The sequence below is a fragment of the Gallinula chloropus genome (assembly GCF_964237585.1).
Source record: "Gallinula chloropus genome assembly, chromosome: 3".
NCBI classification, from domain to species: Eukaryota; Metazoa; Chordata; class Aves; order Gruiformes; family Rallidae; genus Gallinula; species Gallinula chloropus.
The window spans coordinates 106,439,953-106,551,925 of record NC_140087.1 but is presented as its reverse complement, the minus strand read 5'-3'; the positions used below and the strand labels follow the sequence as shown (position 1 = coordinate 106,551,925).

The window sequence follows — 111,973 nt, the reverse complement described above, 5'->3', positions numbered from 1 at the left end:
GTGTGTAACAGAGGAGAAGCAGCCACGGTGATTTTAAAAGTAATTTTATTTTTCCAGACATTTGACTGGTTAACAAGAGTAAAATTTATTAATCATGCTCTAATTATAAATCACTGCATCCAGGACATTGAAAATAAGAGTTGATTTTAGGTTATACAATATATACAGTTGCTCTGCAACTAAACAAAATAAAAACAACTGAATTGAATATTATACATCTCATAGCATTCTAAGCTGCATTTTAAGTGTCACTTGCTCCTTTTAAACAGTTAACACAGCAACCTAATAGTCCGTCTATTAACAGCTTTTTTGGAATCATTATTTTAATCAGATTTTAAAAGTTGTATGAAATATGCCAAAATTTTGGACTTAAAATTCATAATTTTATATTATAAATAGATATCTACAGGCTCTAGAATTTCTTCCTCTGCCAGAGGAGCAAACTTGGAGAAATATTGAAAATCTAGGGATAAATTTTGCTTAGCTGCTCTTCATTGGTCCTTGAGGTTTAATCTGCCAGCACTGTTAAGTGCTAGCACAAAGGGTTCTGTGAGACCCCTTGGTTCCTAAGCGACAGCCAACAGGGTGGTGACGTTCCAAAGTGTGTTCCTCTTCTGGAACTCAAGGAAAATTTGCATCATCGTTTAACTTTACGAGTTGTTACATACACTATAAGATTCTGTGTTAAAAATACTGTACATTAGGAGATCTGTGCAAAATAATATGCCCATTTACTCTCTAGACTCTATCAGGGATAGAAACATACAAAATAGTGTTGCAAACTGAACGTATCAGTAAGTGAATAAAACTAGTGCTAAACTATTCCTCTATCGTCTCACTGGGAACTTTGAAAATACGGACTAATTTGCTTCAAAACTTGCAACAAAAATATCTTGAAACATTCCAGTTCGTTCCCCAATTTATTCTGCAGCAACAGCATCGAGACACCGAAAGCGTGGCGTATGCGTGGCTGCGCCCGCCACGGCGGAGAGGCGACCAGCCACCTGTACCATTGAGGAAAGGCAAGACAAGGTAGGATCAGTGTTGCTCTTCCAGCACTAATGCAACGGGGTTTCCCTCCGGGTGAGCGTGTACGAGGGCGGCCGCCTGCTTCCCACCCCTTCGAGACGGAGCGGCCGGTTCAGACACCTCAGAAACTCTCTCAGAAACTCAAAGTTCTCTGAATAAATCCAGAGATGCGGGACTCACGAGATGTGATCACAGCCAATGTGACCTAGACATTGCTTTCTCTGACCCTATGCCACCAGCTGTTTCCTGTAGCATAAGCAAAAACCAGTACAGCTTCACAATATATAAGCATCAAAACGACCCCAGATCTGTACCGGTGTTTTCTATTCCATCAACCAACTGGGAACCGCCCATGGCCTGGCCTTTGTTCACAAATTAGTAAAACGAGTTTAACGACAGTGTAGCTACCATATATGGGGGTATATTATATAAATACAGAGTGAGCGAGCAAACGATCGTCGTTTGCAAGGTAGTGGCACACAAATTCTATAGAACAGAACGTTAGCGTAGTAGTGAGGTGATGGATACCTTACTGACCAAGGGTAATTAGGATTAGCTAAGTGTTCCACCAAACCCTTCTGTGAACACGCTGCTGAATGATCTAAGAAAATTCCAGAATTTAAACCCAAAGTCTAAACACTAAAACGAGAGAAGCGTAAGAAACACTCTGCAATCCATCATCAGAGTTAGGTACAGTTCAGGAAGTGCAGTTTTCACATCCTCGAGTTAACATCGTAACTCGTTAATATTGCCATAGTGTAATTAACCAGCAGTAGTCACGTTAAATGACCAAAATGGATGTAAAGGACATAAAGAACATTCAAAAACCAGGTTGTACACACGTGCAGCATAGAGAAATGAAACGGTCTCAAGCTCACAGAATCAGAACTAGGAAGTTCAAACGACTAACACAGATTTCAGGTAACTTTAAGCAAGTATCTACATCCATTCTGAAAGAAAGAAGTTTCTCCTGTGGCAAACTGAAATCCTTTTCCCTTTTACCTGGCCAAAGACACCCGAGCAAAGGAACTTCTCCCGTGACAGCTGACATGCTGGATGACAGCCAGTACAGCACGATGCCCAGTGAGTCCCATTCAGCACTAGGCAGCAGCTCACACCTGTTGGTTCCACCACTTCAAACGGGACCAAGACCCGGGTAAAGTCACTGCCCTGTCAGATGCACACAAAGCCCTGGACTGGGGAAGCAACACTGGAGCTGTGGCGTTGCCATGGAACAGGAGGGAGAAGAAATCACAGCAAACTGATTGAAAAGAACAGTGATGATGATGCGATGTTCACACACTCACATGGGATCTGATTGTTAAAGCTTTTCAGTTCACCTTAAAAAATACAGGAAGAATTGGAGTGGTTTTTTTTTCAAGCATCAACTGCTCGTGAGAGGTTTCCACATAGGAAAAAAAGTGTTCAGAGTCCCAGCATCAGCCGATGGCGATAAAAAAGTAACTACAGTACCTGGGACTTGGGCAGTGCTCTGGCAAGGTGTCTGCAGGTCGGCAGATGAAATGAAAGAGAGCAAAACTGATTTCTGTGACTGCTGGAAATGAGAAATGTCTTCATGTATCAGTAGCAATTTTAGTCAACAATAAAGTGCACAAATGATACAGGGAAAGCTCCTTTCCGACCGGGATCTCCATCGATATGGCCAATCTGAAAGAAGCCGGATATTTTACAAGTTAATCTCAAAAAGGCATTTCAGGATCACCACAAGGAACACCAGTGACCTTCCTGCCTGTGGAACAACCACCCTCTCCCCACACCTTCTCTGCAGTGGTGTTCTTTTTCTCTTGCAAACAGGAAACACTATCAGAAAATTCAGTGGGAGAAGGTGCTGTATGCATTTATTTTCTTCCAAATTCTGTTTTATCTCATTCTTTGACAGTCACACCTCTTAGTGCAGTACCACCACTACAGCACTTCCACCCATTCTGCAGTGCCTGGCAGCCCGTAGTTAAGTAGCTTCTGCTTCCCCCTCAGAAGAGCCACCAAAACATAAAAGAATGGATCCAGTTCTGGGTTTGACATGAAGCTGTTTGTGTTTCTACAGCATTGCCATCAACTGAGATGCAGTCTGAAGCTCTGTTCTTCACTAGATAACAACCAAAATAGGGCAAGTGTTTTCACACCTAACATTTTCCCACAACTTTGCTTTAGCTGAGGCTCTGGAGAGTAAGTAGCTGAGGAGGTTTCTCAGCTCACAGTATCGACCACTTCTCAGTCTCAGTCAGCTGAAGAATCAGGACAATACTAAGCTGTCTTCTGGGGCCCAGCACACTGCATCTTCAAGGAAGATGAAACAGCGGCAGATTCTTAAACTGCTGATGCCCCCCAGGAATTTCCTGACTCAAACAGACCACGTCCCCTGTATATTGTGAACCCTGCTGATTTAAAAAAAGATTTTTTCTGAATGAGAATAGCCAAAACTTGTCTGATTTTTGAACAGAAGCCATTTCTGGAATCAGGTTTCTCGGCGATGAAACTTTTCTTGCTATTTGGAAACCCAGCAGGGAAGCTTCTGAAGTGTATTGATGGAAAATGCAAAATACTCACCCACCACTCTTGATCTTCTTCACCATCGACTACAATAATATCACCCTCCGAAAAAGTCAGCTCATCTGGGTTATCTGCTACACAGTTGTAAATTGCTTTTACTCTCTTGGGTTTAGTTTTTGACTGAAATACAAAAGTAACAAATGTAAATAATGTAGCATGGAAGAGACAGAATACAGTTGGATCTGATGTAAAGAAAGCTTCAGAACTGCTTCCAGCTGTTATTTTCACAGGTAATAGAGTTCAGCTCTGTCCTTCACGCTGTGCTCATGCTCCAGGCTGGATTTGGCAGCATCCAAAGCCTTTCAGAACCATTGTGCTGTCAAAGGCTAAGGTTTCCCTTAATCTTCCACATGGGCTTATCCGACCGTGTCTCCAGAGCCCCACGTCACTGCAGGAAGTATGATTTTATTCAGATTGGGTGCTCACAGTCAAGTGCCACGCAACCCAGGTAAGAGCAGCAGCATTATCAGAAAGAGGCCTGAGCCATCTGCCAATACGTCCCTTCTGAATTTGCTAAACTCCCCTCAGCAGCATAGAAACCCTTCAAAACATCCTCCATCCTCTGTCTCTCTGCAGAGCCTTGAGGACTGCAAGCCACAGGAGTGGTTTGTCAGCTCCTCCAATATGGAACTTCAGTAAGGAGCTGCAATGTTCCACTGTTGCAGCGGGACTCCCAATCCTAGCTGTGTTCTAGCTGAAGTGGTGCTGGAATTGTTTTGCTCTGGTATCACAGTATCCACCATCCTGATCTCATCACACCTCTCCTGCTGCAACTTGGCCTCCTGCTCCATTTGTTTTCAGCCACCTCACTCGCTGCTGCAGACCAGCCATAGTCATAGAATCCTAGAAAAGTTTTGGTTGGAAAAGACCTTCAAGATCATTGAGTCCAACCATTAATCTGGCAATGCCAACTCCACCACTAAGCCATGTCCCTCAGCACTACATCTACAAGACTTTTAAATACCTCCAGGGATGCTGACTTCACCACTTCCCTGGGCAGCCTGTTCCAGTGCCTGACAACCCTTTCAGTTTCTCAATATTCAATCTAAACCTCCCCTGGCACAACCTCAGGTCACCTCTTCTTGTCCAATCACTTGTTACTTGGGAGAAGAGCCCTACACCCACCTGGCTACAACCTCTGTTCAGGTAGTTGTAGAATGCTACCTACATAGTGTTTCCATGTAAGGAGTGGAGAGGCACAGGACCTAGAGGCATAGCATAAGCTTTGTACCAGGAGACCACATTTCTTCCATTTACTCAGCTATAACCAGCAAAAAATATCTCTCCTTTCTACTCTAAGATGCCAGAGCAGGGCTGTGAGAGAGAGACTGTTAATGCAGTGGGTGTTTGGGACAGAAGCCCCAGATGGGATAAGGAAATTGTCCCATCACTATGCTAGAGTCCCCCAGAGACTTGTCCCAGTCTCTAGCTCGGTGAACCACAGAGCAGGAAGCTTGTGAGGGGAGAAGAGCCTTCATCCACAATTCTACTTTCTCCACCAGCAACGTGCTCTGCTTTGGACACTATTCCCCAACAGCCTCTTGAGGTGCCATTTTGTTGGAGCTGAGCACCAGGCAGAAAAAGGAGGATGTGGCTGGGGAAGGAGGGAGGCAGCCTCATCCATATGCTCCTCTGCAAGCACCCATTTACATTTCAGTATAAAACCCCTGACCTGCCCAGAGCAGGGATACCCTTAGGCTCTATCTGTGGGGCACACCCCCCCGAGCTGGCAGCCTTGCACTGCATCACAGCAGTTCTGCCAGGCCCTCCATCCCAGTCAAGCTCCAGTTTGAACCACAGCCACCTTCTACCTCAAGAGGAAGAAGCTTCCCATCAGTACAGCAGTGACATAATTACTAACTTCAAAGTGCAGTAATTACAGGTATTTCTTGTTCTTTAGAAGGCAAAGAAATTAAAACACATCCTATTCCCAGAAGACTAAAACCCTCTGGGAAAGTCTCCCACATCTCTACAATATGGTTTCCAAAATCTAAAATATACATTGGAGAAAAGAAAAGATGCACTGCAAATCTCCATCTCAAAAACAGGCTGTTGGGCAAAGGGGCTGTACAGGAGCTAAGCCACTGGATACATGTGCAGGTACAACTAGACCTCTTTTTTCTTTCCTCAAGGAGCACTCCTGCAATCGTTCCCTAAATCTGGGCTGGCCTCTGGATTCTGTGGCAGGGTAAAGACTGGGCAAAAAAGACTGGAGTGTAAGGCTAAATGGAGCGATTTAGCCAAAGTCCTTTAGCTAGACTGATCTAACTAAAGCTCTTTAGCTGAGGGGCCCTTGACTAAATCTCAGCTAAGATGCTTTAGCCAGATTGATTTAGCTAAAGCACCTTAGCCAGTGCACGCTCCTGTGCTGGGTTTACCCTTACTTCTGTCCTATGGCAAGAAGGAAATAATCCATCTGATTTCTCAGTCTCACAAAATTCACCCTATTGAAGCCCTAGAGACCTCTGGAGAGCCAGATTTGTGCTTCATATTATGTGTAATTAATATTAATTGTAGAAATACTGTGACTGTTCTGAAAAACCATCCATGAGACCCCATTCATTCTTAAGTAAAGCAATTTGTCCCCAAAACAAAGGGGGCAACAATGTAAAGAACTACTATAACACTAATTTACACAGAGCCAGGCAGAGAGCTCTTTCATAACTGACAGATGTGGTGGTGTGGCTTGACCTCAGCCAGCAACTAAGCCCCATACAGCCGCTCACTCTCTCCCCTACTCCCCAGTGAATGGGGGAGAGAATTGGAAGGGTAATGGTGAGAACACTTGTGGACTGAGATAAGAGCAGTTTAATAATAATAACAATATCAATAATAACAAAAGCAGCACCAGCAAAAAACTTAAAGAGAGAAATAAAACCGAAGAAGACAATGCAAATAAAGAACAATTGCTCACCACCTGCCAACTGAAGCCCAGCCAGTCCCTGAGCAGGGATTGCCCCCCCTGCCCTCCCCTTTTGCTCCCTTACCCCTACCAACTTGCCCCAGTTGATATGCTGAGCATGACATCATATGGTATGGAATATCTCTTTGGCCAGTTTGGGTCAGCTGTCCTGGCTGTGCCCTCTTCCAGTCTCTTGTGCACCTCCAGCCTTCTCACTGGCAGGGCACGAGAAGCCAAAGAGTCACTGACTTAGTGTAAGCTCTGCTTAGGAACAACTAAACCCATCAGTGTATTATCATCTTTATTCTCACACTAAATCCAAAACACAGCACTATACCTGCTACTAGGAAAAAAATCAGCGCTATCCCACCCAAATCCAGGACGTGTTGAATGGATGTAGCCAGTGTTCACAGCTGAATCCTAGAACACACACTGTGATCCGGGCCCAACAGCTTCACAGAACAGATATGGCAGTTTCCTCAGTACAGGTAAGCAGAAGGGACAGGTATTCCACCTTGCACTGATCAGACCATTTCATTTTACTGTGGTCTAAAACATGAGAGTTATTCTGATGCAAGACAGTAACTTGGTTGAACATGACTGGAGGAGGCAAGAAAACAGAAGATTTTATACTTCAACTAATAATGCAAGATGAATTTCAGATGTCTCTGCAGCTTTCCAGCATTATCAGATGAGAAAGAGCTAGTAGGAGTTCCAAGAGCTCAAGACATATGTGCAAGGCTATGCACACAAATACACTGAGGTCTGTCTCGGAGAGTTACTATTTCTGGGAAAATGGATGAAGGGAGAGAGAGGGGGGACTGCAGAAGGCAAGTCTTTTTGTTACAGCTTGTTAATAAGACAACTGCAGATGCAGGAATGCCATGCCTTCCACCTCTCAGATTATTATTTACCTACTGAACAACAGTCCTGCAACAGAATGTAAAGCCTGACACAGCCCAGACCTGGTCACACAGAGCATCTCAAGCCATGATGTGCTTACTGCAGAGAAATACTGCTGTGATCAAACATATGGATGTTTATGTTTATCACATAACAGCACTACAGAATCTGAGCAAGGACCAAAGACCCGGCTGAACTACACAGAACAGCTCAACTGACACCTGGAAATACATCTCTTCACCCACATCAGTGTAAGATTACTGGTATCGACACTAATAGGTGTGTCACCATCCATGGCCCCAGATGATAAATACGAGTACACAGAGGCCGCGCAATCGGATCGAGTCCACGTGTCCGTGTGAAACCAGAACCTCTTTCCTATCGGTCACTGCATGGCTGGGGAAAACGGAGAAGAAAACATAGCACTTCCACAGGACTTCCAGCCTGACACTTCCAACCTTCCCCTTCCCTTCCCCTTTCGGACCTGATAGTCTTAAAGGTCTTTTCCAACCTTGTAATTCTGTGATTCAACCACCTTCTGGTTGGGAATGCCTCGAGTCAGATGTGGTTTCAGTGTATTTACTAAGAGATCTCTTCTCCTGTTATCCAGTGAATGCATGACAGGGTTGTAAAGAGAACCAACTGCAGAAAGAATCAATTTCTCTTGTTTTGAGCTTAACTCTTGTTAGCCTTGTCTGAAGCCATTTGATCTACCTATGTGAACAGCTATAGATCTACCTCCATTGTAGCAGCTCCCTTGTTACTTACTTCAAGAATAAAGTTACGTGTGATCTACAAGTGACCCACTTGCCAAGCTCACCTACAAGCGACTCACTTATCAGGTAAGTAGCTTACTGAAGGTAGGCAGCTTACCTAACTTCAGTAAGTCAAACCACACATTCTGTGGATTGTGTTGGTCACATATGGGCACAAGCAAAGAATCCATGCTGCTTTTCTTTGGTTTCTCTTTGGGTTTTGTTGTTTTGATTTGTTTTTTTGTTTTAATTTAACATCACATACTATCATATGCAAGAAAAGTTTCCATGCATAGTATAAGCCACACACGTATTTAAAACAGGATACAGACTTGGTATTTCTCCGTTTCAGGACACACTATGATGTCAAGAGCATGTTTGACAGAGAGGGGCAGGTCTAATAAAATCCAAACCCAGATTATCTACTTACTATTTGTGATTTCCTTGGCATTGGTGCTGGTGGCTGGATCTGTGCCAAAGTATTTGTTGTAGAACCAGTTTGTGTTACTGGAATGTCACATACAGACTCTCCCGCTGCTAAAATAAATAAAACAGGTAAATTTTAGGCATGCTTTTTAAAAAAAAATGTGAAAGTGATGATACAAATTGCAACTGAATTAATTATTCTTTAAGTGATACAAATAATTTTATATCCTATGTGTAGTTCATTTTTAAATGGTTCTTCCTAAATAATTGCACAGAATTTTTCTGCCATTTTCCTTACCAAAAAGGCCTCTTTTCCCAAAGAAAATTACCTAAGATCTTCAATACTGCTAAGAGAGAAAAAAAGACTATAAAATAGATGAGATGAGAACAGAACAAATATCCCATTTCCTCTTTCGTTCAGTGCAGCCCATGTGCTTTTAGAACGTCTCTTTCTTAGTGAAGACCTTAATTATCAAGATGTTCTGTCCTTCACAGGAGACTCCTGACACAGATGGCAGATAGTCACTAGGAGATTGATTCCCTTTGAGTTTGTCAAAGAGGAATAGAAAAGAATCACACTAAGAACAAATAAATATATATATACAGAGTAAGGGGAAACTGGGTAGGAGAAATTCCCCAACAATCACCACAGAATCCACACAAACTTTACTTTGGACATTTTATCGAGATGACAGTATTGGAATGTCCCAAAGCAGTAGTTACTTTGAACAATTTGCAATTTGAAGTGACACTATCTGAGCTTTAGATTTTCAAACCAGAAACACATTTTTCTACTCTAAAATGTGTTCTGTTACCTTGTTTATAACACATGCAAACAAGAGAGGACACTGACTGAAGTTTTCATACTGCATCCCTTGTGGGAGTGGGGTTTAGGTGAGGTTAGTTGAGCTAAAGCCCAACTGGAATTGAATCTGGTAAGGGATGTCAAAGACAACAAGAAGGGCATTTGTAAATACGCAGGTAAAGAAAGGGAATCTGGGGAAACGTGAGCCCATTGCTCAGTGAGATGGGGGAGCTAGTTACACAGGACATGGCAAAGGCTGAGGTACTTTTGTGTCAGTAAAAGACCAGTCTTAGTAATCCCAAGTCCCAGAGGCAATGGGCACAAACTGAAACCTGGGAGCTGCAGTTTCAACAGCAGGAAGCACTTCGTTACTGTGAGGTTGACTGAGCTCTGGCACAGGTTGCCCAGGGAGGCTCTGGGGTCTCCATTCTTGAAGCCATCTGGACACTGTCTTGGACAACTGGCTCTGGGTGGCCCTGTTTGAGCAGGGGGGTTCTGTCAGGTGACCTCCAGAACTTCCTCCCAACCTCAACCATTCTGTGATTCTGTTTCTTAATAGCTGGCCCCATTATTTACATTAACTGGCCCGTAACTCTGTTCATGCAAAAGAGCTTGAGGTATCAGGGCCTACACAATCAAGATGAGAAAGAACAACATGGGTACTGATTATGTTTAAACATATAAGGTAAATAAAAATTAAAAAAAAGACCCACTCTCCCTTAGGCTGTTATAACAACTTAATTACAATAAAATAAATCTCTTAACCGCAATTACCAGTTTGTTGAAGAGACCCAAGTCCTCTGGACTGTCCTTTGTTAATTAAGCCAGATGACTTTTCAGTCCTGTACAGAAAGTTAGAAATTCATTCATTTAAGAAACAAACAAGAACTCGAACTGCAACAATACATAGTCTAAATGCTTTTTAAATTCTTGTCACGTCTGCAGTATATTCTGATGACAGCTATTTTGCCTCTAAAATTGCTTCTGTATTTTTGATTACACCAATTTTAAGTTGCACTTAATTTTAAAATGTAAGGCAGAAGAATAATATCTACTTTGTGTAGAACAGATTTTCTTTTCCTAAGTTCTGAAATTCCTTTCACTGCTGTTTTATGCTTTTTAAATCATGTATCCATGTTAAGCTGTACATTATAGCAAGCCTCAGCAAGTTGCTTCTCCCTTTTACTTAGCATGGTATATGCAATCGAAGAACTAGAAAGGGAAGTCAAATTTATTTACCTCTCTCATTCACAAAGGATCAACTGTGTCTATTATTTATCTCACACATACACACGTGTCCCTGTACCTTATAATTTAGTCTGTATACACTGTGCTCTGCCAGACTTTCAGTGTCAGAGAATCCAAAAATTTCCCAGACAAGTTTCTACGACATATTCCCTATGCTTATTTTTGGAAAGCTTTCTTTAGTGTCTAACTAAATTATTCTTGCCACAAATTCAAATAGTCTTTCTTTACAGGCACCATGAGATGTTGAAAGGAACAGCATAATCCGTATTTGGAATATTTTACATATCTGAAGACATGTATCTATACTTCAATTTCTTTTTTAAAAAAGTATAATAGAATCTTATTTCTTCCAAACTTTTCTCACAGGTGATTACTTTCTAGACTTCTCATCATCTTATTGCTCTCCACTTGTTTCTGCCTCTCTACTGAACACACTAGTCCAGCTGAGTCATTGCTTATGTTGAGTCAATTAATTCATGTAGTTTGCAGGCTATAATCTAACAAAACTATTTGTCTTTGATTCTTCCACAACAGCATGAGTTGTCTGACTTACATTTATTTATGATTCACTACATCCTTGCGGTCCTTCCATACTCTGCTATTCTCCATGCTTTGGTTTTGTAGTTGATTGCTCTTAAGAACTGAATGTTGCTTCCTGAATGACACCCCTCTTCTCCCTTAACTACTCCTCCAGTTTCTCAAGGCTGCTTTGGATATAATCCTGTTTTTCAGTACACCTGTCCCTCCTAACTTTGTTTCCTGCAAATTTAAAAAATATTTTTTTTTCTAGCTCTCTCTGTACTCCTGCCACGAATGAAAATATTGAATGGAATATCTAACCTATGCAAAGCAGGTGGCAATAAATGGCACAACTGACATATGATCCCATTATCTCTTCTTTGTTTTTAGAGGAGAATTATTCTTTGTGGTTTCCTATTTGCATAATGGCTAAGCATTCTGTAGACATTCTGCAAGTCCCACCATCCTACATCACTAGGCTGTCTTCTTTTTTAACCGTGGGAATCCTTGTAATCTGCTCCCTTGGTGTCTGCCTGCTGTTCATTCCCATGAGCTAGAACACATCACTGGCACAGTCTGCATGCTTCATTGATGACTTGCATGTTATATACCATGAAATTGAAAAGTTACTAATAATTAAGTATATTAAATACTAAAATGACACGGGTTACCCAGGAGTAGGCTTTCTTTGAGAGATTCTACTAGGAGGTTGTGGGGGCAGTGGTGGTGGGGTTGGCTTCGTTTGTGGAGGAGCTGGTTGCTGTTTAGATTGCTGGTTCAAAGCTTCTATAATGCTGGCTGTCTTTGCCACTGGAGGTGGTGGTGCTGGGGAAAGCACATCTGTAGAAGAAAGTCAGACAGTGAAATGGAATTAAATTTCTATTCACCATTTTGTTTCTTGGGTTCTCAGCTGCAGGTTTTCCTGTCACATATTTTACCCCCATCCAAGAAAAGTGCTTTACTACACGTAACCAATAGCTTAAACAGAAAGCAATCCTTCCATTGGCAAGGCCACCTCTTTGGAAAGAGGTTTACCTTTTGTTTCACCTAGTCAAGTCAGAGACCTCAAAAGTGTTTCAATTTGTTGAAGCAAAGTATAAGCAAACAAAATTCTCACCCAAGTCAGTCATATTCTTGAAAACAGTGGATCAGAATGTACTTAATAAAGTGCTTATATTGTTTGCTCAATCTAGGCCTTCAGTTTGTGTTATATGGAAAAGTAACTGAGTGAATAATATCCGAGACATTTTATTTAGAGGAACGTCTTTCCTCAAAATCCTGTTACAACTAACATCTAACTAATTTCACATTACATTTAGCAACTGAAACAACCACAACACTGCTGGCTGTGCATTAAAATGTCTTTTTGCATTCCTACGGTCTGCAAGAATCAAGCCCAACGCAGAGACACAGCCCCAGGCCTGCATGTAACACCCGTCTTTACAACCAGTGATAGGCACAGCACTGATACTCTATGTGGAAGTGAAGAGCTCTATTGCTCCAGCGACAGTACCTCCTGCTGACCCTGCATTGCCCCATACAGTCCTCGCTGGAACATCAGAGAAGACAGTTCATACAAAGTTACTGGATGGGAACGATAGGCCAAAGCTACAGTCACCAAAAGAGGAAGTATGAGTTGTGAAAATGGAAAAATAAGCCAACCATGATTAGATACAGCAGAAGGGAAAACAGGGGAAAGTGGAAACATACTTGTAGATGTTACACGCAATGGCGGCACAGGGGGATGAATAGCTGGTGGATCTGATGAAGACCTCTGCCTGCTTATACTTTCCACTCCTAAAGAATTTGTCTTCCACATTGCATTAGATGAAGAAATTGTCTGAATACCACTGCCAAGAACTGAAGGCTGAACTAAAAAGAGAGGAAAATACTGTATTATTATTTTTGTTTACCCTAAGCACGAAGTGTTAATACTCACACCCGTGCTTGGTGCAGCTAGACCACTATATTCAGCAACAGGAGCCACTGCCACCCTGCCGGAATAGCAGAGCAGGAATCAGCCTGGTGCAGAAAATTACACAGAAGTTTCTGGGTGAAGTCTTACTAAAACTTCATTTGCCTTACTAAAATGAAAATTTTTCTGCAGTCATGTCTTCAAAATATGTCAACACTTGGAAAAGGCAGAAATTTCTTAGCAAGAAAACAGAAGGCAAGTCTTGCTGTCTTCTTTAATCCCTGACTGATAGCTATAATCTTCTCAGGGGCTGCAAGAAACGGACTTCACTCTCCCATAAGCATTAGCAGATATTGCTGCCTCAAAGTGAAACACCAGTTTTGACTTGTAATTGACATAAAACTGGAATTCAGAACTGCACCCAAACAAACTATAATAACTAGTCATGAAACAGTTAGAAAGTACGTTGTCTTCGGGGACTCCTAAAGGACTCCATTCTTAAGCTGAAGAGCTGCCTCCCCATTTCATAAAAACGCTACAGGTTTTCTTCATAAAGCCTGTATTTTGCACACATTATGCCAGTTCTCCCTACTCAGCACATGAGCATCATATTAAGAAAAGATGAAACAGAATAAGGTATGAATAAATATTAGGTTGCAGGGAAAAGCATAAAAGGCTCTGAAGTCTTGGAGAACAGCCTAAAGCTAAGAGGATAAAGGAGTAATAATACACCATAAGCATAATATCAACATCAGCAATCAACAAGAAGCTAAGACTGATGGTACTATTATAGCTTTTAACTAAGAATGTAAAATAATAGGCTAATACATTGCTAGAGTAAAGATTATGAGCTAATAATCTAAGCCAGGCAGCATGCTTTCTTGGCATAAATTGCGCTATACCGGAGCCAAGAAGTCTGGGGTTGGGAATGAAATTAAAATGACACTCTGAAAAGTGTCATTTAATCAAGGGCAAACAGTGGGTAAAATAGCATGGAGAGTCATGAATAAAAGACTATCAAAGGGTAAACCAGTATTTTTAACTATCCAATTGTATTACTAATTTAGAGATAGAATTTAACAGTTAAATAGACTAGGTAAGTTCCATGCCTAAATTTTCTTGCTTGGTGGGGGAAACATTCCTTTCCATCTAGTAAAAAAAGCGTCTAGGTACTAAGCTTAGACTTCATGCAAAACCGCCAGATGAAAGGAATCCCACCTTGGTGAAGTTTTTATGCTGCTGAACTTCCCCCAGTCTCACGTTACCCTTTTAAAGTAACCCAGTGTGATGCTGTCCTATTGTTTTCAGTTTTCCTGCTGCCAAAACAACATACTTTATTCCAACTTTTATGCTGCAGCCATTTCTGTGACTCATAACTGAGACTTGGCATACTACAATTTGCCATCTCATGTACAATCACTGGTGGATGAAGTCTTGCTCTCTGACCTCCACGCAGTGCTCCCAAAGGCAGAGCAGCCCAGCATATACCTGGAACATTCCCCACTCGTAACTCCTCTTAAGGAGTCTGAATTACAGCACCAGAGAAATCACGTGGTTACATAGTCATTTTTCTTCAGTTGAACTTCACATAAATTGGGTATAACTGAAAGCTGCTGGATTAATCAGTGTATTAAAATAATGAAACACACCAAACGTACCATACAATGAGGACCTATAGAGATTTCTCTACACTTAATATGATCCAAACAGATTACTTATGAAGATAAGGATGAAGCTCACAGCATCAGCGTTAATGGTAGATTTTGCAAGCACACAACCCTTCTGAACCAGGATGAGCACGTGCATTTTACGTTGTTCTGCTGATCATGGTATGACCAGTAACTGGCCGTTACACTTTCAGTCAGCTACCAACATCATCAATTTTCCACATTGTGACACTTACGCTTGTATTTCAACAACCTGGAAGCCTACATATCTATAAAGAGAAGGCTTTGCAAGGTTAAAATTTCTTATGTTCACTCCACATTTTTCCAGCTCTTTAATAATTCTACACATCAGCCAAATGCTATTGAAACAGTACGTTTAAATTGAACTCTGACAACATCTTCAAGAAACAGAAGTATGAAAAGACGGAATATATATTGCTGAACTAAAGGTTGACTGTAGCCCTCCTTTTAATAAGTTATTTAACTATTGAGGTTATCTGGGCATTGTTTTTCCAAACACTGCTGTGCACTCTTTTGCAGCTATACTGAAAATCGAACTGAGAACAGGTTGTGCAAATTTATTTCAATTATATAAAATTAAGTCACCAATACTCACTTCTGCAAAATAACTGTAAAAGAAAACCTAAAAATGTAGTATTAAAGAAATGCTAGGATCCCATTCTTCTAGCATACAATGCTATTTCCTGGCATTAGTACCTTTGCCGATATTCCTTGGAGGTAGAGGAGGTGCACTGCTTGTAACCGGCACTGCAGGCTGGATGGGAGGCGGGCTGCCGCTCAGTATTGCTCCGTACGTTTCGTTCTGTAATATGCTTGGCATAAATCCTCTCTGCTTATCCTTAGCAATGTTCGCTGCATCTCTTGCCAAGGATGCTACATTAGGCTGAAGTTGGTTTGATCCCACTTGATAGAAGCTGACAGGCCTGTCCTCTCTCCGATTGGGACTGGGTTGCTTGAACACAATAACAAAAGTACTCACTGAAACCACATTAACTGTACTGGTTTTATTTCTCACTTGATAGAAGTTATTAGTTTCTAGAAAGAAAAAATGGCTTCTAGAATACTTTTTTCTTTTTGCTATTAATACGTAATCCAAAAACCTATATTCTGCCCTCTTCAAGACAAAGTAATAGTACACATTAACAAAACCCCCAAAGATTAAATGTGAATTTGATGTCAAAACATTTGTAACTTTCTCCTGTACTATCCTCTTACAGGAGAATACTGTACCCTTATATACACGGGACTATAGAAGGTCAACACAGATATTCAGATCGGATCAAATTAAGCTTCTCGGCATCAGAATACCATGCAGTATCTTCAAAAGTAAATAAACAACAGAAGATCCTAAACCTCACATGAAGTTCAGCAGCATTAGATCCCAAATAGATGATCATGATCTCAAAACCAGACAAAATTGCATCCAAGTATTCTACCTGTAGCTCAGCCTGCAAGAAATTAGGAGTCCAAACTTCTCATGAACTCTTTCTAGCTCATTAATATTGCTGGACGAGTTCAGAAGATTACTTCAATTGGCAGCTGGGATGGAACACTGCTCATCCCATGCACATTATCAAATGAGATCTAATTAGTTGTCTTTGAGATTTACAGCAAGTCATCTGCGTGCTATGCACACTTAGCATTATTTTTCCTTTTTCAACAGCAAGCATAGTAATTATTGTTATCAAATTATAATTAAAATAGCTGGAGCTATAAATTCATGTGGCTAGTGCAGGAATGGGTTGTAACAATCCACAGCTCAGAGAGCATAAATATGCCTTTAGAAACAGAGTTAGATAAACACGTCGCTGACTTACTATCTCCATTAAATTAAAATAACCATATATAGCAATACCATTTAGGCGGAATAAAGATTTATACCAACAGTACCACAAGCAATTGATTTTCCTTTGAATATACTGGGTCCTTACTCTGGATTGATCGTGTAGGGCCTTTAGACACATTATAGCACAGCATGTATCAGAATGATGTATGTAACAGCTGAACACGTTAATCCCTACCTGTAGTTTGGCTTAGCAGCCTCACTCCTCACTGGCTGACAGTCTCTCTTCCCTGACCTCTCCACTGTCCTAGTTCTGATATTTGTTTCAGTCCACACTTGCTTTTGCTTTCCAAACCAGCAGAAAATTCTTTTTTTCTTTTGTTGATTTAGCTTTTCACTGGTTCACCAAACTGAAACATCTCAATACAGGGACAAATACGTGCCAGAATGGAAGCAAACGAACCAGGCAAGCCAGGGTGTGGAACAGCACCAGGAACCAGTTGGATCGTCTTAGCCTTTCAGGTTAGACACTTTTGTATGAAAAATTCTAGACTAAAAGAATTCAGACCTGACTTTTTCTGACAAAGATTACAGAATCTATTCAATTGTTTTGCCAGGAAAAGAGACAAGCTCAATAGCCTGACATCTATAAACAGAACTCTGATGAGAAACTAAGCAAAAGCAGCACTCACCAGTGGATTCAATGTAGTCACAGACACTATCGTGTGATTAATAGTCCTTAATCTCCTTTCAATAGTCCCTGTAGTATAAACCTATTAATAGTGGGCAGTGAAGTAGTATTTCATTACGTTAGCCTCATTGCTGAGTAGCAGATAGCTTCCTATACGAGGTGGAGCTCAGGGACTAGCCAAAAAGAGAACACTCGACTGCAGAAGGCAACTGGCGACAATGAAGGAAGCAAGGGATTAAAAAAAAAAAAAAAAAAAAATCAAAAATACAAATTCAGAGCATTCCACATAAGGGATTTGCTAGATATCTAGTTACAAAGTGCCCAAAAGGTTTTACAGCTGGAAAAAAATCAAATCTTTCAAACTCAACAGAAAGTTTCAGGCTGCTTTATCAAAAAGGTCATCATTACTGCTGTTACTATCTGGATGGTGATACAAATATAGGAATACAGAAATGCTGAGACATAATATGAAAGTTCACTCAGAACTCTATTTAGTAGCTCACATTCCAGATGCTTGCACCACTACAAAAATGCTCAAGAAAAATCTTACAAAAATTGTGAGAAGGCAGCAATTGTGCTTTGAAAGGGATGCCTTGTAACACATTGTTTGCTCTTTGTTGCTAACTCTAGTTCACGTCAAGCACCAGAGGTAACAGCTACCTCAGAATAAAGAGACAGGACATGAAGAGAAGAATCCTATGCAGGCAAGACCTTGCCAAAATGGTATTTTGCAATGGAGGAAACTTAGTGATATCAAAATAAGTCTTCAAAACATTGCACCAACTCAATGGTTTGATTTTTAATCCAATTCTGTGAAAGCAAAGAAAATGAACCTCTGACTGTCAGGTTTTAATATTTCTGAAAACGAAGGAAAATCCAACACACAAGATTCAGTTTTATGTTATTAAGTAAACAGTAGCAATTCAGGCCCTAGCTGAGACAGGGGAATTTGCAAGAGAAGTATTAAAATGCTAAAACTTGTAGAAATAAAAAAAGTCAAATTTCATTATCCAGAGGATTAAAGGGTTTTTGTTAGCTACTTTCAACAGAAAAAGTTCTGCTAACATCTGAAGATTAACTAATATAAAGTCTATTGTGTATTCCTTGAGCTTTACAAAGGCAGCAGAAAGGGCTTAAGCAATTGTAACACTGTATACACAAAAAGAACAAAACCACACGTTCAATACTTCAGCAGATTAGGAAAATTGCACAATGTCATTATTTAAGAGCCTATACATTATTTCAAATTACTTGGCCCTTTGAAATCCAAGCTGTTTTTAAGTGTTCAGGTATCAGAACATGGTAGTTTGTTTCCTGTCTGTATGTGCTTAAATAGTTTTTGAAGTTGGTCCCCAAATTGGGAAATTATATTTTTAAAATGCAATGTAATTCCTATGATACTGGAATTTTTTGTAATACTCAAAAGCCACCTGGATATGGTCCTCAGCAGCTTGCTCCAGGTGACCTTGCTTTATCAGGGGGATGGACCAGATGACCTCCAGAGGTCCTTTCCAACCCCAATAGTAATTCTGGACCAAAGAGCACCACAACATCACCAGTAATTTCTGGTATGACAAGGGAAAAAAAGAAAAATAGTTTTACATGAAGTTTCAGAATTAAGAGCCCACTCTGCTGTTAATGGATGTGGCTTGCTTAATGCCCAAGATTAACTCTACTGAAGACAAGCCGATGCATAAGCTGTTCCAAAACTGAAGTCAACTGGTGCTGTCTCTCAAACAATACTGTAAGGCGCCTCTCTTTGTAAAAGCAATTTTCCTAGCTTATGTTCATTCTGCTTCACATTCAGCAGATCTAAATATTCCTGATGTATTGAAACAAACTATTGACTCCATTAAGAAAAAGATACCACACCTGTCTAATTGTGATTTGATCATTACCACATGGTTGTAAGTTTTATACCTTGTTAACAAAAGGAAAACAAAACTATGATTTAAGGAACCAAAATTTAAATTACTACATTTTACTACAGAACTTCATTTCACAGTGTCTCCACACCTATAGTAAAAAGTAGTCACTGAAATCATTATGAACATCATGCTTACATAGATTTGTGTACAGAAAAACAATAATGTATGGATACAAACCTGCAACTTTTCATCCACATCATCATCACTTTCATCCAGATCTTCATGGAGTAACCGCCACTCATACTCTACATGAACATGAGAATTAAATCTTCCAGACAGTGCTTGAGTAAGCTAAGGGAAAAAGAAAAAAAAAAGGTGACAGTCAACACCCATGTCACATGCAGTACTTATGTTAAAACAAGGTATTTAAAAACAAACAAAAAATACATATGGAAGGAATTATCTTGGTTTCTAAATACAGGTAACACTTTAAATTAAAAACAGATTTCAGTAATCTGGCAAATTACTGCACTGGGGTAAATTTAAAGAATTAAGATCTGTTACTAAATACAACAGAAGTAAATCAAAAGCAACCAGGACTTTCATTAGCTATTGTAGGTCCGATCCCCATTGCAGGTCCCTTCTGCATTTTCTAACAACAAGCACCATATCCCATTTGCTTTGAAATTGCAAGTCCAACCAACTAACTTCAGTGACAGCTTTTCTGAATCAGACTCATTTATCAAGAAGCCTTGACCCCACAAATGCATTTTTCTTTCTTACTAGAAGTAGTGATGGCAGTCAACTTCTCATCACACAATCACAGAACGTTTGGCATGGAAGGGACTAATAAAGACCATCTAGTAGGTGCCTCCCCGACATGGGCAAGGACACCCTCCACTAGCCCAGATTGCCCAAAGTCCCATCCAAAATGGCCTTGAACACTGTCAGGGAGGGGGAGGCAACATCTACAGGTGATAAGACAATGGCCTTGACCCATAAAAAGTACTGTAGTGATTACATTTCAAGGGGCTGTCAGCTGAATAGCCAACTGACAAATACTCAGACATGATTCTCGTTATAAATGCACAAACACAAAGATGCACACTTACCAATTCTTCACAGTGACTGTGTTTTAAGCGTTTAGCTATATCAAGTGGTGTCTCTCCTGATTCATTAGCTATATGTACAGTAAGAAAAAAAAAGTTACCATGATAGGCATCGCTACGAACATGTCCACTACTAAAGATAAACACTAAAGTGCTGGTACATAGTGAAGCACTAGATCAACATACTCCAAAATTCACCTCTTTCCTTCATATGTAGGTCCACCTCACACCAACCCTCTGAACATGCAACTCAACATGAGATATATATATATATATATAAATATAGAAGTATAACCATGAAATGACAGTATAGAACTCAGCAGCAAGGTGTCAGTTGAAAATCTTCATACTTATCTAAATCCGTTTAAAAAGCAAAAGTAATGGTAAAGTAATTTTTTAACTTGAAATAAACAGTGAATATTTTTTTTTCTATAATGAAGACTGTATTTGCAGAATTACGATAAACAACTGAGGAGGAAATGTCCTTATTTCACTTTCACTGCCACTTATCTGAAGCAGTGACCAGTATGACACTGAAGTACATGTTACCCTTTTACCTATTTCAATGGAAGCCTTCCCTCGCAGCAGCAGTTTGAGGCACTCAACGTTGTCTGTCAGACAGCAGTAATGCAGGGCTGTGCTACCTTTACACGTTTGTTTATCTAGATTGCCACTATTGGAGTACAAGGAAGAAGACAACCATTAACCATAGTTTCCTAGCCTGTCTTAATAAATCTCAGTTTTAGGTTTTCAAAGAATAAAATTACAGTTGCACATACTAGTGTTAGTTTATGTATTTATTTGGTACTTGTATTACTTGACATGAAAGCAGCACCAATAACATCTTAATAGCTTTCCATACACTTACCTGTTCTGCACTAAAAAGTCGACTATATGAAGAGATGTTCGATCAACTGACCTAACAGCAAGGTGAAGTGCTGTTTCATCTTGCTCCTGAGAATAAAAGAACACATTTGTTTCTTCTGATCAATACAGAAGCAGAAATTTTAAGATATAAATTAGATCAATTAAAACATTTTAATTTTGAAATACTCAAATGTGCTACCATGAAAGCATCTCTTGTGAAGACTTTTACTGCTTCCCTTTTGTTCCTTTAATGTAAACAAAAAATGAGTTGAAAAAAAATTGTTTTAATGTTTAATGTTTTAATAATTTAAAATACAAATGCATTTGGAAGTAATTTGGAACTACTTAATATCTTTGCCATTGTTAAATTACATCATCAAAAAGGACAAGCATTCAGAACACTGTTTCAAATCTCATTTTCAAATATGAAAAAGTAGTCTTTTTTAATTAATGAGAGCATCATGTACTTATAACAATTTGTCTAATAAAATTTAAAACACTTACATGGCCGTTGGCCAGTGGAATTTTTTCTGTGAGATCCACACCGTCAGCATATACTTGGACCAATCCAAGAATGTCTCTTGATTTGACTGCTTCACAAAGAGCATGTAATTTTGCTGCATTGTCAGCATGCTTTTTTCTTGCATATTTTCTCTCAATATACTTGGCAGTAATATAATCTTTCCTTGCATTCCTGAAATTGAATATAATTTATTCTATAATTTTTAGCAGAAGATACACATTAAAATTTCCATAAATACACACAAGTCATTTGAAATCAAATCTGGGAAAGCCTATTTCTCATTCATTATGATAATTTTTCTATTTAAATATGCATGTAAGACATGCAGTCTTGTATTTCCTGTATGAAATGCAGCTATGAAGACAGACCATGGATTTTCCCACCTGAACTCTGGTGTGAAACTGAGATCTAGAGTACCCAGCTTTATGTACAGAAGATACACCAAAGCTTCACAATGCTGCTTTGCTAACAGCAGCCTGGCAGGTCTATGTGACCTGACCTGGACTCCTACACAAGTGATGGAAGGCATAGGATACACCAATCTGTCTTACACCTCTGCACAGACCATCCAGGCCTCTGATCTGTATTCACAGCAGTATGTTCTGTACAGCAACTCTTCACCACCATCGTTACAGGGAGGTTACAGTGGAGGTTTTAGTTTCACCTCTAAACTGAGGTGAAAACTTAGCACATTTGAATCAGCAGTTATCACTTTTGTTGTTGATACCCAACTAACAAATGATTACTCCACTTCTTCATTAGCTGAATTAATGAACAGCTCTCGTTCCTAAAGCATATGACTGTCAGTACTCCTTTTCAAGAAGTGTTTGTCTTCAGGTTCTCACTTAATTAAAAAACACTCCAAATTTCATATCTATATGTATTGAACTAAATGATATTTTTATAATGTAATTTTCAAGAAGTCATCTTATGCTACTGATGTAGCATTCAGCAAATTAATATTCATTATTAAAAGTACTAATAATGTTAAGTATTATCATCCACAGTGGTAGTAAAAAAAATTATTTAAACTTTATGGCTTAACATTGATTCTGTCAGAATGAAAGTTGAGATAATGTAAAACCAGCTTCACTGAAAGCCAGTTCTTCTGGGTTTGTGTCTCTACTAGCTCCTTCACGATGGAGTAGTAGGCAGCTGTCCTTGCTGTGTCTCTGCCATCTCAGTTCAGAGTTTTTGAGGATGCAATTAAATGCTCTGTCTTTATCCCACATAGTTAAGGATTTAAGTCCTAGGTGTAATTTTGAAACACTACGTTTTCAGTATCCTTCAGGTAAAATGTGTACTTTATTCCAATTTCTATTTTGTGTTTAAACAGCACAGAATTAATAGCTTTGGTTTTAATCCTTACCCTTCTATGTCTTTACAATTCCCAACAAGTCACGTTTCATTTGTTTCTGTCTCACAAATCACAATTCAGAGAGTTTGTAAATTAATTCTGACTACTAGGGAATGTATAATCAAATAAATTTAAATAAAACAGATGCAAAGCATGTGAAAAAAAAGGTTTACTCCTTGGCTGTAAGACATCATACATCTTCCATGGCCTGTTGATGCAAACCATAATGGCACAACCCATTAGCAATATTAAATTAAATGCCTGCCTTTTTCAGAAGTAGTAGCTCTTTACTTACATATCGCTGCTTGGATTAGGTTTGACCATCTCATCAACTGGCAGACAGAATTCCATAATCTCATTAAACCCAGCATTCCCAATATTCTTTGCAAGCTGTTAAAACAAAAAAAAATACCCACAGCTTGCTTAATCAACAAGTGCAGTTATCTGCCACACACATACTATGGGGAGGACGAGGGGAAACTGGAGTTAGGATCTTCTGTGTCTGATTCCTAGTTCTGCTACTACGCCAGCAATCACAAACAGCTTAAGTACCTGTCTGGATGCAGTTTTCAGCTGCAATTTAATACACAAACAAGTAACTGCAGAATAATCTATCAAGACACCAGTCCATACAATAAACATGAAATACTTTGTGCTGGGTAAGAACACACATATGAACTGTCACAGAGCAGCTGATACATGGTAAAGTCTTTGTGTACCAAAGCTCAATACATTTTCTTCCTTTGAGGACGAAAGATCTCTTCTAAACTGATGCTAAATAATTAACAGGGTAAGTATTTGTGAAGTCCTTTTCATTTTTTTAATCAGAGGCACATTTGTATCTCAAACAGCTGTGTTGTTTTATAAAGCAGCCAAGGCTGAAATGACTTGGAAACACAAAAAATATGAAGCCTCTGCTAATGTGAACTCTAAGATCAGGCAAAGTTTACACTAAGACACTATGTTGCAGGAGATTGCCTTAAACCTGAAGAATTAACCTTTCCTAAATTATGTTTATCCAGAATCAGCTTTCAAGATTGGAACAACTTGCTACAGTGACAAAATTATGCTGTGTTGGAAGTATTTTATACTACTATTTTAACGTTACTAAAAGCAATTTGATTACCAAAAGTTCAGATGTTCCCAGCACATCTAATGTAAGCGACTGCATTCTGGAATAGTGAACACCAAGTTCTCTATGGATTCCTGAGCATTCAATGCAAGTTAGAATTCCCAAATTTGTTGAAAGCCAGGTAGGATCTGAAACAGAAAGCACCCACAGAATTGAAATTTATTCAAGTAATTATTTTACTCTAGAAAATGTAGTATTCATAAATGAAATTCTGTAAAATAAGATTCCTGTATGTGAATTATCACCTTTTTTAATTTATGTCTTTATATTTACTCTGTTGGAAACACAAACCAGATTCTTTTCTTTAACAGCAAAAGAAGTGATGATGCAAATAATATTTTTTTTTTGGAAAGGACATGAATGACCCTTCAAGGGAGTCACTCAAACAGTCCAGTTTGTTTATCTCCACACGGCTTTCAGGAGCCACATTTTCCCTCCACTGACATAACATTGTCAAATTCTCAACTGGGGGTACAGGTGCAGTTGAAATCAAAACAACAATTTCTATGGGCGTTTTTGTTTGGGTTGTTGTTTTTTTTTCTCCTTCCAAGTATAGAGTTCAGACTAAGTGAAGCAGCAGTGATTCTGGAGTATACATACAGCACCACACCTACAATGGTTTCTCACTCAACTATTTCAAAGCTACAAAGGCTCACCCTTCACCTTTCATTATCTTTGCTTGTCTTTTAACCTGGTATTTTGCATTCTTGCTATAATATCCCCTTATCTTCCAGACAAATAATTAATTTCTAAAGATTTAGGCAGGAGGATTGACTCTTCTCAAAGTTTTATGCAGTATCTATTGCTGGAAGTCACTATTGATTTATAAAGTGGATACAGCTTCAGATCTGGTGTTTTCAGCTACAGGTTCAGATCAAAAAAAACCCCTAAGCCCTGCAGAGCCTCTGTAACATCCAAGAACACATGAAGCAGCAGGATTTATAAAATAATTTGAAAGGTATTAAAGGAGAAAATCATTGATCAACAAACCAACACTGCACACCAAAGTCAGCAGGAGCACTCTTTTCCAAATGAGCAGTCTTAGACATATTCCCTGGCTCACTCTCAAAGTCAAAAAGAAAGACAAAAAAATTAAAAAGCCTGAAGAAAAAGTCAGGCACATTAGGAAAACACTTGAAATACCTTATTGCTGTTCAGTTTCACCTAAATCTTACGTAGAATATGGGCTTATAAGTGCAATTGATTTACATAAGCAAAAGTTAAAATTAGCAAAATGTATCAGAGGAAAATAAGCTGCTCACTAGTTCTTCTCCCCATTGACAAAATGCACATAGCAAGTGAATCTTACAAAAACACTGCAATTAAATTGTTACTATATTCTACAATGTGTACAATCTTTGAGAGACAAGGAGAAAGTGAAAGCACACAACATCAGCTTAAATACTCTCAAGAGACACAGAAGTTTTACTAATTAGAATTATGCTTAATTGAGTCACCTTGTGCTCCACAGTCACAACACACATCATTTCCAGTCATCCTCTGGACTTCAGATATAATTTCTTTCGTCAGTTCCTGGACAATATTATTTTCTCCTGTGTTATCATCTCCTTTGAATGCATTATTTAAAGCTTCCTCTTTGCTGTTTTGCAGCACAGATGTCCATCTAAAATGGCAGTAATATTTTGTTAAATGTTTCGGCTTTTCTAAAGTTCAAGGTAACTTCTCAGTAGAACACCCACATCAGAGACAAAATTAGAAAAGGAACTCACATTTGACATTCCTGTTCATCCTCTGCTTGAAAGTGGTACGTCCTGTCATCTGCACAATAAATCATTCACATATCAATTAACAAAAATTACTGAAAAACTGATTTTGCAGAAATCTCTCAAAAAATCTAAAATTACTTGATGTGTGACTCCTGAGGTCTCTAGTCTCATCACTGGAGTGTTGTCAGGCAAAAAGTCTATTTTGCAATGTTACTCATACTACCTACAGTTCACCTGTGTTTATGTTTGCACAAGGTGGCTTGCTGCTCTTTCAACACAAACTCTTTTCTTCAGTGCCGTGCTTCTGTCACATAAGCTGCAGGAGAGCATGGTAACTTCTCCATATTCTAAATATGACCTCTGTAACTACAAGTCTAAAGTTCTGCTGGAGCTGCCAGTGCATGTGACCAAAATATAGAGTCCATATTTGAGTTTATCTGTGTGTATCTAAGAAAGATTTAAGTTTCCAAATGAGCTCTTAAAACCACAATAATAAAAAATGGCAAAACAAACTTGCCAGACACAAATTTCAAACTACAATCAGAATTAAGTCCCAAGCTGTTTCAATTATATCAAACTCAAAATTTCCTATTTACCGCTACTTTTGCAATGCTAAGCATAGCTACCACAGTGTGCTGCTGAAGAAAAGAGCACAGTACATTCTAAGTCTATGAAACAAATGAGATACGATTCAGTTTGGTGATTGAGCTGGAGTTAAAAATCAGAATAGCCAATGAGAACAACAGAGGTAAAGCTACTGGCAATCAGATGCCTCGGCTGAAAATTCCTAAGGCCTGGAAAATATTCAGGCAAAAAGGTAGTTTCAAATATGAAAACTGTTGAGAGTGAGGATACGTGAAAAGACAGAAAAGGAAGTGCTAAATAAAGAATGAGAGATTTTTATCTTGCCACAATACAGAAATCTGCAGTTTCTAAAAAAAATAAGGAATGGTTTTAAACTCTATAAACTCTATAGTAAAACAAAGCAAAGAAATGGTCTGATGAAGGCTATGAGACCAGTTATGTGTCATGTGTATGGTGAGACAAATTGTAACACTGTGACGAGCTTGATATTGTGCAAAATGTAACACTGTAATCAACAAAGAAAGTGCCCAAACAAATAAGGGAGACCACCTGCTTGCAGAGCAATGGAAAAGCTGTACATTGCATATGTGACTACTAGTCTATAAAGATAAGTAGCATATCTTATATTTACAAATAGAAAGTAACTTTATGCTCTAACAAAGGAACAAATGAGGAATAGATTTATATTTTTCTCCCCAAATATTTTGAGATGTATGTTTTAGTAATGTATTTTGAGTCCATACATACAAAACTAAAATGTCTCAGTGAGCAAAGAAAGGAAACATTCTTTGATACAGCTTCATGTCATCCCATTCAGGTCCTAAAATTATTGAAGTTTAGTGTTTTTAGTACGTAGACTGTTTATCTCACCTTTATTATTTGGTAATAAAACTAAGAAATTTTTCAGCATTTTTGTCACAGTTCCATAGCAACTACAATGTCTACATTTTAAGAAGTTTTGTCATGGTTTAAATGCTTCTTTTGATCTTCTACAAATGTCAGAACTTTCCAAGATGATCAACTATGACATTTTCGACATAAAGAAGGATGTCACAGGAAAAAACCCCGACCTGTTACTCTACTGTTAAGGCAGCACAAAATGATGAAGAATGAATGTCTGAAGACAGCTGTAAAAACATGTGGTTTTCCAAAGAAGCAGATACAGTTTGTTGCATTTTGCTAAAATTAGTGTAACGGTAAATTCTCATAGCAAGGGCATTTTATAAAGGGAAGCATAAGGAGAAGGGGTCACTTAGTCTGGAGGAAACGAAGTTGAGGGGAGACCTAATTGTTCTCCAGAACTACCTGAAAGGTACTAACTTTTTCTCCCTGGAGACAAGTGATAGAACAAGAGGAAATGGCATTAAGTTATGCCAGGGGAGGTTTAGATGAGATATTAGAAAAACATCTTCCCAGAGAGGGTTGCTAGGCATTGGAACAGGCTGCCCTGGGAAGTGGTGGAATCTCCATCCCTGGAGGCATTTAAAAGACGCTTAGATGTGGTGCTGAGGGACATAGTGTAGAGGTGGATGGCAGGTTAGGGGGATGGCTGGACTTGCTGATTTAAAGGATCCCTTCTAAACAAGATGATTCTATGATTCTACAACTGTGAACTGTCTAAATGGATCACTGACACATCTGCAGAAATAACACAAAGCCCTTTGATAGTAGCTGCAAGTAAAAAGACGTAAACAACAAACCTACGTGATATGAGGTCAAAGCATTTTTTCTCCTCTGGGTTGGTTTTCACTTGGCATGTTAACAGATTGAGCTTTGCTGGAGGTCGGTTAGCCTATGTGAAGATAAAACACAGACATTTTAGGAGACTGGTACTGACTGAGCCCTACAGTAGGTTCAACAACACAGGATAGCATCCTACTGGATAAAAGACTTGACAAATAGATGTTACTTTAATTTTTAAGGCACCCAGGTTTTGATTTACGTTTTCTTCTGCACCATGATTTGTAAACTACATTTTCATGTAGTTGGCAATTTTGTTCAGTGTTAACGGGATAACAACTAGAATTTTGAAAGGGGAGAGGAGTAAAATCACTTTAATTATCACTACACTGACCACCTTACCAGTACAGTTATCTGAAGGAGACAGATTAATTTCAGGTAAGTCTAAGTCTTAGACATTTAGTTAAAAAAAAAAAATCAGTTGTCTAGACTTTCAACAGTCAAACAGAATTTTACTTCTGCTAATATCTTTAAAGAGCCTAGATAACTAGTTTAGAACAAATGCTCAATTTTTGCATCAGTAAAGGGACACACTGAAAGAAAGCAAGGTTACACAAAGAAGTCTTGCAACAAACATATGTAAAATTAAACTGTGATGGTTCATTTCCAAAACACATAGTGAAACAAAATATATTTTATAATGCTATACATTTTCTTGTCAAGTTCCTCTCAACTGTATCAGCTTCTTATTGAATAAAAAGTGTCAATGTTATAGTAAAAGCAAAATACACAAGAAGCCTTTATCAGACTTCTACAAAATGAAGTTTACAAAAACTTTTCAATTAGTATCTTTGCACTAATCTCTTCTTTCCCTTACCTTGCCTGTCCTATACACCTGGGTTAGGACCTGCCAAGACATTATGTTTGCAACCTTGATTTCAGAAATGGCTTTGCACTTGCTACAATGGGTAGCTAGTTTCACTTTCCTTTTAGAATAATTAAATCAGAAAGCAGATTTAACTACAGAGGCTCTGTTCCAAACAACAGTATCTAAAAAATAATAATTGTCTAAATTAGTATGAGAGTACTATTATAAAGATAGCAATATAAATGCATTACCTTACTTGCTGTTGCATTCTAATCAAGTTGCTAAAACAAGATTTAGTCATCCAAACAAGAAATGTTATCTGACGAAACTGAACTATCACATAATGTAATTAACTTGCAGTGACTCACAAGAAGCTTGTATCTTCTCAATCTCTTCTAAATTTATCAATTTCATTCAAAAAAGAAGGAAGAGCAAAACTAGGAGTACAGATTTTCTTGAAACAGAACAATACAGCTGGCCAAAAGATGTGTGTCTCGTATCTGAAGACCAGTAAAAAATCAAAACCATTCAGAAACACTAAAAAGGGGAAAACCAGCATGCTCAAGCTTTGCTCAACATAAGCAAAGTCATGAATGCTGTGAAACAACAAACCTGCTGGTCACTTGCTGGGCAATGTAAAACAAATTGTACCCAAGAGAGCTTTTGGAGGCAGCAAAATGACAATTGAAAACCACGTTGTATTCTTTGCCTAGTAAGTAGTTTTTCAAATTCCAGTCATTCCTTATAGTAGTAAAAGCACACACAGTTTTCATATTACAGCCTATCAACAAGAGTTCTTTGTATCTAGAAGCATACAATAAGTATCTTGAAAGTGCAAGCTCAGCCTCTTCTTTTTGGTTATATTTACATGTACTTAATTATCCATAGCACTACAGATTCCACTGTTTACTTTTTTTATCTGACTGACTGTCCAAGAATTGTCCAGAAGTTCCCTATAATGAAAATACAAAGTAAAGCAAGCAAAAATCAAAATGTTAAGTATTTGGTAAGCAAGTTATTGGGCAACTCATATATATGTACACATACACATACTCCCACACATCCCTTTCTCACATGCCCTATGAAAATATAAAAATGCAAGTAAATTTAGGTTAATGGAGAAACCACTTGCCCCAGGACTTGAAGTGCATTCAAAACCTAACTAGTTTTCTGTAAATTACAAAATCTGAAGCTGTAAATGAATCACTAAAATGCTTCAGAGAGATCTGAAGGACCTGATATAAGTTCATGATATACATGAACTCACCTCTCTGGATAGAATGCAGTGTAAAAGCTCTATCAGGATCTGAGAACCCAAAGAAATGGCTGCAATAACCTAAACCGTACCTTGGGCCAACGTGCTGATCTTGAAATTCAAACACTTTTAACCAACCACCTCCTCACATGAAGTCAGCTTTAACAAGGGTATTAAAAATCCCTGACGTCTTCGCATGTGGCTGATACCCACAAAGTCATGCATCTCTTCTGTGGCCAAATCATAGCTCCTCCCCACCCACCTCCCCAGCACATGCCCGTTACTTGGTGGACAATATGCTTCTATCATGAGGCTGATGCTGCCTGGGGAGAAATTAGAGCATCAAGACAAAGGGAGGAAAGTCTGTATAAACTCCTTCACCACACTAGGCCATAGGTAGAATAAGGCTTTTGGCAGGACTAGGAGACACCAGAGGCAGAAAATGGTAACAAACAGATAACTATCATATTAGTTGTTTGAAACCTCTGGGTTTCATTTTCCTGCTCAAGTCTTTGAGCAGGCAAATTTCAGGCTACTAGTGAAGTTTTGGACATCCATGTTAACACACCAACACCCTGAAAAAACGTGCTACCATCTCTCATGCCATACAAGTGGACCTCAGCATCAATTTGTGTTGCTTCCTGAGGAAACTGCAGTCCTCCATCCACCTAAACAGCTTCTCACAGAGTCTGGCAGCAAACAGTTAAGTGTAGGAATCAAACACTTATGCTTCTAAGACAAGACCAAGTTGTTCCACAATTTTACAAAAAGCAAGAGCAAATGTGTTCACTTCAACAGACCAGCTGGGTGATTTCGTTGAGCATTTTTTCTAGACAGCACAGCAACTTGCTAAGAATCAAAAGATTAAATCTGAATCTTTCTGTGTTCCAATTGTCCTCTTAATCATAATGGTAGATTAAAGTTTCCAGCAGTAAAGAAAGAATGACAAGTTTCCTTGATAATTAATCTCTCTTACAATCCTTTTTTGCAGACAAGTGGTTAATTTCATTTAAGCTCTTTAAACACAAATCAACTTTGAGGAATCTGAGGTTCCTCAAATGTAAGTTTTTCCCTTGTGACTTCTTGATGCAGAAACCACTAAGGAATTCCTATTTACATGGTTCAATCTGCTTCTATCACTGTTTTTTCATCCACGTGCATTAAATTGCAGTCAAGTAGGTTTCAGAACATCTTCAACTGCTAATAATTGCACAAAGCAGCACTGTATGTTTTTCAATCAACCATTACCTTGCACATTGCTCTATGAATGCTAACTTCTATGAGGCTTTTAGATGTCTAGAAGTCTAACTTCTGGACATATGCCAATGCAGACACATATATTCAGTGTTGCAGCTGGGTGACTGACAGAACCAACAGTATTCTCCCCATCCATATCAGGAGAGCACTTGGCAAGTTTAAGTCAGAATACAGCATCTGCCACTGCCTGAATATAGCTGTTCTAGGAACTAACTGAAAAAAACTACATGACCCAAGAACAGAAATCCATGAAGAATACTTAGCCTTTAAAGGAAAACGATTTACAAATTTGTATTTGATAAAACAAACAAAACTGATAACTCAGTTTCTGAGAGATGGTTCATTTTGATGAACAGCGGGGAAGAATGACATGTTGTATTTTAGTGACCAGGAGATATCAACTCTGAAAAAGCTTGGAAATCAAATGATTTTGCTTCAGAAATCTCAGAAGACATTCAGAGCAGCCCAGAAAATTCTTAACAGAAATCACTTCTGCCCTTCTCAACGTCTATGAAACAAGCATTAGTTTTTTACACAAAACTGCCATCAATACATAAGGACAAACTGAGGAAATAATTAAAAATACTTTTCAGGAGCACACTGTAAAACAAGAAGGTACTCTCTTGTAGCGAGTACCTCATCAAGACCAAACCTAGGAAACCCAATGGATTTTAAGTATGTACCTTAGGAACTTATTTCCAGCTACAGCTCCACTGATTTCAGTGGGAACATACTGCTTCTAAAAACAGACCATCTGGTAGACAACTTATAAAAAAAGAGAAGTATCTTGATAGAATCAGTAACTGTACTTGCATGCAAAAGTTTTACAATTCTGCTCCACAGACGTACTTTGTAGCCGCTTCCAGGTCTGAGCTGCCCTAGCTACTGATACCACTATACCTTGTCCAAGGTGAAGGACATTTACAGTGCATGGAGACATCAGTATGGAAACACTAACAGACTTGTATCTGACAGAGATGCACCCAAATCAAAACGGGGATAAACTGGTGGACAATTCCAAAGCCATAGTAACTACTCCACTTTGCAGGCCTGTTTTTTGCACTCATTCTTAACTCCTAGTTGACAATTCAGAACGCACACGAGCTTGTGGTTAGACGGACAGAGAGATTGATTCACTTTCACTGCCAGGGTCAACTTGTAGCCATAGCAACAAGCATAACAGGATGAAGAACAGAACTGTTCATAACCGTTTATTAGACCAAGGATGGGAAACACTGTCACTGAGTTGATTTTTGCCTAAAAAAACTTTCTTGGAAGTCTTGGAGAAAGCAACATAAAAAGAGTAAGAGGAAACAAAACCAGCTGAGTTCAAAGCTATGGGTAAAAGATCCAAAATATTGAAGTACCAAGTTTTAAAACTCTAAGTATAAATATTATAAGTTTGTTAATATGTTTCAAATATTAGTATCAAAGAAAGAGGGGCTTTTAACTCTATAGTTTTCCTCAACAGCTACTCCCCAGAGAGAGTTACCTTCATAAGATATTACCATATAGCAGTAAATCTGGGGTGGAGAACAGATTCACCATTCTCTCAGCTTGTTTCGTAAATAAAGCTGTTTAACCCATATCTAAAATATGGCTTAATGCCCAACAATATATTTTTTTTAAAAGTGTGTATTTTTAGTTAGTCTGTTAAAATATGAAAAGTTTACATGAACTGAATCATTAAAGCCTTTTCTTTTCTTTCCTTCCATTAACAGTCATGGGCATTAAAACAGTTTTATTTTTAGATACTGACTATATCTTGATATATTTCTGCCTTAAAAAATGTATTCATCATATTCAAAACACAGCATCAGGAACCTAACTAATTCCAATTATAAATATAGACCAGCATAACTTCCCTTTTTTCGTATTAGCAACCATGTACATAAAATACTGTAAACAAATACTTACTGTACCATGGGAAATTGTAAGAAAACCATTTTTAACTGAGCACTTCCTTTTCTGCCACACTTTTCTGATTCTGATTTTAAAGGGAAAAAAAAAAAAGTGACTCAGTTTTTAATATATTTAGTGTTACATTGTTTCAGCTTTTAGGAACCTCTTGCCCCCAGCAGAATCAGTAATACTTACCCATCACTTTTCTTGTACAAACTGCCATTTCGTTCAGTGCCGTGTTCTTTGTTTCCCTGAGGCTGATGTAAACTGTAAGCTGTACTCTGACGAATCTGAGAATCCTGGAATATACAGAACAGCAATTTGTAATGCTTTCCACACTTTCAATCAAAATATCCCCCCCCCCCTCCCCTGCCAATAATGAGCTTCAGAGCCTTTCATTCCTGCTCTAATCCTACAAAAGGCCAAACAAAGCACTGTTTTCCTTCTCAATGAGAGAACAAGATACATTTTTTTTCAGGGGGTAAAAAACTAGCCATTATCAGTGCCTGCAAAAATCCTCTTACTTGCCATTATTTAGCTTTAGTATTGGCCTTGATGTATGCTTTTTAAACTCCTGAATTAACTGAGCAGTTGGCTTTCTAACTCAAGTAAACACTTTAGTGTACAAACAGTGAAGATTGTTAGTACCTGCAATCCCTCCTGCACCTTTCCATGGTACAAAAAAAAAAAGTAAAAATTACATAAACAAATTTGAAGAAGTGGTTTTCCTTGTGGAAACTGAGTCAAGTTATTCTCTGAAAAGCAGAAGAGACCTCCTGGAAACATAGTTCAGGAGGCATACAGGAAAAAAAGGTTTTTTCCACAAGAAGAATAATTTAAACCAAACCATCTTGAATAAGGAAACCTGGGATAGGAAGTGACAAGGATTAACTACGCCCTTCCCACTGCTCTCAGAACTACCCAGATGTATGACCCACTGCTCCAAGAGTCCAACTTCTTAAAAACTATGAACCAAATAATGAGTAATCTGAGGTCTCCAGCTGTATCATCAGCAGCAACATGATGGGATAACCTTTTCAATGCATACAGTAACAGTGACTAGCACTTGTAATATTTATTGTTTCCTTCTCAACGAATTTTACTCTATGGAGATAATACACATGGTTATACATGGCAGATAATATAAGTAAAGTGAGGAAAAAAAACCATAAAGAAAGCAGCTTATTTAAATGACCCAAATATTCTAAGCCAAAAACTCAAGAGTTATTGAAAATAAACTTAATAATTTGAGAGAAAAACCCTTTTGTTAAAATGATGAGATTGTATTCCTAGTATATCTGAGACACAGCATCAGATACATCACTGGGGTGTTCAGAGTACACATGATAAAATAAAGTATACAGCGACCTAAAAAATATGAATTAAGAATATAGTTTATCTCTAATTATAATTCACTTCATACTCTTTATTACCCTATGTATAATACATCTCTGGATATAAGCAGGGGCAAAGGCCAAATAAAGCCAGACTGAGTTCTTCCCCAGAGTATGCCAGCTCAGACAGAATGCTGCTCCTTTACAAGCTCCAGCAGCAGCCAAAAGCTGTTGCTGCTACCAAAGTTGTTCAGCATCCTCCTCAACAGGAGCAGCAACACATGACAGGTCCAAAATATGATGGTAGGGAGAGAGCTACCACCTACACTCCCATGCAGTGTACTTAGGACTCCACGCCTCCAGGCTGCAGGATTGCAGGGTCATTGTGAATGCAGCGCTGGAGAGCTCAGTGGTCCTGAGAACCATGAGCAGAGCGCAAGGCAGGATGTAGCACCCTTTGGTGCTCCTTTTCAGCAGAAGCAACCTGTGCCCACTTCCCTATCTCTCAGCTAGTGGTCTTGGAAGCCATATCAGGTAGCTACAACATTTCATCTGTAGCTTTTAAAAGCACTACAAAAGGACCACTTCAATGTCCGTGCCTGACAAAGCATCCCTTCAGGCTGAAACCAGCCTGTTTATCATTCCTCTCCAGCCTGTTTACACAGAATTATTTGGTTTTGCACTCTGGCTGCCCAACATGAAAACAGAACCACGTTTAAAAAGAAGTCTTGTCACTGATTAAGAACCACTGCACGCATAGATTTACTGACTTCTGAAGAAAATTTGATTTGACGCTGCCTATTGTATCCTACCATTGCCCTGATCTCTGCCTCCCTTTAGTCAGTAAAGGAAATCCATTCCCAAGAAGATTAGAGGCCTTACAGGAAATTAATTTCAGTTCTCCACATCCTCAATTATGTAAAGATTTCAGACGACCTTCAACACCTGCTCACAGCAACATTCCCATTACTGCTGTGCTGCTAGTTTTTGTGCATTATTTGCTGCTGCATTTCAGCTGCCTCCTTCAGCTGTTGTTTACACTCAGCTGCTGTGTTTGGCCAAACTGGCAAGCCAATAACACAAACTTCCTGCCTTATTTCAACCAGAGAGGAAGCTGCTGTAGCTGACGTGTATTTCCACACATTCATTACTATGAACAGTATCTTAAAAAAATGTAATAGTATTTCATGAAAAGAACTTCAGGAGAAGACAAGGAGACTTGCAATTTTAAATCTTTAGTTCAGGCTATGCCCAAATCGCTAGTGCTGAACATGACTGCCAGATGATGGCAACGTTCATGATTCACAAGCACGTTCATGATTTTGATCTAGCTCCTAACAGACGGGGTGCCACACCACAAATCACCATCATAATGAACATCCTTCCAGGCAATTTCAGCATGCCTTTTCCATATGCAGCCTCCCCAGAGGATCTTCCCTCATTTCTGGTTTGCATATTGTACATAACAGTACAAATCACAGATAACGGGCCAGACCCAGTGGCCTCATCAGAAAAGCAGGAACAATGTACGTTACCTATGGGAGGAAATGGATCACCACAGGATATAGGATATACCCAGCTCACAGGATTGTCATTTTAAATAACAAGATCAGAACAGATTGAAGTACACAAGCCTAAGAAACTGAACTTTGCCCACTTTATCAGCTTTGAAATGCAAATAGGCATGCAAAAAAAAAAAAAAACAAACAGGTGAGTCATTCCATTGCAGCATGTTTTTTGTGAATCACTTCACTGACCATAAAGAGGTTTGAAATTATTTCTTCTGAAGTTTTATAAAGACTGTCCAACTCTTAAAACAGGCAGAACAGTACAGTTAAAAATGAAAGACGTGAAAAGGGCATTCTGTTGAGATGGTCTGTGACTTCTGATAAGAGATTCTAAAACCCTATTTATCAGTCCCAGTATTTGAACACAACAGAACTTTCTGTGCATACAAAGTGCTTTAACTTATACACAGCAAATTTTTGGCTAGCCATTCCACAGCTCCCATGAAGCAGGATTTTAAACTGCCCAGACCACTCCTGTGCAAAAAGCTGCCAAAAAGCCCTTACAGCTCTCCAAGAGCCTAAGCTTCTTTTCTATTTGCAGGATCATTGCCAAGAGGATGTTTCAAAGATCCATGCCTTATCTATTATAGGCCCATGGAGTCTCCAGCAGATGTATCCATCAGAATCCCCTGCAAGCAGCCTCTCCCATAGCACAGCTACCATAGTTTTTCTCAACACATATACAACTTGTCCTGTTTTGCAGCAGCCTAAATATATTATAGGTTCTACCCAACACGTTGAAGAAGCAGAATCAAATCTAAATGCTACAGTAAGGCTACCTTCAGAGAGGACATGGGAAACAAGAGAAATTCAACTTTAAGGTTGATACTGAACTTATAGGAGCTCTACAGTTTGAAAAATAAAAGTTTAAAAATCGAAGCCTATGGAGGTGTACACACAGTGATGTTTCAGAGAGAAGTTTCAATACAAATTAGATTTGAGGAAGTTCTGCACAGGAGGAAACTATGTATACAGGCACAACAAAGGCAGCTCACTAAGCATTTGTGTCTTTTTTTTTTTTAAAAGCAGCATAACAGAAACAATATTTGTCAACATTCTATTATTTCATACATGAAGTCTATTTAATTAAAAATACATATAGCTTCAAAATCTTGAAAGTACATCAATCAAGCAACTGGATTTAATTCCCGAGAGTAAAATTTGTCTTACAGCAATTTTATTTCCCAAGAACATTCTGGCATTTTTTATTTTTTTTTAATATAACAAACAGAAGAGGAGAGGAAAAAAAAGAACCAGTATTTTCATACCAACAGAAAAAAGCTCAGAGGAAAAATCCAGTTTCTTGAAATCTGAATGGAAATCATGCCAACTATTTTCATTAAAATATAGTAACACTTACTCTCCTAGACTTCGGTCACAAAATGTAAGTGCATTTCAGGAAGGAAAAAGAAATCAGTTATAGTAAAGGAAATTGCAGTGCAACAAGAATAATATTATTGGGTTTTGCAGTAAATTACACCAGGATTGTCTGGCATCCCACCGATTAATTGGTATTTGCAAAAAACTTTATAAAAATTATAGTACTTCTCATGCTCTGCAGGTAAGCATCTATATCTGAATTAATAAATAATGAATCAAGCACTTTTCACACTCGTATTTTTAAATGCAACAATAACAGTATAAGTAATAAATTTATGTGTATTATTACATTTTTCAGTCTGTGAAAAGAGGTACACTCACCATATATGTTTAATATCAATATCAACCATGAAACCCAACTGAAACAGTTCATACTGAAACAGTTCATGTCTTCAAGACATGAACAAAATAGGAAGCCTCCTAACACACCCTAATCAGTAAAGACTCCACACTGAGAGGGATTCAAAAGTAGTCACCATTCCCACTTGTATCACTAGTCTTAAATTCCACAGAACTCAAATTCACAGGTTTTTAGCAAATGAACCCCTCAGCAAGTCCTTATATGCCAGGCAGAACTGAAGAAAGTTTCTGCAAAGTGTGCGGGACTCTGTAGGCCGTGGGCCTTATCCCAGAGCACTTAAGACGGATGGACTGCCTATCAGCAAGTCACAGAACAACACAAAACAGGTTGGAAGGGACCTTTAAAGATCATCTAATCCAACCCCGAGCCACGTGCAAGGACATCTTTCTCTGGATTAGGTTGCTCAACAACCATGATCTGGTTAAGAGTTAGGTTCACCATAACCTCCACAGGAAGATGAAAGCAAGACAGGAAAAGATCAGGAAAGTCTGAGCTCTACAGACTAAACTATTACATTGTAATTCCTCTCAGAAAGAGAATCTGAAAAGGGAGGTGGGAGTTCATTCATCACTTTCTCATGGCCCAGCAGCCACACAGAGGAAGCTGTCTGGCATGTATTAATGCAAAAAGGAAGCACTAGGGATCCAAAACAAAAGTAAGCTTAATATTTAGGATTAGATTATACAAAAGATGTTTGCTTCCGGATTAGCGTTTGCCAAATGAAACTACTCTAGAATTCGTTACATCTAACAGCATCATAACAAACTCAAGAAAATCATGAGCTGTTAGACTGCCAAAGTGACCAGCTCTTGCATGTTTGAAAACTGGCATTTTCTAGCAAAGTAGCACACTTGTCATTTTTGCAGATGATGACAAGAGCTGTTTGGGATTTAAAGTTCAGTTTTACGTAATCTTTATATAGTTTGGAGTACTATTATGAGGTAAGATTGTGCTAACGGGGTCTCCTTGATACTGCCAAAGTTCTTCCCTTCTCTGAGTAATAGACACCACTCTGGTAGTTCACAGGCAGCGCCCCATCTTAAGTATTTTGCAATATTGCTAATAAAAAGGAACTATTTTGCAACAAGTGTCATATTTTTAGTAGGAATTATTTTTTTAAAAAACCCTGACTTTGTCAGAAACATTCACTATCAGCATGAAAACAAGATGAATAAACGAAAGAAATTAGATGGCTGATAAAAAATAACTCTAATTCAAATACCAACATTACATTAGAAGTAATTAAAATGGGTATTCCAAAATTGAACCACCATATATGCTTACCTCTTTCTGATCAACCTGGAGTGCTGATTTTAAAATATCTCTAAGCTGTGTTAATTGTCTTCTTTCCTCATCTTGTGCTTGTTTAATCTCGAATGAAGAAAAAACACAGGTTAAAAATAACACTATTGTTATTCTTTTCAACACAGTTCTTCCAAACCTGCTACTTAATTGGTTCATTTTTCTGAGAAATGTTCAGCAAGAATAAGAACACAAAGAAAAGATGAAAAGGAAAATAAACCAATCACCTTATCTTCAGAAAATTTGATAATGGCTTGGATGTTGCTGGGTTAAGACTTTGATATTGCCTCACACTGTTCTTGCTTCCTTGTGTTCAATTTGAAACCATATGTTATTTTCCACTTAGTCAGTAAACATTTTAGAGCAAAGGCTGTTTTCTTCACATTTTACACAGTGGGATCCTGAACGGAAACTAAGGCTTCCGGAGATGATATTAAACCAGAATTTTACTCAAAAAAATCTACACAAAACCTTAAAATGCTGACTATTAAAGCAGTCAGCCAACCTGAATCAAAATGCTCACATGCCTATGATAAAAAACTAAGTTCACAACACAAATGTGAACGTTTGCTACTCACCGTATAAAGATCCGTTGAGAGTGTCTCAATTGAAGGCTTGAGACTTTCAACTGCTTTTAACCCATCCTGAAAGAAACTTAAAAAGACAAACAAAAAGCAAACTGTTATTAACCTTTACTTTGTATTTTCTCTTTAAAAAGTTGCCAAAGGAAGACGTGCATGTTATTTTGCCATGCCATAAACTTCAAAACATTAAACGCTCATTTTCTATGCATCATTGACTGATCCACCTCTTTATTTCCACCATAGCTTATTCTAACATGCAAAATCCCCATTAGACTCAGAACTGCCGCAATCCACTGCCACGTTTCCATCATTCTCACCTCAAACACAGGTTCTCATCCCACTTTTTGAAGGCCCAGAACAGCAAAAGCTCTAGTAGATATAAAATAATTGTGACTTCTTGGAGCCCAGTAGTTTCACGTCTGATCCAATCTTCCTACTAAAGGAAAACCCCTTTGTTTCCCAAGCATTAATTACAGCCTACATGCAAACTGAATATGCCACATCTTACTGTATCACTTCTATTTTTATATTGGCATAATAGTATTATCTATGCCAAATATTCCAGCTCATAAAAAAGGTCCTTTTTCAAAAATTTAATTTAAAGAAACCACAACTACATACACATTTGATTAAGAATTGCCACACCACTTGCAACAGAAAATATTTTCACCCTGGGAAGCAGACATGAAAGTGGCAACAGAACACAGCATTTATGTTGTTGGGAGTTTTATTAAATGAACAGAGCAGATGAATGACATACTACAAGTGAAACTTACTTTAAAAGCAACATAGCCATATAGGGGAAAATCGCCTACATGGATGCAGACTGGTCTTTTCAGATGAAAACTTACTGATTTGAAAAAGCCATTGTTAACCTGTTCAAGTTTATAACTATGACTTTATTGCCATATAATTGATCTGTAAGAAAACCATTCAAAAGTACATTGTTCTGGTGAGTGCTTTGTGTTTTATTACTGAGTCCTCCAATTAATTTAAGAAGAGTGATTCTTTCAATATAGTTTTATCCTACTGCTTATGCAATTTATTTTCCTTGAACACAGAATTGATTTAGATCAATTCCATCAAAATTAATGGACTACTAACTAACAGACCAAACTAATAGCTCTGTTTCAAAAGTAGTTTATGAAATATGCCAAATTACTCTGCAGCACTCCTTTGGAACAGACAATTATATTCTACGGGACTACCTCAACCTCATTACATGTTTCAGAATACAGTAGCACAAGCAATGACTAATCTACAACAAAAGCTACTTGTCAAAAGACATCAGTGAAAACAGCTAAATCTCAGACTTATTTCGAAAAAATCTAGAAAAGTGCTATGTTGATGTCAAAACTTTAAACCAAAACATTGCTCCAGTTGTGTAGACACAAAGAAAACTAAAACATACTTGCACTGAGCATGAAAATACTTGATCAAGTTCTGAAGCAAGTCGACTCCTTTTTTAATCTTGATTTCATTAACTTTTAGCAGGTACTGTTAAAACAATAAATCACAAAAGAAATTAATTATTACTTCTACATCATATGTTTAACACTTTGTTTTCAGTGACATTGCAACAAGCTTTAACAGCTGCAGATTTAGAAGACCTAAAAGAGAATGCATCAAACAGTAACTTCAGGGGTTACTCCCACAAAAGTAATTGTTGTCACTGCTGATTTTTGATACCCTGCTGGGATACTTCACTTTTGATACCCTGCTGTGATTAGTTCAAATTGTTAAAACATCTTTCCTGGTTCCTAGTGGAAGTCTTTGTTAAAGGACACATAATCAGGCTTATGTGGTAAATTTAGGAACCCATTCTTAAACATAGAAGCCCATCTAGGTATCTGTCTCACTAGTTGTTAAATTCATTGCTAAATAAATGCCACTAAGGAAGAAAGTAGTTGACTCAAGAAGGGAGGGATTATTTTAACCAGCTTTTAAAACTGCCTTCTGATTTCATCCTTTTCTCTATCAGTTCCTGACACACCGTACTTAAAAGTAAATAGCAGTTTAGCAAGACATTTGAAAATCGACTCCCTAAAAGGCTTTTAAAAAAAGTGTAATTGGTGTCCTTTTGCTTAGGCACAATCCAAATCCATATTAAGAGACAACTCCTCCCTTGAATACCATAGCACAAAAGATGTCAGCCATGCAAGCAGAAGTAGGATTGACCAAATGTTTACAGGAGTCTTTAACTGTCCATTAAATGACAACATTTTTTAACCCAATTAGATACTGACCTCCAAACGAAGGAGTGAATGTCTTCTTAGCAATGCCCTAATACATCTGGTTTTCCCCTACGCACAGTACACCCTAAATGCTATACACACACCAAAAATAAAGCAATATCCAAGTGCCAGCTTTCAATGTTGCAGCTTTTTATGCTGGTTCAAGTGCACAGATGATTAGCCTAAATATAGACATGTGCACAGGATAGTATTTAGTTAGTAGAATCACCTCACTAGGTCCTGTTAATTTAAAGTGAAACTCCATACTCACTTCGCTTTCACAATGTACGGAGAGCTAGCCTGTTACAACTTCAGTATGTCACACTTCTCACTTACTAACAAAACCAAAATAAAGTCCCCTTTTAGGACTATTCAGAGGTAACAGTATAAACTTTTCCCCAAAAATCTAAAGAAATACAATTGGCTCTTCCACATTTAACATAACTTTATTCACTTTCACAGACTTCACCCTGCATTTTATTATTACTACAACTGACTGAAGCGAACTCCTCATTTATTGTGACACAGGAAGAGAGAAGCATCTGTTCCTGGCTGTTTCTTAGGAAGGATACAGATGGGCACTTAGCTGGCAACATCCATATGGTTTTTTGGTACTCATATCCCTCCATGAGTTTTGAATACTTTAGTCTGACTCCATTGAGGAATGTGAAGCATTCCTACTAAGTATCGGGGCATGCAGTTACTAAAAGAGGTATTCAGGACAACTGCTGTTAAACTGTGGTTGCATACGAATCAAATTAGCTCCAACCATCATAATAACAGAAGAAACACGCTTGGTGTATTTTTGAGTCATGTATAGGAAGAACTAACAGAGCAACTGAAACTCCCAATCACTGAATCTGACATGTCCATCAACGAATCAAACAAAAAGTATTCACATCCCATATCATACTGCTAAATCCCAAAGATTTGAAAGTAGAAACATTCTGAAACATCTTGAAAGACAAATGGATTCCATCCTTAGCACTTCTTTTTCAGCACCCGCCCAACAGCGTGCTAGACTGGAGTCTCTCCTCATAACAACCCAACAGCTGTCAGCACAGGGAACAATTCAGAGAATGACCTAGGGTTTAAAATAGCAGTGCAAAGGCTTACATATTATCATCTCTTAGTGTTTAATTAAGCTTTATATATTTATTCTACAATTTACTAGTTCTGTGAAATTAGACAAGATCTGAAGTCACTGCAAAGTTACTGCATCAGGAGGAAAGGAAAAAAAAAGTGTTTTAGCAAATGAAGTCCGCTAATAACTTGGCATTTCCCTTCAACATCACACTGCATTGAGCAATCGTGTTTTTCAATTTGTTCCTAAAAATATGAATTTCACATTGAATCTTACCTCACACATCTGCAACTGAAAGAACCTTCTTTCTTTCTCCATCTCTTCTGCAATTTCAGCTCCACTTATTTCCGTGCGGATCATGCCATGCAGCTTAGCATGCTCTTTTTTCTCCTTCTCTATTTTTGTACTGTAAGGCAAAGAATCAGTCAATGAAGTGAGAAATCCACAGCCTCTCAGGAAAACTGATTATTCACAAAGTCTACTGACAGATGCAGAGCCAAACTCTTCTAGCTCTGCATATGACTTGCTTCCAGATGACGCTTCATTTGAAATTTGACAATGACTAAAGATCAGCAATGACACACAGTAGCTGAAATGTAGTTCAATCATCTGCTAAAATAATGTCCTGACAGAGATTCCAAAAGAAAATACCAAATGAGAGGAAGGTACTAAATTCTTGCATTGCAGGAAAAAAAGCAAAACACCAGAAACAAAATACTGAATTTTAACTGAAAATGCAGGGGGTGTTTAATCCCAGCTGACCGAACACTGGTTAACAGAGTTCAATTATGTCACCAGATTTATTGAGTCTTGCCTGTCATCAAGTCATCTTCTATATATACAGGGTTTCCCAAGCCAAAATCACAGTTGCCATCTCTACTTGTGACTGCGCCAGTTGGCACTGGGAATGCCGGTCAGCCGGCTGTGTTGCAGACTTCAAAGTCTGCTAGACCAGCTGTCCTAATTTCCTAAAAGTTTCCATGAACATTTTCCAAGAGCTCTGAATAAAACAGGTTCTCCTGCAGAATATCAATGAATAACCTATGACTGCCATACAGTATAACTCCCTTCAACACACTTGTGCGTTTTTTACAGCTTTTCCCATATTATTGCCAAAGGCAGTAGCATAATTATACTACCCAGTTAGGCAAGCCTGATATAAAAAAGGTATTAATAAAAGAAAATACACGAGGATGTTTACTTTTTGGAGAAAAAATTTTAGCTTGCCACTTGCACTGTTTAGAAGCTGGAAATTCTGCAAAGAGCTCTCTTTTGAACAAGAGGAATCATTACAGAGGGATACAGGAAGCAGATGAGAGGAACAAACAACACACGCACTGTCGTACCTCCTCTTGGGCAGTCAAGTGTCTCTCAGCTCTCTCTCTGAAAAGATGACATGTCTCAAGTGCTCTCTTAACCTGATGTTAACATTACCCTAATAGCTTATAGGAAAACGGCCTAGATGGTCTAAGGACTTCTAGTGAACAATATATTCTGTACTTGTACCTCTCAGGAGTGAGGAACTGCCTCCTCATACCTCAAGCGGCAAGGGAAAACCAGAATTAATCCCATTAATCCCATTCCGTAACATTCCCACAGGGAAATATTTTGAACAGCAGTTCAAAAGGCCTCACTGTGCTCCCGGTGCTGGCAGGCACGGCAGAGCCAGTGCCGTGCAGCATTCCAGCAGCCAGCGCGTCCAGCCAGCCCCGCGCTCATTCTCAGTCCACGGCGTCCCGCCAGCGGCAGACGCTTGGAGGAAAGCGCCTCTCCTTTGAAATAAATACTCTGAAAGCCTTCACTCACCTAAATAAAAACTTGATTCCAGAACATTCTGTTTTCATCAAAAATAAGCCTCTCCTCTCCCCCACCTAATGCCAGTTACGCCTTTTTGTAGCCACAGAATACAGTCCAAACACAAGAACTCACCAGACACGAATCGTGAAAAAGGAAGATAACCCATTACAAAAAGACACACAGAAGATCACAGATACACAGCTCCTTTCAAGCAGACTCTAGGAGAGTTTACATTATATTATACTTGCTAGTTCTAAAAAAGTCAAATCCCAGAACAAAGATCCAGGATGGTTTTAGTTCTCTCAAAATCCACATTAATCTAAGAACTCATGAGGTGAGAGAATTCACTGGAGGATGAGTCCAGTCTAACAACTTATTAGACTATTAACCCACTAGACTACTGCATTATATTTTCATTGTTTACAGAAAACAATAATCAAACACTGGATGCCAGAAACACCTTTAAACTTTTAAAAGCTTATTGTTAACATGTCATAAGGTGTCTCTAAATAACAGTTAAACCAAAAGACAACGAAGACTGCCAGAGTCACACATCATGTACAGTACCACAGTATACATTGGTTTAAGAAACTGAATTCCTTTTAAATAAAGTGTTAGAGACCTTTCTGCTCTTTAAAGGATAAATCATACTCAACAGGCAACAAGTATTTAAAACAAGACTAAAGCATACTGACATCTACCATGTAATTCAGAGAAATAAGACTTCCTTGAAGCCATTTGCTGGAACTTAAAGGTCCAGAGCTTGAAAAACTTCAGAGATGCTTTACAAAAAAGCCCAAACCATTTCTGTCACCACTTGGTGACAAGTACCAGAGATACACAACAGTGGATTTCACATTTGCATTTCCCTATTACTTACACTTTCAGGCTCCCAACTGCATTTTCAGCTTCTTAATCCTGAAGTTAACCCGTTGTTTTGCCACAGTAGCATCCTCCCTCCTATCTGACAGATACTACCAGGCACTTTGTTTCTAGGGAAACAAAGAAGCCAGGGAACGCAGTGTTGCATGAAAATTTTCTGACTGCTGAAGCTTGGCTGTCTTTCCTACCCAAATGCAAGGGCCAACTCAGCTTCAAGTGTCACTCTTCTGTGACATTATTCAACCCTTTCTGGCAAAGACAGTTCCATGATATACCACTGTGGGATTTCCAAACATTGCAGGGTATTCAGGTTTTTCAGCCAGATCAATTAAGCAAAATTAATAAGAAAATTGGGAAAACTCTAGAAAAAATCCTCTGGAAACAATAAGAAGGCAGCAAATGTTTTGTAAAGCTGCTGTTCTTGAAGCTGATGTAGCATATATCATATATATAGAGTTTGGTGACTAAGACTGAAATCTGAGAGGACATCCCTTTACAATGCAGCTACACATGACTAATACACAGTGAATCCAGATTTGTGTAACAGACACATAAAGCTGAAATACAGGATCAAGAATTGCAACAGAAAAGTCAACTGGATAAAAAAATGGTCTTGCCTGTTCAGCTTCCACTGTATTTTTACAGCTTAGATTTGAAAATCAACTGTTTTTCAATAAAATTTTAAATTTGTATTTCAATTAAATCGATCTTGTCACACAGATCATGGTAGAACTAAACACCAAAGCAGACATTCTTCTTTTTTTTTAATGGTTTATAAAGGAGAGGACCTATTTTACTGTTTAACATGCCAAAGACTGGTATTGATTTTTAGACAGTGAACCAGGCAAAACAACCAAAGCAGGCTATGTACGTGCAGAGTAGTGAACTCGCTGGCTGGGCAGCAACTCTTGTCTTTCTCCCTCTCCTTCCCCACTCAGCAGTAAGCCAGGAATGGAAAAGTCATCTTTTCTCTTTGGAAATACTAAGAAGTTTTCCCTTTTACTCCTTGTGCACCACAGGATGAGGGAAAAGAGGGCAGAAAGAGCTAAACATGTCCAGATCTTTGTTGTATTTCATTCACAAGATCTGCGGATTCATTCCATTTAATTTGCAGGCAATCTCTTTCAAAATGAAATGTTAATATGAAATCTCAGGCTCAAAGCAGTATAGTGTGGCTGTTGTGCACCTGCACTTTAGTAAAGTCTTTGACACCGTTTCCCACAGCATTCTCCTGGAGAAAATGGCTGCTCATAGCTTGGATGAGCGTACACTTAACTGGGTAAAAAACTGGATGGCTAGCGAGGCCCAGAGAGTGGTGGTGAATGGAGTTAAATCCAGCTGTCAGCTGGTCACAGGTGGTGTTCCCCAGGGCTCAGTGCAGGGACCAGTTCTTCTTAGTAGCTTTAGCAGTGATCTGGATGAGGGGATTGAGTGCACCTTCAGCAAGTTTGCAGACAACTGTGAGGACAGGAAACCTCTATGGAAGTACCTGGACAGGCTGGATCGATGGGCCGAAGTCAACTGTATGAGGTTCAACAGTGCTCAGTGCCAGGTGCTGCACTTGGGCCACAACAACCCCATGCAGCACTACAGGCCTGGGGAAGAATGGCTGGAAAGCTGCCTGGTGGAAAAGGACTTGGGGGTATTGACTGAAACAAGAAGTCCAACAGCGCCCTGGCTTTTATCAGAAAGTGTGGCCAGCAGGACCAGGGCAGTGATCGGCTCCCTGTACTCAGCACCGGTGACGTCGCAACTCGAGTACTGTGTTTTGGGCCCCTCACTACAGGAAAGACACTGAGATACTGGAGCGTGTTCAGAGAAGGGCAACAAAGACGGCGAAGGGTCTAAAGCACAATTCTGATGAGGAGCAGCTAGGGGAACTGGGGTTGTTTAGCCTGGAGAAGAGGAGGCTGAGGGGAGACCTTATCACTGTCTACAGCTACTTCAAAGGAGGGTGTAGAGTGGTGGGGGCTGGTCTCTTCTCTTGTCCTATCACTTGTTACTTGGCAGGAAATGACCTCAGGTTGTGCCAGGGGAGGTTTACACTGGATATTAGGAAACATTTCTTCACCAAAAGGGTTGTCAAGCACTGAACAGGCTGCCTAGGGAAGTGGCTGAGTCACCATCCCTGGAGGCCTTTAAAAGCTGCATAGATGTGGTGCTGAGGGACATAGCTTAGTAGTGGACCTGGCAGTGCCAGATTAACGGTTGGACTCAATGATCTTAAAGGCCTTTTCCAACCTAGATGATTCTATATTAAAGCTATCTTGTTTAGCACTTTCATTCTATGCCACAGTTTTCAATACGTAGCCTCTACTTTGTCTTATGGACACACTTTAAAAGGAAATACAGCAGAAATATCCACAACCTATTAGTATCAATGACGTTCTAAGTCAAGCTAGAGCTCCAAAGTAGTCATTTGAGAAAAAGCTTGCAGAAGTGTCAGATAAATTTTTAAAATATTGTTCAAAAAGATGAGTTTACCAAACTGCAAACATGGTCACTGAACTGCTAAGCAGACATCTTGACAACAGTCTATAATAACAAATTTGTTCACTCTTCCACTGACTTCAAATGGTTCAGAAACAAATCTTTAATGATAGTTATCCCTAGATATGAGTGCCTGCATTTCTGCACAGTAGGATCATGAACCTCAGCCTACTGCCTTCAGCCTATTCAAACAATCTGCTCTCTTCACTTAGTTGCACGTAATAGACCTTATGCCTGACAAAGGAGAAGAGGGAAACAGCCTTCCCAAGAAAACTTGTTAGCTGTCATTAAGCATTCAGGTTTCATAGAATTAGAACAAGACTTATTGGCAGAGGACTTCTGAAAATAATATATATTTAGAGACCCAAAAATAAGAAACTTCTATTTAAAAATGAGCATTTCTTTCATTTCAGGAAAGACAGGCTTATGTCTGGAATACAGACACTACTGTTCAGCTCAAAAATGAGTAACTAATATGCTTCAGTGAGTTTATGCTTCTATTTCTTGTGCAAAATTGATACATTGTCTTTACCTCAAAATTTACCACAAACAGGACCAATTAAACTGAAGAATGTGGGTGAAATCTGGCTTGCTGCCTTGTTGAACATGGTCTGCCTGCTGGGAGAATGAGCAGTTTTTATGACATGTGTACTCCTTCCCCATATGTTTCCCCGGCTTGTCTGCCATTACTGTTTAAGTACACTGAGGAAAACAATTGCCTCATAACAAAGAGAGCCCAGTTTGCACTAGTTCCACCCAAAGAACACAAGCAGACTAGTTCAGCTGTGGCTGTAGTGGCAGAAGCATTGCCCAGCTCCTGTATGGAAAACAAAGACTGTAACTGAAGTCCTAAGAGAAATGCAATGCTTTTAACTACTTTAAAAAACCCCTAAAATCTTCATGGATTCAACTGAAGCGCATTAATGACTGATGGTAAAGAAAACATGGATTATTCATGAATGTCACCTCAGGATGCTCCATATTTTTGATTGAAGGAGGCTGACAAAGCTATGGGTTACTCACTCTTCTTACTCCTCTGAGAACAGTCCCATGGTATAAAGAAAAATGCATCCAGCCTCCTTCAGTTACTTCAGCTAAGGTGATCTTTAAGAGTTAGGCAGCTACAAGGCGAAGAAGTTGCATAATAATCAGTGATAGATGGGGATCCAAGAGTTTTAAGGGTGAATCTTAAAATCACTCTCCCAAACAAGACTAGACACACAGTAGTTTTTAAACAGACATAATTAAATACAGAGCTCGAAGTAGCAGCTCAGAAATTGTTACGAGGCAAACCAAAACAAATGCCATTTTTAAATTACACTAAATTTCTTTTCAAATAAGTTATAACTTGGTATATTAGCAGCTGGTATGTCATGGCAATGGTGCAAGTAAGAGAGATGGGATATTGAGGCCAATAAGCCCCAATTCTTCCTTATAAAGACAGCCTATCAAGACAGAAATCAGGATGAAGATACTGTCACTTCTCTACACTTTGATACCTAGCACTTAGCTTCACTGGTCTGTACTTGTGATTAGCAAATGCAGATGAAGGGTATGGTTTTAAGCATATGATACAGAGGGATATGCAAATGAAGAGCAGCCTAGCAGCCTTGAATGATCTGTTAACCCAAAGGAAGAAAATGTAAGGAAAAAAAGACTGAGGTTAGCTCTCTCAGGCCCCTTGCCCTCTGTTAAGGCAGAGACTGTGCAGATATTACAACAAAGAAATTCAATTAGCAATTAAGAATTCTTGAGATGACTCTGCAGCTACCCACTGCTGCAGATGACCACAATGCACAGCTATTAAGGAAGTTCAGACTGTCCCAGACTTCGGACAGCCACAAAATCAAACCAGTTATTGTGTCAAGAAACCTCAGTGGTATATATAATAGCAACCCAGGGAAAACCTCACTGTTTCCCTATATCCAAAATTTAGTAGGTGACAAAGCTGACCAAAACAGACTTGGGCTGAAATTAATATCCTACCCTAGCTTCAAAACCATATTATTAAACTTCCCATCTCTGATTTGTAAAGACCAACACTTGGTAACGACAGCTGGCAGCTTATCAATTTATCTGAGAACTGATCTTATGCACAAGAGGGTCTGACAAATCCCACAGTGCTACTGCAGGGGTGGGGGTCGCAGGAACTTCCAGTCTGAATTTAACTCAACAGAACTATGGAAAACCGATCTGCTGCTTGGTAGAAGTGAAGCAGCTTGCACTGAAAAACAATATTCCCTGACTGCTAAACTGAAGCCACTGTAAGTAATTTCTGCTGCCATAAAACAATGACACACACACACACTCACACACAAGCCATCCCCTTGATTCAAAGAATTTTCCTGACTATAGAATTCCCAGGCTCCCTAATCCATCCCTCAAGCAAATGATCTGTAGTCTTGATCTAAGTGAAGGAGTCCAACAGGCTAGACTAAGAGTTTTAAACTCTAGAATACTGATGTGAAGCTTTCATCTAACTGCTTTAAAAAACACTAGAGCACATAGCAACCATACCAGCCTACCACCTGGAAATATCACAGAATAGATGTGAAAGAACTTCCAGAGGAACATGTGCTGCCTTCAACTTTTGCATACTGAGTAACCTGACACATAAATGGCTTAGTAATAAGCACTGTCAAGGAAGCATGCTTCATTTGTTAAAAATCTTGCAGAAACTACAGTGATAACTTGAAAAGACGTTATCTCCTTACAGTGGAAAAAGGTAACCTGCTTCAGATCAAAAGCCAAGTGTCTTATTTGAAAGCAAAGTCATAAAGGGCTGTTGGCTAAAAGGGAAAAAATAAATCTCCTGGTATCATGCAAACAGTGCTGGATTCAATCCTACAGAAAGAAAATGAACACCATGTCAGCATCACATTTTCAGGTCCTGAATGAAATAACATACATAAGAATACTGCCAGGTATCTACAGTCCTTAAACTGAAATGAGAATCACCAAATATACAAATATATTTCCTGTGGGTAGTTTTACTTCTCAAGTAATTATGGAAGTTTAAAAACAAATGCAAGTTTTCCTAGAGTACCTGATTCTGAAACAGAACACCTGCTCGACCGCACTGAGGATCAAAGCACAAATCTTTCTATAACTGCAACATACTCACCCTGATGATTATTTTATGAGAAATTCTACAAGTATTAAAGATCTGGGTCCAGCAGTATCAGTGTTTGTGTTATATGTCCTTGCAGCATGCAAATGTATTTTAAATTCTGCACATAAACTTTGTAGGATGTCACTATGAGTAAGTCATACATAAGCAAACAAGCCTTCAGATCCAGCAATCAAGCACAGGCTGACAACAGCAGACTAAATTACAGCACTGGATCTTTATGGCCCATCCTCAGAGATCAACTACTGCCATGAGCAATGGTTAGAAATCTTAATTACTTCAACAGTCAGTAACTGGCATGGCACCAAATGAGATTGTTCACTGGTCCTAAGAACACAAAACACTGGAGCCATCACAATCTTCCAAGGCTGTCAGACCAGAGGTTTAGCTTAACATTTCAGAATGTCTTGTTAAGAAAATCCAGCTACAGCTAGGCCATTTCAGAAACCAAAGCCACTCAGGTCTTCCTCAGAAATTGAGCCTGGAAAGCAGTAACTAGACACTTATCACTGATATTCACAAAAGCAATAACACGATCTAGGTGACTAGCTAAACTTGTTGCTTTTGTGAGCAAAGCACCTACAGGAATCATTTCTGAAGCTGTCTGCACACGACTTCAAGATGGGCTGACTTTACAGTATCCTTACATCTTTCTGGTATGAAAAAAAATAGTGCCAATCTAGGTACATGGGGATCTGCAAATTATTTATGTTAAACAGTGTCCTTATAGGTGATTCTTCTGGACCTATGGCATGAAAATGGTCTGATGCACGTGATCTCAGAAGATAAAGATGCTGGATATGTGACATTAAACTCAATCGTGACAATCCAGGTAACATTTGAATAAAAGGTAAAACTCACTATTTAAGTCTAATTTAGAGACTGTGCTGATACAATTGACTCGGTTAACCCAAGAAACAGGTATTCCTGATGTAAGGGGCTAAGCCACTTTAAGATTTACAAGGTACCAAAATGAACTATGTTTGATTCTCAGTGCTGAGCTTTGTTGACTCATTTGATTAATTCAGCTCTATCTAAAATTCTGTTATGAAAACTAACTTTATAGCTGTTTACACTGTGCATCAAACACCTTCAAAAAAAGGCTTATATTAAGTTGGGCTAAACATACAACATGAGACACAGCTGACAAACCTCATATAGATAGGTATTCATAGACAGGACACCCACTGAGAGCATCCAACCTTGTTATGAAATGCAGGAAACATCTATATTTTTAAACAAACCACACTAATTAGATGTGGTTTACTAAGGTTACTGGATCAATCTGGAATCAAGCATGGTTTTGGAATAGTAACCACAAACACACATTGCCACCAGCCTTGCCATCTTGTTGCTAAGTGCCAAAGGTTTAACACGAAATAAGGTCTTCCTGAAGATCTCAGCATTGGGCACAGTCTCATAACATGCACAGGTTTTAGGCTAACAAACCCAGAACTAAATCTTGACTTGTGTATTCTTGGTATTTTTTGTTATGACATTTGAAAACACTCAGGCATAAAGTAAATAATTTATTCTGTGCTCTTCTGACTAAAGAAACTTGCTAGTTATAGTGAATTAGTCTCTAATGAGAAGAAAAAAACCAACAAAAATGCTTAAAAGGGTATCAGTAAAATAATGTTCTTGCACTTTTGGTAGTCAGGGTGGCTAACTTTTCCTTTTATATAGTAGTGCCCTCCAAAAGCAGAGGAAAGCAGAAAAGGAAGTGGACTTTCACATATAGAACATTACAGAGTAGCAATATGGATACCATTAAAAAAAAAAATAATTTCTTTCCCAATTAAAGGAAACATTTCTCAATTGATGTTGAATAATATGCAGTGGAAGAACATGCACTGGGAGGTTATGCTTGTTACCTGGAACATCATCAAGCAATGAGGTCTACCACAGACACTAACTCACCACAAACAAACACACACAGGACTATATTTAATAAATTATATGTTGCACAGTCTGAAATGATTCTATCTGTGCACTTGTATTTTCACATAGCTTCAGGTTTAAATAAATAAATAAATAAATAAATAAAAAGCTGCTCTTCCCAGCTTGGATTTCTGTCAGGAACCCTAATGTTAAATAAGAGACTTCACAGACTGCAGCGAGACTTCTCTTTTAAATAAAGAGATACATACACTTTTGTTTCATAGTCCTTCCAAGCTTTATCAAAGGGTTTTTTCAGGTCCTGTCAAGAAAAAAAAACAACAACATAGTCATTTATGTGAAAAATACTGCGGATCTGATGAAGACAACACACTTTGGCCACTTGCAGCACCTACTAGACGAAGAGACTCCACTCTTTTGAGTAGTTCACTTAAGGACTGTGTAAAAGCAATCTTGCACATCGGAAAAACAATCTTATACACAGTATTAAAACACTCATGTTTTTGAAAGCACCTCTAGAATGCTTTTTACAGCTCCATTTTACTCCTTAAAAGGTAAGCCACGTTATCTCAAGAACAAACCATGTAATTAATCAGATCAGCTGTTCTGTCATCATTCCATCTCTGGCTCCACTGGAAAGAAGTGCCTGGCCCAGGGCTGTAGTATAGCCTTAACTAAGGACTTGATACATCCCACTAAGAAATCAATTTCCTACTGACTCAATGGGAACAGTACAGACCATACAGCTTGATATAACTAACTCTATGAGAATTTGAATGACTTATGTTCTAAATTCCTTTTTTCTCCTCTGAAGAAGACTCTATGGATAAAATTAATTTAAGTTGTAAAATTATTTCACTGATGGCTAAAAATAAAGCAGTTGAAACTCTACTGGAGTTCAAGAGATCAGGCAACTGAAAACAATACTACAAACTTCAGGCACTGGAAAACCACAGGTAACTACAGATGAAAGTCTAATTCCTACATGTCAGCTAGCTATTTCAACAATCATGAAATTAATTAGATCAGCATTTGATTATTTTCTCAAGACACGAACATGGAGCTACACTGTATTATACTAAATGTATTTATTCTGACACAGAAAAAGAGAAGAACAAAGGAGTGAAACGTGGTAAGCAAGCAAGACAAAGACAATAAGCCTCTTACTAAATAATCTCTTCAACCTTCAGTAATTTACAGGGACCATTTTTAGTAAATGTACATTTTTCTTCCTCCTTCAGCGTCCCAGAACAATAGCTGCCAGTCATTTCCTGTTTGCTCAGAAGTAAATGAAGCGTAACCTAAATAAGTTTGTTGGCTATATAGGCTTTCAAATTTACTATAAACATATCATTATTTGAGTCCTAAGTTGTTATTATTTCAAATAGAACGTACCCTCCAGGCACAAATAGATATCAGCTTTGTTAATAAAAATCATATACTCATGAATTCTAATGCATTTTTCTTAATAACCCATATAGTTCCAGGTGAATTTAGAATGCAAAATAAATATATTAATAATAATCCTTATAAATAAAGTACTGCTCCCTCTCTCAACTAAGTCAATATCTGTAAATTAGTAATTCCTACACAACTTTCTCCGCTCAGCTTCTGTATCTCAAGGCCTCAAGGCTGCTTTTAAAGCTTCTCCACTGTTATTCTGTGTATGTAGTCAAGAGCACACTGCATATGAAAGCACAAACAGAAGGGATCATTCAATTCTACAAAGAAATTTCTCCTGTTCATTAAGCTAATACATTACTTTGGTATCCCATGCCTTCCATCAAATAAGATTAATACACTAACTAAATGTATTCATTGTACCCACAATAATTTCATATATAAATAATTCAAACATACCCCTTTTACTCCTTTCAGATCTCCCTTCAGCAAACTGTCCAATGGAAAAGTGATTATATTGTTCATATTCTGAATCTGTAACAAGAAAATTACATCAAAACTTTTAATCTGTTTTAATACAGAACACACTATGTCTCAATTCCCACATTTCAGAAAGTTTCACAAGGAAATAATGTATGTTATTGTCCTAACTCTGCTATACAAAGATGTTGATCAATACAGCCAGTAATCAAAGATGAAGGCAACATGAGTTAATCAAATTTACTCTGGAAACACTACAACCCAAGCCATGAGGAAACCTGCTGATGATAAATTCCTCCTCCAAGAATGACTGCAAAGACAGACCACTAATTTTTACATAGCCTGTTTTCACTTTAAATTACATGAAAACAATCATAAAATACATGAGTGATGAAAAATTTTAAGTTCATTGACGTAACTTAAATTAATCTTGTTTATTTTCCAGTCTCTTCAGACCTATTTCATAAAACATATCTGCTGTTTTCATACACATAGCATCTTACTCTGATGCAAGTTACGAAGACAAAGAATGCTGGCTTGTAAAAAACCACACTATTCAAACATTTTCCATGTATTTTTAAAAAATAATACATCTGCCTTATTTATCTCATACAAATTTTGAAATAAGGATTTTATAAGGTATTGAGTATGCAAAGAATTCAAGAGTAAACAATTTAACAACAAAAGGAGTAATTTCAAATTAAGACAACAATAAAACAATCAAGGTATTAGATAAGTATCTATATAGTGATATTTTGATAAGGACAAAGACCGAAGATGGTAGGAATACAACAGTAAGTGGCATACAGCAGGAAAAGAAAGTCTGTATGTCCAATCCTTTATGATTCAGGGAAAATGTTCAAGGAATGATTTATCAAACTACAGTGACAATTCAGATGGATTGCACTGGAGAGTAAAAACCAGAGCATTTTATAGCCACATGATGGAAAAATTCAGAATAACTTTTGCAGCAGTTTGGTGAAGGTTGCCTTTGGGTGGGTTTCTTCCTTTCATGTTATTGTTATTTTGAAAAAAATAACACAGCACATTTTAAAAAGCAGTGAAATGCTTATCTGAAGAAGGGTTTAATGCTTATCTGAAGAAGGGTTTCAAACGTTCAAAGAACAGAAAGAAGTTTACATCATGTAGCAACAAATGCTTCTGTTTCTTCAGGAACAATGTCAGGAACATCAAAGTCTCTTTCAGTGCAACCCATCCAGAGAAGAAAGGACACTAACAGGAACTTCAAGAAAAATAATTTTCAATTGCAATGCTTTCACCTCCCCAGAATGTAAAAGCACTAAACAGTTATAGTTATTTGGTGGCCTCACTAGTACAGACTCAGGGGTCCCATCACAAGTGGTACTCAACAGTTGCTATTAGATCAAAGCCCCCATTTCTTCTTAAAAGATACTGCCTTACTGTATTTGCTTGAAATTTAAGCCAGTTGTCAAAGAGAAAGGGGCACACATCATTTCTAAACAGATTGTTTCTGCATGGGAAGATTGAAGGAATATAGACAATCTGGTCTTTTAAACTCTCCAACAAAACAAATTTCCCCTCCTACAGCTTGACCAATCCGATAGCCTTCTATGATAGAAGATAGGTGGATGAAGGGAGAGAAGCAGGTGATGTCTGCTTTGACTTCCCATTAGCTGGCAGTGCTGGAAACGATCCACCTCAGAAGTTCTCAGCAGTACTACCACATCTGCATATCAACATAACTATGCTCAACGTTATTCATATTGTATCTTTTTGATACAGGAGATAAATATAATTGTTTAGATCATATAAAACTTAGGTAAAAAATAACTTGTAGAAGACAGATGGAGCTATGGACACAGACACCCAGCATGGCTACCCTGCTTTAGAAGCAGAAGAGGTCTCGTCTAAGAGATCATCCAATGCAAAGTTTTCTACTTTGTTATTCTATTGTATTAATGTCAAATGTCTAACCTAAAGATAAACCCAGATGAACAGGCACAAAGCAAGAACAAAGCATTTCTCCACAGCAGGCTCAAGGGAACTGTTTTTTCTTTAAGTCAGAAAAGAAAAATTAAAGTCAGACCCTCAGTATTATCCCAGACATATTCATGTATACATCAATCAGTCTCCAAAACAGTTCTGGATGTGTCCTAGAATTTCAAGTCATGGAACCTGAAGTCCAAAGCAACGCTTAGAAAAGAATGGGAGAAAAAACCCACATTCTTTTAAAAAGTTTGGAGAATGTTTGCCTATTCAAATTAATTCCTCTGTGTGCTATCACCTGTATATCACCAGTCTATTGTACTTTCTGTACTCTTATTTGCAACAAATACAGACATACATAATACATGAACTTGTCATTATTAACCTAGTTAGATGAATCGTATTTGCCCATATTTATAAATCAGCAAGCAATATATAGAAGAAAGATCTTACATGTTTTTTCCCCTTTCCTGAGAAGCTTAAGTTGAACTATTTAAATTATAGACCCATTTTTGGCACACAGAGAAGCATTAATATGCTACAGTTCCTACTCCGTGTGTATACAGGGAGCTAAAATGCATACAACTGCCTCTACATTTTGACAATTTTATGTTTTAAAATATTCTTTAAAAAGAAACATGCACAAAGGTGCAGGAAAGCTTCACAGAAAATAAAGTCATCCTGTGTCAGAGGAACACTGGCAAGTTCCATGTGTTGGGTTTTGTTTTTTCAAAAAAGAAAAAAAAAGAAAAAAAAAATAGTTGACCTGGTTTCCACTTCCAAAACTGCTGCTTTGGCAGACTTGCAGTTTTCTTCTGACAGCTTCCAACAAGATAAGAAGACAGAGACAGGGTAATAAATTAAAACTTCTTAAGTTGGAGAAAGCTCAGAGGAGGAGAAGAAGAAATGGTAGGAGAGAGAATGTAAAAGTAAACAAACAAGTAGCTGCCAGAAGTGATGGCAGAGGCAGCAGGGAAGCCAACAGACACAAATGGAAAAGACGATTTTCAAGTAGTTTAAGAGCCTATGGCTAAACAGTGAGATTCTTCATTTGCCAACCCTCTTGATTACTTTAATGAATCTTTTCCAGAACAGCTTTGGATATTGGTGCCTGCAGTACTTCAACAGGTTTTCTTTTCTAAATCCAAGCCAAAGAAGAAAAAAAAAAATGCAGCTTTTCACTTCTTCAGAAGTTCAATACTTTTCTTAAAACACAGATAAACAGAGAGGACTTTAAAAAAATTCAATTTTAGTTTAAATTCAGACAGTCGGACAGCGTATGATATGACTCTGCCATTACTAAATTATAGATGCAGCCCATGTAATTGCCCATGGGCTTCTCAACCACCAGTGATCTCAGATGCATAAGTGATGCTTGTACTGCCTGCTGACAATTCATCCTTTAAGTTATTTTCATTTTTTTATGGCAACTACTAGTGGCTTCGATACTTTCCCAAAGTTTTCCCAGTTGTGTGAGCTTTACTAGGGCAATGCCAATCAGCACAGCAGGAGGCGAGTGGAAATCAGGACATCTGCTGTAGATGAGACGCAGTTTGTTTGCCTGAATTTGGAGCTTTCAGCATCTAACCCTGACTTCAAAAAAACAGTGTAACGTACAGGCTTGCAGCACACACGTTGTCTTTGCACTATGCCTCCCTCTCACACAGGACACAACGCTACCTTTTGGCTGCCCTCACACCCTGCCCTGTGCCTGCAGCACAGTGGTGTGTCCCACAGCCCAAACTGCATCCTACCAGGTGGGTGGCTGAGGTGGGACATCTCCCACCGCCCACATATGCCACAGGACAAGTGATTCCAGTGAAGCTGGAGCTGAACACCACTAAGTGCCCACACAGAGCCCCGAGCTTGGCTCCCTGGAGAAAAGCCTTTGAGCAAGATACCGAGCGTTGCCACCGTGTGCTACTTGGCAACGGCCCCGGCACCCCTACTGACACATGAACTACAGGCCAGAAACTTCTCTTTTAGGAAGGGCAAGCACAAAATGACAGGAAATACATTTTTAAATGTATTCTTAAAGGCAGAAAGTGAAGAATTTTAAATGCAAAGGAAGAAAGAGACTCGAGGTTATTCCAGCCCATCTTCCTTGCCAGTGGTGAAGAACTTCCAATTGCACAGTCTGTAACCCAGGTTAAAACACAGAAGTGCTACATGTCTATTGCTGTCTCTGGAACACTTCATCTCACATTTTCACAGGCAGATCCAATTTATAGACAATTTACTATTTTCCTCTTCCACAATCACATTTATCTGTGAGGCAAACCGTACATTTCCAATTCTTCTAAGCTTTCTTCATAAATCTAGCTATTCAAGCTCTGATCATTTTTTGTTACCACCCTCTGAATTTATTCCAGTTGGATCAGTATCTTTTTGGCAAAGACATAAGATTCCAGGTGGAACTGAACCCATGCCACTAAGAGGGAATTATTGCTTCTTGGTTTACATCTTTACAAGCATAAATCAAACTCCTAATTTTTTTTCCTCTTACCATTAAGCAAAACTTTCTTCAAGTGTATCAGTGAAAAGCAGAAACACCACAATCTAAAGATTTAAGTTTCACATACAACACTCCAACCTCAAATATGTATGTGCATGTATTTTTGTAGCTTCTTTTCATGGACTTTCTAGTCTTTCTAAACAAAATATGCTGGTGAATGTTCAGACAACAAATTTATTTTTTTCCCAGAAACTTAGTCTGAACTACTATTATCTTGGAAAGAAAATTGTGGGCATAAATTTGGGAATTTCATTGAACAAGACAGAAAAGAAGTTTCCTTCAGTTTCGTTATCTTTTGCATTTAAGCAAATTACCCTTCTTAGATTTAAAAGATTAAGTAAAACAGGCACATACAGTCAGAAAATTATCATCACTGTTCTTCCATTTCTGCTGGCTAAAAATCCAAGGATTATTAATAGAAAAACTTCCCACATGAAATATCTTCCTCCCAGCCACCTTCCTCAAAGTGGAAATATCAGATTCCAGTCCTCTCAACCCAACGTGTTTCATTAGCTTTATATTTAAATAAATTAAAAAGAAATGACAATAGTATCTAGAAGAACAAACACAGGAAATGGAGTTTGTTAAATAGCTACTTCATCTTCACAGGCCTAATCCCTTTTCAATGACAGGCAACTACAGATTTTATTTCTTCGTGATGTAGCAATCTCAGAATAGGGTTTCAAGAGAAAAGCATTTAAAGTGCAAACACATGGCATGAGCCTTTCCTAGTCCTAACATTTTTCATATTAAGATTCACACCTTTCTCACATGCACTGAATTTATTAGGAAGACAGACTAATTAACACTATAAGCAAGTGCCACACAGGCCTCACCTGCCTGGGAACTGTTGCTGCTACCATTCCATCAGGAAGTAGCACCAAAACCACCAACAAGAAGCAATACTGTATATGCCACAAAAAGTACTCTGTTACCCCTGAAAAGACCTGCAGTATTTTCTGATAGTTCATTACCAAAAGAGACACACTCATTGCTCAATATCCTTAAAAACATTTCTAACCCAGAAATTGAAGAAAAAGTTGTAGCTTGATATTGGAGCTATGGCAAGAGAAAAAAAACCCATGCTGCATTAAAAACTGATCCAGACAAAGCAAACAATGTAGTTAGAAAAGCTGAAGTGAGAAGTTACAAGGACCTGATATACAATAACTTCAGTATAAAGTAAATTTATTTCTTCTCTTGAAGATGCGTTTTATAGATCACTTCAAATGTGAAGAACCAAAGTTCTTAAATTTTTTTTAAGGTTTTGGGGTTTTTTTTTTGTTTTATGCACTATTTGAAAATGCACAGATAAAAAGTGAAGCAAAACACATTTTAAAAAAAGACCTGAACTTCAAACTTGAATAGTAAACAGCTGAATAAGTGAACTCCAAGAAAAAGGCTTCTGCTATTAATGAAGTATCTGAACACGGTGATGCTTTTGGTCAGCCCATGCAAACATCAAGTTCTTTTGGGAAACCTTCAAAAATATTAAGAGAAAACACAAACCTAAACCCCATTGTTGAAGTAGAAAAACTTTATAATGGCCTTCCTTTACAGGTTTATGGATTTTCATCCTCCTTGCAGCAGCACTTTAGAGATACAGTTCTAAATGCCACCCAGGCCAAGAGCTGACAGAACACATCAGATTGTAGAAACAAATGTAAAACACATGACAAAGCAAAACTTGACAGTAGCCCTAAAGCTTTGCCAGTGTTAACAGCTTTGGCATCTGTTCCAGTCTGAACATGTTCTCTTACTTCCTTACACACTCCCCACTCATCTCAGCTACAATCTTCTGTGGAAATTCAGCGCCCTATGAAACTCCAGAGATGCATCTAATAAAAAGGAATACCTTTCAGAGTGCTTTTTTAACAGCAGCGGATTGCATGGCCCTGGCTACATTTTTGATGAAACTCTTTACAACCAAAAGATGTTGAGTGCCTCAAGAGAACATGTTTTTACTGCCAACATGCTGAAAGTGTTCAGAGTAGGATACCTCACCACACTGTGAGAATGCATGGGGCTTGTTTCACATATGGCTGTGACTATAAAAGCACAGTCCTTAAATTATATCCAAGTATTGTATACAATTTTTTATAATAGTCAATACCCTTGTAAGCCTCTTGGAAAACTAGATGTCCACCGGTGAACCTCTGAACAGATTTTCGAAGTGATCAGTTACCATTGATTTATTCTAGTGGTGGTAACCTCTAATAAGCAAAGTTGCATCCAACAATAATAAGCAAAACGTCTATGACTTTAGAATTTTAATTATTTTATAATAATAGAATTCTTGTTTGTAAGTATAGTATTTTGAAGGACTAATCAAGTTTACAGGGCTTTTTCATACTTTTTTTTTCCTGGAGGAAATTATTTTCCTAGAGGGGCACCAAATTTGAGAGCCATTAGGTTCCTCTATTTCTTCAGTATTCCTTTGCTAGTCAGGAGAAAACAAAAAATTTCAAACCTCAACAATATGAAGCATATTAGAAAAAGAGTAGAACCTTACATAAAATTGTCCTTCACCAGAAAGTATTAAAGAAGAGAGAATATATCTGTGCTATTGCAATGTAAAAAAACCCAAAACATTCATGTCTATGTGAAACTATTATTCACTTTAAAAATTAGAGAAAAGCAGAATCACAAACTGAGAAAAACTAAAGACTCAGCTACTGTCTCATGACATACACTCCTCATATACACACAAAATGAAGCAAAAAAACCCTACATACTTGCTAGTAAAAAAAGAGGTACACAGCAAAAAGATTAGAAATATTCCTTGGAGAAGACACAAAATGCTTATGTGTATAGGAAAAAATAATAAAGGCATACACCCCACTTCCTATAGGTATCTATTATCTTGGTTTTATTTTCCTTTCCAGTACGTGGAAGAAACATTATTCTTGTCAGAAATATTTTGCAAAGATAGTAATTACTATTTTTAAGAGAAGAAATAGCTACGTTTTTTTCTAAAATAGCAACATTTTTAAGCTTTTAAAAGTCTTCTTGAAATATGATACATTAAAAGGTTTTTCTGGGGAGGGGATGCAGCTTTTAGTAGATTGCTTTTTAAACCACCTACAGATGACATTTCCCAGATCCATTTGCCTAATGAAGTTACCATATTGCAATTAATATATGATAGAGAGGGATTTTTAGTCAACAGAAGGTATCAATTAGAAGACCCATTCTATTTCCCCTTCCATATGAGCAGTCTGCCTCTGTATGGGAGACTCAGGATAACTGACTGACTAGCACTCAGTAAGGTGCCTCTTCTGATATGTAACCTCAGATAACATTGGTGTATTCAGAGATATTCAAATCAATATGACCAGTATGAAATACTTTTCACTGCTGATAAATACATTTGGGGCTAGATTCTCTCTCATCAATATGACAACTGGGTACAAAGAGAGGACAACATCAGGGAGTGAATGGGAGTGCCCTAAATCCTATCAGCTGGAAACATTCCCCAAAGAACTGATTATGACCAGCTGGCTGAAAACTACAGACATTTGGTCTACTCACAAAAGCATTTGATGTGTCTCCATCCCATTGATTTCAGCAGACAGACTTTTAAATGCTGGTAGGAATCTGGGTCATCTCCCCTTCCTAACCCCTACTTTAAGACTTCTGTGGTTTCAAGCAAATTTGGGACTCGCTAGACTGGGGAATGCTCAAGCTAGTAGGATGTAGCCAGAATCTGCTTTTTGTGCCCTCTGACTAATGTGAAATCGAGGCTGAAAGTTCTCCATTCATAATTAAAATTCCTGTTCTTCCATTTGGCTCCATCCCATTTAGCTCACTGAAGACTGCTTTTAAGCCTTACTGGCTTCAGTTACAGAATTGGTCCCCAGTGGACAGTATTGTCATTATAGCGTTATATTTGCTTTTGTTTTCCTGATTCTCTTCCCAAGACCCTCTCTTCCAGGGACACTAAAACCTCCCTTTATAAATACAAATGGAAAGCGTGAAACAGTAAAGTAAAAGCAATGTGCAAACAAAGTAAATCAAGTTGGGTTTTGCTGGCTTCACAATTTTAAATCAAACTGATATGTGCATTTTATAACACAACCACTTTATTGTGGGAAGCTTTTACATCTGAAATTATTGGAAGACTTTTTTTGCTCAGTCGGTTTGGTTTTTGTGGTGGTTTGGGTTTTCAGCTTTTGGTTGTTTTGAGTTTTCCAAGGGGAATGGCTAGGGCATGAGACAATTTTTAAGAACAGTCATTGCTAAAACACAAATTGTCTTCAACATGAAGAGCCTTTCCAATGGCCTTAAAATTTCAGCATCTTAATTTCTTAAGTAATTCTTACCAAATTTTTGAAGAGTGCAGTTAATTCCTTTGTAAACACAGAAAATTTTAAAAAGGCTGTTCCCAAATCTGGGTCATCCCTGCAAACACAGTTGCCTCCGAATTTCTCCAGTGCTTGTGTATATTGTTCTTCATTTTCCACATGAGCTTCAAAGAGAGCAAAACATGAAAATATCATCAGTAGATAAAACGCTATTGAAATGAATATTGAGAGTTTTTATTTTAAAAACCCACTTTTCAGAAGATTTCTTGCTAAAAATATTTACTTGATACAATAAACATTTATTATTTATATTTTAACACTAATATGCCAGAAGTATGACGTATCTCAGTAATTCTGGCTTATGTGTGTCTATCCACATGCCATACAAAGGACAATGTGTCATCAAGACAAGACAATCATCTGACAGGTATCCGCTCGAGAAAAACCCATAAGATTTCTGCACCATCAACTGCCAACTTCCATCATGAGCTTATGGGGTGTTTTATTAACACTTTCTAATTTCAACTGTGTGCTGTTATGATTAACTGCATACTGAACAAAGAGACAGAGAAGATCGAGTGTGGTAGCAGAGTCCTGTATCTCTACAATAGAAGGCAACACTCCCAGGTCATTACAGGAAACGGGACTACATACTGTGTTACAGATGACGACAAAACCCACATCCACATTAGCCCTCCGACTCAGAGCAGCAGTTGGGATTGGAAGCAAATCCTAGTAGTCTACATTTACCACAGAGCAGTTCAGTTCTCAAAGCAGTTTCAGTTCACAACAACTAGGTCCTCTTCTGAGACAATGAAACCAAAAGCTCTGCCCAGAAATGGTCCAGCACTTAATAGAGACAGCAGGTTCTGAGTCACGGTGTGGGCTGCACCAATGCAAGTCATCTGCTCTTCTGAAAGCTTTGATCTGCATATGTTGGGGGTTACTCAGCCCAGGGAACCAGATGAAATCTAGGCCTAAAACAAGTTCCCCTGATCTGAATATAAAGGAAATGGGAGGGGCCTCGGTCTTAACTACTCTGACCTACTGATTCACTCCTGTGACACCAGATTACTTGCTTGTGTAGACAGGCATAAAAAGTCTGTGGAGTAAGACAAAAACTCTTTCTTGAACCCACACTTAGTGACCATGTCAAGCTTGGTGTGCTTTTGTCCATGTGCTTAAGTTAGCACCTGAAAAAGTTGACATTGTATGTTGCTTTTCCCAGTTGTGACTGATTTCTGACACTTCAAAGGAAGTCAGGGAAAAACCCACACCCTGAAAAATAAATTATTCATTAACAAGAACAAAGACCCTTTCTTGGTCATTACATTAGACCAGCATAAGCCCTGAAGATTATTTACAGAGGATTAATCTGTTAACACAAGCAATGATCCAGTTTTATTTCAAGCCCATTCGTAAACATCAACACATTTAACAGAGTTCTTGATGCAATGTCCTTTCTCCAAATTTCCATGAATTAGGTGTACTGCCTCTCCAATAAACGCAGTACACTCCAATCTCAAAAAAGCTCATCTGTTCACATTCCTATTTGGAAACCATTCAAGAACTTTATTTCTCAAGTAGCTACAAATTTTCTTTAATTTCCAATATATGAAACTAAATCTCTGTGGAGCAGTGATATAATATGTCATTAAAGACTGTCATAACATACACACAGAATTGAAGTTACACAAATGGCATTACTTCAGTAAGCTTCTACCTTGAGCACTTGAATTTGTGGCTCGTAAAAGGTAGTTTGTATACAGCCATTCAATTAAAAAACTAAGTCCTTGCACTGAACTGTACTTACTTTTCCTCAGCATCAACAGCAGGGGCTGACCGCACCCCAAACATTTTGCTGCTTGAGCTGTAGGGTGAAGGATGTTCAGCTACTGTGTGACATACACCAGAACAAGCTTTGAACAAACTGGCATCATCAGCAAAACCCAGGATGTGGCAGGTTGCAACTCATCTAGTTCACACCGCTACCCAGCAAGGTGAACTATTTCCTTATTGCTTTCTGCATCCTTACTGCTTCCTGCATCCAGCCTAGCCTGCCTGAAGCCAGGTGAGGGTGGAAGTCAGGGTAGGATTCATACAGCAAAACGGGCGCCACCGAATGAAAACAAAGTATAAAGGCTGCTACCACTAACTGTTGTAGTTAGATGTGGAATCAGCAGCTGAACCATGCTGACTTTTTACCTTAGGAAACCAGAGGTTTCTATGCCACACAGCATCCCCAAAAGTCTTTTATTCCCCAGCATCCTAGGGACCTATTCTGTATCTGTCTGTCAGATTAAACAAAACCAACAAACCAGCAGCTCAACAGCAGTTCAGAGACATTCCCCAGAATGCTGATGGTAGTTACTGCAGCAATACTATTAGCTGAGCTGGTACTCCACAAGTGCTTCTGAGGAACCCTCCAAAATACTCTCCCTGCCCTACGTTTTCTTCATGATGGATTTTACAAGTCTCTACAAACAAAAAAAAATTGGCATCTATAAAAAAAAGAAAACTGAGACACGTTCATTTGAGGGTTTAAAGGCTTGGGTTTTTTTTTTTAAGTAAGAAACTAACTAATGTACAAATTGCAGTCACAATCTAATCTTCCATAAGGGTTTCTAAATTCACACATTAAAAAAGAAAGCCAAAACATGCATACTCAGAGAACCTATATCAAAAATCCAGTAACTGTGTTCCTGTGAGTGAAGGGCCACAGTTCTTGTTTTGTCAAAAGAAACCCCAAGGGCTGACAAGTGGCTGGGTTGGTAATATTTCTGCCAGTGGAAAAGAAATGCTTCCAAATCTTTATTGCCCAGACTGAGCAGCATGAATTTAAAAACCGGGCAAGGTACTGTAGTGATTTGCTACAATTCTGTAACAACCACTCTAATTATGAGGCATAGTCATGCACCCAAAAATGTAAAGAAAAAAACCCTCAAACTAAAGCAACCAACTAAAAAAAACAACAGAAAGAATACCTAGCAAATATATAGTAGAAGACATTGCCAGATGAATCTTAAACTGGACCCTTCATGATCCAAAGATAACAGCTTCATTACATTCGACAGGAAAGAACTTCTTTCAATTAGCTTACAAGAATTATACCACAATGGCAGTTCTTGTTATAACCTTATATCTGAACACCAACACGTCCACAAGTTTTGTCAGATATTGGTGGCTCTCTGAGGTCTCCAGGCCCTATCTGTTTCGCATATAATAGGGATTTTGTCAGCTCTAATTGCTATGAACTGCAAAGCAAGAACAAAAGCCAATAAAACACTGTTTCATATACACAAAACCAATTGCTGTTTCTTATTCACAAAATGCTGCTGATCTACCAAAACAAAAGCTTCAGTTATTTTTTCAAAGAAGACAAACACACAAAGCTCCATGACACTGGCACACATATATAAATGCACAGTCTTTGTATTTTTATCAGTGTTGTAAGGGAAGTATCTTTGTGCACCAGGACAATGAAAAAAAATTGTATCCCATCAGCTCTCTCTTGTCGTGAAGTTCTCAACATGTATGACTGGAAGCCACCAGAAAGGGTAAGGTTCACAAAGCAGTAAAGCCAATGTAGCTTTTTACTGCTGCCAAAGAGAGTAATTTCATTCCTCCTACACCCTCAGTTCTTGGTGATACATATACCTTATCATTCCAGGTGCTCGTCTAATCCCAGTTGATTTCATTGCATTTGTGGCTTCACATGCGCTAAAACTCTCATCTAGAGATGGCAGAAAGGACAGGTAGCCAAGACCTGCTTCAGCAGAAAGAGGAGAGCAAAGCTTCCCCTCTTGGTAGCAGAGTGTCAGTGAGGTAGGTTCAGCTTTCTCACAAAATTTCATTCTTACTGAGCTCATGTCAAGCTGTTAGTTCAAGACTGCTGTTTAATATGTACACTTTTCTCTTCCCAGAGTCACCCACAAAACTCTTTTGGATTCAGTAAGACAACCGTTTATATCCTCTAGTTTCACCTATACAAACTACCAGGAATTATTATGGACTTACCCAGACCAGATAAGTTTATGGCTTTGACAGATTTCTTCATTTTATAGAGAACAGTTCGGTCAACATCCAGAGCCTAAAAAAAAGGAGAAAAATTCATTGTGAAATACTGGATTGTCCTCTGGAAAACCTGTGCCCTGAAAACCTTCTGTAATTATAACACTATTACGTTAATTAACTTTATTTCTGTGATTAACAGATTGCTTGCTAGTTCCTTCCACCCCCATCCATACAACCTATTCTGTCCCCTTGTCTGCAAAGATACATCTTCCCTCTTTTGCTGGTGACCAGCATCACGCACACCCAGCACGACCTAAAATGAGACTATTTACACAGTATCTTCTTCTTATGTTAAATTATTAAAGAAGCTTAAAACAGTTTCAACCCGTCGTACTTTATGGCACTGATGAAGAGACAAGCAATACTACTTCCCCAGGCAGAATATTAAAAATAGAATTTAATTTCAGTTTTCCTGGATAATTTAGTTAATTAACTGCACTCCCAACCATATGAACTTGCTCACTGCTATGCTGAACAAAATAAATTCCATATCTCTCAAGTATCTTTCACACATTTTATCACTAGGCAAAGCTTTCACCAACACAACATGAAATTCAAGTGTAAATCCTGTCCAGAATACTCAAACACTTATAACCAATTTTTTTCAAAGAAAGAACTGGAAGCAGGCAACCATTTTGCTTACTGAAGAGATGTACGGACATACCCAAAAATGTACAATTGTTCTGGAACTGAGAAGCAGAATTCTGGTTATACAAATTTTAAAAAGGGGGGGAAAAGACCAACACAAAAACATTTTCTGAAATTGCAAGAAATTTTAAGTATTAGTTCTAGAGGTGGCTATGTCTTTAGATCCCAATGAATTATGATACCAAACACTACAAGTTATATTACTCCAAAAGCCATTTAGCATAATATGTGCAAAAAAGCAAACAAAAAGCACCAAATTCACTGCGGTTTTCATTCATAAGATTTCAGTGAATCACAGCTGCTACGTATCTGACCCACCATTGTTTTATTGTTCATAAGTTGTGTAAGACAAATGATGCAGAAAAGTCCTTTGAATCCTATCCAATTATTTTAACATACTGAATGCAAAAAAGAAATATTATCACTCATATTTATAGGAGCATTCTTAAACAGAATCCATTCACACCACAAATAGCTGGGCAAAATCTCTGCAGCTTCCCATGGAAACCAACAGATTCAAATGTTGCCTTAACATTCATGTTTCAGTGTCCTGGTGCTGCTATATGTAAGGGAAGTTTTACCTCCTGCATCTTTATAGTTCACATCTGACATGTATTAGCAGGAGAAGCAAAGAAGCCTTTTCACCTGGAATTCCAAAGTACAGTGGAAGCAGGGAAACCCCCTACGAAAGTCCATAAAAGTCACACACAGTTCTATTCTCCCTCTTCAGCTATTGGAGTTGCAGCCACTGTAACAAAGGCGTGTACAGCGTGATCTCAAAGGTTAGATTAGTCACCTGTCCGCATGGGAGTACATGAAGTAAACTCCCTCGTTGCAGATTCAGTGATTTCTAAATATAACCTCAGAAAAGCCCCATCCGATCAGCTGATTGCAGAGGAATGATAATTTCATCAAGGACTGCATCAAAGGGCAATTACACTCCTGGAGACAAAGCAAAAGGAACCTCCAACTACAAGCGTTACGAGTAACAGTGCGAAGAGAAGGCTGATGGACGGAGGCTTGAAAGTTAATAGACTCTTTTCCCCTCTAAGTCTTAGGTTTGTGTGTGCAGCTGATGAACTATTTAATCTCTGCACCTTAGTTTGGGGGGGAGGAGGAAGAAAAAAAAAGGAGACGGTACTACTCAGAAAAAGAGCAGTGTTGGAAGATCAGTGCACTGCATGAGTTGTGAACCACTTCTACTATTGTGCTGAGGGGTCCAGGCAGGCCTGCAGGCTCATAAAACCTCCTGACCCACGACCGCCTCAGTCAGAAAGTCAGAAAGTGAAAACCTGAAGCCCTCTTCCTCAATCAAAGTCACGAAGTCGTAATTTTGGTTTGCAACTTCTCACTTCTACTGTGTTAGGCAGTAGAAAAGCAAGCCCATATGGCATAGCACTGCCAGGGTCCAGTGACAGCTAACACACCAGTGACAACAACTCAAGCATCTAGTTATCTCAGCCAGACAGTCCACATAGAAGTTCAAAACAAAGATGACAGGAAAAAAGCAACAACCCGCAGGCAATACTGAGAATACAGAACCAGGGGAACCTAAAGCCCTAATGTGGAGAAAATGTTCAGGACTGTCAGGCTTCCTTGGGTCCTCCCATCTTCTCCTGTCTGCCTTTTCAGCTCTGCCAGTGCAAGTGTTTGTGGGAAACATGTCGCAAGCCACAGGAGAGAAGTGATCTGTGTTCAAAATGATGCAAAGGGGAAATAAAAACTCTGTTCAACTTCCCAACCCTGGCTATCAGGCAGCCCCTTGATACAACACTACCCAATGGAAAAGACAATGGGAAAAACAGGAATGAGTAGGAGGACCAACATACCCAGCTGCTCCTGCAGAAGAATCAATCCTCCAGGGACATTTCTGAACAGGAATTCAGTAGCTGCACAGTGGTGAGCACTTTTACTACACTATTATCTCTACCACCTACTTTTTTTTTCCCCCCCAACCTTTAGAACTACATTAGGCTCAACGTTTCTTCATATATTCATTCAGCACAATAGAACATGCTTTCTGAGTTCTGTTTGTCTGGAAACTGCTACCACATTGCTATGGTGACAGAAGACACTGACTCTGGAATGATGCTGAAACATCCAGGGAACCAGTATGACAGAAGCAGGTTAAATACCACCCTGACTAACACAAAGTTAACCCTGACTTTGCTAGCGGGGGACTCTGCTCAGCTTCTGTTCAGGTAGATGACTCCTTCCAAAGCCATGAAAAACAGAGAAAAATAACTCCAGCAGCAAAGTATCCTATCTTTGTACCAAGGCAACATGGACTCAAACTTGTTATTTCTTCCCTCTCCCAGTCAAAAAACAAAAAAGGTGAGTAACTGCAATGATTTGTGACGATCAGTACTCAAAGCAATTGTATTTGCATATAAAACCTAAAAGAATATTGTAACTGGCAAAATGAACTGTCATAAAAATAAACTGTTTCATTCTTTAAAACTGAATGTTTTATTGCTTATTCAATTCACTGACATGACTTATGAGAACAGGAATTCAACAGTGAAGATGGCAAAATTGTGTATCTGAGAGAAAAATACATACATGAACAGGAAGATCAGGTCAGAAAAAAATCAAGAATAAAGGGTTTTGGCTTACTAGATGATTGCAGAATCACCACAGGGTGCCAAAGTGACAGAGCCATGCAAAACAAAGCCATGAAGATAGAGGAGAACTCCTTTATCAAAGACAAGGGCAAAAAAAAAGCATTTTAAAAACCTCGCTGACTACTACACACTCTTTGGCATGAGAAGAGGTGTAGGTCCAACATGTTGGTCTTGACAGCTTACATGTCTCTCTGAACCGCTGGGTTTCTGAATCTGATAAACATGCAAAAAATCACACATACAAAATGGCAATGTAGGTGTTGCTTTCATCCACCAGCATGTGAAGTGGGGAATGGAACAAAAAGTCTTTCTCAAACAGCTCTGTTTTTATATGATATTACAGAGAATAAGCTGTAGCGAACTTAAAATTGGCTAACTCAAGCAGAGAGCTAGAGGGAACTGGAATGTGCCCATTACACAAATATAAATAAGTAAAAAGAACAAAATGCTTAAATAAAACATTTTAAAAATTAAAAAGCACAAAATGTAGGAAGAATAGGCTGCCTTCCTGAAATGATCCCCGGTGTTTGGGCTATTATCTAAGCAACTCCTGATCAATGTGACTTTATTTGACTTAGTTTGACACCAATTGTCTATACCTTGTGCTTGTTCAGTTACCCTGACAGACAGGCTGTAGATACCCTCCTCTCTCCTGAATGGAAAGGCTCCTACCCAAATTCCTTACTGGCAGTAACAAAGAGGAAGAATGGATTAACACCAAGAAATATTTAAGCTAAAAAATAGTGTTACCATAAGAACAGCTGAGTAAAAGCTGTACCTGAACAAGGTACAATCAGGAACTGGGAAAGCTTTCCAAACAGGAGATAAAGGATAACAGATAGCTCGACATTTTAAGAAGGACCTAAATAAATTTAAGAAAGATTATTACGTTGTTTCTTATGTGGTAAGAAACCAGACTTGCTCCGGTAGGTTTTTCTAGTCCCACATTCCTTTGTGAAATCTTTTGATGATGCTATATTTATGAGTGACTATGTATACCTGCAGACTAATTAATGGACAAAATACTGAAAAACTCTGTCTTTAATGCTGAATTTTCACCTTGCTTATAGACCAAAGAACGTGGAGGAGGACATTGTTTAACTGAAGGACAGCGGTGCTTATTCATAACTAGTGTTTCAAAGGAGTTATTTCAGCATAAAACTTGGAACATGTCAGCTCTTTGTCTTTAGTACTGCTCTTCATATTTTTTCATCCTTGTCCAAATTTGAGCACTGAGAAATCAGTTTAATAATAGCTGTAGCTTTACTATACTTTGATTTTCTAATCCTATATTTGTTCCATACACACATACTACACTGATGCACATACACGTGCCAAAATGCTAACATCCCCCCCCCCCCAATTCAACTGCTTTGTGCACTTGCAGTAGTGTCAGGAGTGAAATTTAAAAAGGCTTCTGATGTGGATTCCAGCATTTCTTTTTACCCACTTCAAACACCCAGTGAACTTTCAAACCAGAAGGAAAGTGACCATGAAATTCACATTGTGGGATGATTTTGTCCTCTATTGTAATGCTTCTAGTTTTGACTTTAAAAACCCTCTCTATTGTATGACTGTTGATTGTGTCATCTGTTTATTTCAACACAGTGTAGTCAAAGAGCCTATATAAATCCTTGCACAGTCCCATTCATTTTCTAGTGATGAGTGTTCAGACTTCTCTCTTGTTAAAAACAATCCATATAGCTTTCATTTCAGGAGGGGGTAGGGGACGATGGGGGACACACACACAACAACCACCGAATTCTATACAGTACGTTAGAAAAGAAGCTACACTGTTTGTAAAACTGAAACATGAACTCAGAAGTGACCTTCTTGACCATCCCCATCAGTGCAGTATTTTTCCAAACACAGCATTTATGTCTTCTGTTCATTTACTTGTATGTGACTTCTGCTATTAATCTTGTGAAACCATTTTTAAAGGTAAAATACTTTTTATGTGAGAGTCTATGTGGTGCTGCTGCAAAGTATCTAGACATCATAGAGATCACTTGTTTGACAAGTAGAAAACACATATGCTATGATTAGCCTGGTATTGATCTTGTTCTCTTACATGAATTTCAAGGCTTCTAAATAAATGACAAATTTGGATTAAAATACATGAATGTTAGGAAATTTATTACCAAACACGGTGTTCACATGAGTATTCTTCTGAATACACAGCTAACCTCTTAAAATGGCATAGAAATACTACTTAGTTTAAAAACTGATTTACCTTACAACCTAAGGCTACACAAAGAAAACAGTAACAAGATCTGTCTAAATTTATTTGCTATGCTTGAAAAAATACGTCATTTTCCTTTTTTGTCCCTGTATCTTCAATTACTTTATCTCTCTATGCATTTACCACACATAATCATAAACACCACCAAAAAACCCCCAAAAAAATTCCAAACCTAAAATTACCAGCAATATGTGGCTTTCTTAAAACAATTGTAATTCGTGTTGTTTCTTTCCTAGCAGGTTAAGGCTAACATTTTGGGACCCATCAGAAATACTCTTTGGACATGCTGCTAATCTATTTTTCCACAAGGTATTCAGTAATAAAAGCATCAGGTATTTGAGGCACCACAGGTTGAAAATTTCAAAATTACAGTAACAAAGTAAATGCATTTCTGAGGCCCATACAGAGTGTAGAAACAGCAATACAAATCATTACACAAAATATTTTATAGTTCTGTATACCTAATATTTAGCAACAAACATATCTGCAGTATATATACTAGAGAAGGGGGCAAGCATACCAGAATAAACAGAAGACAGAGCTTTTAAAGTAAGTGCTAGAGAGAAGACTATCAGTGATCAGCAGCAAAGCTTTGTCACTCATATAGGAACAAGGTCCAGTTTCACTTGTCAAAGGCCAGTTTCCATTTTAACCACTTATTGCTCTGAGCAATAAAACGTGCCAACTAATTACAAGCAAACTTGTCTTACCAGAAAGAAATCAGTCAGGTAACTGAAATGTACTGAAATGTCATTCTACATCCTAGTTTGCATGCCACAAACTGTCCTGACACTTCAATATAATGATAATAATAAAGGTGTTCAAGTCTATCTCACAATGTCTAGAACGACTTAAGCCCACTGGGAAATACAATGTTCAAACATATCATCGCTGTTAAAAAAAAAAAAAAAAAAGAAAGAAAGAAACAACCTAACAAAAGAAAAATCAAACCAAAACCCAAACTCAAAACCAGCATCAATTAAAAAAAATCTCTATTGTCTAAATAGATCCATGCAATATACAGGCTTCTCCCTTTTGGAAGGGGTGTTGGCTCAAATTAATAAATATATTTAATACATCTCAGTCTGGCACAACAAATGAATCTATTATTTGCTCTTTTCAGTGCGTGGGGGGAACAAACTGTTCTATTTTTACCATATTTAATTGGAGAAGAAAAAAGCAGAAAGAGAGAAACTGAGTAACTGAACATCCCGAAGATGCTTTTGGCACATTCTACAGAACCAACGTATATGGGGAAAAACAGGGTGGCGGCAGCAGAAATGGTGAGTCCCCAGGCTCTAGTGCTTAGATGTTCATTAAGCATCTTTTCTGCCACACTTACAGAAGGAGTCTGGGTCTTTATGCAAGTGCCCTGACACCAGTGCCTTTTTTTTGTGGCCCAGAAATTAATTATTTGGCTGTAGAGGAACTGAGAACTAGCCATCCTGGGTCAGCTCAACACCCCATTTAACCTGATATCCTCATCGGCAGTGGACAACAGCAGATGTTTCATGCAGCAAGCAAAGAAACTCACGTACACATCCTTCCCCAGGATAATCTCCCAGTTTCCAGTAATCAGTTTAGAAAGACTGAGATATCTGCAACCAGAAACACTGCATAACCCAACAGGCTGAAAACCAACCTGCCTTCTCCCTGCTCAGTGTGAGTGCCTCCACCACAGCTCAGTGGCCCACTGTGAGAAGTAGGGAGGGAGGAAGGGGAAGGAGGCAGCCATCATCTTTGCTCTATTTCTTATTTAAAGCAGTTGAAAGTCTCTCATACATTCCTTTCTTCTTACCCACAGCAGCTTCATTGTAGAGAAGCTAAAATTAACTATTTCACATTTATGGTGATTTGGATAGAGGTTTAGCTGAAAATATTCATAGAACTGGATCCGAATTTGTGAAGTGTCTCAAAGTATTCCATTTATTTATTTTTTTTTAAAGAAATAACGAATTACTTGAAACAACAACAACAAACCTCCCTCAGAAATACTGCTAAAGCAGTAACAAAATTTTGGGAAATAAATCCTCAAGTAATTTGAAAAATAATCCGAGAGACAGGAAACCTCTGTGTTCTTCCCCATACCACCCATCTAACTGACAAAAATACAAGTGATTATCAGAGTTACTTCCAATATAAACAATTAACCATTATATCTTTAAAACAGAAATCTAATGTCAGTCTCCATTTTAGCATTTTGCAGTAAAATGTGGCTGTAAGTAGCCACATGAACCCTTCTGTACTTCACTCATTCCAGTATTTCAGAACAAGTACGAATGCCAGAGGCCGCCGCAGATCCTGAACACAAACAGGAACATCCTTCCCAAAAAGATGCAGGAAGAAACTCGGTCGATTAGTAAAAAGACAAAAAGAGACAGCACAGCAAGAATCAGCTCGTATGCCCTACTGGATTGGTTTTGTTTAGAGAGTAACAACAGAGAGTTTTCAATACTCATACCCAACAAGCACAACTGTGTGACTTCTCTGGTGTATCTTTACAGGCAATCTGATACTCGCTGTAATTAATCCCCTGACTCAAAAGATCAGAGATATCCACAGACATTGTATCTCACGTTGTTATTTTTCTATCAGAAATGAACTGTCTACACCACTGGTCTCAATCCACTTTCCTGTTACAGAAGGCGGTAAAAAAAACTTCATAAATTATGTCATCCCCCTCCAAAATCCTCTTTCCATTCTCCTGTCATTTCCTCCTTCCATGTATGAATTTCTTTTCTAAATCCTCTCCAGTTTCCTTCCACTGATAACCTGGCACATTCAGGGAGGGAATGATACAAAGGGTGGAAAAAACCTCCCAGGCATAGTCCGGTGCAAAGCATTTCAGCCCCTGAACATAGTCTAACAGACAAATAATTTTTTAAACTTTCTTTTTTTGGGTAATTACTTTATTTAGAGCGTGTATGTGAAGAAATATTCCAGAACCTTAGATTCTACAGTAGCTATGACTGTTAATTTGTGATAAACAAGCTCTTAAGCACAAGACCTGTCTACTTATGAGACTATGAAGGTAGAACGACAGACACACAGTAAAAAGGACAGGGTTTATGGCAGTATTGTCTCTGCAAAGTCCCCTTCCACACAAGCATTACTTCTCCAGCATCTGGGTTTGTGGTTCTTGTGGGCCCGACGCCAAGGCAATCTGTTTAAACAAGTAATAGTCTATCTGGCAGAAAAATGCAGTAAACATTTTGGCTTTAACCTACAGTGAATACAGCTAAGGATAAGCAGTGAAAAAGGGTAATACAAGTACTAGTTTCGCAAAGCAAAAGGTAACTCTTTCAAATGTAACAGGTGAGAAAATCTGACACAGCTGTATGTTGTATACAAAACCACACTTAAGCAGGATGACTTTGTACTATGTCTTTTTTTTATTAAAACAAATCAGTGATGCCTGAGAATCTGAGTTCTCAAACAAACCACTTCTCTCAGTAAAGAGAAATGCTAAGTCAGAGGTTCAGAGTCTACAAAATGCTGTATCATTAACACAAGTCACTACCTGATACTGTTGTGCAATGAATAAAAAAGTGCTGTATCTTTGCATTAATCCTTTAATTTCCACAAAGTTCCCTCGCTACATAAAGCTGGAAATGCAACAGGTACTTGGGGGTGGAGGGGGGAAGAGCAGACACCAAGTGTTTTTATATAATAAAACCTCTTGCCTATGAGAAAAAGAGCGGAGGCTGCTTATGCTATTTCTCTAGAACACATCCACCTCCAGCACTAAACATTTTCTTTACTAAGAAATATTTTACTTCCCCTTTCATAATTTCATCACCGACATTCCAGTTTTCTGCTTTCAAAGGCAAGATGACTGGAGTTTAGAGATCTCATAAGCAATGTAGCAGACTTGGTGCTCTTACTCTTTACATGGCTCATTCTGAAACAAAGGGTGTGTAAATAAAACTCCCTTATTTATTAGTTGTTGTTTAATTTTCCAGTTGCACTAGCCAATTCCTGATAGCTGCATCCGTGTATTTAGTATTACATACTTCAACGTGGTAAAATGTATCATTATGTAAAACAAAGTAACACAGATAATAAGGTTCCAGTGACAACTGTCTTCTACAGCCAAGTAAACTTTTCCATCACTTTACCCATATCAAAATTGTCTGGTCCTTAGCCTGCAAGAGACTTTTCCTAGCTTACTGTTTTTGCATTTCTGTCTGCTGTCAGCATTCATCAGAGCCCTTCATGGTTCCGAGCCCAGCTGCTGGAAGAAGCTGATCCTCACCCTGTATCGCTCAACAGCTTTTACGATGAGCTGGGCTGATGGGATTTTCCTTTTGCAGATTTCTCAATTCAGTACTCTTTTCCCTAGTATTAAATCCTTTTATGCACCATCAGAGCCAACAAGAATTAATCTCTGCAGAACATAATGCCCTTTTATTCTGCATATGATGAGCTTTTTGAATAGAGAATTTTCAGTTATATATGGGAGTAATCAACAAATGTAACACTTTCCAGATACTTAGAAGTTCCTCTATCAATGGTCTAATTTGGTTTTAGTTGTCTTCAAACCCTCTACTTGAACCAGGCAGTCATCCCAGTTGCAAGCTCTCTAAAATGATGAACTAACTAGTGAGTTTTCTGTATGTACAATACACTTACTGCACCCTAAAACTCAGAATCTTTGTGGTGTGTGCACCACCATCAACTGGAGGCCACAAAATGACCTATATCCCTCCCCAGCCAGCACTCCTTTGACTTTTTTTTAAATCTTCTTTCTTTATCCAATAACTCTAAGGACCAGAAATTAACCAAGAAAAGAGTCTACAGCAACATAGCAGAATCAAACTTCAGTCTTAACAGACAACTTCTTAACAGAAATCATAAAACCTGCATTACAACATCTTTGGCAGACACATATATGAGGTGGTTGTTCTTAAAGGGAATAAAAGGCACGCAAACTTCATCGAGATCATGACAGACGTGGCACGTTTAGGACACCATACCCCCAACAATAAAGAATGGCAGATGACTCCACAAGAGATGAGGAAAAATCACTCCAAATGAACCAAGTATTCCCAGGGAAACACTGAGCCAACTGCCAAAATTAGAATAAACAGAGTTAAAGCAATATATCAGACATGACCTCTATTATTAGGGCAGAAATTTACAAAAGGCACCTAACCCCTAATATTGGTGGCGTATTAATTACTACATCTTATTTTCTTCACTGACAATTTGTTTCCAATTTAATACATTTTGTATACATAACCTTGCAGTTCCATTCACCAGTTCTCACATGAAAGCCCAATGTCAAAGGCTAAAACTAATATTCTCTTGACACACTCTGAATTCATTCCTATTCTACAGTGGCTTCCAGACTCCAACCTCTCCACAATTCAGTATACCACCTTTGAAAAATCTCTGCATGGTCTCTCAGCATCAATACATTTTTTCCCCTTTATAAACTAACTGCTTGATAGTATAATTAACAGCAGCTAATTCAAATACAGGATTAGCCAACATGGCAATCAAACATTTGATAACATCAGTATCTTCCTCTTCTGGTTAAATGGAAAAAAATTGCACTAATTTCATTTTGTTGATGCTTTATTACGCTGTAGTTATCAGTAAAGAGTTTGAGTTCTCTAGTCTAAACGCATAAACATAATATTCTATGAATTTCCATTTGAGAATTTGTTTTCAAATGAAAGACTGCATCCAAACTGTCACATACTGTCAATCATTTTAGGGGTCCAAAAAGAGAAATCTCAAGACGCTATCATAGTCTTGAAAACCAGGTTCATAAAATTCCACTAGAATTTCAACAGCTTTAAGCATAACTAAACTTAACAGTTAGGGCACTCCTGTCACTAAGGGCAGCTTCCTAAAAACGTAAGTGAATCTTAAAGTCACACAAGTATTAGTGCACCAAACAGCACATACAACACACACATTTATATAATTTGTTATGTAAAAATAGAAGCTTCCTCCCCACCCCCCACCCAGGGTGACATTTACCAAAATAATTAGGGAGCTCACATATATAGTATAATAAAATGGAATAAACAGTACTTCCCTATACCACTGAGCATTAGGTAGGTAAAGTCATCCACAGCTGCTACCTGAGACAAAACACTGAACAACTTCTGCGTTTACAGTTGAAGCAGTTCAGAACAGAGAAGTAGATCCAGGCCTATTAACACTTTTGTTGTGTTCTTAAAAGAATCAGGAAACAGCTACTGAATCAACTGACTGAAACTGAAGAGACAAACATCTAAATCTGTATGTAACCAAGCACCACGCTTCTTTGCACCATCAGCACATCCATATGGCTTGGAGGACAGAGAAAGCAGTGGCAAATACTACCATCACAAGAAGACTGATTGGAAATACTTACATGAAAAGCTTGTGATCCACAACCAGAGCAGTTAAGCCACAGAAGAGAAATAAATAAGCAAAACAACAAATAAACCAAACAAAGAAGCAGCTTAGAAAAGATTTACTACTTTGTTGCTACTTCAATGCTACTCTCTTCAGCACAGCTAGAATCTAGTCTACATGGAGCTCAAAGTGTAGGAGGACTCTGCTGGTATTTTTTCCTGTTGTTGCATAACATACACCTACAGTTCTGGAAAACAAACAAATGATTAAAAACATGTGCTTTGCAAGACTCAATACTGCATGTTTTGTATGTGACAACAGAACAGGGGCTCTGTGTTTGCATATGCTAAGGAAGTTTCCACTCCTATTGCTGTGGCCAGTTTGATTAAAGGGTCTTAAAATGACTAGTAAATGCATTTGTTTCTAAGTTGACTTCCCTAGAACACAGTCAAAGTTTCCTTGAAATTGTATATCCTGGGAAAGAAATCTTTCACAAAGAAAGAACAGAAACTATAAAACATGAGAAAATAATCTGTTTGAATGTTCACATCACTGCACTACTCTTTTCCCCTTCCTATATGCCTTCTAAATGTAGAACAAAGCTTTCAGCAATGTAAAAGTAATTTGTTCAGCTCTAATCACTTCAGCTGTTCTAATGTATCTACACACATACTTAGCATAATGCCTAGACAGAATTATAGATTTCAGACTAGAACTACATTGATAATCTGATCTTTAATCAGGGATAGCTGAGGGGTCCACAAACAGCAGATGGTTCTATACACCATACTGCTCCAAGACAATGAGGAGCAGGATTTCAGCCTTCCCTTTCAATTTCCTTTTTCTTCTTGCTTTAACAAGTCAGATGCCAGAATTTATACCACAGGTTCTTTCATATTAACTTCTACAGGCACCTCTTAAAGAATATATGCCAAAGAAATATGCTTCTCTGCACAAGATGTCACTTCCATAATAAATATTTTTGTGAAATGGAATTCCCATATAAAAACAAGCAAATTTCTCAAATTCTGTCTAATACCTACTCACTTGAAAACAAAGCTTGCTACTCTAGATGAAAAGTACTGAATCATACTACCCAAGTTTATTTCCTGCTAGGCAGCATTGCTCATAAGAAAAACAGATACTCAGTTACAGTGCTGTATCTCAGTTCCTCCATCAATACATTCTCCCACAGAAGGCAAATTATTTTCTCTTTCCAAATAAAATTAAGATAATACACAACAGTTAATAAAGTCTGCACCATACTGAGTACTGTGACCCATTTTCTGGATATATAACATGCAGGACTCTTCTTCCACTCTCCTAAACTAGAGCATAGGATGAAGCTGTGGTAACACCATTATCCACTTTCCTCCACCACTATCCCTGCCTTCTGACTACACTGATCCTTCTCACATCAGCCCTCCCTCCACATTCCATGCCTGGTGTGTTTTCATCCTACTTCCTGCATAAACACTGCCACACACATCCCTCCTTCCCAGTTCCTGTCAATTCTGATTCCTCTGAACTTCCTTAGTCTCTTGATGCATTTCCATATCCCCTCCTTAATGCTTCTGCCTGTATGTCAGTCCTTAACCTGCCACTCCTAGTATGCCATCATAGCATCTCTGCCTTGGGATGACTCTTGACTCTCAATTTTTCTTTAATTCAGATTCTATTTCTCTTGCTCTTCACTTTTGACTGATCCTTATATTAGGTCTTAAAACATTTCAGCTGTCATTACTTTCTGAGTCTTACTGTTTCTTGCATTCCCATTTTGTTGTTTCTTAGCCAAATTTATGTCTCCACGTAATCCTTACATTGATGTAAACTTCATGAAAGAAGTTTGGATTTAATCCAAGTGAAAGAAGCTGGTGGTCATCTTAATCACAGAAAATCTTGTATCTAATACCAAAACTCTTCCAGCTTTTACTTCTGACCAAGAGCAGCTACATACAGGAAGAGTTTTGCATACACAAGACTTTGAGTTTGGCACTAACAAACATGAGACTGTGGGGAAAAGACTGGGAGGGAAGGGGGGGGGGTGAAACAATTCTACCTCCAGCAATACTCTGTTTTTAATACTCAGCAATTTTCAAGTTTTCACCAAACTTCTGTTTGTCCCGTAATCTGATCTACATTTTCCAGCTGTGTTTCAGAAAGGGAGGAGAAATCTGTCTCAGTTAAAATGGACCAAAGCAGAGATTTAAATTTTGCATGAAACCTGGGTGTAATCACCCTCTGCAGCTTTACAGGTATGACTCTCAATAATTCCATTTTTCTGTAAGACACAGCCAGCACAGATACCCGAGGAATCAGAGTCACACAATTTCCTCTGACATGAAGCTCTTGCACATCTGACTATGCTACAACGTAGAAAATTAAAGCAAACGTGAAAGTACTGTTGTCTTGCATGTTGCTGTAAATACTTGCTTACACTATTTTTCAAGCATTTCTGAAAGCAGGAAGGGGAGCTAGTTCTTTTGCGAGCCTGCCACTTATCCAGAGGTACTTGCAGTCTTTGAGTAAGATTCAACAGCATCAGTCTGCATTTCTGCATTCATTGGAATAATTTTTCCTAGCTGAAAATACTTCCCCTCCTTTCTTCGTTCCTGCTTTTTTTTAACCCTCTGTGCTTAAGTCAGGCATTATCCACAACAAGCACCTGATTGCCTTCAAGTCAGCAATTCTTACATTAGTTGCCTTCAGTAAAAGTCAGCGAGTTGGCTTGTCACAGATGCCTGACCACAATGTGGATGTAATACAGTTCTTACTTATTCCTCTTAAGCTTTTCCTCTGTGCTTGCAGCGTTAGCAGACAGACCACAAGCAACAGGTTCTCTTCAGCTGAAATCTACCATCAAAGATGCAGATCCCTCCTGCACATGGTCTCTCTAAAATACAGCCTTTTACTCTAAATTAAGGTTTTTATCCATGATCTCATAATTTAATTTTGATTATTTCAACTTCCTGCCCTTGACAAATAGTCTTCCTCAGCCACACCCACTCACAATACTGAATCTTTCAGTTTGTCTTCTATGCAGTGAATCCCCCTCCATACTCAAACCAGCACCCTCCTTTGCATCAAATGTAAGACAGCAATCTTTGATTCGCTTAGTAGTCAACACCATCATCTTTTGTTCATTCATGACTTCCCCCCTCTCTGACCAGATGAACTACAGCAAACACACACCCACAGTTTTTCTTTAGAACCACACCTTCATGTTTTCCTACCAATGCTGAGTTGGTATTTATCTTACCAGCCCTTACATTTTATAGCATCCACAAACATTTCTAAGCTATAGAGATCACTGAACATAGAATAGGTTGAGGGCATAGAAAGACATCCCCACAGCTGGACAAGCTACAGACAGATTTCACCCAGAGAAAAATATCTTCTTCCCTCTATAGCAACATTCATTTAGACCCAGTAAGGACTGAGGGCAAGTGTCCTGGTTTCAGTCAGGATGGAGTTAACTTCTTTTGTAGCAGCGGATGGAATGTTGTGTTTGAGTGTTGGTTTTGGGTTGTTATTTGCCCCTTCCTTTTCCCTTCCCTTCCCTTGCCCCCCTGCCCCCCCACACACACACTTCTCCCCCTCCTCTTTTCCTTTAAAGAGCAGGCAGCTGCATGGATCTCGGCTCTCAGCCGGGGTAAAACCACGACAGCAAGTGAAGACTCTTGCCACTAGCCCATCCAGGAAAGACAGCCCTGCTCAGCATGAAACCCATCTGAGCCCCAGCCATGGCTCTAGTACCATGGACAGGGTGCTGCAAAGGGGGCAAGGTTAGGAAGCTCCATGGAGGCAGACTAAAGCACCAACCACCTCCCTTGCAAAGGAGTTTCAAGAAACCGAGACTATAAACATCAAGAAGGTATTGAGACGCTTGACACCCCAGACAATAGAGGGAAGAACTAACCTAAATGGGGCTAGGCCAAACTTCTCTGGAATTTCAGATGCAAAGGAGAAAGGGGCCAGACATGGCGTGGGGTTGTTAAGATGAGGCTCAGTAGCTGGGGTGCAGGAGTTTAGACAGGGAATGGCTGCATGCAATCTGTGTAGATATATATACACACACGGGCACATGGACAGCTACAAACTGTAAAAAAATAAAACATTTACAAGCCAAACTGAAAAGTTTAAGGACCACTACTCTAATGCATACCAATAAACCAAACTACACAGAACACTAGTCAGGCACACCAAGCTTTCTTGGATTCCTCCAGCTGTATTCATCAGCCTTGTCCACATGACACATGGACTGTAAGTACCGTGGAGCAGGCTTCTGTCCTGTGAGTTATCAATGCCTTGCTGAATGAAGGCCTCACCTTTACCTAGCACTGCTGTTACAGTACAGCATGAAGATGAGAAGTGAAGGTGGGTTAAACCTGAGCAGAATTAGCCACTTTCAATGTCTACTTTCTTTTAGCATCAGCATGAAGTACACTAAAACCAGGTAAGGCTGAGAAATGCAGCAGCACTGAGGAAAAAAATCAAAAGACAAAAGCCACAGTTAGTAAAATACTTCAGAAATGTATATATTTCCCACTGATACTCCTATCGGGAATGGGTCATTTGGTATGAGGAAGCAGATGCATCATTGGATGCACCAAGGTAAGGTGCACAGCAATCTATATGGCTTAAAATTCTTTTAAGTGACTGCACATTGCCTGTACTTCAAAGCTTTATGGTTTAAATTTTGTATTTTAAAATATGCACAAAACTCCAGCTGAAGATCTACAGTTAAGCTCCTGTATTTCTGCAACTTTCATTCTCCACGTTCCTCTCAAAGAGAAAAAGAGAATTTACAAAAAAATCCCACACTCCTTTTGAAATCATCGTGCCATTTGTTTCATAACGACTTTTCCAGAATCCTCTCTGGATGCTAACGTCAGAGATCATGACTCCAGAAAGGAAGCTAAAGTGGAACACAAAAAAGGGGGTTTTCTATTAATGGAACTGTATTTATTAATGAGGTAAGAAAAGTGTGAAAATATGTTCTACCAAAGAGCATTTTATAGTGGGAACACAGATATCATTTATTAAAGGAAATACAAAAATAATAGTAATAAGTTTCCCAGAACACATCACAATACATGACATTTCCTACTGCTTCTGACAGCATATAAAAACACCTTCTCCACACAGCTTTCAAAAGCAAGTCACAATCATGTAGGAAGACAGATTTCCAGTCCTAAAGACCTAACAAGCAAAACATGATGGGGAAAGTATAAATTTTAAAAACACACATGTATCCAGTCTCATATTCACCCACCCTACCAAGCTGTTATTACCTGTTGCCCTTGTTAGCTTTGCAGAACCAAAATGGGGAAGAGAGAATTACCCAATTTGAACACAACAAGAGGGAATGAAATTCAGTAAGCATCAATCCTTTATGCCTCTCCACACCAGCTGAAAACTGTGGCATTTCCTGAGGTGGCAAGAAGTTGTTACCATTTCTGATACAAACACTTGCATTATAAGTGACAGTAAGGAATAAAAGGGCTTGACACTGAAATGACATTCTGCATTTCTACGAGCTGAAATTATAAAACAACTTAATCCTTCAAACTGTAAAACAACAGAACCATTGAGGTGCAGTCATGATAGAATAGGACCTATAGAACAAAGGCAAGTAGAGACCTGAAAGCTCAAGTTATGGCTTTAAACCATTGTTATAGATTTTACATAAATTCTTGGGGAGCAGCTTTTAAACAGACCCCAAACAATTAAAATCTATTGCTGTCCAGAGAACTAAGACCATCTTTGGTACTACTATACTTTTTCTTTTGGTTGTATGTTTTAAATCTTTCCACCACACAGTCCTCCTGTTCACTTCTTACAACACATTCATCCCAGTAGCAAGTGCTACTGTGCTGGGAAGGGTGTTCCAGTAACCTATTAAACTTCTCTCGGTGTTTCCATTCTCCTTTCTTTACAGAGAAATCCGTGCATGCAATGAAGCTTAAGTAAGCAAGGCAAACTTTGCACCGTAGCTCCCAACTTAGATGGAAACGTCTTCAGTACATGAACTGTCTGATATTCTCTGCTTGCACAACAGCCCCCCCCCCCCCCCCTCCACAAGCAACAAGTGCCACGCTTGGATTCTAGTCATCAAATCTCTATAAAACAATTTCTAAAAATCTTTAATGATCACAGCTATTAGGACCACTGTGCAGGCTCCATCACAGTTAGTTTAGGGACTATTTTATTTAACTTACAGCACATAAAAGAGAGAAGGGTATATTCTAAGTAATCACAGAATCATAGAATGGTCTGGGTTGGAAGGGACCCCAAGGATCATAGAGTTCCAACCCCCCTGCCACAGGCAAGGTCACCAACCTCCAGGCCTGGATCTACACAAGGCTGCCCAGGGCCCCATCCAACCTGGCCTTGAACACTTCCAGGGATGGGGCATCCACCACCACTCTGGGCAGCCTGTTCCAGCACCTCACCACTCTCTCTGTAAAAAATTTTCCCCTAATATCTAATCCAAACCTTCCCTCCTTCAGCTTTAATCCATTCCCCCTTGTCCTGCCATTATCTACCCTTTTAAAAAGGGTACTAAAATGAGATATTTAAGCATTCATAGTTTAAGAGTGGTCACCACACATTTTTAAATCCTGGGACCTTTCATAGAAATGGTCAACTGAAAGGACTGCATTTGTCATATTAGATTACTGATTTCAAGCAACCCTTCCCCCAATCATGTGACTGTGCTCTGCACTCTATCAATTAAAACTTGTTTAATCTTAGTCACTATCATACATGCAAAGATTAAACAGTAACTTGTAAGGGCCTGTGATATATACTGCCTCACTTGTAATTTTGTTTTAGCAGAAGCTAAAGTTAACCGACATTTTGCTAAGCAACATCCTAATCTGAGAACAATGCAGAAATTACGAGATTCCTTTTCCTTTGAAATTACGTTGTGTTCCACAAACATGCCTTTCCTAATCCCTTTTCCACTACCAAGAGCAAAGGATCAGACTCTCCAAGTGTTTGAATAGGCACCAGTTACCAAACTGCAGTGCAGATGCTTCTGGTGTTCTCAAAGGCCATTATCAAGGGTCTGTAATCAGTATATGCAATCACATAAAACGGTAAAAAAGGTGTTTTCAACTGATACTAAAAATCAGTAATATTCTACAACTGACAGAGGTCAGTTAATCCAAGCTCAAAAAACACTGATTTAAGGCAATACCATCACCCACAGAGAAATAACTGGAACATTATACACATATTAAGTGTCCAACATCTTATTGATTTCCTCACTTAACAAGCCCTTTCTACTCCATCACTAAGAGGAAGGCCTCATTAACTAAACTTTTAAGATACTATTAGATACCTGCTAATTATCTAAGACAGAATTACAAAACTGGTAGCCAGCAGTGTTAATGATAAGTGCAAAAGGTTTCCCATTGGGATCTGGAAACCCGTATCAGTGTTTGCACAGAGCTGAGCTTAGGCTAACAAGTCACACCAGCTTCCACCTCCTGTGCTTCCACAGTGCCTCCCCCTGTGCCTCTGCCTCCAAAGGAGTGCCAGGCTTGGGAGACTCAAGCTGGCTTCTTGCATAGTCCATTCCAGAGCCAGATTTGCTGGGAAAAGCATTTAAGAAACATCATCAAAGTATCAATATTAACCAGCTAATTTGTCAATTTAATACATGTATACAATATCCTGGAAAATTAAAACTGTCTTCAGTTAATAAACTAGCTGTTAGAGTCACTTGTTAAAATCAATGTACACACAAAGCCAGCAGTCAGCACGGCTTCATTATTAACTGTTTTGAACAACACATTCCCTAAATCACAGGCAGCCAGCCTACTGTCTCCTGCATCAGAGCAGCACACGCTGGAAAGCGATGCTTCACAGTACCTGTGACACTGGAAACACACAGGTTCTTTCTGCGGCCTGCACATTTCCACATGCCACCTCTACAAAGTCTTAGTTCGTTACAAGCTGTTCTTGCCCAGCCTTTTATAAAAAAGGTGCTGAGCACTGACTTCTCTATTACACAATTTAGAGCCAGCCTTTTATCAAAGGATCACATTTAACCTGAAAAACCAGGCACGCCGTGCTAAAGGACCTGAGTATTTCCAAACAAAAGAAGGCTAACTCTGAAAAAAAGATTTCCATTTTGAAACTGTGAGAATTTGTTTGCTCCTCTTGAAAAAGCCCACAGAAATTTAAAAATCAGTAGTCATTTCAACACATGCTTTAGGACAGCAGCACAAACAGGCAGCAAGTGCTGATATTTTGCCAAGTGCTAGACAGATCAATACTGTTGAGAACAGCTATAGCCAGTGCAACCTCTCATCCCCTGCCTTGTAAACTTCACTTAGATCTCCAAGACACAGACATATTCTTTATCATCATTATCCTAAAAGATTATTTTTGCCCCTAAGCTGGCAGACAGAGTCCAATACCCAAAATACACAGATCCACAAAGATTTAACATACTGATTGAGTTTGTTTAAAAATCAGACAGTAGAGTATCAGAGCACGGGCATAAAAATACCAGACACAGATTAAGAAAAAAAAAGAATCCACCATATTAAAGTTTCTAAATCCATACCACTCTCCTAACATAATGGGTTTCAAGACAAAACTTCCTGAGGTGAACACTTAAAAGACCTTGAGATATATACATTAAAAATGTTGTGCCATCAATCATCAAAACATGAAACTTAAGAACAAAAACTTTTTGCATGTTTTTTCTGAGAAACAATGATATTTTTGCAACCATGCAGCTTCAGAAATCAACGCTTAGAGAAAGACCAATTCTTATGAGACTTGCAATAAAAATGTCTCAATCTAGTAAAATTCCTTTTGTTCTAAATGCTTACACTAACTTTTGATTTTTGTGGTAATCGATTAGTAAGCAGCTCTATCTAACAACTAAAGTGATTTGCTATTATAAATATTCTTCAAGAAAAAGTTGCCTTTGATACAAAATCGTTGATCTTAAGACTATCTATCAAGTTAATAAGGTATAATTAAATCCAGGCATTAAAGTGCAAGCTTGCAGGGAAGAAAATTACCTCAGGAACAAAACAGTAATTCCTTCTGTGCAGATTATTTTGAATTCAACTGCTTGCTTTAGTGGTTTGGGGAACTGGCAAAACAGGAAGATCTTGAAAAGGGTGTTTAAACACCTAACCTGGGTTTTGTTCACTTAAGACATGTTAATAATCCATTGCTAGTGGCAGTTCTTTTGTAAGAAGGGACACTAACTACTGACAAGATTCTTTTTGCTGAAGAGGCTCTTTTTAAAATACATGTTTTACTGCAAAACAGATCAACCAAACACTGATGTAACAGGTAGACTGAGCAAATTAATCTGCACCAAAAGCAAGATTCCAACCCCTGGCAGGAGTTAGTTCAGAGAAGCTGCTAGAGGAATCAAGCTACACAGGCGCTTCTCGTTTCATTGTGCGTATACGGCTGGGATGTGGAATGTGCTCTCACTGTGTTCAGACCTGTCCCACATTTCCCTCTGGTGTGAAACAGGAGGGAAAAGTCTCTCTCCCCAGCGCTGGCAGCCACCCTCCGCGGTAGGGAGGGCTCTCGCTATCAGGTTCAACCACACGTTTCGAGTATTTTTTTAAGAAACAAAACAGCTCTCGGCGAGACAAAAGCGGCTCACTCGAAGTATCCGCAGCCCGGGGGAGGGGGAGACAAAAAAAAAAAAGAAGAAAGAAGAGAAAAAAAAGAGGGGTCTCAGGCTCCCGCGCACCGCGGGGAGGGTGATCCGGCCCCGCTGCGGGGGCGGCGAGTTCTCGCCTCCCCGGGAAGGGCAGGCATCGCCTCACAACCTTCGAGAAGCGGTTCCTGAGGGAAAGCTACCTTAAAGCATATGCCCGAGGCGGGCGGCTGAGGTGTGGGGAAAGACGGTGTTTAAATTTCTCTGTGCGGGGGACTGGGAAGAAGATTATATCCCACCTGTGCCGGGAGGGAGACAGGCACATACACATGCTCGGGAAAAGATACTCCAGCCTCCTGCACCGCCGGGGCTGCCACAGCCCAAGCCCCACACGGCTGCCACAGCCCAAGCCCCACACGGCTGCAGGCGGGAAGGAGGTGCGGCGCGGCCGAGGCTGTTCAGGTGCCGCTGCTAAGGAAGGGCCAGCGCCGGGAGGCTGGAGAGTTAAGTCTCCCTCCAGGTAGGAGGGCGGACGGGCGGAACCGACCGACTCGGGGCTCCTCGGGCGAAGAGAAACGAGGGCTCGGGCTCCCCTACCGCCTGGCTGAGAGAAGCGGGAGTAGGGGGCGGCCAGCGCCCCCCTGCCTCGCCGTGCGCTGAAGAGCGGGGAGGCGGGCGGAACGCGAGCCCCACGGGCCTGGGGGCAGCAGCGCCTCAGCCCTTCCCCCCTCTCCTTTTCTTTCCCCTCTCCACGCCGCCGAGCCCCATTTCCTGCCAGCGGCAGCCGAGGGCGCTCCTCGGGACTGGGCAGGGAGAGGGAGCGGCAGGAGCCAACGCCGGTAGCGCCTTGTTCTCTGCTGCTGCTGCCGCCGCGGCGGGCAGCCAGGCCAGAGGGGGGCTGCGCAGCCCGCTCCCCGCCCCACCGCACCTCCCCTCCCGGGGCTCACCTCTTCGATGGCCGCCACTGTGTTCCTGCACTGGGCCATCCGGGTGGTGAAGTTGGAGGCGGTAGGTGACTTGTAATCCTCATTGGTCTCGGACACGAATTCCGACACGGAGATCTGGTCCGGCATGGCGGGGCGGGGATGAGTGGGGCGAGGGGAGGGGAGGGGAGAGGGGAGGGGGGGGGAAGCAGGCGGCTCCGGAGGGAGAGGAGGGCCCGGGGGGGGCTCTCCCTCACATCGCTCAGCAACCGGCGGCAGCAGCGCCCTCCTCGCGGCCCCGCCGTCTGGAGCGGTGTTGTTCCTCCGTCGCCACACAAGGAAATTCCCCGCACCCACACTCCTCCTCCCCGCGCGGTCACGCAGCACCGGGGGCCAGGCACACGCCCAGCGGCGAGCGGGGGGGAGGTGGCGGCGGCGGGAGCTGCCTCCACACCCCGCCCTCCCTCTCGCTTTCTCCCTCGCTCACACACACAGAGGGCGGAGACGGGCCGAGGCGCGGCCGCATGACCCCCCCCCCTTTCGATCTCCGCACGCCCGGAGGAGACCTGCTGCCACGCACTCGCCCCCCGGCGCCCGCCCTGGGAAGATGGCGGCTCCCTCCCGAGCCCCGCCGGGGAGGGAGAAGCGGGCAGAGCGGGGTGAGGGAGGGGGTCTAACGGCAAGCACCGGCTGGGTGATTGCAGGAACAGGCAGGACAAATCCAGCCGTGTTATTAAGATCGTGTGTAACAATAACAAAACCCAAGGGCAGGAGAAGGTGAGGTGCGATGCCTACCTGATGCAAGGAGGGGCGGGTGGAACCTCACAGGACCGGTCTGCGCTCTGTTGGCTCCTTGGCTGCCCGAAGGTGGCAGGGACAGTCTCTTCTCTCACAGTTCATAATCTGTATTTCAGCGCTTTAATCTGATTTACAAGTTCGCTGCCTAGTTCTGAGGGAGAAACAAGTTGAGAAATACCGTTGTTCCCAAGAGGTCCATATGAAAATACTTTTAGGCTAAGTAACGTTTACATCTAAATTCTTAGAAAGCTTTTGCTGTACTCGAAGAGGAAGTATTGTTAGGCGGAGAGGCTTTGTTCTTTAACGTAAAGCTACAAGGATTAACGGAGGCAGAAAGTGCCACAACTCAGCCCCAGCAGCGACAGACGCAGCAGAAGGGAGGTTGGCATGGTGTCACCTGCCTGGCACCGTGCTTGAGTTGGGAGTATGGGGATGCGATCCACGGCAGTGGTTTCTCTTGGCTTCCAAGCCCTTAGCACTTCCAGCCTGTTAGTGCAGAAAGCTTTGGAAGTCTGTATTTTGGCCCAGAAACTCTCCTGTGGCTCTTTCACTCTCCACTGGTGATACAGTTATTAGCTTTCTATAAGTGATTCTTTATTGCTGTGATTTAAAACTCTCCTGGGAATTCAGATGAGTAAGCAGGTACTCTTTTACTGCAGCTTGTGGAATGTCCTAATATATAGCCACAGGCCTACCCGGTTGTTACTGCCCTTTGCAATCCTTGTTACTGTATACAAAGTTCTCCTTTGTCATAAATGATTACATTTGTTAACCATTTTCATTTTACAGGTTGTAGCAAAGCAGATGAACAGTGACTATTTGCGTGTTCTTTCCTTATTCTAATTTGTACTAGGTTTTCCATTCTAATTGTTACTTATTTTCTCTTATAAAAATTGCCACCATCATTTAGCTCTTATTTTTTGTGTCCGTATAATTTCATGTTATAAACCCCTCTTCTCCTTAAGATTTCGTGTTTCGATAACAGGGCATATGCAGGTATAAATTGTCCTGGTGCTAATGCGTTAAACTTCTGGGCCATGTTTTTATGTCACACAATGAGTTACTCTATTTGTGACCAGATTGAGTATGAATATTCCTTCTTGCTAAAAATGTGTGATGCTATTTCTTCATTTCTCTGTCAGCTGATGTTGATACCTTGAGAGCAATACTTGCCACACTATTACCCAAGGTAGCATTCTTTAACTATCTATCATATCTTTCAATGTGGCATATTTGTTCAGAAATTTTGAAGGGGGTGAAAAATTCAGCATCTGAAAGACAAAGAATAATAGAGTTTCACCTTTTGCAACAGCTCCTGATTCTATCAGGTCTTGTCTGAATCTGCAGCATATAGGTGTAGTATCTAGTGTTTCCATCTTCAGTTTGATCCTGCACTATATAAAATTAACATACAATGAACCTTTAAATTCTATAGACCATATTTACACGTCAGGTTAGGTTAGTTGATAGCAGTGATACCTTCTGATCTTTAACAATAGGCTAAAAAAAATCCCATCCCAATGAAACTGCTGGACCTTTTTTCTTGATACGCTGCACAACTCATTCAGATCTCCTTTTTCTGAAGCTAAAGGCTTGTGCTTGGGAGAACCTTCTAGAAGACATCTAGTCTTGATATAAAGACTCAGCAGGCTGGCGAATCCACTGCTTCTGATAGTGATTTATGACAATGGCTAGTCACCATTACTATGTCTTCCAGCCATTCCTTGTTATTACAATTTTTTTTCAGTAAGTTAAGGAGTTACTCAGTACTCAGGCTTTCCTCCCTGTGAGCATTCTTGTACACTGTAATGAAATAATTTCTCCGTTTTGTTTCTCAATAAATGAAGCTGATCAGCTCCCCTCTTTGAAGAGGGAGAGCTAATTTGAATTGCTTTGCATTGGCCGCAAACCAAGATTGACTACACAGATGGTGACTGTGGGTCAACTGACATGTGGCAACTCGTTACTCTGCAGTAACACTTTTATTAGTGTGTGCGAGTCCTGTGTCTCTCACTGAAAGGATATTTTCTCATCCCTTCCATCACTTTTATAGTTCTAACACCTCAATAAATTATTATCCTGGCTCTCTACTCCCTCACTGTTACGTTGAAGAGTGTCACTAGACTTTCTGTTCCCAGTATCATACTAGCTTATCTACCTGTCTGCTCTGGCCTCTAGGTATTTATGAGCAACACTTAATTTCAGCATCCAGCCCCATTCCTTGAATCTGTGAATAAGTGTTTCAGTGGGATGACTTGCTAATAGGACAGCTATGAACAAGGTTTGCTTATGTGGGATCTGGTACTACTATTTTGTCTCTAGGTTTTTCCTGCTTGCTAGCTTTGGACACTTCTCCCTCCCTTCCTTGATCCCTTCCATTAATACTAGATAAAATGTCACTGTCTTCCTTTACCCAGCCACGCAGTTAAAGGTCTTCCATTAAAGAAATAAATAACAAACACATTGTCCAAAGATCCAAGCTCTACACATTACTGAAAAGCTTACAGTCTTGTGGATACGTGCAGACTACAACACTAGAAAGTGGTGTGAAATGCCATGGTTTAGGTCTCTCTCCCTTGCAGATGATATGAAAATCAGGGTACTTGCTTTGTACAAACATTTCTTCCTACACTGAATTTAAACCAGCATTAATGGTTTCATCAGTCAGTGTTGTTAAAAACATGTCAGACCTTCAAAATCATAAGATAGATTTAAAAATAATTAATTTTCCCCTCTTTTTTTGAGCCTTTAGAAATCTTATATGTATGTCAAAATATTTATTTGCATCACTGCCAATAAGCAAGAGCCCAAACCAAGGACCAGGTGCTACACAAACACGGAACAATGAGGCAGCCTCTGGAGATCTGAGCGTCTAAAATTAGCTAATGGAAAGGCAATTGAGTGAATATAAGGAAGTGCTGGGCCGTTATTGGTCTGTATGACATTCTGTGATCTTTGCACACTGTTGCCCAAATGTTTCTTAAGACATTTTAAGTAGGGTTTTCAAGAAGGATTATGAGATAGATTGGGAAGTTTATGGGGGAATTATTACAAAAATGAGGGTCACCATAAGAAAAAGTGTGCATGTGACAGGACATGCTAAAGGAGTTGTGAGAATAGCAGGGAGAGAACATGACGAGCTGGTTAGTGTATTTGATGATCCCTCAAGCAGCTGCCTGGGATGGGACTCAGAATGTGTGAGGAATTTTTTTTCCGCAGCAGTCATGTCATTATTGCCCTTCACTGACTAGCTCAATAACAGATTGTTTCATAGTATTTGCTGTCAATATTTTTCCACATATTTTCTTTCTTTCATAACTTCAGGCCGTTTGAGGTATTTTTTTTTCTTAGCCATCTTTGTACATACTCAGTATTTACAAGGATTCTGAGGTGTATTTGTTGATTCTATTAACAGTTATTTGAGGGAACACAATAAGAAGGTGGCTCATTGAAAATCTCATTACCCTCATCGTGTATCTTTGAACTTAAAAATAAGTATGCAAATAAAAGTAGTTTGTCAGCTGCTGATTACTGGATGACAATTTTCAGGCAGGTAGATGTTTAACTCAGAAATTTATGAAGTGTGGATAAGTAAAATACTGTGTGCTAAGCCTTGTTACTGGATTTTGCTGTTTCATCCCAAGTCTTAGGATATTTTTCTTAGAATATGAATCCCTGGGGTTCACTGTTCAGATAAGAACTTTAAAAACAGATTTTACTTAAAAAAATTAGTTCCTACAGCTTTGGATAAAAGCTTCTCATGATTTCTAAAGGTACAAAGCCTGAAAAGAGCAGATATGGGGTTATTTTTAAATCTCTCCTATGATTTTGGAGGTCTAACCCATGTTTTAATGATACTGATTACACGGTGTAGCAGCTTTGGAATAGCAAGTGTGCTGTTTAAGAATGATCTCATGGCATTATTCTGTTGAAGATAATTCCTATTTGAAAATATACTTGCTGTTATATATATATTTCTCGAGATTTATCTCTACAAATAAGTTCTACAAATTAAAAAAAAAAAAGGTTAGATCAGAAAAGTGTATTTTTAAGGTCCTTTTTCATTTGCAAGTGCCTACTTAGGAACATCTGTTACAAGCACATGCTTTTCCTACCCTTACTATATAATCATGTGCCCTTGCGTTGCTCTAACATGCCTGTGGAGAATTTACAAAGATCTGTTTTCTGTAGTGTCAGTAGAAACACTACCTGCAACTGAATAGTAGCATGTAGATAAAGGCAAGAAAGAAAACACAGAGAAGAATGTTGGTATTTTCCCTCAAAACTTCCTAAAGGTATTATTTTAACCAGTACCAAGGGAATATGCTATTTAAAGGGTGAAACTGGACAAGACTGAGTCTGTAGACCTTTCAGTGTAATGGGAATTCTGCTTCCTGAGCTTTGGCAGAACACCACTATTTTTAAAATTTGAAAATGCTACCTTGTGGTGACAGTAGGTGTATGCCCTGGGTGAATGTGTGTATTTCTGTGTGCTGTAAAACAATGTTTGCACTTCAGTGGGTCGGACTGGATACCACTGCACAGCTCTCTCAGGGTGCCTGCAAGTGCTGCCCCTCTCATGGCACCTCAGGCTGGACTGTGTTGTGTGGATCAAGCTGCAGGCCCCAGGGCCATCTCTAGAACACGTATCCCATGGGAAGCCCTGAGGAATACTGACAACTGAAGAGTTACCTTGCTACAGTCTCAGAAAGATGGTTGTTACATTTGTGTTGTACAAATGGTGTTTGCCCTGGGTGGCCTGCTACTTCACCCATAACTGCCATAACGTTTCAGGTAACATCAGCAGAAGAAGTGGAAGCTCAGTCTTGTTAGTACCTAGGCAATCATAAACACCACTGCAATTCTCAAGAACAAGCACATCATGGACGGTCACTTCTCACGCTGCCCTGAACACATCCTTCCTGCCTGCAGCTCAGCTGTGCCTGAAGAAGATGACACCATGGAGGTAGACTGACTTTCTGTAGACATGCCTTTTTGATCTTGCTGTGGTCCTACAGCTCTATGTCACCAATGAAAAACATCAAGATCAGCAATCTTTGGGCCACTCTTTGCACCAGACCATATTCAGTACACTGCACTCTGTTGTATCAGCTCCCTGGTGTATAACTTGTGATAAGGTGATTTCTTTCCTGAGAAATTACAGGATTACAGTTTGGTCCCAGAACCAGCAAAGTTTCAGGTGACAAGACTGAACACAGAAAACAACTGAATTGTGCTTAGGAGTGAAGAGACTTTAGTTCCTGTGGGCACGAAATGAATAGGCAACAAGAATGTTCTTGGATTCAAGAATTTTTAGAAAGAGGGGGAAAAAAAAAGCCTGCATTGTTGTCAAATACAAAGCACTTTTATTTCTCTCATAAATTTGCTGTCAAAGAGTGACTCCTGAAAGTCAGTTCAGAAAAACAACAGTGCTCCTTTGCCCCACTGGAATTTGGAAACTAGAAAGCAATCTCTCTTCAAAAAGACAACTTAGAATACTATGAAACCCCAAGAAATTAAATGTAATTTCATCTGGCTAGGGCATGAGTAGGACAGAGAAAGAAAGAGGGCATGAGTAGGACAGGGGAAGGGACATCAAAAATAAAGGAACTAAGACTGAAGTTCACCTGCCTTTAACAGGGAAAATAAGCATATAATGCAATGAAGTATGGCTTAAAAAAAAAAAGTAGAAATTTACCGAAGCACATAACTATTTTGTCTCCCAGAGTCAGGCTTCTAATCAAGAGTGAAACATATCTGACCATGCACTTCATAAATGTCCATTAAATAAAATATACTGACCTCTAAGAGAATACATGCAGAAACTGTATTAAGTCTTCCAGCCTGCGGTCTTCTATTGTCTTATGCTCAAGTCCTCACCCATTCAAACTTATGCCAGATGACCTGCCTTGAGTGGGAATAATTGGCAGTGATGAACTAACTGCCTTGGATGCCTTTCAGGGGCCATGCTTAGCTGCATTGTTTGCTAGCCTGCAGGTGATGATCTGGAATTCATGGAAAGTGGTAGGAAATTTAGTTTACTCTGTGGGCCAGCTGCTTGGTGATGGGGAGCATGGCAGGCTCTAGGCAGTGCAGAAAGGACCTCCATTCAGAGGTCATGGTTCTGCTCTTGAATACTGCTTGAGCACAGTCCTGTTCTGCAGGTGCCCCTGACACTTGTACTGAGCTAGTTGGGCATTTCATACCTACAAAGACTGATACACAGAGATTGGTTCTTCATCCTTTCACTCTTGGCATCATGTTTAAGAGCCTATTTTAGTATGTGGATCTCTCCCAAACTCTCAGGCTCATCCTAAATACGTTGACTAACACTATGGCTGGCACCTCATTTTGCTAAATCTAGGTGCTTCAGTCATGGTTTGAATTTAGTCTTTTGTGGGTTTTAAGCACACAGTTATATCTCCTGTGCTGTCATCTAAACAATTACACAGTCTGCTCTCATTGCACTTACCATAGCGCTGCAGTCTTAACTTTACTTGCATTTACCTATTTATGCACAACCTATTACTAAATCATGACCCTCCAACACTAGCAGCTATCCTTTTTAAAATGCAGTCCCAAGGATGAAATTGCTGCCAGGCACTTTCAGAATTCGTGGGAGGGTCTGGCAATGTTCCTGCAAGTTGCAGGACAATGGGTGCAAGGACTATACTTGGATAATGCTGTTCAGTGTTAAGTTAGACTTGATATGATGATGGGAATGTCTTACAGTACAATTATAATGTTTTGAAGTACATAATAAAATTATGTGGGAAATAGTAAACAGCTGAAAAAGCAGAACAATAAGGATTTAGATCATGTCTGAGATCATGTCTGTTTCAAGAACAGCAGAGGCACTTAGGCAGTAGAAAGATGCACATGTCAGAAATGAATAGATTAGACCTGGACCTGAAGGCTTATAGACTTCAGAGAGAAAACAGAACGAACCAAAACTAAATCAATACAGCAAGATGTATATTAATTTTCCAGTCTCCCTTATTACTTATTAAACACAGTTTAAAGAAACAAAATAATTTCATTAAACTGGGAGGATTGGGATAACTGACTATGACTCTTTGAAGATAACATTTATAATGGTAGTAAGAAATCCACTACAGGCAAAACATCTCAGCTTTGAACTTTATCAATGCAATCATTATTTTGCCACTAAAGAAATGGCCAAAAGCATCAAATGTTTATTTATGAGGCATTTATTTTGGATAGAAAATTAAAACATAAGCATGAATTGTAAATAAAAACATTTGTTATTAATGAAAATAACAAGAAAAAAAACAGAGAAAAATACAGATTTGTCTGAAGTGCTGAATTATGTGCAGTGCTAATGTTCGGTAAGTAACAGGCAATCTGAATAAGGGTTACAGGGTCTTCAATATGGACAAGAAAAACAAGAGTGTCATAACAAAGACCCTCTTTCATCGGTGTTATCAGCAGCTGATCTCTACCAAGCTTTGTAGGATTAGTGGCAGACAGTGACGAACTTCAGTAGAAATGTCCAGACTCATGGATGCCACAAAGTTCAGTGATTTTGCATCAGCCTTTTTTGTGTTTGAGCAGAGTTGCACTAACTCTCTTCAGGTATCTGCCAGTCTTTCTTTTGGTGTCACTGTCTAATGACTAAAAGGTAGTGAAAAGGTAATGAGTACACAGTTCTCAGTGGCAAAAAGAGTGTATCACCGGAACCCAAAGGAAAAAGAGAAAACAATTCGTTGTTAAAGTCTAGATAGGAAGAAAAAGGGATACAAGTACACTGTGCCTTAAAATAACAACTAAAAAAAAAAAAAAAAGAGATTACTGCCTAAAAAAAAAGTTAACATATTCCATCAAGAAAGTACTGGCAGTTAGAATTCAAGGAGATGTAATACCCTGTGCTGTAAGTAATAAACTTTTTATGCCTTTGCACAAAAAGCTATGAGCATATTATTGGTGAAGAGAAACAAATCACATGCCAGCGTGTTGCTTGGAATATAGTTGCTAGTCAGTATATCATATTAAAAATAATAATTTCTTAAATCCTTCATGTATGTTAACATTGACATTAAAATTTACAGTACTCCATAAAGGAAAAAAATACTAACAACTGGCTTGCCATTAAGAATTCAAATGCAGTAGTGCTTGTATGCAGTGCAGTTGCTTTCTGTGATGCATGTAAGGAGCCTAAGGCAGCCCCTTAATTCCTCTGCATTAGCATCCCAAGTAGTGGTGCATGAAGGAAATCTGGCTCCACAGAACTAGACTGTCTGTCCATATGGGTCAGTGTAAGCTGAGCACGAGAATTTGCCCCGTACTTGCCGTGTGCATGAATTGTGTGTCATGGAAAGTATCTCCACCGGATTGAGAGCTGATGCAATCCACTCCCTCCTGGGACCAACGCGGGGGGGCTGCCCAGGAGATTTCAGGCTCTCTGAGCTCAGCTTATTAATTGACTGTTAGCTTTTCCTAGCCTGAATTTAAAAATCTGAGTAGTATTTTTATTAAATTTAACGGCTCCAAATCTTTCTTGCTTTGTTATCCATGCAACCAATCTCACTCATCTGAATTAGATTATCTTAATGAATTAAGATTTGATAATTTTTTTTCTGTTTGGTTTATTTAGGTTTAGGTCAACAGCATCTATAAATAATGTAATACAGTCTGAAGCTCATCTCAGGAAAAGAGCTGCCAGAGTTTCCGCAGTTGTGAATGAAGTGTGTGGTTTCTGAACACCTCTGAAAAGTGAGGCTGCTCTGGCGCAAACTGCAGGCAATCTAGTTTGACATTTATGTCTTTTAAAAATCTAATTTTGTCCTGTAAGAGAAAAATAGATTCTGCAAAAACATGTATTGAGTTCCAGTATATGCTTCAGAGCACATACACCATTTTAAAAGCAGCTTGGAATTTTTCTGAAGCATTTTTTAAGTGTTGGAAAACTTTTTGAGTAAATACTACATTGTTTCACCTCTAACCAATTGAAAAGAATTAGTGCAGTAATTTGAAAGCAATTTATGAGTCAATCAAGAGATTCGCTCTGACATTCCAAGGAAGTCACATGATTTCCATTCACATATTTTCATTATCTTTGCACCAACAGACAACACAGCACTTTATTTCCAAAGCTGTTGTCTTATGATAACTCGTAAGAGAGCCATTACGGTGCACAGTTGGTTTTGGCTGATGGTAGAGATTATTTGCTTTATGATCCCTGTGCTTTTTGGGGAAAAAAAATAAAATGGGAGGAAGTTCTTTAATGCAGGATGTCTGATTATTTGATCACAGTGGTCTGTGGTCCTTCTGGCTTGAGTGGCTCTCTTTGCTTTTCCACGTGCACAACTGCAAAACCAGAACAGGGTAGGCATACTCTACCAATGAATACTCTTCATTTCCTGCACTTAATCAAAAAACCAGTCTAGATATTGGCAGTTCCTTTTAAAAAATAATGGAGAGACACCATTTTCCTCAAGTAGGAAAAGGAGAAACGTAGCTGCAAACAGCTTTAATGTACTAAATAAAAATGAAAATGAAGATGAAAATACTTAGCCCATACTTATAAACCAGTTATACACGACAGTTTATGGAAACACAGAAAGAGGAGTTAATGTTCACATACATATATAATGAAATTTAAAGTGCACGTATGTTAAATATGTATCATACTGATGGATTCTTTATAAATGCACAAGAGAGAGATTTATTATTTATATAGCTCCAGGACTGTACTAGGTTCCTTTCAGTAAAAAGCAGGATGATGTGTTTCCTTCCTCAAAGAATATAAAAGTCCACTTAAGCAAATAAATTGGATTCTGTACCTTTAAACTTGAAACAAGCTATTTTATGGGGATGGGATAGTGTGCAAAATGAAATGTAGCCGTAACTGTTACAGTTTGTGACATATTGTGTATGGCTCAAGCTGTTATATCTATTCCTATATGCATTCAATTAGAGAACCCATCTTCAATGATGTATTCTAGCACACTCCTGGGAACTAATCCAATGTCTTTAGCTATCTGTTTTACACGAAGCCAATTATTGTAATATCTCTAATGTCTAAGTGGTATTGTCGTGAGTGCCATTTTAGCATGATCCAAAGTATTTATTTCTATGAGGTTATCTATCTACTCTTCAAATTTATTATGCTTTCAAAAATATCCACAGAGTCACATTATCATTTTTGTACCCCACAGCCAAATGTTCAAGCAAAATTTAATATGAGATAAATAATCAGCTGACTAAACTCGGTGCTCTCCGTTTCTATTTACATAAAATGACCTCTTACTGGTGCTTAACATCTCTCTATCCTCATTCCAAGTTCCCTGTGACAGCCTATGTGCATTATTTGCTATAATCCTCTGGTTTTCCCTGGTGCTGCGTTATGCTAGCTCAGCTTTGCTATAGACTGCAGTCACTGTCTGGAAAACTCTGGGAACGAGAGTGAAAGCCGTGTTACAGGAGTGTGCAGAATGGTTCTGTGTCATGTTACCACAAATTATCATTGTTTTACAGCAATAATAAAATGCACCCATAAGCACTGAGTTCTCAGCTGTGCCACTATTTGACCATGTGTCTGAGCTAGTGCCTTTCTCCTTTGTACAATTTTGCCTTTCCACAAGTGCAGTGGGGATAATTATCTCGTCCAAAAGAGTGTTTAGGCTATGTGCATTAACATAATGTTTGTTTGCTTCAAAACAGTATGTCATTTTCATAAATTATTATTAGCAGGTTCTGACTTCCTATTTGCATGAAAAGTGCTGGTTTAGTGAAGACTCCAAACAACAGTGAGGTAGCTAAGCCTCCGTATCGTCACTGTTGCCATTGTCATGGTTTCTGACTGGTAGCTCACTTTTCCTAGTTGACATTGTGTAACAGGTGCTGTGTGGGCTCTTCAGTGACCTAATACAGCAGTCCTCTAATGGCCTCATTTTATAACAAAACTTCCATTTATGCCAAGAAGTTATAAAACCTATTATCAGAGCCAGTGGAGAACTTTGATTTGGTGATGCTTTGGACTCACTTTACACATGGAAAATAGCTAGAATGTAATGGAGTGGCAAAACACAGCACTTGTGTCTGAAGCACAGGAATGGGAGGTATGCAGTGATTCAGTGGCAAGGTGCGGTGACATGACCTGTGTTTTCATTTGAGTGAATTTACTTTAAGTCTCATGAGGAACTTACCAACAAAGGTTTAAAGAAAGACCATGTGTTAGGGTCTGTCTGGTTAAGGAGGCCCCAGGGTGATTTAAAGCTTTTCAGATGAGACATCTACATACAGCAAAGTCCATTGTTTCAGAGGAGCAAAACAGGGAGGAGCAGTAAAACTGCACTGATGGACAGATGTCTGCATGAGTAGTAGCATATGAAAGGCAGACAATAACAAGACTGAGTATCTGGCTGGAAACTCATCTTCTCATCTGCTCTTGTCACCTGCTAGCCAACACGTTGGATGACACAGTCATCCTAGTGTAAAATCTCTCAGTGCACTTTTATATTCAGTCTGAGAAAAGGAAAGAAAAATTCTGCCCAGTGAATACAAAGAAATCTTCAGTCTTTTGAATGGGCAGGACACATCAATATTTTTAAGATCTCAAAAATCCCGAGATCTTCTCTCTTCTTTCTGGGGAATATTCTGTTGGAAAACCATGCAGGTAACCTTTCTTCCACGAGGACTGGAAGCCTGTTGAGTGTGCAGAGTGGAAATCAGCCTGGAGCTCAATTAGACTTACTGACTCAGTATTGATGGGAAATACACTTCTGCTGGCTCCTTCTGTTACATATTTATCAAAAATGCTATTACATTAAGAGTAATTTGAGTATTCTATATGCAGTGTGTAATATAAATAATAAATTCTTTGATGTTCACTTCATGCTGGGTTGTGTGAGTACAACAGAGCTGAGCTGTAACTGCATTTGCTTTCATTTTCCTCATTTCTGTGAGTTAGATTCTTCATCGCTAGCCTGCACTAACAACTTCTTTAATTCAGCTTCCTCAGGCTGATGGGAATGGTGATTTTCAGCTAAAACTGTAGAAAACATGCATTGGAATAAACATGAGACAATGGTAGATTTTAACAGAAAGGAAATGATTATTTATTGAGTGTTGCTGGTAGGGCTAAAATAGTATAAATAAACAGTGAAGAGGACAAAGACCAAGGGAAGTACAGTCTACAACGCTAGCTGAAACATATTTGAAACCTCTGCAAAATTCAGATTAAAAAATGAAAGGATTGCTTTATGATATTCTTCTCCAGTTGGCCCAAAGTCTTGTAATAAGTAGAAAATGAGGATTTATCAGCACATTCAGCACGGGCAAGTGTGTTGGTATGTATAGAGCATTTTAGGATTCCTCTACTTTAAGAAGTTACTAAACATTTTAATGGAACAAGAGCAGCTGAAACAACAGCAGACCCCACCTAAAAGAAGGCATGTATCAGCAGAGGAATTTGTTGGGTATTGCTATGTTCTTTTTTGCTTGTCTTTATAAACGGAGGCAGAAACATCACTCAGATAAATAAATATGGAGTGGGGCACACCCACAGAAGTCCAGTACTGTGACCTGAGAAAATGCTGACAAAGAAAGAGAGGGTTTAAATCAGGTTTTGGATGTAAGAGTTTTGGGGGTGGGAACTGTAGAATTACATACCAGTATTTTGATATATCTTGTATTTAGAGAAAGAGAACCTGTGGGTAAATGAAGGAAAAAAACCCACAGTCATTGCCCCAACATCAGCTTCCCTCTCTCCCTGGAAGGACCCACCTAGAACCCAAAAACCTGACTAACCTTTTGGGTCAAAAGGCAGTGAGAGTGTGTGTTTGGAAGCAGGGAATAGGAAATACTAGTAGGAATCAGATTAAACCCCCAGTGTGCCAGGATGTCTGTTCTCCCAGGAGAACATTTTACCACCACAAAATCTGGAACCAGATGATCGTAACTCATGTTCTATATTGTCATTCAGCACTGGAGCATAAGCACCAAACGACATTTCAGCTTGTCCGTTTGGGAGGCAAACCAGACTGCTTCTGGGCTTCCTCCTCCTTGTAGCACTGTGTGAGCACTCCCAGGCAGCTGAAAGAGATTCAGGTATGTGTGCACACCAGTAAAAGGTCCAAATAGCTGCTAAACCACCAGCAAAAAGAGGAGAAGCTTAACAAACTGAACATTTCCACAGAGGGATTTAAGTGAGGACTCAGGGATTGTTGAAGCAGTTCCTATGCTGACAATCTATTTCACTGCTGTCATTACTTTGCATGGTCAAATCAGATCCTGGAGGTAGTTCAGTAAAATGGGTTTGATTGACAGGATAATTACTGGAACCATTCTGATGCTGTATTAAAGGCAGGAGGTGCCTCCAGAAGCATTTCCCAGAGAGCGCTTGTTAGTGCAACATACTGAAGGACTTCAGCTGGATGAAGACCTTCATGTGCTTTAGTAGTATTAAGTCCACATAATAGCGATCCAATAGCATATTCTGTTTATACAAATACATGCTGTAAAAATCCTGCTTTTTTGCAAATATGAGTAAAATAATTAAACATTATAATAAAGGTAATTACAGGAGAAGGTGAGGAACAACTTGAAGGCTGAAGGGGCCTGGCAGTGGTAGTGCAGCTTGCAGAGTTGTCTGGGCCTCAGACTTGTGAGCAAGGATCCTTTCAGTTGAATAAGAGGGGACCCTTGATTGCAGCAATATTCTTAACTAAATCCTTGTAATCCTGTTCCATATCTAATGAATCTCTTTATTGATTTGTCTGCTATAGGATGCAGGTGCAATGATGCGTAAGAATTATAAAATCATTAAAAAAGTAGTCAGAGGTGGCACAGCCCACCAATCCAACAATTCACCCCAAGGTTGTGCCACCACGTTCTTTACAGGGCCTGCTCTGGGCAGCTCCTGAGAGTGTGGGAGACTAATCAATGCAAACCATCATTTCACTGCTCTACTCACTGTTAGAAGTGTTGGAGAGTAAGGCCTTACTTACTCCTTCCTCCAGAGAATAAATAGCCCTTGTTCTTCTGATCTTCCTGTACGTTTCTACAGCTCCAGTTGCTCTTACTGGTCCTTGAAGGGTTCTGTCCAGGCAATCGTGTCTTCTGTGCTTCTGGTGAAGTGAGAGCAGGTGATGGAGAGGTAGTGCCAGCGGCCAAGAGACCGCTGCATTGTCTGCCACACAGATCTGCAGATTCCTCCATGCCGGTCACCCTCAGCGTTTGTGCCCTAAACACGGCAGTTGGTGTCTTTCCCCAGCAGAATAAGATCCCCTCTAGTGCCAAGAAATACCTTCTGCTGAGGAACAGCAGATCGCAAGTGTCACTAGATGGGATGGATGTGGCAGGACACATGGTGCAACACGCAAAGCCTGGGATTTAAACTCTTGCTGTTGGCCATACACCCTCTGCCTTTCAAATCAGCAATTGTCTTTGTGTAGCTGGGCCCTTCGTTACATTTTAACAAGTTCTGTTACTCTTTAACAGGTTTGGGCTATGACTGCACTTTTGCCAAGCTGGCGATAACAATTCTGGGGGCTGTTAAGAGTGTTGGGAATAATCAATGAAAGAACAGCCTCTGGGATACAGGCTGTGCCAGCCCTGCGCCCGGCCTGGCGTGGGCTGTGGGGCTGGGATGCGACGCCGGGCAGGCACCATTCACCAAAAGACAGGGAGCAAGATTTGCAGGAAAGGATTGTTTATTGCTGGCACATGCGCCTGATTCCACAGCACAGCAAGCGGTGGCCCCGGACTCTGCGTAACACCCTCAGTCAGGGCACTCTGCACAGTTTGCCCCTCCCATTTGTCCCGGGTGAGTGAGCAAGCTGTGGCAGGCACAGGTGGTGACCATGGCTCCATTTGGGCTTCTCTCCTCTGCCTTCTGCCATCTGCTCCTCTTTGCTGCTGCAAACACCATGCAGGGGACAGTGGAGACACAGAATTATGTTAAGGTTAGTCTGAAATCTCATTTTCTTCCTTGTAAGGACTGTTCCTCTACCTCCAGGTGATGAAGCATGTTTTCTACAGCCAACCCCCCACCCCCATATTTGGAGCTCATCTCATAGCTATGAGAGATCTCTTTTTTTCATGGGCAAGATAGGTTCAGAGAGGAAGTCCCTTTGTCTTCATGGCCAGCATGAATTGTTCACAGAGAAGTCTTAGCTGAGCCCTCTTTCTTTTTCCTGCAGTGCTGTGGTACCTGAAGCTGATCGCATCTGGACTGCTGTGGTCCTGCTGTCCCCCCTCAGCTCCAGATGCATGTTCCTATCCCTTGTGTTGCACAAACTCAAGCAGTTATGTGGTGAGCTGGCTCTGGGAGCTGCTCTGGCCAAGACTTAATACTCCACCACTGTCTTGGTGGGGCCAGCTGTCAGCCCCCTGAGCTGCCTCAGCGTGTGGTTGCATTAGAAGCAGTGCTAGCAAAAAGAAAAGGATGGGAATGCAGTTGGGAAGTGAGAGTTGGCAGGACTACAGCAGCCCAAATTTAGTACCATTGACAGCGATACAATTGCACTGTTCCTTTCTGGATGTGCCCACCTTGATGTGAGAGATGTACTTGGAATGGGTCCCTGCTCATTGACCATTTCCATGGAGACACCCGGCCTGCTGCTGCTGCTTCCACTGCTGCTCAAGGTAGAGGTGAAAGTGGTGTGTTGCTCATGCATAACAGGTTAGAAAGGGTGATGTAAAATGTTATGTCTGCTACTGAGCTAGGTAGGTGATTGAGCAACGCACAGATCTCACTCTTATGGCTGTGGAAACATGGCCTTGATCTCACAGTTGTGGAAACACCTTGTAAGTGCACAGCTTTGCATCGCTTCCTCTGAATTCCCTCTCATACCACCTTCTGAATATTTTTCCAATATGTCAAAACCACTTTGAATTCTAACCCTGGCAGCCAGTATCCTTTCAGTCCCTCACAGTTTCACGTTGTCTGCAAATTTCATAGAAACATTCTCTAGTCCATTATCCAGGTTGCAAATAAAACTTTGAGTGAAACTGAACCTGGGCCAGGTTCCCATAGCACCAAGCTTGATAGAAAAATGCCTCTTGAATTCCTCAATTTTGACAGTGTTCCATTAATAATTACTCTTAGCATCTTTTTATCCAATTAGGGTTTCTACTTAGCTTCCATTAGTTTCAACTAAATGCCTTCTAAAGTTTGTCCCTCCCAACTGCATCCCAGTAATTATACTACTGTATCAATGGGTTTTCACATACCAATATTGCAGGCACTTTCAGGGACAGTTTAATCGACCTCTGGAGGCAATTCATTCCTACACTTAAGGCCACTTGAACACATAGTGTCTAATCATCCCACAATGGTGGAGAATTAATGCGGTGATTTCACAACAAGATGAGGATAAACAAGTTGCTTGCCACTGGACTGCATTTTCTGTTGGTGTTTGCAGGGCCTGGAAGTCAGCATCTTCCCCTGCCTTTCTTTTGTGCCTGTGAATGGAAAAGATCTGCTGGGTTTTTTCACTGAAAAGCAAAAAAAACCAAAAAGCAAAGTCTTGTTCCACATTATTGGTGACTGTTCCCCCTGGTTTTGCAGCCAGCAAGGCTGCTTTGCTTGTGCTTTTCTTTGTGGAAGTGTAACATGTACGGGGTATGCCACAGAATCATTCTGTGATTCGACGATGCTATCCCCATGGCAATAAGGCTCACACACTGTTTAGAGCAACAGGTCTTTGCACACATTGATAGGTGGCTGGGGCTGCAAACCCCAAAGTCAGCCTTTACACCTCCATGCTATGGTTACAGCATCTTCAGTGTTGGTCTTAAAAAATGTATGTTTGTTCTTTTATCTCACTGCTTTACAGTACCCCACTTGCTGCATGTGTTGTCACTAAAGCCAAGGAGATGGCAGGTGATCCTTGCCACTCCCTGTTCAGCCATTCCTTTCAGTGGTCATCTGAAAGCCAAGGGAAACAGGTGCGTGGCAATGGAACTACAGAAATAATGTCAATTAATAATAGCTAAAGAAAGAAAGAAGGCTGCTCAATCTTTCCTTCCACAATTTTCAGCAGAGAGCTTAACTGAAAGCTTAACACCCGTACAGTTCAGTTCCATACATAAACCAGTTTCCACCTCCAATTTTGCCCAGAGGCCAAGGCTTGCAGTCTGGCTGCAACAGTTCATGTCTGGAGGCCGCTTTGGGTTTGCTTAGTGAGAAGGTATTATTTGAAGTGGGTACACATGTGCTGCCAACCTTGAAGACATGAAATCTCCTTTACACATGAGCAGACAATCATCTAACGGAGTATAAAATACTTAATTAGCTTATCACAATCACTTTAAGGTGAGTGAGGAAATGTTTTCTGCCACTGCAGAGCATTTGTGTGGTGATACGAGCTCGCTGTGGTGATGGAAGTCAGCTCAGAGATGTTATTTTCTCTCCTATTACACAACACAGGAATTGTAGATGCCGCCGTATTTTTTCCATTGTAACCGAATCGCTTTGCTGGTTGTGATAAAGAAGTCTCTGTAGTAAGTTGGATAGAATTAGGTCACAGCAACATGCAGTCAGTCTCTGAGTCTGCCAGATATTTCAGTTTTGACCTTTACTGTCCACAGTACTGGAGTTAATTATGACTAGGGAGTACTTACCATTTTTAGTCTTCACAGAAATCTGTTAGCCAAACTGCTCACTAATGATAACGTACTGTCTGGTGGGAGCTTCTTGTGTTTTCTTTTTAAAACTGTGTGGCATGTGATGAAGACCTTCAGAACTGCATTCCATTTGGATGTTAAATCTGGAAATCACTTAGCACAATGGTATGTGTTGTATGGCATAGGGGACAGGAATTCCCTTTGCTCTGCACCTTCCTATATTGCTATAAATTAAAGGTATATATGATTTCACTCTGATATTTACTATTTTATATTCACATGCAGGGAAGTGATGAAAACATATTCAGGCAGAAAGACATTTAAGACTGTGTCTTCCCCGATGGTTGGCCAAAAATCTGTGGTGCATGGTACTGCACATCTAATTGTGACTTGGTGTTTTTGGAATCTGCTGGAGAACTTCCAGAAAGGTCTTGATCCTGTCCCACTACTTCGAAGTAGTAGGGAAAAAAATAACAGGAAATGCAGGAAAGCCCCAGTCGCCCAAAAATAACTGTGATCTTGGAACAGAGGCACTTCTTCTGCTAGTACCAGATGAGAACAGATCTCTCAGAAAAAGGTTCAAGGTCTCTTTCAAGAGGATGTCTGCTGGAGAAGGATTGGGTTATTGTCCCCTGCAACCAGTAAGAGCTGTGTGGGAGGTCCCTCACAATATGCCTTGATTAAAGAAAGATGAGTTTGTGTTTAATTCTAATTTTAGTGTTTAAAAGAGTAAATAAAATGCTAAGGAAAATCTATTCCTAAACTCAATGAAATCAACCACAGACTAATAGCTTTAATGCCAAGATACCTGCCTGCAGTCTAATCAGACAAATGTTTTATGAAGCAGTTTCTGACACTACTAGGGCAGTGTCAGCCAACTCTTGCTTCAATAAGTCCATCTTCACCCTTCAATGTGCACTTGGGCCACAGAAAGCCAACCATGTCCTGGGCTGCATCACAGGACCAGTCGAGGGAGGTGATTCTACCCCTCTGCTGTTCTCTGGTGAGACTCCACCTGCAGTACTGCATCCAGCTCTGGGGTCCCCAACATAAGAAGGACATGGACCTCTAAGAGTGAGTCCAGAGAAGACCACAAAGATCTGGGTCTGGAGCACCTCTGCTATGAAGACAGGCTGAAGAGTTGTGCTTTTTTAGCCTGGAGAAGGCTCCAGAAGGGAAGGCTCCAGGGAGACCTTATTACAGTCTTCCAATACCTGAAGGAGCCTGTGGAAAAGCTGAAGAGGGATGGTTTGCAAGGGCATGTAGTGATAGGACAAGGGGGAATTGGTTTAAACTAAAAGAGGATAGATTTAGATTAGGTATGAGGAAATACAGGTTGCCCAGGGAAGCTGTGGCTGCCCCCTCCCCTGCAGTGCCAAGGTTCAGTGGAGCTTTGGGCAACCTGGTCTAGTGGAGAGTGTCCCTGCCCATGATGGGGGGGTTGTAGCTAGATGATTTTTAAGATTACTTCCAACCCAAACCATTCTACGACTCTATAATAAAGCAGCTGATAAAACTACATAGCAGGCAATTTAAGAATTTTCTAAGCTGCCAGTTCCACAGCTGTGCAGACACTTCTTAAAGCAAAGGAAGTAGGAATACTAGTAACTGCATCTGTGTCAGAAATGGGGTGACCAGCAGGACTAGGGCAGTGATGGTTCTCCTGTACTTGACACTGGTAAGGCTGCACCTCGAGTATTGTGTTCAGTTTTGGGCCCCTTGGTACATGAAAGACATTGAGGTGCTGGAGCCTGTCCAGAGAAGGGCAACAAAGCTGGTGAAGGGTCTAGAGCACAAGTCTGATGAGGAGTGGCTGGGGGAACTGGGGTTGTTTAGCCTGGAGAAGAGGAGGCTGAGGGGAGACCTTATTGCTCTCTACAGCTCCCTGAAAGGAGGTTGTAGCCAGGTGGGGGTTGGTGTCTTCTCCCAAGTAACAAGTGATAGGCCAAGAGGAAATGGCCTCAGATTGTGCCAGAGGAGGTTTACACTGGATATTAGGAAACATTTCTTCACCAAAAGGGTTGTCAGGCACTGGAACAGGCTGCCCAGGGAAGTGAGGAGTCGCCATCCCTGGGGGTGTTTAAAAGACACGTAGATGTGGTGCTTGGGGACATGGTTTAGTGGTGGGCTTGGCAGTGCTCGGTTAACAGACTCAAGGATCTTAAGGGCCTTTTCCAACCAAAACATTTCTATAATTCTGTGATTTGTAGGTTACCACCCTCCAGGCGTTTAATGAATAAGATCTAACATTTCAGGCTTGAAGCACTCATTATTTTTCTGTAGCTCTTAGAACTGCAGTACCCAGTTTATTAACAAACCTTTCAAGCTTCTCAGCACGTTTCCTTGTGAAATCCGGCTGGTTAATTCTGGTACAATTAATTAATATTCTCTTTGTCCATAGGGATTTATCCTTCTTTATCAGTTCAGATAAATATCTAGTTGACCCAAAGTATCCCCAAAAAAGGAATGATGCATCCTAAATGAAAAAGCAAAGAGTAGAGAAGGACTCCTACAAGGGGGGTTAATTTTCACAGTCACAGCTACCCCTCCATCCAATTCTTATTCTGATTGTTTAAGGCATTCTTAAAAAAAAAAAAAGGAACCAACAAAAAAAACCCCACTTTTTTTTCCCCTAAAGTTCAGGCTTTGAGATATAAAGCTGCAGCTTATGTTAAGGTAGCAAACACTTCAGCTGCACATTTCCAAGGTTATATTATAAGCAGTTATCTGCAGAAGACTTTTTTTAACACCTCTTCCTCATAGACATCCTGCACACTTATCTCACATAGTTAGTGTCAATAAATGTTTGCAACAACTTGCAAAAAGGTTTGGGCATTTCCCCACAGCCTAAATTTAATGCAACATCATTGTTAAGCCTTTATAGTATATTAGAGACAGCAACTACTTTTCTAGTGTTTGCTTTTATATGGCTCCCTACAGAGACTGAAGAGACTAATTTCTTTCCCCAAGCACAGGAGTAACAGATGGTGT

At 39.5% G+C, this 111,973-nt stretch overlaps 1 protein-coding gene across 1 annotated transcript; it reads right to left on the bottom strand.

Moving 5' to 3' along the window:
• Positions 1-2,622: 2,622 nt before the first annotated feature.
• ASAP2 (ArfGAP with SH3 domain, ankyrin repeat and PH domain 2) lies at positions 2,623-90,742 on the bottom strand (the record flags this gene model as incomplete). Its single annotated transcript, XM_084261171.1, has 27 exons — positions 2,623-2,697; positions 3,598-3,720; positions 7,720-7,801; positions 11,830-11,998; positions 12,869-13,018; positions 15,458-15,713; positions 19,344-19,454; positions 20,216-20,283; positions 20,770-20,885; positions 21,081-21,166; positions 21,584-21,773; positions 23,255-23,349; positions 24,086-24,219; positions 25,549-25,715; positions 25,822-25,870; positions 28,108-28,195; positions 33,381-33,450; positions 33,561-33,664; positions 39,293-39,379; positions 39,889-39,964; positions 41,306-41,391; positions 43,489-43,618; positions 53,662-53,711; positions 55,271-55,345; positions 64,097-64,242; positions 68,096-68,168; positions 90,617-90,742. 27 exons carry the CDS (start codon positions 90,740-90,742, stop codon positions 2,623-2,625), a joined length of 2,982 nt encoding a protein of 993 aa, XP_084117297.1.
• Between the last annotated feature and the right edge of the window lie 21,231 nt (positions 90,743-111,973).